The 121896-nt window shown below is 42.5% G+C and overlaps 1 protein-coding gene across 1 annotated transcript; it reads left to right on the top strand.

Moving 5' to 3' along the window:
* Positions 1-19409: 19409 nt before the first annotated feature.
* gal3st2 (galactose-3-O-sulfotransferase 2) lies at positions 19410-64645 on the top strand. The gene is made up of 4 exons (XM_060942208.1): positions 19410-19565; positions 52678-52797; positions 53533-54121; positions 63163-64645. Exons 1-4 carry the CDS (start codon positions 19492-19494, stop codon positions 64150-64152), a joined length of 1773 nt encoding a protein of 590 aa, XP_060798191.1. The 5' UTR covers positions 19410-19491; the 3' UTR covers positions 64153-64645.
* The last annotated feature ends 57251 nt before the right edge of the window (positions 64646-121896 follow it).

Here is a 121896-nt window from a genome sequence, read left to right as displayed (position 1 = left end):
TATCAGGTGGTTAAGAGTAGACTATGCTTAGTATGTGAGTTGATCAGAAAATTAGTTGAAACTTTTTCAAGAAGTACTACTACTTAGAATCTCGTTTTATTTTTTATGCTTGCATTTGAGTTAGTGCCTTCATGAAAAGGTTTGATTTTCTTACAGGTGAACCAGCTTCCTTATTTGACATGTTTGAAACCAATCTGGGTTTTCCAACTCAGTAAAATACCCAACAAGGAGCGACATGTGCAATATATCTTGAAAGAACAGAAATGATTAAGAGCAGAGAGCGCTTAAGCTTTGTTTCTGTTATTAAAAGAACCCAGTCCTGTGCAAAATGTCACCATGGAGTCAGAGTGTAGTAATGAACCTGCAGTTTGAGACAGTTCTACACAAACACACTGAACTTTACAACAGCTGCATGCATGTGATATGGAAATAAATCAACTAAGGCAGGAAAAATATTTTGGATAAAATTGTTACTCAGTTACACACTGATCAAACAGTTGTGCCTTTTGAATAGAGAATAAATGAAGAGGGAACTGAACATTAACCATTTATTGAAATTATTATTACAAGGGAGATTATAGCTACAACTGGAATGGGCTGATTCTGTTAGCATTTGTAATTATTGTACCATCTACTAATAGATAAAATTAAAATAAAATCTTACAATATTGTTTGAAAGTCTAGAGCAAGATATTTTATTTTATAGAAAATAACACCTCAGATTGTCAAGTGCGTGAGAGAGGCAGATGTATGTGCAGAAATGTTTCTTTTATACAGTGCGATATATACATGAAGTGCACAAAACATACACAAAAGCAAACAGTCCAAATCGGCAGGCAAGGTCATAAACGAGAAAACAGGCAAAGGGTCAGTTGAGGCGCAAACAGTATGTCAGAGGCAAAATGAGGACGAGAACTAGAATCGAGGAACCAGGGAAACCATAAACACGGGAAGCAAGGCTTGGTAATGCGCACTGAACGTATCATATTACTTCGCGATGCTACTGCATCAGTGCAGTCCTTAAATAGCCCAACACCTAGTTCTCTAAGTTCAGGTGTGCCTTGTTCACGGCACGTGTGCTGGAGCTCACTCGGCGCACGTGCAGCCCGAGGCGTGCCTTCAGGTGCACGTGCCACAGCGCGCAGGACTGATACAGATATTGCTTTAACAATAATAAGCATCACTGTATAAATGATAGAGTGAAAATAGCTGTGTAACTAGATGTCCTTGGGGTCGCTGAGACATGGAGGGGCAGGAATACCATCAAGCCCACAGTTCAGGTCGGAGTCCTTTGAGAGTAAATACTTTGGCTTTCGCAAGATTCTGTTCCCAAAAGCTGATGTCAGGAAAAAGTCTTTACACAAAAGATTTCTTGCTTTTGTAGTGTGTTGTGTTTTAAACTGTTCTTCTGTGTCGGGACTCTTCGGGGGGGAAAAGAAGGTATATTCCAACATGTAGCTAACGCTAAGCCATAAATCTGCACCGTCACTCCAGTCGTTCGGAGGAATTTTGTACAGATCATAACTGCTAATAAACTCTAATTTGTGCGTATATCTGTCCTTCACTTCCTTCTGACTAAGATTATCCAAGTAATCCAGTAGTAGAGCTTTTTTTTTTTTTAGCTGTAGTTTTCTTCGGGGAACAGACACCGGACATCTTCGCTTGGCTTCAGTATGTGAACAGTATGTAAACAAAGTTTGCTTCTCCCCCAGGGATAGGGTAGTGACAGTTGCTAAGGCAAATGTGATGTCAGTGCAAGGGTGCTCACCCGCGCACTGAAGCGCCATGGTACCAGTGCAGCAGCAAAGTGATTGAGGGCATTTGTTGTGACTGGGGATTTCTCAGGGGCATTTCTGGTCTGCCTGAGTGCATCATGGCAGCAAACTCATCCAAAACACTGATTTCCTTCAAAATATGCCCCAAACATCACAAGGTAGAAATCTGGCATGATTTTTCAGCAAGTGTCAGAACAAAAAATGACATGTCAGCATAAAATTAAAGCGTGTCGGCCCTGACATGAAAAAGCGCTCTGGGGAGAACACTGATATATATGCATGTCTAATAATCTAATATATCTAACACTGATATATCTGAGCTAATCAGTAATATGAATGAGTCAACTTTTAGTAGTGAGCTGAGTCAAATGAGCTACCTCACTGAAAAGATCTTTATTGGGTCTTATGAGCCAATAAAAAAAAAGCAAAGAAGACAGGACTGGTGTGTGTGTGTGTGTGTGTGTGTGGTGTGGTGGTTTTTTTTTGGGGGGGGGAGGGTCAGGGAAAAAAACACGATAAAATGAATAATTATTACATCACACTCGACTTTTATCTCACCATTTTCTTAACATTCTTACGTTCTACAAATATGCTAGCACATTTCATGTTAGCATTATGTGTGTATTTCACAACACTTTTTCTTGGTCTTCATTTTTAATATACATCATAACTAAGTTCACTATTTCTGTCTCTTTAGTGTAATAAGCTCTGCTACAAGCTATTACACGTTCAACACGTTTATTAGTATTTGGGGAATGAATACAGCTGTAGTTGAAGTGTGTGTGCATGGAATATATGTTCATCACATGACATACTTAAGCAGATGTGCGGTCATAATACTGGACTTATTACTGAGTAACACACTACCATCTGATGTTTTTGTGTGAAATGATGTCACTCGGATTCGTTTATTCAGCTATCGGAGTTTACTTGCACACCTGAGATAATCTGTGTGGAAAAACAAATTATGTAAAATACACATTAGTTAGAAAATGTATTCAGAGAACAAAGCAAGCGTGAGAACAATATACAGATTTATCAGAGCAAATATAAGGTCCAAGTTTGCCCTTGGTCATCTGGCTGGCGTATGAGTTGACCATGAACATGCACATACATGCAGTTTCTGTGTGTTTTTCCACACATTAAAAGCCCAATACTAACTACTTTTTACCAATCTTCACTCTTGTTTATTGTGATTTGGAACATTTTGGCAATTTTTGGGTATATCAACCACCTATCCGTGCTCTAGGAACTACAGGTATCTGGAATACTATGGCAACCATCTCAGTCGCCTGGGATAACATAGCAACACCCTACCAACCACCTGATATCGCCTAGCAACTGCTTAGCAACCACCTAGCACATTCTAGGAACACCATAGGAACCACCATGCACCACTCAAACAACCACATAGCAACTTCTCAATGATTTTAACTTTATAGTATTTTAGCCGCCTTGATCAAGCTAACCTCATCGTCCAAGACCTGTTCAAGACTTAACCTTGTAGTTAAAAAAAATAGTGAATAATTGAATAGATTGTGCTTTCTTAATCGTCTTTTCTACTGAATTAATCCAGAGTATGCTTCAAACTCGACTTGAAGAGCAGCTTAGCGTTTCAGAAATACTTTTGTGCTGAAATGGATAACTGTTGAAATATCAAAAAAGGAGCACCAGCACTTTCCCCTTCACTTCAATACAAAAATAGAAGTAAATATACATTCGCCGGCCACTTTATTAAGAACACCCCTCCGTCCACCTGCTGTTTGACGCGGTTCCCTAATCAGCCGATCCCTTGACAGCAGCACAATGCATCAAATCAGACAGATACAAATCAAGAGCTTCAGGTCATGTTCACTTCAAACACCTGAATGGGAAAAATTGTGATCTCAAAGCGTGACTTTCACTGTGGCATGGGTGTTGGTTTGAGCCAGATGGACTGGTTTGAGTATTTCAGAAACTGCTGATCTTCTTCTGGGGTTTTCACACGCAACAGTCTCTAGAGTTTACACAGAATGGTGTGAAAAACAAAAAAAAAACATTGAGTGAGCGACAGTTCTGTGGGTGGAAACAAACGCCTTGCTGATAAGAGAGGTCAGAGGGAAATGGCTAGATTGGTTTGAGCTGCCAGGAAGGATATAGCAACTCATAGTCACTCTTTACAACCATGGTGAGCAGAAAAGCATCTCAGCATGCAACAGCAGAAGAACACATTGGGTTCCACTCCTGCAGCCAAGAACAGGGATCTTAGAATCAACAAGTTCCTATTAAAGTGGTCGATGAGTGTATGCTAAAGGCTAATACAGCTGACAACTACTCTTAGCTAGAAAAGCCTGGCAGCTAAGTAAGCAGCTAGGATGGCTAACACAGGAACCCTGGGAGTTTTTCCTTCATTTAAACTAATTTAGTATTTTAATATGGCCTCTATTTGGAAGTGTACGCACAGTATTAGAACGTGAGGAATAGAAGGTGATTTTTGTTGAAGGGTTCAGTCAACCTGGGATTTAAACACAGAGCTCTGGGAATATGGATAGTTTCCTTACAAATTTCAGTGAGGAAACACAAACCTGGGAGTAATAATTCTTGTGGTGATGGATAAAGAAAAAATCTAGCAGAGCCAACCAGTCAGTATGAGCGTGTGTGTGTGTGTGTGTGTGAGTGAGTGAGTATTTCCATTCCTTGGTTTTTACTTGACTTTTTAAAGTAAGCATAAACTTGAAATAAACAGCGCTACTTGAATGAAAAGACAAAACCACCTTTTATATGTACACATATAGAGGAGACTTTTATTCTCTGTACGTTTTTTGTAAACACTACTGCAGTTCTCATAACATTTTTAAAAAGACAAATTATTTCCATACAGCAACATGTACAGAGTTTGGAAGTTTGAGGGATTTCTGAACATATCCACCATTTTGACCAATTTGTCACACTGTTCACACTCTGTAAAACATAGTTATAATTCATGAAAATATCTGAAATATAGTCAAATTTGTTTTCCTCCCTCATTTTGAGATTATTCTAAAAGTTTATTAAACCCATTTCTAGATGTATTCATTAATATCAAGCTTGAAATATACTTATAAATCTGCTTCTTTCTCAAGGTTTAGAAGTAATGGGCTCAATTTGAGTAGAGGATTAGGGTCCTTGGACTGCACTTGAGTATTGACTTGAGGATCTTGGACTTGATTTGAGTAGTAGCTTAGGGAGCTTGGACTGGACTTGAGTAGTAGCTTAGGGATCTTGGACTGGACTTGAGTAGTGGCTTACAGACCTTGGAATCAACCTGAGTAGTGGCTTAGGGACATTTGGACTCATCTTGAGTAGTAACATGGGGACCTTGGACTCGAGTAGTAGCTTAGTGACCTTAGGCTAAACTTGAGTAGTAGCTTGGAGACCTTAAACTTGACTTGGGTAGGAAATTAGGGATGTTTGGCTCAACTCGAGTAGTAGCTTAGGGATCTTGGACTGGACTTGAGTAATGGCTTAAGGACACTGGACTCTTCTTGAGTAGTGGCTTACGGACCCTGGACTTGACTTGAGTAGTTGCTTAGGGACCTTGGACTGGACTTGAGTAGTGGCTTAAGGACACTGGACTCCTCTTGAGTAGTGGCTTACAGACCTTGGACTCATCTTGAGTAGTAATGTAGGGACTTTGGACTTGAGTAGTAGCTTAGTGACCTTAGGCTAAACTTGAGTAGTAGCTTTGGGACATTGGACTCGGCTTTAATAGTAGCTTAGAGACCTTAGACTTGACTTGAGTAGGGGATTAAAGATGTTTGGCTCAACTTGAGTAGTGGCTTAAGGACCCTGGACTCGACTTGAGTAGTTGCTTAGGGACTTTGGACTCAACTTGTGTTGCAGCTTAGGGATGTTGAGCTGCATTTGAGTAGCGGCTAATGGGCTTTGGACTTAGTGTTTAAAGGCTTTAAACTTGAATTTAAGGTGGCATGGTGGCGTAGTGGTTAGCAAGAAGGTTCTGGGTTTGAGCCCAGTGGCTGATGGGGGCCTTTCTGTGTGGAGTTTGCATGTTCTCTCTATGTCTGTGCGGGTTTCCTCTGGGTGCTCCAGTTTCCCCCACAATTCAAAGACATGTGGTTCGGCTAACATGGGGGCAGCCTTAGGCTGTGGTGCCCTTGAGCAAGGCACCTGACCCCCAGCTGTTCCCCAGGCGCTGTTAGCATGGCTGCCCACTGCTCTGGGTATGTGTGTGCTCATTGCTCACATGTGTGTGCATGTGTGTGTTCACTGCTTCAGCTGGGTTAAATGCAAAGGGGAATTTCACAAGTGTATGTGTGATGAATAAAATTGCTGTTGTAAGCAGTTGAATAGAGACTTGGAGACTTTGTGGCTGGATTCAGTGTACAGAGACTTTGGACATGAATAGTGCTTAAAGGCTTTAGACTCAACATGAGTTGCACTCAGTGACTTTCGGCTTTCTAACTTATGCATTTTGAACTTGACTTCAGTAGCTTTTAGGGACTTTGGACTTTGCTTCACATGAGCCCCTTTCAAATACAAAACTGCACGAGGTAAAAACAATGCAAGATAGATAACTAATTTTCACTCCCACTCAGTCTTCTATCACAGAAAAATGATGGATATTGTGTATTCCCACCTGACTGTTTTTAACAGAATGGTACGCAGCGTGAACATGTAAAATATGCAAGACCAGATATAATGTATAATTCACGGGGTGGTAAGTTCATTGTTGTGAAAAGCCCAAGCTGAGACATTAACTCATTAGCAACATGGCACCAGTTGAGCTGCATCACATCTTTGTTGAGAGTTCTTACTATTTTGTTCCAGCAAAGGCTATTTATAACATTTTTGCTTATATCTTGCCTCAGGTTGCTTTACACAGAGGAAGTATGAGTAGTTCCTTTAAAGTATTCCAACATAATTTTCACAATTGCCTGTCACAACACACAATTCCAATGGTTCCTGATTCCCACTGAAGCCATGGCAAAACATTACTGTAAATGTTACTAGGTTACCATGAAGTAGATTGACATTTTGACTTTACTGTTTTGCTCACATTCCATAACAGCAGAAAATATATGGTTTATAGTGCGAGGGTGAATGGAGTTACTCTGGTTAACACCAGACCATATCACAAGTGAATATGGTCTGGAATCCGCCTATTGAATTTCTCGTAGGGGAGGTGTGGTTTACGATTGTCAACGGCCGTTTATTGGACGTTGCGAATGTCTATCATTTGGCGTATACGTAGCCCATGGCCAATCATGGCAGTTGTACCCGGTGACGTAGTTAGAGCGAAGAAGAAGAGAAGGAAAGAGAAAGAGAAGGCAAAACAAAAATAGGAAAACAATGGCACCGAATGATTACTGCCGTTTGTGCAAGACAAAGCTTGATCGAAAGTTTGGTTCGTATCGCTCGCCGCCATGTTAAATGTGATCCGTAAACAGTCCCAAATAAACTACAAGTTTCCGTTTGTCGAGTAGTACGCGTCACCATCTTTCCACCCCTCCCCACTCTCTGATTGGCTCCCTAACTCAGGCGAGCCTTTAGACCATAGTTTCCATGCTGTCTTTTCAGATCGGAATGATTGTGCAAAGCAGCATGGGATTTCCCAGGCTAGAATGGAGTATTTGTGGCTTAAGGCCTCTGCATGCTCTTGCGACAAGGCTTTCGCAGATAGCTTTTCGCAGACAGCTAGACAGAGTAATTTATTGTTGAGCGGGGAGTTATAGGCGTGCGCGATGATATTCACCGGCACAACGCAAGGGGGCGCGAAGTCGCTAGGAGTAGTTGGTGGGTGTGGTTAGTGGAGTGTTTATCCTCCGGTTACTTATAATGACTAGAACTGGAGTCGTATAGATGTACGTACTTCCTCACTTCCTCAATCAACCGCTCTTCATGCTGCTCCATCTTCGCTTGTGTTTTTAAAAATGCTGGTCGTGAAAACAAAACAAACCGGGAAAGTAGTGAAGCGGAAGTGTGTGTACAGCGGATGTAGAGTGGACCAATCAGAGCCCTCTTGTCTGCGACGCTGTCTGCAACGCTGTCTGCGAGGCTTCTGCGGTGGTCACAATTTTTGGGAGGTGCACGCAGAGCGTCTGCGAAGGTGGGGGGGCTACGCAGACACTATCTGCGACACCGTCTGCGAGGACTGGGTTGTCAGCATAAATTGGCCTTTAGGAACTCCGTACTTATGCTGACTGCTAGCATCGAGAGCCACTGACTTGAGACTTGACCAAGCCTTGAAACATGACTGCCCTGACGACAACACTGCTGTTTGCATCTATGACAACTATTTCTGTGTTATAACCTCTCAAAACCTAACCAATAATGACAGACAGTAATACAAACCTGTGTGGGTTGTGAGCAGGGGTGTGTTGTGTATGGGGAAGGTGGGTGCAGATGTTTGATGGTCTCTGACTACTTATTACAGGTCTCTGAATAGTTCTTTTTTCCAGTACAGTTTCACTCTTCTTATTTTCTCTAATGCAACACAAAGTTGTCTTTATTCTCCAGGCAAACTCAAGCAACCAGAGTCTCAGCATTCAGTTCCACTGAAACACACACACACACACACACACACACGAAACAAAGTCATTCAGGAGAATGTGATGGAAAAGTTTATCTTGGTGTTAAGCCACATAACTTTTATCTGTTTATTAACAGACTGGAGGTTACGCACTTACTGTTTGTTTTTTGGAGCTTTTTATGCTTCAGAAATGCTCACTAAATGACTGTGAATCACACACACGACTCAGCGTTACACATTACCCATGGATGATTCTATTAATTAAATTAATAGTGTCATGTTGATGTATTCCATATTGGCCTCAAATAGAATGCTGTATTTTTCTATGTGTATTTACACCCAAAACCTAAATTTCAGTCTGGCGTAATGTGGTTACATCAAACTGTCAAATAATAGCGCTGAACTTAATCCTGCTCCTGGCTTGAGCCAATATCACACAAGAAATATGCTCTTAAATCCAAGCCATCTAACTTCTGAATAGTGCTTTAGTCCATAATTACATCTGAGGTCTGAATATCAATGTGCACAATTTCAGTATTAAATCCTCACTGCGCTTGCCTTTTACATTTGAGTTCAGAGATTAAATTCAGGTCCATATTCTTGCATCCAATTCACCCTGTTGTCAGGAGATCGCAAGCTCAAATCTTGATAGTTCCACAGCCATCTGTGACCTGCCCGGTTTCTCAGTACAGAGAACATCAAGTTCTTGGGAGTTCGAACTTGGCAAGTTCAGCTTGGGGAGTCCAGGGTGCTGAGGATGAGGGGATGCAGTACACTCATACTCATACAATCATAACATATAATACACCAAATGAAGGGCTCTGTGGCACAATGGTGAAGTCATCAGTGACACAATTCAAAGCTTGTGGGTTCATGTCCCACCAGAGTCATTTGGTGGTGGCATGGTGATGCAGTGGTTCTCACTGTTGCCTCGCAGCAAGAAGGTTCTGGGTTTGAGCCCTGCAATCTATCCTTGACTTGCAAGTGACATCAAAGCAAAATAGAAACCTGGATGTTGACCATGTTGGTGGATATGCAAATTTGGGGTTAAGAGAAATTCCATACAAAACATAGTCACAAGTGCAATTCTCTTTGTTTTTCCACTGCTTTAAGCATTCTTTTAGCTCTGCCATATCTTTGTGCTGTACAGTGCCTTGAAAAAGTATTCATACCCTTTGAACTTTTTCACATTTTTCCACCTTACAACCACGAACTTAAGTTTTTTATTGAGATTTTATGTGATAGACCAACACAGAGTAGCACATAATTGTGAAGTGAAACGAAAATGATAAATGGTCTTCAAAATTTTAAACAAATAAAAATCTGAAAAATGTGGTGTGCATTAGTATTCAGCCCCCTGTACTCTGATACCTCTAAATACAATCCAGTGCAATCAATTGCCTTCAGAAGTCATCTAATTAGTTAATAGAGTCCTACTGTGTGTAATTTACTCTCAGCATAAATACACTTGTTCTGTGAAGGCCTCAGTGGTTTGTTAGAGAACACTGAAGAACAAACAGCATCATGAAGACCAAAGAACTCACCAGACAGGTCAGGGATAAAGTTCTGGAGAAGTTTAAAGCAGGGTTAGGTTATAAAAAAATATCCCAAGCTCTGAAAATCTCAAGAAGCACTGTTCAATTCATCATTCAAAAATGGAAAAAGTATGGCACAACTGCAAACCTACCAAGACATGGCCGTCCACCTAAACTGACAGAGCGAGCAAGGAGAGCACTGGTCAGAGAAGCAGCCAAGAGGCCCATGATCACTCTGGAGGAGCTGCAGAAATCCACAGCTCAGGTGGGAGAATCTGTGCACAGGACAACTATAAGTTGTACACTCCACAAATCTGGCCTTTTTGGAAGAGTGGCAAGAAGAAAGCCATTGTTGAAAGACAGGCATAAGAAGTCCTGTTTGCAGTTTGCCAGAAGCCATGTAGGGGACACAGCAAACATGTGGAAGAAGGTGCTTTGGTCAGATGAGACCAAAGTTGAACTTTTCAGCCTAAATGCAAAGCGCTATGTGTGGCGGAAAACTAACACTGCTCATCACCCTGCACACACCATCCCCACTGTGAAACATGGTGGTGGCAGCATCGTGCTATGGGGATGCTTTTCTTCAGCAGGGACAGGGAAGCTGGTCAGAGTTGATGGGAAGATGGATGGAGCTAAATACAGGGCAATCCTGGAAGAAAACCTGTTGGAGGCTGCAAAAGACTTGAGACTGGGAAAGAGATTCACCTTCCAGCAAGACAATGACCCTAAACATACAGCCAGAGCTACAATGGAATGGTTTAGATCAAAGAATATTAATGTGTTAGAATGGCCCAGTCAAAGTCCAGACCTAAATCCCATTGAGCATCTGTGGCAAGACTTGAAAATTGCTGTTCACAGACGCTCTCCATCCAATCTGGCTGAGCTTGAGCTATTTTGCAAAGAAGAATGGGCAAAAAAATTTCAGTGTCTAGATGTGCAAAGCTGGGAGACATACCACAAAAGACTTGCAGCTGTAATTGCAGCAAAAGTTGGCTCTACAAAGTACTGACGCAGGGGGGCTGAATACTAATGCACATCACATTTTTCAGATTTTTATTTGTTTAAAATTTTGAAGACCATTTATCATTTTCGTTTCACTTCACAATTATGTGCTACTCTGTGTTGGTCTATCACATAAAATCTCAATAAAAAACTTAAGTTCATGGTTGTAAGGTGGAAAAAAGTGAAAAAGTTCAAGGGGTATGAATACTTTTTCAAGGCACTGTATATGGTTGTGGTCACAACAGTACTCATGACCGTGGCACATTCTGATTTTTTTAGAATTCCATCCGTGATTCGGAAAGAGGGCGAGGAAATTCTGAGGTTTAGTACGGAGAGGAGACGAACACGGTTGAACAAAATTGGCAGGGCTGAGCTAACAGAGGCTAAAACCAAAATAGCTCATGTTTGCAGTAATCATTTTATCTCAGGTGAGAGTTTAAAGCTTTCTCAATAATATCAGGGAAGAATTTTATTTTGTGTTGCTAGACTTTTGCTATAAAATGAGCATTCTCTTGTTGTGGTTCACTCGGTCGTTGTTATAATTTTAACGTGTATTGCCATTTCGCTTCTAGGAGTGCCAGCAAAATTATACTATAGAAACCATTCAGACTGGGCACCCACTCAGAAAATGGGTTAATTTTCGTCCAAGGTCGGACTTGATTCTTCGCCAGCCAAACCAGATAGAACACGATTGTCAGGTACACGGTAAGAGAAGAAGAAGTGCAGAAGTGACGTTTATTTACAATTGTGAAAACACACAGGCAAACAATCCAAGACGGCAGGCAATCTCAAATGGGAAACAAGCAAAATATAAGGCAAGCCATGAACAGACTATCACAGGCAGTGAGAAACAAGAATTAGATTAGATTAGATAAAACTTTATTGATCCCTTTGGGAGAGGAACAGAAACAAAAATCTGAAAACCAGGAAATCAAACACAGAAACTAAGGCTCAGTAATGTGCACTGACATGGCATAATACTTTGCATCGAGTGTGCATTTTCTGAGTCTCTATACAGGTGCGCTGATGTGCCTTAATCCCATGCAGGTGAGCATCATTAACAGTGTGCATGCAAGAGTCCGCTCGGAGTGCACCCAAGAGCCCTTTAGGTGCGTGTGCCAAAGCGTGTAGGACTGACAGTGATATCTGGGTACTCGATGGTCGGTAGAAGCGTCTTATCTTCAGAAAAGTCTGACTTTTTTAAATAATATGGGTCAAAACCACACATCTATCTTCTCTTTGTATCGAATCTTTGCTTGACTGTTCAAATCGTGGTAATACTGAGAAAATTCAGTATTGTTTACAGACACGCTTTCAGCGGCTGCCATCCTAGTTGCTTTGCATATCTACCATCATGGTGGGCGCTCATGATGTAGCACATTTTGATCACATGGTTGCAAGCCATCTATTGGGGTCTTTCTTTGTGGAATTTGCATGCTCTCCTTGTGCCTGTCTGGGTTTCTTCCAGCTGCTCGCAGTCTAAAGACATGCAGATTAGTGTAATTGGGTACTCTAAATTGCTCATGTGAGTGGCTGGCTGTCTCTGTGTTAGCCTGCGATGGATTGGTGGCCCGTCCAAGGTGTACCCTACCTCCTGCCCAATGTCAGCTGGGATTGGCTCTGGCTTTCAGCAATGTATAAGTGGTATAGAGAATGAATGTGTTTTTGTTTTTCATTTTAAATAACATCTCATCTCATTATCTCTAGCCACTTTATCCTGTTCTACAGGGTCGCAGGCAAGCTGGAGCCTATCCCAGCTGACTACGGGCAAAAGGTGAGGTACACCCTGGACAAGTCGCCAGGTCATCACAGGGCTGACACATAGACACAGACAACCATTCACACTCACATGCACACCTACGGTCAATTTAGAGTCACCAGTTAACCTAACCTGCATGTCTTTGGACTGTGGGGGAAACCGGAGCACCCGGAGGAAACCCACGCGGACACGGGGAGAACATGCAAACTCCACACAGAAAGGCCCTCGCCGGCCACGGGGCTCGAACCCAGACCTGCTTGCTGTGAGGCGACAGCGCTAACCACTACACCACCGTGCCGCCCTTTAAATAACATTTATGAGAAATATATATTCACATGTGCCTAGAAATGGGCAAATTGTTGGAAATTATTGATTGTGGGAGTTTGTAGTTGCAGTGGAAGTAGATTGTTGTTGCTAAGTGAGGAATTGAGCAAAATGAAATCTGAAGAAAACACATAGAAAGAAAACATGAAGAATCATGGATCAGCCAGTCGTCGATGTTGTCTCTGGTATACTTTGTGTGAAATGCATTCTGGGATATTTGACTACCCATGTCCACACAAGTCACCTCTTGATGTATCCTTGATAAAACCCACAATTTGAGAGCATTTCCAGGTATTTGGTATCTGTACTTGGCTAAATCTGAACTTTTGAATTGGAACAGTACTTGGGCTGTTACTGATGACATTTCATGATGTTTCACAAATTCACGAGAACGCAAGTACAGAGTAGAATGCATATTGAGAAACGAGTCAAGATTGTAAAATATGCTATGCTCTTGGGGTAGGATGGGTGTACTCCGTCTTCCCAATCAGTCACAGTGGCACTTAGGGGCATCTGTGAGATCATGTATGCGGAAGGGTGCAGATAGCTCTTTCGTCTCTGAGGTAACATGAGCAGAAGTTCAAAAAGGTGAAGATGGTTGGCTTCACATGTCTAGGAGGAAGCATGTGTTAGCCTTCACACTTATTGACTGGTAGCTGTTGGAACAAAATATGCAAATATGAAATTACAAATTTGAGCCTGAATTTGTTAAATTGGGTTTTTAGTTAGATATCCGCTTTAAAGTGAGACGGCCTTTTGATTTCATAAAATTGGTGAAATTTAGTTCTCTCTGAAATGTGGTCATTGTGATGTGATGTATGTTTATTTCTGTAATATCTCACAAAATATCAGGCCATTCTGTGGCTGGGAAGTTATTTAATTTGAGGGGATTCCCGAGCAAATAATGTGCATGAAATCGCTCGCGTCGCGCAGTCAAGCAGACAGAGGAAGTCTGTGTGCACATGCGCAGGTTTACCTTTGACCGTGCACTGACAGTTCCATCTTTCTGTCGCTAAACGAAGAGCTGATCACACAGAGGTGCTCGCTGAGTGCCGATATTTATTAGTTTGGTCCTGCATTTCCTTTCCTTCACAACATAATGTCTTTTCTTCTCACTTTCCGTTACTGTAGTTGGTCTTTCACATTTCATTCACACACTCACGTCTTCCATTTTCTCTCCTGTTTCAAATTTGTATCCCACAATAACTTGTGTGAACGCAGAAAGCCCACCACTTGGGGGGGGAGTTAGGACAATTCTAAGCACAACAGCATTGACAGAGGGCCCTCAGAGGACAATATTAATATCACCATGTGTAAGTTCATCTCATCTCATTATCTTTAGCTGCTTTATCCTGTTCTACAGGGTCGCAGGCAAGCTGGAGCCTATCCCAGCTGACTACGGGCGAAAGGCGGGGTACACCCTGGACAAGTCGCCAGGTCATCACAGGGCTGACACATAGACACAGACAACCATTCACACTCACATTCACACCTACGGTCAATTTAGAGTCACCAGTTAACCTAACCTGCATGTCTTTGGACTGTGGGGGAAACCGGAGCACCCGGAGGAAACCCACGCGGACACGGGGAGAACATGCAAACTCCGCACAGAAAGGCCCTCGCCGGCCACGGGGCTCGAACCCGGACCTTCTTGCTGTGAGGTGACAGCGCTAACCACTACACCACCGTGCCACCCCATGTGTAAGTTAATTTAATAATAAAAATAAATAAATAATTATTTTAAAATGAGCAAATTCAACAACCTTCTGGCTTGGTTTTCCATTTTCTGCAAAATATTAGAATAGATAGTCTTTATGTTTCACCCCGCTCCCTATTGGTATCCCTAAGACATGGTACAGTCTTGTGTAGGCAGAGCCAGAGCGTGACACCATGTTAGGTTTGTTGCTTTTCCATCCAGCATTAACATTAGCTACACACAGTAGAAGCAGAACTGATGATGAAACATCAGTAGATTGACACCATCATGAAGAAGTCAGGTTACCAGAAATGTAAAGGGGGGGTGTAATATTATATTATATTCTTTCATGGGGTCCTCTAGCGGTACCCCTGCCACCATGTGATGTATGAGGTAGTCTCTTGAATTGGTCATGGTGAAGCAGGTAAAAATGGCGGGGAATTTAGGGCCATGAGGCCCTAAATCCATTAATTGTTCAATTAAAAAAAAAAACTAATAAAATTGGAAGTCTGTGCTTTGAATTCAGTAGCTTTTGATCCACTAAACAAAAATAATCGGGTGTCGGGAAAATTATTTTTATGACCTACACTTGAAAAGTCTGAAAGGCTTTAAGACAGAGGTTGACAAAGTACCCAACTTCATGACTTAAGTTAAAGTACAGATCCCACTGGTCAAATGTTACTCCAATACAAGTGAAAGTTGTCCAGTCAAATGTTTACTTAAGTTAAAGTATTGAAGTATTTGCTTTTAAAAATACTTAAGTATTAAAAGTACATTTTCTGTCAACACACTGTTGTATTATTGCCACAGTTCTTACAAAACCTAATGTCGTTACCAAAGACAGAAATGTGAATTCACAAAATGAACGCATGCTGTGCCATCATGGTGGTTTAACATTTAGCTAGCTAGTCAGTGAAACGCCACCTGATGCTAGCAAACTCTTTTCAAACTCAAAATCATATTGGGTAGCTAACGCTAATAGAAGAGAGAGATTTCTACATTCTGTTTATTTGGCAAGATTATGCTAAAACATATTTCTGAAAGGACTTCAGATAAGTTAGCGTTATTCATGTTATTGTACCTCCATTTTTACATGCTAACTAACAGTGTCCAATTTAACTAGCTATGTGTAAACGTTAGCCATGGACAAGGCTACGGCAACTTGGTGGGCAAATCCATAGAAAGTTGTTTGACTAACCAGATTGCATAGCTATTGCAATGTTATCGCTAGCTCTAAAAGCACATAAAACTTCGTTGCAAGCTTTCTCTTGGAATAAAACGTTTATATCCCTGAATATGCTTCTGCAGGTCGGACGGCGAGTTTTTGTAGGCTGTGATGTGGTTCATTTTAGGCAAACAAAGCAAACATTTAAAACTAAATGAATCTTTAATCCTTTCAGAAAACTGAAACATGGGTTCATGGGTCATGGGTGTGTGTGCATTCCTCAGAAGAACCGCCTCCTTCCATTCTGCAATCAACTGATCGTGTTCAATTAATGCTGCTGAGAAATCACTGAACTTGATTTTATACAGTCTATGGACGTGACCCTAGTGATTACTGATCGACTGTCTCAGTGTCACCTGACAAAAAACCAATCACGTTTTAGAAAAGAAAAGAAAAAAAATCCACTTTCAAAGCTGCTTCATAGTAAAACTGTAACGAGGACCTTGACAGAAATGTAGTGGGGTAAAAAGTATGATATTTGTCTTTCAAATGTAGTGAAGTAATCCATCCATTATCGGTAGCCACTTATCCCGTTCTACAGGGTTGCAGGAGCCCATCCCAGCTGACTATGGGCGAGAGGTAGGGCACACCCTGGACAAGTCACCAGGTTTTCACAGGGCCTGGAGGAAACCCATGTAGACTCTACACAGAAAGGCCCTCGTTGGCTGCTGGACTCGAACCCAGGACCTTCTTGCTGTGAGGCGACAGTGCTAACCACTACACCACCGTGCTACCCAAGTTAAAGTCATAAGTTTCCACAAAAAAAAAAAAAAATTCAAAAGTAAAGTACAGATTCTGGGGCGTCACGGTAGTGTAGTGGTTAGCACTGTCGCCTCACAGCAAGAAGGTCTGGGTTCGAGCCCTGTGACTGGCGAGGGCCTTTCTGTGCGGAGTTTGCATGTTATCCTGTTCTACAGGGTCGCAAGCAAGCTGGAGCCTATCCCAGCTGACTACGGGCGAAAGGCGGGGTACACCCTGGACAAGTCGCCAGGTCATCACAGGGCTGACACATAGACACAGACAACCATTCACACTCACATTCACACCTACGGTCAATGTAGAGTCACCAGTTAACCTAACCTGCATGTCTTTGGACTGTGGGGGAAACCGGAGCACCCGGAGGGAACCCACGCGGACACGGGGAGAACATGCAAACTCCACACAGAAAAGCCCTCGCCGGCCACGGGGCTCAAACCCGGACCTTCTTGCTGTGAGGCAACAGCGCTAACCACTACACCACCGTGCCACCGGGAGAAAAAATGCGTCTTTAAATTGGATTTAAAACAATCAATGGCGGGAGAGGATCTGACATATATAGGAAGACTGTTCCAGAGCTTAGGGGCAGCAACAGAGAAGGCTCTGTCACCTTTGGTTTTTAGGTGTGTGCGGGGCACTGAAAAAAGAAGTTGTGATGAAGACCTGAGGGATATGGGAGCAGAACAAGGCATGAGGAGATCAGAAATGTATTGAGGGGCCAAACCATTTAGGACTTTAAAAACAAACAACAATACTTTAAAATCAATTCTGTACCTCACAGGTAACTAGTGTAGCTGTGCTAGGATGGGAGTAATGTATTGCCTTTTCTTTGTACCAGTAAGGAGCCTAGCTGCAGCATTTTGGACCATCTGTAAGTGTGTGAGGGTGGAATGAGGCAAGCCCAGATAAAGTGCATTGCAGTAGTCTAACCTAGAAGTAATAAAAGCATGAATAACTGTTTCTAGGTCTTTTGGAGCTAATATTGGTTTTAGGGACATTCCATTGAATGGGTGCCATTTGCTTGTTGTACCACTCCCAAATTAAACTTAATTTGTTATATCTTTTCAACACTGATTATAATAACACACATATTTAACTATTCAAAATGTGTATTGGTCAACCTCAGGCTACGTTATTTATTTTTTTACAAGGTTTGGAAGTCAAAGATGGCTGCATTTTTTTCAGTCCTGTTACCAAAACTCTGAAAGTAACAGAACTGAGTTTTTAGCCTAGGATTAGCTAATACATGGAATTAAGCCACATGGCGTCATCGCTAATAGCATGACCACACTTAGCACATTCTAGTGATTTACCAAAAATCTGTTTTTTAAAATAAACAAATATCATCTAATAAATAATTTAAGTAACAGGACAGTATGTTGACATTGACCTTATCAGTCAAAGTTAAAAAACAATCATCAAATATACAGAAAAGTAAATGAGAGAACTAACTTTTGGTCTTCCCATGGCCTTCAGAAGACACAACTGATGTAACTTCCTGTTGAGCATGTGATTTATGGAATATTCCAAATTTGTCAGATGGGGTAATATGTTTGGGTAACAGGACTGAGTGAAAACCCAGGGACACGACTAAAATGTGTATTTTAACTAAGATATTGTGGATTTCTTATGAAAAAAATATATTTAAACCATGGATAGGATATGGAGCCACACAACAGTGCAAAAGAAATACTGTTTCTGAAGGATTTTAATCATAATATTTCATAGTTAAGTATAAAGTTAGAGTGCGGGGACAGGTAACACGCTATTTTTCAGTGTTTTAGGTAGTTTTTATTAATCCTTACAATTATATATCTTAAATTTGAAATCAGGGGCGGCACGGTGGTGTAGTGGTTAGCGCTGTCGCCTCACAGCAAGAAGGTCCTGGGTTCGAGCCCCGTGGCCGGCGAGGGCCTTTCTGTGCGGAGTTTGCATGTTCTCCCCGTGTCCGCATGGGTTTCCTCTGGGTGCTCCGGTTTCCCCCACAGTCCAAAGACATGCAGGTTAGGTTAACTGGCGACTCTAAATTGACCGTAGGTGTGAATGGTTGTCTGTGTCTATGTGTCAGCCCTGTGATGACCTGGTGACTTGTCCAGGGTGTACCCCGCCTTTCGCCCGTAGTCAGCTGGGATAGGCTCCAGCTTGCCTGCGACCCTGTAGAAGGATAAAGCGGCTACAGATAATGAGATGAGATGAGATGAAATTTGAAATCAGGGGTGGCACGGTGGTGTAGTGGTTAGCGCTGTCGCCTCACAGCAAGAAGGTCCGGGTTCGAGCCCCGTGGCCGGCGAGGGCCTTTCTGTGCAGAGTTTGCATGTTGTCCGCATGGGGTTCCTCCGGGTGCTCCGGTTTCCCCCACAGTCCAAAGACATGCAGGTTAGGTTAACTGGCGACTCTAAATTGACCGTAGGTGTGAATGTGAGTGTGAATGGTTGTCTGTGTCTATGTGTCAGCCCTGTGATGACCTGGCGACTTGTCCAGGGTGTACCCTGCCTTTCGCCCGTAGTCAGCTGGGATAGGCTCCAGCTTGCCTGTGACCCTGTAGAACAGGATAAAGGGGCTAGAGATAATGAGATGAGATGAAGGGACCAAGGGTGGGGGTGATACTGGCGGCTGAATTGGAGGGGCCAAAGATGACCACCTCAGTCTCAGTTTCCTGCCATCCAACGTTTAAGATGATATAGAATTTACATAGAAATCAATAAGATTAAAAATTGAAATTCTGATGGTAGAAATATTTCATCTCTGTCTGTCTGTCTCTCTTGTCCAATCAGGTGCCAGTGGGCGGAGTCTTGCGGCTCAACGTTCTCAGGACTCAGAGCAGAGGCGCGCGCGCGGTACCGGGGACTCGACGCGTGCCGTTCTGCGTTTTGTCGCTGGGCATGCGGTCCGAGTCGGACACGGCGACGTCATGTTCCCGCAGGTGAGGCGCGCGCTACGGGAAAGAAGTGCGTCTTTCCGGGGATCCGTCCTGCGGAGGAGCGCGTGAGTCACCGAGTCCAGTTCATTCATGCGGGATGTTTTATTTTCACTGTCTGTTTTACAGTTAATCCGGTAGCAGGAGATGAGCTCACCCTGACAGTCCTAGGATGTGTTTTAATATTTAAAAGAGGATGCAATTAAATTTTATTCCCACTTTCCATGTAAACAACAACAACTTGTATTCTGTTGTCAGCTGAACCTAGAGTAAAAACTTTTAGTCATCACTTCCAGAGTGTGTTGAAATATATATATATATATATATATATATATATATATATATATATAATTTTTTTTTTTTTTAATCCCCAAAATGGTTGAATGTTCATTTATTCAAACCATTTGAGCTTTTTAATTCCTGAACCTAAAGCCCACTCATAGAACCAATGCACATCAGGAAGAACACTTCCTTCTTTTAGTAAAACTGTAGTTAGACTGACCTTAACTGTCTTCTATTTGTTTTTTAAGCTTTAGATTAGACAACTGCGATGGCGAAAGTAACCAGAACACCCTTCACACTGATCTCCAACACCATCATGTAACTTAAACTTAACAAACGAATGTGTGTGTGGGAACACAGACTCTATTCAGGAGCTCTTTGGATAGAGCCGACATCTCGGACCAGGACCCCACTTTTGAAAACCTTAGTCTTCTTCCCCTTGAGACTTACTTTAATAAAGTAGCGTGAAACTTTTCTAATAAATACCAACACTTCTTCCTTAAAGTGTGTTATTGTTCAGTTTGTTCAGAGATTAGATTGTGATTGAAAGTTAGATTGTGTTTATCTGAATGAACAACTTTCTACAGAGAACGCAACGACAGGTGTCATGTTCAATAAATACGCAAACTACAATTTAAAATGACTACAGCAGGAGCAGATCGTAATCTTTACTGTCATAACATTCAAAAGATAATACGGTTTAAATAAAATTTCCCAGGGCTAAATGGTTTTTATGTTATTGGTTATTTTATTGATTTTTACAACAATACACAGTACTGTGCAAAAGTCTGAGTTAGGCACCGTATATATATATTTTTTATACAAACTTTGTTATAGGTTTCTGTTTTATGACTTCTCCATTCATCTCATCTCATTATCTGTAGCCGCTTTATCCTGTTCTACAGGGTCGCAGGCAAGCTGGAGTCTATCCCAGCTGACTACGGGTGAAAGGCGGGGTACACCCTGGACAAGTCGCCAGGTCATCACAGGGCTGACACATAGACACAGACAACCATTCACACTCACATTCACACCTACGCTCAATTTAGAGTCACCAGTTAACCTAACCTGCATGTCTTTGGACTGTGGGGGAAACCGGAGCACCCGGAGGAAACCCACGCGGACACGGGGAGAACATGCAAACTCCGCACAGAAAGGCCCTCGCCGGCCACGGGGCTCGAACCCAGACCTTCTTGCTGTGAGGCGACAGCGCTAACCACTACACCACCGTGCCACCCTCTGAGCAGCATATTACACATATTAAGAGAGCACGTTTCAGATTAAAAAAGAAAACGTTATGAAGGCTGCTGGGTTTTGGTGCAAAATGAAGAAGTGAGTGTGACAGTCAAAGTGTCCAGAAGAACTGGGGCTGGTTCTGAAAGATGCTCAGTAAAACCTACAGCTCATTTCTGCATAAAACTGGACTCATTGTACCTCAGACTACTATTTTTTTTTTTTAAAGCAAAGGGTCGTCTCACACCAAATATTGACTTTGTTTCATTTATTATGGCTGACTGCTTTTTTTTTAATTATTTTTTATTTTTTTGAAACATTTCATTTTATTTTTAAGCCATTTTTGATCTACAGCACTTTTTTTTAAAAACATGTGCCTAAAACTTTTTTTATTGCAATACTCCGTTTATTAGGTCAAATAAAATGCATGAAAATGAATTAGACTGGCCTGCAGGTAGTACCAAAACTAATCGAGGCAGGCCAGTCTGTACATGAATAAATTACAAACACAATAACAATAATTTCGAACAATGACAAAAGAAGCAAAGTATTTGAGAGGGGAGAAAAAGAGGCTTAGAAACAGAGTAGAAATTTGATGACATAATTACCATATAAGTTAATAAATATAAACGAGGAAGTTACTGTTTCATTTGTTTGATTAAAGAGTCTAATTAAAGATAACTATCTTCGTTTTCAAGAATCTTGAAAATTTTTCATTTTAAAGCTTTTCTAAAAGAGTTTTGCAGAGTACTGTATATTATAGGTGAAAATATTGACCTTTTGAACAATTTTGATCAAATTGTGTTAAAATATAATTTCCATACATAGAAATAGAGGGATATTGGGATATTGTATTCGACTCGAATTGATACTTATGTTATCAGTATATATTTGTTATAATTTAGTATTGAATAGAGAAGGTGATGTCGTCATGTGAGCAAATATGGCTCTCATGAGGATATTTACTCCAACAGAGTTTCATTCCAACAATATTTACACACGTTCCATCTTCTGTAATACCACCTACATGATAGATGTGGATCAGTTCGGGTCACACATACCGTATGACTGAATAATTTCTGCACATGAGCACGAGTTACTACAAGGATGAGTTGAAAAGTAGTAAGCAGCCACATGGAATCTGGGCTAAAACCATCCCATTTTATTTAACATGGTTGTGGAGATCTGGTCTCATTAGGGTGGAGCCGTGGCCCTGTGGACGGCAGCCAGCTTGGGTTGAGTTCATTGCAGTCATTCCTCTGTGGTTTGTGGGTTAGATGAAAGCACGGCTCAATGCTCATTTCTTCTCGGAGAGAAGTACTTTCACTGGGCCTTTAAAGTTCTTGCGGTATTTAGAAATGTAACTCGTATACTTTTTATGTTTCTTGTCCTGTTAGCAGATTCCGAGGGTTGTGACCTTGTAATCTTGTTGGAGGAAAATAATCTTTTTGAGTACATAATTTTTTGCAAGGAGTATTAAATTGTACTGGATTTGTCAGCCTTTTTTTTTTTTTTTCCTTCCCAGCTCTGCTGAATGATTGATTGGTCAGAAAGAGGTGTTGATTAGTTTTCCGTATGCACAGCTCTGACAGCAAGTTTTCTCAATGCACTCCTTCTAATACGTTATTGTTTCCATAAAGTGCTTCGTATAGTCTAACTCCGTGATAAATAAGCTGTTAAAAACATACAGTGGTTTATATGATGTGTCTGTAACGTGTATGGAAGAAGTCTCCAGTGTCAGTGCTTTGTACCAGTCAGAGGTAAAGCTGTAACCAAATTTACACCACGTTGTCATTGATTGCATGTTTGACTGGTTGTGTGATTAACTGATGCTAAAATTTGCTATTATTATTATTATTATTATTATTATTATTATTATTATTATTATTATACCCCTGCTATGAAGGAGGGGGGTATACTGGTTTACCACTGTCTGTCCGTATCTCCATCCGTCCATCCGAAACACCCTTTTTCTCAACAACCACAAATCATAGGCACTTGGTACCAAACTTCAGCTTGGGGTTCTATACCGTGTATACCGTTTTCAGGTCTGTCCCACATCGACTTCCTGTTTACTGAATGGATGTATTTATGAAACATATAGCGTGGATTTACAAAATTTTCGTAACACTTTTCTCGGCAACTACAAATCACAACTGCTTGATATGTGGTACCGAGCTTCAGCTTGGGGTTCTATACCGTGTATACCATTTTCAGGTCTGTCCCACATCAACTTCCTGTTTACCGAATGAATGTATTTACGAAACATTATAGCGTGGATTTACAAAATTTTTGTAACACTTTTCTCAGCAACCACAAATCATAGCTGCTTGGTACCAAGCTTCAGCTTGGGGTTCTATACCATGTATACCGTTTTCAGGTCTGTCCCACATCGACTTCCTGTTTACTGAATGGATGTATTTATGAAACATATAGCTTGGATTTACAAAATCTTCGTAACACTTTTCTCAGCAACTACAAATCACAACTGCTTGATATTTGGTACCGAGCTTCAGCTTGGGGTTCTATACCATGTATACCGTTTTAAGGTCTGTCGCACATTGACTTCCTGTTTACCGACTGAATGTATTTACGAAACATATAGGGTGGATTTTGACACTATTTCAAGAAGCAAAATGCTATTTCAAAATGACAGTTTACCAGGATGCTATTTGACATCCCTGGGGAGAACACTGCTCTTTACTTACTTGTTTCAGGGTTTATTATTTGTTGAAGTCAACATTCATAATAAGTGTGCTATTCCTTCAATTGCTTGCGTTCTGATATAAGTGAGAGCGGGAGGATACGGAAGTGAGCAGTAGCTGACAGTTCATCTTGTTGTTGAACTAACATACGGTAAACAGATGTTGTTTTGGATAAAAGTAAATTTGGGAAAACCCATGGAAATAATAATACTTGCTTCTGGAATTGGAGACTTAAAAAAAATCTTCTGGAAAGGATGATAAAGAAAATAATCCACGTCATTTGCACCTGTGCCTGATGGTGTGTTGAACAAATCTAGGGGGCATGTCACTGTGTAATCACCTGACATGACCATATCCAAGTCTGGCCTAGAAAGAAATCAGCCCCAGCGTCATTTCTTGCTCCTTCATACCATTCTTAAGGTATTAAATCTAAAATGATCCACCTTGAGCCATTTATTAACAGGAAATAATCTGATGAAATCTTATACCTATGTTTTTTTTTTTTTTTGAAAGAACCTGAGCCTTCGAGGTGTTAGAAATGATGGCGCTAATGGCAGCTGTAAAAGCTTCGCTTCTGTAGTAGCCTTCCATTACACGTTGGGTCAGTGCCATTTTATCATCTCCATCCGTACTATATAGATCATTTCATGAGTGTACAATTACTGGAGCTCGGCACAATGTATTGGCACCCCTCTACCTCATCCATCAATGGAAGGGGAGCAGAACAGGGCAGATGTTATGTGGGTAGATTGTTATTCTCAGTACAGCACTGATGGTAGTCAGTATGCATGAAACGGTGTACTGTTGTCATGAATATCGTGATACAAAATACTTATGAGACGAGCTTTGCTTTTCCAAGGTGCTATTTAATATTCATTATTATATTGCATATGGGCCACTTTTTCCGTGGAATAAAAGCATGAATTCTATTCCCTTCTAGCAGGTTTATTGACAGCATGCAATATTATTATATCACTTATCCTCCATGTATTACGCCAGTCTCCCCAATAGAGAATGAGTGTGCAATATTGTTATAATATTGCACGTTGTCAAGACAATACGACATGACATATATCGGCGCTCATGCGAAGATCCAGTGACAACTTTTCTGCTGTGCATGCCGGCCAGGAAACTTTGTCGGCCAGGAAAGGGAGAAGATCCAGTGCTAGGTTTAAGCACTAAATAAATAAACTGAAACTAAAGATGCGCTGAATACCTGAAAGGCTACCAAAACTTCATTAGATATTCTTCACGCATATTTACAAGAGAAAAACATACCAAAGGACCTCGAAAAACTGGAAAAGAGACACGTCTGAGACGTAAAACTTCCACACTAGCGAGTGACTAACAGTTTGTAAACAAACATGGCCGTGAGGTTTGCTTTGTTAAAAGAGGAAGATTTAAAGAGAGATGCGCTGAACACCTGAAAGGCTACCAAATCTTCACTGGATATTCTTCATGCATATTTACAAGAGAAAAACAAACCAATGGACATCGAAAAACTGGAAAAGAGAGCAATAGCGGAAATATTGTCAAGTTCTATTTGGAGGTGAGGAAAAGTGACGGAGACTTTTACAAGAGGACTTCGCTCATGGACTTCACTCAGCAAAGCCCTTTTGTTTTGAACAACCATACATGTCAACCTATATGGAATGTCCGTATTTTATACGGATTTGATTTAATAAACGTAGTATACGGGTGTATAAATAAAGTTATATGGATTCTTTAAAAAAACTTCAATATTTATTTAGAGCTATAATCAATTCCCACGATGATAAAAGAGCGCATAACATTTACAAACGTACTGTACACCACAGCCAGCCAGTAAAGAGTCTTATGAAATCGCGCGTTATCTTGTGGTAGCGAGACTTCGTTCCACTTTTGATCATGCGCACACCGCATTGCGAGAATCCCGCCAACCATGAAGTCATAGACATATAAACATAGACGCCGCCTTCTGCGTGGAATCATACGTCATCCTCGCCGCCATATTGGATGTGGCAAAGTGGAGATTCTTCAACCGTCTCTGGTATAGTGTCTAGACAGTAGCCAAGAATAAAGATGCCTCATTCATGTGCTGCGTTTAACTGTACCAACAGGTTTACTGTCCAAACGAGATCACATGGGATTACCTTTCACAGGTGAGACTGGAAAAATACTTTTCATTGTATTTGGTCATTATAACGTAATTTTACGAACAGATTTTCCTGACTTTGTGGCTAATATGAAGTCTCGTGCATAATAGCCGCTTGGTGAAATCTGTCTCCAAACAACGAAGTATTTCCTTCGTAACTATGCTGATAACACTTTGTGTTTTTGTCAAACATTGGAGCTTTGTATTCATTCTGAAGGTTTATTGTTATTAATATTGAATAAAAAGTAACTGGGATATATCATTGTTAATTATCATTCAAATTTTAGGTAAATTATTTTAAAATTATTTTAAAATTATTTTATTTCAGTGTAGTTTTCTCACATTTGCTCCATGGTCTTAAAACTCTAGAATGTTCTTACAAAAGCTCATTGGCGTGATATGAGGCAAAATGTACAGTCAGAGAGGGAGCGTGCCAAAGGGCTTGGGACAGTGGCGTTCTACAGAGCAGTTGATTGGACACAAGTCGGACAAGTAGCCTACAGGATGAAAAATTTCACCTGGTGTAAAATCCTGGTGTAGGTTGGCTTGAGAGCGAGGGCAGGTTTTGCTGATAAATATTGCAAAATCTGAATGTGAAATGAATAAATACTGCCCTTGGATGTTCTTGATTAAAGATGGGGGGGAACTGCATGCGAGAATATCTATAAGTCTCTATATATTTTTTAAAGACACTAATTTATTTAGAAACATTTGTCTACAATGAAAAATATTTATTTTATATATTTGATATGGCAGCAAAAAAACCCCAAACAAACCCACATACACAAGTGTCTACATTACATTTAATATCCTTCTTTGAAAAAGTAAATTGGTTACACCTCGCTTCCCCATGCGTCTTGCCTGGTTTGGTAACCTGGTTTTGCATGGCTGTGTTTGCATAATAAAACCTGGTAGGTGTGGTCATGGACTCAGTCCTGGATATGAACCATCAGTAAGGTTTAAAGCCCCATGTTTAAAAAAAAAAAAACAAAACCTGCCATTAATTTCTTACACTTTAACAGAATGATATTTGTGCTGTAAAATAAAACATTAAGTAGTATAGAATTTTTATTATATATTTCTTCAATGGAAATTAAAATAAAAATCTTGAATGATACTCAATGCTGAACTGTCAGTCCTGCGCACCTTGGCGCGTGCACCTGAAGGTGCGCCCCAGGCTGCATGCGCGCCAAACGAGCTACAGCACGTGCGCTGTGAACAAGGCACACCCGTTTTCAATCCGAGAACTAAGGGTTGGGCTATTTAAGGACTGCGCCAATGGTAATACGACGCTAAGTATTACGTCACGTCCTGTGTGCATTACCAAGCCTTGTTTCCCATATTTCAGATTTTCCTGGTTCCTCGAATCTTGTTCCCGATTCTAGTTCTCGTTTTGCTTCCGATATTCTGTTTGTGCCTCGACCAACCATTCGCCTGTTTTCCTGTTTATGACCTTGCCTGCCAATTTGGACTGTTTGCTTTTGTGTATGCTTTCCTGCACTTCCTGTACAGATCGCACTGTATTATAATAAACGCTTCTGTGTTTACATCCGCCTCTGTCATGCACCTGACAGAATACTTTGCTGAAAATGGATGTAGCGGAAGTTTTCCAATATGCGATCCCACGCCGCTTCCAGGTTTCCCTGTCCCAGCCACTTCCCGCATATTTTCGTTTGAAGACTGATTGGAGTATTCCGACAGTCTACTACAGGATATATCACCTGATGGGATTCCAGCTACAGTGTGATCTCTTCTACGAGAACCTCCAAGAGCCCAAGCCACCCGAATCCATCTGGGTAAGCTTCGTATTGACATTCATTTCTGGATGAGTACGCAGATGGGTTGACTATCTAATTCGGGTGGAACACCCATGCCTTTGTAACTCTCAGACTTTCTTTACCATGCTTGAATTTATTTTTGTATCATTAGTAAAGGAGGAACCCCTTGAAAATTTTTGGGGAGGGGCAATCATGCCTGAGGCTGACCCAGCTGAGGAGGCTGGCACTCCAGAGTTCCCTCCTGTGGTCGACGCAGTCAAGGAGACTGATGCTCTAGAGCGCCTCCTAAAGGCAACCATTCCAATGGCTGACTCAGATGAGGAGGCCGTCGTTCCAGAGCTCCCCCCAGGGGCTGAAGTAGAAACAGCAGAGGAGGCTGTCTCTTTTGAGCTGGTTCCTCAGCCAGATCCAGCACCTGTTCCTGTGCCTGCAGCTGTTCCTGTTCCAGTGCCTGCTCCCAAGCCAGAGTCAGCGCCGGCGCCTGGTCCCGAGCCGGAGGCGTAGCCGGAGTCGGTGCCTGGTCCCGGGCCGGAGGCGTGACCGGAGTCGGCGCCTGGTCCCGGGCCGGAGGCGTGGCCGGAGTCAGCGCCTGGTCCCGGGCCGGAGGCGTGGCCGGAGGTGGCGCCTGCTCCCGAGCCGGAGGCGGCGCCAACATCTGCTCCCTTGCCATAGCCCTCTCCAGATCCTGCGCCACAGCCAGCATCAGAGCCCAGTCCAGAGCCCTCTACGATGCCTGAGCCCAGTCCAGAGCCCTCTATGAGCCAGAGCCCGATTCAGAGCTCGAGCCATCTCCAGAGCCCGAGTTGTCTTAAGAACCAGAGCCTGAGTTCCCGTCGTCTTCAGAGCTCGAACCCAAATCCAGTCCTGTGTCCCTGTCATCTTCAGAGCTCGAGCCCAGTCCGGAGTTCACGTCAAGTCCTGAAGTCAAGCCAACTCATAGCCAAGAACCTAAGTCATGTCCAGAGCCTGAGCCCGAACCTCCACTGGGGCCAAGTATTATGGATTTTTGCTTCTGGAGGGAGCTCTTTGGGAGGGAGTTCTGTCAGAACTGTGGCTAATGACAAGTGTTGTCGTCAAGTCACTAAACCTCGAGTCCGAGTCCAGTCTTGAGTCCCCAGTGTTCAAGTCCAATTCATTAAAGAAAATTTCGAGTCAAGTCCACTACTGATCTGAGTCGAGTCTGAGAACAAGACCCCATCCACACCATTTGAAGGTGGCTGTTGCTGCCTTTATGTGAAAGTGTCTCTGCTGCTGTGTTAGACTAACATTACTGCTCGACTGCCCCATTTTAGTTAACAGGCTACAGATAAAAAGCTTGTTCATCGCTCAGCAAGCCCTGCCCACTATCAACAGGGCAAATAACATGAGAGGGTTAACACTAGCTAGTTCATCACTCAGCAAACAAGCCCCACCCACTATCAACAAAGCAATGAACATAGCGTGTCACTTCCTTCTCTGGGTGGAGTCTTACCAAATGACGATTGAAGTTCGAGGTTGTCCCCGTCGTCTCCTTGATAGTTCTACATATGGAACACATAGCAGTGCATTTTTTTCCCACTGCACAAGAAGTCTGTATAAGCAAAGTGGACAATCCTAGGGGCGTCTCTCCAGGCATTTTAGCGCCATTAATGTTAGGTTGTTCCTGAACATGATGTATGAACAGGTGAATCTACATTCTCTTGCACAAAATTGGTACAAAAATTAATGTAGTTATAAATATCTTACACCAAATTATTATGGCATGTTCCAAAAAATAAAGAAAAAAATCTGACTCCGAATGCAGTTAATGCACAAGTCCAAATCATCAGTGCTCAAGTCCAAATCAAGTCATGAGTCCTTAAAATTAGGGCACGAGTTGGACTCGAGTCCAAGTCCTGGACTTGAGTACTACAAGCCTGCTAATGACCTCATTACACAGTGAAAGAAGCTAACATGAAGGTAAAGAGATGTTGGCGGACACGTCATTTTTTTTTTTTTTTTAATTTAAAAATCTGTCCTTTTAAATCTGTTTAAGGTGTAGTAGTTGATTTATTTTATTCCTTACTTTCACAAATAACAGAAACAAGCCATGATCTTGGCAAAAGTGTATTAATTTGCTCAGAAAACCCATTTGGGAAAACTGACTAGTTCCTGCAGGTGGAGCTTTGTGGCAGGAACTTGGGTGGGAATCGTTCAAATCTTGAACCCATTTAACCTTTTGAGACCTAATCTTGTGTGTGGGGAAACCAATCATACCTAATGCACCTTTAAGTAAGGAATGAAACACCCAGAACTCCTTCCATATATGTCAAACATCTTACAGAAAGCTTCACTAGATCAACAAATGCACGTAATCCTTTTATGCAAATTGTGCGTGAAATCTGTACTATAGAAATGATAATGTATTAGAATGAGAACCCTACAGAACCTGGGATTACTTTCAGAGCTACTGGTATAGAACCTGAATTAACCCCTTCTGACCAATCCAAATTGAGAACACGTGAGTAGTAGGGGTCAATGCTGCTGTGTTTTCATTCCTTTCATTTTCACCGCAGTCTGAAATTCCACACCTGGAAGTGAGACGAGTTATTTTGGACCGAGGCGCTGGCAAAGTCACAGCTCGTTCACTTGACGGTGTTATTTGAACACAGCCGGATATTGAATGTTGAATGAATTTTCCATAGGAGTCGAATTACTGTAGAACAGGATAAAGCGGCTAGAGATAATTCAACTCATTCTCAGTATCTGGTTACTGTGTGTCTGTCTTCATCTGTGTCTTTGTGTTCCTTATTGTGCGTGTGTGTGTGCTTGTACTTGCTACATATTGAGGACCGGAATGTGTGTTTTAACCAACAAGGTTAGGACATTTTTGGGAGGTGAGGACACTTGGGCTGGTCCTCACTTCTTCAAAGGGCTGTTTGAGGGTTCAGGTTAAAATAAGGTTAGAGTTAGGATAAGGGGTGGAGTTAGGCATTTAGTTGGGATGGTTAAGGTTGGGGCGGCACGGTGGTGTAGTGGTTAGCGCTGTCGCCTCACAGCAAGAAGGCCCTGGGTTCGAGCCCCGGGGCCGGCGAGGGCCTTTCTGTGCGGAGTTTGTATGTTCTCCCCGTGTCCGCGTGGGTTTCCTCCGGGTGCTCCGGTTTCCCCCACAGTCCAAAGACATGCAGGTTAGGTTAACTGGTGACTCTAAATTGACCATAGGTGTGAGTGTGAATGGTTGTCTGTGTCTATGTGTCAGCCCTGTGATGACCTGGCGACTTGTCCAGGGTGTACCCCGCCTTTCGCCCGTAGTCAGCTGGGATAGGCTCCAGCTTGCCTGCGACCCTATAGAAGGATAAAGCAGCTAGAGATAATGAGAGAGAGAATGAGAATGGTTAAGGTTGGGGCAAGGGGCGAGAGAGGGACATTATATCAATTCACTGAGTCCCCACAATGACACAAGTACAGGAATGTGTGTTTGTGTGTGTTGGGGGTTGGGCACACATTTGTCTCTCCAGATGTTTCTGTGGCCATAGGGTACCTTCGTTAACGAGCTTTTATTCCTTCCTGATGTTCAAATACATGTGCAAGTGTGTTTATCCATCTCCATAGCAGTGATATTTATACGTGCGTGTTTTTCATCCAGCACAGATTTCATCTGTCAAACACTTCATTCTGCTCACTGCAGGATTCTGAAACCAAACTTTGTGTTGCATTCTCAGAAGTCAGTCACTGCACAAGAACAAAAACACGCTTAAGCTTTTTTCCGGTACTCTAACCACAAACAATTCATTGGAAATGTCCACTTCATTGTGGTTTATATTTAAAAAAAAAAAAACAAGCACTGGGACTAAATCCCACATCCATCTATATTTAACTGCTCTGATTGAATTTTAAAGCCGCAGGGAAGCTGAATCTGTGAATCCATGAATGTCCTTTAATGAGGTTGGCGCTGGTCTTGTGCAGATGTTCAGCAGCACAAAGTCTGAATAAGCGCTGACTTTATAGCGTCTACATGAAACTCACCACAGTGTCTCCTCCTTATATGGAAAGTGGGCGTGGCTAGTCTCCTAGGCTCACTTCACCCTGACTAATCATCTCATCTCATCTCATTATCTGTAGCCGCTTTATCCTGTTCTACAGGGTCGCAGGCGAGCTGGAGCCTATCCCAGCTGACTACGGGCGAGAGGCGGGGTACACCCTGGACAAGTCGCCAGGTCATCACAGGGCTGACACATAGACACAGACAACCATTCACACATCTTCACATTCACACCTACAGTCAATTTAGAGTCCTGACTAATCAAGGTTGATTTATTTATTTTTTGGGTCAGGTTTTTTTCCCCCCCTTTAAAACTGTCCTTGCCTACATTGCCATTTCAAATCTGATTTGGGGTTGGGGGGGGGTTATCTCTCTAGCTGCTTTATTCTGTTCTACAGGGTCGCAGGCAAGCTGGAGCCTATCCCAGCTGACTACAGGCGAAAGGCGGGGTACACCCTGGACAAGTCTCCAGGTCATCACAGGGCTGACACATAGACACAGACAACCATTCACACTCACATTCACACCTACGGTCAATTTAGAGTCACCGGTTAACCTAACCTGCATGTCTTTGGACTGTGGGGGAAACCGGAGCACCCGGAGGAAACCCACGCGGACACGGGGAGAACATGCAAACTCCACACAGAAAGGCCCTCGCTGGCCACGGGGCTCGAACCCGGACCTTCTTGCTGTGAGGCGACAGCGCCCCGGGGGGGAGTTATTTAAAAAAAAAACAACAAACAAAAAAAACCCTAGCAATGAAAGAAAATGAAATTGACAACAAAATTAAAGTAACCAAGCAAATAAAATGACCCTCGTGAATTTAAAACAAACAAACAAAAAGAATCAGGTGACATAAATTCTTTTTAATCTTGGATGTATCCTTTTTTAACATTTATTTCTCACATTTTATTGATTGAGTTTATTAATTGAGTTGTTATGGAATTTAGTTTTTCCTCTTTAATTATGATTTGAGATCATTCTGTTATTTATTCATTTTTCTCTGTTATTTCTAGCTTCCTGTATTTTTCATTTTCCTTACCATATTGCTTCATGCATATGATAATGAGGAGGTGTGGCTTTCACACCAAGGCAAGTGCAATCCAGGGCAGATCGTGCGATTTATTCCTGCGTCTGAATGCGTTTCCTTTCTAACAGTTGTTTTCTCTGATAACTTCCTGCGTATTTTAGGAAAACACATTTGGGTCAGGAGTTTAGGGCAGAATTACTCTCAGCACTTTTTTTTTTAAATAAAGTTTTACAAGCTCAACATTTCATTCATGTCATGTGCTGGAAGGCAGGAGGTTCCTGGCAGGAGCTCAGCCTATTTCCGTCTGCTTAATGTTAAATACAGCCTGAGTCATGTGTTATTTATATGACCGAATATTTTACCGACTGAGTAAGTGTGAGAGGAGTCATGTGGTTCAACTGAGTGAAATTCATGAGTAGACAGACCTGTAGCCCTGCACCCGAGACACCAAAATCTCATGTTTGGGATGTTTTTATTATCTCATCTCATTATCTCGAGCTGCTTTATCCTGTTCTACAGGGTCGCAGGCAAGCTGGAGCCTATCCCAGCTGACTACGGGCGAAAGGCGGGGTACACCCTGGACAAGTCGCCAGGTCATCACAGGGCTGACACATAGACACAGACAACCATTCACACTCACATTCACACCTACGGTCAATTTAGAGTCACCAGTTAACCTAACCTGCATGTCTTTGGACTGTGGGGGAAACCGGAGCACCCGGAGGAAACCCACGCGGACACGGGGAGAACATGCAAACTCCGCACAGAAAGGCCCTCGCCGGCCCCGGGGCTCGAACCCGGACCTTCTTGCTGTGAGGCGACAGCACTAACCACTACACCACCGTGCCGCCCGTTTTTTTTTAAATTATTATTATTTATAGTTGTCTGATGGATAAGTAGGCTTGATAAGCTACCAGGGCGGCACGGTGGTGTAGTGGTTAGCGCTGTCGCCTCACAGCAAGAAGGTCCTGGGTTCGAGCCCCGGGGCCGGCGAGGGCCTTTCTGTGTGGAGTTTGCATGTTCTCCCCATGTCCGCGTGGGTTTCCTCCGGGTGCTCCGGTTTCCCCCACAGTCCAAAGACATGCAGGTTAGGTTAACTGGTGACTCTAAATTGAGCGTAGGTGTGAATGTGAGTGTGAATGGTTGTCTGTGTCTATGTGTCAGCCCTGTGATGACCTGGCGACTTGTCCAGGGTGTACCCCGCCTTTCCCCCGTAGTCAGCTGGGATAGGCTCCAGCTTGCCTGCGATCCTGTAGAAGGATAAAAGCGGCTAGAGATAATGAGATGAGATAAGCTACCATTCACTGAAGTCATTTTATTTCATTTCTCTCATACAACAAAAACCTACTTTGTATTGTATTTCCATCACTTTAAGCTGAAAAGAATCTCAATAGTAAATACTCCTCATTTTAATACATTCTAAGAATATTTTAATTAGTTAAAAAAAATGATGATTTGCATTATCTGAATTTAATCAGTGTACGGTTTTGGAGATGGTCACTTCAGACGTCGTGTCGCGTTCAGTAGACTGGAGCAAACAGTCATCCAAAAGCAAAACGTTTTTTTTCGTTCAGGTCAAAGTCCCATCCCGAGTCCTACAATTTCTAATCACGCCATGGAATCTGATAACCATTGATCAATGGGATTAAAGCAGCACTGTGATGTTTCATGGATACCTCATTAGCATAAAAATACAAAAATGAAAACATAAATGAAAGGAAAGGAATACACTATTATGGGAGGGGGGAAAATGCAGTGTTCATTAATGGTAACTAAAAACAGTATGAGAGGACCTTCACTTTTTTAATTAATTGAATGAAATTAAAATGAATTAAAATGAATCAAAGTTTGAATAAAATATTTCAGAATGGGTTGTTACAGGAAATAAATAAATAAATAAATAGGAGTGTATAAAAGACCCCCCCCCCCCCAAAAAAAAAAAAAAAAGACTCAGTAAATAAATTAAATTAGTGCCGTCAGTCAATTAAAAATGTAATCAGATTAACCACACAAGTTTGTTTTTAATTACACAAGTTTGTTTGATTAATTAATTGCATTTATTTTTTTGTAAGACTGAAGCTTGTAAAAATGTCAGGTCAAGTTTATTTGTATAGCGCTTTTAACAATAAACATTGTCACAAAGCAGCTTTACAGAATTTGAACGACTTAAAACGTGAGCTAATTTTATCCCTAACCTATCCCCAATGAGCAAGCCTGTGGCGACGGTGGCAAGGAAAAACTCCCTCAGACGACATGAGGAAGAAATCTCGAGAGGAACCAGACTCAAAAGGGAACCCATCCTCATTTGGGCAACAACAGACAGCCTGACTATAACATTAACAGTTTTAACATGAAGTCAGTTTTGTTGATTGTTACAAATTCTTCATTAATGGAAACTTGAGTGCAAAACTGTTCATGACAACTGCAGTCCTAAAGTTAGCAAGTCAACTGCAGTCCTCAGCCATAAAAGCATTACTGTAAGAGTCCAGAGCGCCTTCCAAGTGTGACTTTCAACTGTTCACATGGGGCCATCCTCTACAGGAGTGATGTGATGAGACTCCAACCAGACACAGGGCACCAGGATGGATCAAGCTGGTCCGAGGAGCAGAAGAGGCCAGCATCTCGATCCCAGGAACAGATGAGAGGGGGAGAAAACACAGGTTGTTAGGTATGCCCAATGTCACCTGAATAAGTAGGAACAGTATACATATTGCACTGAGTACAAGCAGGGACTCCGGCAACTAACTATGGCAGCATAACTAAAAGGGGAGAGCCAGAAGGTAACACAGGCATGAGGGAGCCCCGGGACATAAAGCAGCCAGCCACGACACCATCAACAAACTCGAGTGAGCAAGCGAGTGAGGACTGACAGCATCCATACATCCCAGTTTACCAAAACACTCTGTCTGAGGATCCTCCAGATCTACTCCTTTACCTCATAAACACAATTAACAAAAGGCTTGACTAAACAGATATGTTTTCAGCCTAGACTTAAACGCTGAGACTGTGTCTGATTCCCGAACACTACTTGGAAGGCTGTTCCATAACCGTGGGGCTTTGTAAGAAAAGGCTCCGCCCCCTGATGTAGCCTTCACTATATGAGGTACCAGCAGATAGCCTGCACCTTTTGATCCAAGTAGGCGTGGCGGGTCATAGAGGACCAGAAGTTCACTCAGGTACTGTGGTGCGAGACCATTCAGTGCTTTAAAGGTCAATAGTAGTATTTTATAATCAATACGAAATTTGATTGGGAGCCAATGCAGTGTGGATAAGACAGGGGTGATGTGGTCATATTTTCTAGTTCTAGTAAGGACTCTTGCTGCTGCATTTTGAACTAACTGGAGCTTGTTTATGCACTTATTGGAACATCCAGACAGTAAGGCATTACAATATTCCAACCTGGAGGTAACGAAAGCATGAACTAGTTTTTCCGCGTCACGTAGTGACATTAAATTTCTTATCTTAGCAATATTTCTGAGATGAAAGAAAGCTATCCGGGTAATGTTTTCAATGTGAGTTTCGAATGAAAGACTGGGATATTTACATGTAAAATCATAAAATGGATATTTACATGTAAAATCACAGCATAAACATTGAATCAACACAAAGGTTATACATTCACCGGCCACTTTAATAGGAATTTGTTGTTGATTCTAAGAGCCCTGTTCTTGGCTGCAGGACTGGAACCCAATGTGTTGTTCTGCTGTTGCATGCTGAGATGCTTTTCTGCTCACCACGGTTGTAAAGAGTGATTATATGAGTTACTATGAGTTCCTTCCTGGCAGCTCAAACTGTTCAATCTGTCCATTTTCCTCTGACCTTTATCAACAAGGCGCTTGTTTCCACCCACAGAACTGTCCCTCACTCCTCTCACTCAGTGTTTTTTGTTTTTCGCACCATTCTGTGCAAACTCTAGAGACTGCTGTGTGTGAAAACCCCAGGAGATCAGCAGTTTCTGAAATACTCAAACCAGTCCATCTGGCTCAAACCAACACCCATGCCACAGTGAAAGAAAGTCACACTTTGAAATCACAATTTTTCCCATTCTGATGTTTGAACATTAACTGAAGCTCTTGATTTGTATCTGTATGATTTTATGCATTGTGCTGCTATCAAGGGATCGGCTGATTTAGAGAACTGCATCAAACAGCAGGTGGATGGATGGGTGTTCCTAATAAAAAGTGCATATTTAAATTAGCAGTGTCAATTGATTTGGGGGGGTAAAAAATCATTACTTGTTATCTCCGTAAAGAGTCTGCCTTGGAATTACGGGAGGAAGTTGGGGCCAAACTTGGTAATATGATTAATTTGTATAAATAAAAAATAACGTTTCAAATAAATTGCGAGCGTTAATGTGTTAACTTTAACAGCGCTAAAATAAATATAAATGTATAACATAAAAATACATTAATAATTGAAAATATAAATAAAATCAAAACCATATAACCAGAATATTTTTGAATTTCTCCTTAAATTTTTAGTAATTTGTTTCGCTCTTTTTTTTTGTTGTTGTTGTCAGATCAGGTTCTCCATAATTTTAGATTTCGATTCAATTTAGAGTAAGGCGAAACACAAATTCTTGTTCTCGTTTTACTTATGATGTCGTGATGACCTGACTTTTTTTTTTTTCCAACACGTGTTTGTGTTTATTTGTAACAGACTCCTTATTATGCATGCAAGTTGTTTTAAGTTCTACCACAGCGCTACTGAATTCTGGCTTCTGATTGGCCAGAAGGTGATGTTTCGTTTTTTTTCGGACAGTAGTTGAATCGCAGCTTAGTACTAATGTGCTTGTTTGTTGAATATGTGATTGTTTCTACAGCAACGGCTCATTCACAGGAATTTGTATGGCGGGCGCTCCATATTGAACTTATTAAAATATTGTTGACGTTTTTCGAGGACAGTTTGATTTTTGTGGTCTCTCAGTAACATGAGACATTTTTTTTGTCTTATCGTGCTGACAGAACAGCCGATTATAGCTGCTGTAATGTAAATGATACCAGAAAGTAAGCCACATGTTGTATTCTTTGCATAGTTTTAAATTTGATTGTTTCTAACCTCTGAAACAAACGTAGAAACTCTGACAGCCTCATCTGGACCCATCTGGGTCTGGATGGCGTTCTGGATCAAGGCTCCTAAGGGACATTGAGAAACTATTTGGCTGTCCTTTGCATCCAGATGCCGGTGTTAGAGAGGATTTCCCTTTCAGCTTTTACAACATGCCAGAAGTGTTCTGCTGTAGCGGCTTAAATAAAGTTAAATAAAGCTTTTCCATTACACAGTGGGTCACGGCACTGTGTAAAGACATCCCAGTTTAACGTCGGAGGTGCAACTTTGTTGATCCACCAAATACCCATGTCCATTAATGGATAAGGGGGAATCACTGAGTGGATATTATGTGGGAATTATAAAGTCAGTACTTTTCGCCATAAACCGCGAGCTGGCCTAGTGGTTAGCGTGTCTGCCTCTCAAGCGGCAAGTTCTACTCACAGTCAGGTCATACCAAAGACCATCATAAAAATTGTACCTACTGCCATCTGGCAAGGCACACTGCAATACAGATGCGAGTAAGGAGTCAAACTCTCACGGTTACCAGAGGACTAGCTCCCCCACTGTAACCCTAGCTGTATAATAGGCGAGAGGCTGAGGGCTGTAGAAACGGAGATCAGCGCTGCACCCATGTGCCTCAAAGTGCTGGTTAGTACTGGGACAGGAGACTGCTGGGAAGACCAGATTCTGTTGTGGGAGGGACTTTGGCTTTTCCCCATAGGGTAAGATTGAGGCAGTGAGCCGCTTCCTACATACTGAAGGACAAATTGTCAAGTTTCTACACTAACGAGCCAGACAAGGACAATTTTAGCTGGTTAGGTACAAGTCTGGGGTCAAAAGAGTCAATCCACCAATGGGAATAAGGACGTGCCGTGGTATACACTAAAACAAGGCACCATTTGGATTGAAATAAGCAAGACAGGTAACAAGGAAGCTTCATCTCATCTCATTATCTCTAGCTGCTTTATCCTTCTACAGGGTCGCAGGCAAGCTGGAGCCTATCCCAGCTGACTACGGGCGAAAGGCGGGGTACACCCTGGACAAGTCGCCAGGTCATCACAGGGCTGACACATAGACACAGACAACCATTCACACTCACATTCACACCTACGGTCAATTTAGAGTCACCAGTTAACCTAACCTGCATGTCTTTGGACTGTGGGGGAAACCGGAGCACCCGGAGGAAACCCACGCGGACACGGGGAGAACATGCAAACTCCACACAGAAAGGCCCTCGCCAGCCCCGGGGCTCGAACCCAGGACCTTCTTGCTGTGAGGCGACAGCGCTAACCACTACACCACCGTGCCACCCACAAGGAAGCTTGTTATTGTTATTCATTATTTAAGGAGAAGGGGTGGGAGTTTATAAGTTATACTTCTCACTCCTTTTTGAATATGTATTTCTATGTATTATGTTTAAATGTTTATTTTATTTTTCTTTTTATTATTTTGCTTTTCGTATTCGAAATAATCACTTCAATCAATCAATAAGCACGTACTTAAGAGCCTTTGGATAATTACTGCATTGATTAATGTTTCATCTGCAACGATTCTTTTAACCCAAACTGATGCAGTGAGTAGATTCTCATTTCTTAAACAACCGTGTCAGAAGACGTATCCTGAAAAATATGTGGGAAAAGATGTTGCTGTGTTTCAGAAGGTCAAATGATTGGCCTGGATCAAGCAAAGAAAACAACGAAGGAGATTGCTGAAATGACTGGAATTGGGTTAAGATCTGTCCAGTGCATTATTAAAACCTGGAAGGATGGTGGTGAAACATCAACTTTGTGGAAGAAATGTGGCTGTTAAAAAAAAAAAACCAACAACAAAACTCTTGACTGAGCGTGATCAGAGATCACTTAAACTCATGGTGAAGTTGAACTGTAAAGAATTGACAGTAGAATTCACTGGTAAGAGCATTTCTACATGCACAATGTGATGAGAACTCACAAGATTGGGAGAAAACAGCTGTGTGTCCATAAGAAAACCACTTGTTAATGAGCCTAATCAGGAGGAAAAGCTTCAGTTTTCTAGGGAGCATAAAGATTTGACTCTGGAGCAACGGAAAAAGGTCATGTGGTTTGATCAGTCCAGATTGACCCTATTCCTGAGTGATGGGTGTGTCAGGGTAAGAAGGGAAGCACATGAAGCGATGCACCCATCATGCATGGTGCCCACTGTACAAGCCTTTGGAGGCAGTGTTGTGATCTGGGGTTGAGTCTGTTGGTCAGGTTGAGGCCCAGTAATGTTGTGGCAAAAAAAAAGTGAAGTCAGCTGATGACCTGAATGTACTGAATGACCAAGTTATCACATCGATGGATTTTTTTTTTCTTCTTCTTAATGACACGGGCATACAATTATGGCTCAGATGGTGAGAGTGGTTCAGGAAGCATGAGGAATCAGTTTCACACACCAGAGTCCTGACCTTAATCCCACTGAAGGTCTTCTGGATGCTGGAGACGACTTTATGGATGGAAAGAAATGGTGTGAGGGTTGTTGAAACAATGCCACGGTGAATGTGCACCATTATCGAAGCCAAAGCCTTGAGATATTAGTGAATAAAATATTAATGAAATATTAGTGTGCGACAACTTTTTTTTTTTTTGGCTGGACGGGACATTTGACTGACGCTGATGTTTATACAACAGTGAAATCTGATTGTTCAAGTCTTCCAGGAGTGCTTATAATTTCCTCTAACTGCACTGAGACATTTCACCGTTTGTGCATCGCTCTGCACGTCTGTGGTCACCACGTAAAATTCCACTTCCTGGTTTGAAACTGTTGCTACAATAGAGTTATCAACATCATCAACGGATATGGCAAATGAATATAAAATATTCATGAATATAACTTTTTTTTTAATGGGCTGTTTAAAAAGTTTAATTTATAAAGTAGCTCATTTAAGATATGATTCTTTGTCATTGACCAGAAAAAAACATACGAACTTCAGGTGCACTCAAGTACTGGACTCAAATATAAAAAAATGGATAATAGGTATAAGTAAATGTTTCCATTTCATTCGTTCAATTTGTACCATACACTCACACACACATTGCCAACATCTCATCTCATTATCTGTAGCCGCTTTATCCTTCTACAGGGTCGCAGGCAAGCTGGAGCCTATCCCAGCTGACTACGGGCGAAAGGCGGGGTACACCCTGGACAAGTCGCCAGGTCATCACAGGGCTGACACATAGACACAGACAACCATTCACACTCACATTCACACCTACGCTCAATTTAGAGTCACCAGTTAACCTAACCTGCATGTCTTTGGACTGTGGGGGAAACCGGAGCACCCGGAGGAAACCCACACGGACACGGGGAGAACATGCAAACTCCACACAGAAAGGCCCTCGCCGGCCCCGGGGCTCGAACCCAGGACCTTCTTGCTGTGAGGCGACAGCGCTAACCACTACACTACCGTGCCGCCCCCCATTGCCAACATATGCAGTTAAAACATGCTCAGTTATTATTGCACATAATAAGCTTATTGCACAGCCCTGTGATGACCCTGCGACTTGTCCAGGGTGTACCCCGCCTTTCGCCCGTAGTCAGCTGGGATAGGCTCCAGCTTGCCTGCGACCCTGTAGAACAGGATAAAGCGGCTACAGATAATGAGATGAGATGAAGCTTATTGCACATTAAAATTGTGATGTGTTCGAGGGTTTACTTTCAGTTCTGAGTTCATTTTGACAATGGATTTTGGGTAGAAGCTGTTCATGAGTCATGTCGTGCGTGTTTTGATGGACCGGCAGTGTTTTCTGGAGGGCAGTAGTTGAAACAGATGATGGGCAGGATGGAATTAATCTTTTAGTATGTTGTGTGTGTTCTGCAGGCAGCGGGAGGTGAAGATGTCGTCTAGAGCAGGTAGCTGTTGGTTTGTGATGTTCTGTGCAGACTTTAGGATTCTCTGCAGGGACTTTTTGTCTGCTGCAGAGCTGCCACCATACTGCGCCACACCAGGATGCCGTGTGTGAGGACCCTCTCAATGGAGCAGCGGGAGAATGTTGTGACAGGTTTACCTTCCTGAGTGTTCTCAGGATGTACAGCCAGTTTTGTGCCTTCTTAACCAGCGCCTTGGTGTTTGTCGTCCATGAGAGGTCCTATGTAACGTGTTTGCCCAGGAATTTAAAGCTGGACACCCAAATAGACACAGACATTTTATTTGTTTGTACTTTGTTTATTTTTGCCTGGTTTTGGAATCAAGTCGGTCGTAGCTTTTGTGTATTACTGTCACGTGTACAGCAGCGAGTCTCAAGCATACAGGATGTAAAAGGAGCAAATCATTATCAGTTCCATTTGGATTTGATTTCTGCTGCTTATTAAAAAAGTTTGTTTGCAGTAGGTTTGAAGCATTTGAAGTATTCGCTAGCAAGACAGGAAGTGTCTAAAACCAGCTGTCTGAGCAGCTGTGTGTGTGATGTCATGTCATTGTGCTCAGTTAAAACTTACAACAAAACTTGGACACACAAACTGCAGATTTAAAAGAAGAGAGTAAGAACACGTTTCCTTTTTTCTATTCTTTCTCTTTTGTTCATCTCTCCTCCTTTCTTTGCTTCTTACTTTCATACCCTTTTCTTTTTTCATCATTTTATTGTCTCCTTCTTTGTCTTGCTCGTTCTTGTTCTTCCATCCTTCTCTGCTTTCTCTCTCTCTCTGCCTGTTTCTTCATGTCATGACCCTTTCTTTCCTTTCTTTTATTTATTTACAGGTATTTGCCTGCTTATATATGGTACAGAATACAGAGCAGGGCATCTGAGCCCATTCCTCTTTACACAGTCTCCCCAGATCATCCAGGGTCCTCAACCCTGTCTTGTGCTTTCTCTTTTTCAGCTCGGCCCACAGGTTTTCACTGGGGTTCAGCTCAGTGGACTGAGAGAGCCAGGGCAGAAGCTTGATTCTGTGCTCAGTAACCATTTGTGTTGATTTGGACATTTGCTTCAGATCATTGTCCTGCTGGAAGATCCAGTGGCGACCCAGTTTTAGATTGTGATTTAAAATGTCCTGGTGTTTCACGGAGTCCATGATGTCATGGACCCTTACAAGGTTTCCAGGCCTTTGGAGGAAAAACAGCCCCAAAATATCATAGAACTTCCATATTTTACAGTTGGTATCGGGTTCTTTTCATTATAGACCCTTTTCAGTCACGTGACCTTCGTAAACGCGACCACCATTTTGGACATGTAGCGGACTTCGGCTCGAATTGGTTTGAATGTGAGGAAGGCGACAAACGGAGAACATACAAGAAAAAGGAGCGAGATGCAGAAAACACCTTCGCTATCCAGCGACGTAGGGCATTTACAGGGCGAGCAGAGGAAGAAATAACAACAGTATCGACACATTAGCAACGCCGTACAGAAATAACGGTTTATGGCACAGACCCTTTCGGTTCTTGCTCATCTAGCTGCTACAATGACTGCTTAGACTGCAACAATAATACCTAACACACATTTAAGTATCCGTCGTAAAGACGTGAAACTCGTCTGTTATGTCCCCAGTTCAATCTAGGGGTACCAAAATGAGGACACAACAAAGAGAGGAACAAATAGTCGACAGACTTCGGCAAAAACATTTACTAGAAATTTTATTTACAAACAAGAATACATAAAAAGTAAGAAAAGAAAATAAAGAAATAACAAAAACACCGAACACGAAGGCAAACAAAATGAGTAGCTCTCTCCCCCCCGTGGGTGACGTCACAGCGTTGGCTTTTTAAAAGGACAGGACACCAAATACCAACCAATCCTGCGCTGCTCTCACCAGACTCCAATTGGTGGTAATTTGGGCCCATCCGCCACCCACGGGATCTACAAGAGGAGGGAACACAAAACAAAAGCAAAATCAGAAACAAGAAAACTATGGGGTCGTAACACCCCCACCACCAAAAATCAACATCTATGTTGATAACAGGGGTAGACGTAGACCTTATTCTGAATATACCCGTGAAAGAGTATCGGCCAAAATGTTGTCACTACCCCTCTTGTACTTAATCTCCAGGTTGAATCCTTGCAAATACAATGACCAGCGCATAATGCGCTGGTTGGCGTTCTTCATCCTGGAGAGAAAGACAAGAGGGTTGTGGTCAGTAAATACAACCACCGGTGCTACAGTAGAACCTATATACACCTCGAAGTGCTGCAGAGCCAGCAACAGGGCGAGGGCCTCCTTCTCAATGGTACTGTAGTTCAACTGATGTTTTAAGAACTTTTTAGAGAAATAGCAGATGGGGTGATCAAGTCCATCCGCCCCCTCCTGAAGGAGCACCGCACCAGCACCTGTTGCGCTCGCATCCACTTCGAGCTTAAAAGGTAGATCGAAATTAGGAGCACTGAGCACCGGTGAACTGCACAACAAAGCCTTAGCATTCTGGAAGGCAAATACACATTCATCTGACCACACAAAATCAACTTTATCGCGGAGGAGGTTGGTTAATGGTAAAACGACATCGGAGAAATTACGACAGAAGTTGCGGTAATAGCCAGCCATTCCCAAAAACCTACGAACAGCTCGTTTGGCTTTGGGAGTGGGAAACTCAGCAATTGCCTGGATCTTGGCCTGAATGGGTCTAACCTGACCTTGACCTACCTGTTTACCTAGGTAGGTAACAGTAGCCTTGCCAAATTCACATTTGGCAAGGTTCAAGGTCAGAGAGGCTTTTCGCAACCGATCGAATACAGCGCGAATTAAGTCAAGATGTCCAGACCAATTTGACGAATATACCACGATGTCATCAAGATATACCTCGCAATTTGGAATACCTGCTAAAACTTGACACATTAAACGTTGGAATGTCGCAGGAGCATTCCTCAGCCCAAATGGCATAACGCAATATTGCATAAAGGCATCTGGCGTAACGAAAGCAGATATCTCTGCAGCACGTGACGTAAGTGGAACCTGCCAATAACCTTTGAGCAGGTCCAGCTTAGTGACAAACTTAGCAGAGCCGACTCGATCCACACAATCCTCCATACGGGGGAGTGGAAAAGAGTCGGGCTTTGTGATGGCGTTGACTTTCCTGAAATCAGTACAAAAACGAAAGGTTCCATCAGATTTTGGAACCAAAATACATGGGGAGCTCCACGGACTGGCACTTGGCTCAGCTAACCCATGATCCACCAAGTACTCGACTTCGGAAATCATCGCCGCTCTCTTAACAGGGTTAACACGATAAGCATGTTGTTTAATTGGGGAATGGTAGTTAACATCAATATCATGAGTAAGGATGTTGGTCTGCGATGGAATGTCTGAAAACAAATCAGAATAACATTCAATAATGTTCTGAACATCCTTAGCTCCTTCATCTGGCAGGTCTAAAAGAAAAGTGGAGAGGTTAATCAACAACTCCGAATTTTTGAGACGTGGAGAGAACACTGGGACATCTCGAAAACTCAAGCCGTCCTCCTCTGGAGAATAAGAGGAGAGCACAGGAGCAGCACAAACAGCAACAGACACGGGTACCTCACTCCCCACCACCTCAGCATCACGAGAAACATATGATTTCAACATATTTACATGACAGATACGAGATTTCCGTCTCCTTTCAGGTGTATGGATTGCATAGTCTGTCTCACTGAGTTTAGACAGCACTTCATACGGCCCAGAGAATTTGGCTTGTAATGCTGCCCCCACCACTGGCAGCAACACAAGAACCTTATCCCCCACCTGAAAGGAACGAGAAACAGATTTGCGATCAAAATGAGCCTTCATTTTCGTTTGTGCTGAGGACAACGCTTTCTGAGCACATGCACAGGCATTGTGCAAGCGCTCACGAAAGGAACTGACATACTCCAAAATGTTCCGCTGCTTAGGAGCAGTGGTCTCACCCCCCAACTGCTCTCTAAGCAGCTTCAACGGACCTCGAACAGTATGGCCAAACACAAGGTCAGCAGGACTGAAACCTAGTGACTCTTGGGTAGTTTCTCGTACAGCAAACAAAAGCAGTGGGAGACCTTCATCCCACTCCTTTGCAGAATCATGACAATAGGTACGAAACATGGATTTAAGAGTCTGATGGAACCTTTCCAGAGCTCCCTGTGACTCTGGATGATAGGCACTTGATGTAACGTGTATGACTGACAATTGCTGTAACACCTGTGTAAATAAACGTGACAAAAAGTTTGACCCCTGGTCTGTTTGTACCACTTTGGGCAACCCAAATGTTGAGAAGAAACGAGTAAGAGCTCTAATAACAGACTTCGCTTTAAGCGAACGCAAAGGAAAAGCCTCAGGATACCGTGTGGTTGCGCACATAATTGTCAGGATAAACCTATTGCCAGATTTAGTTTTAGGCAAAGGACCAACACAATCCAAAATGATGCGCTCAAATGGTTCACCAATTACTGGGATTGGGTGAAGAGGGGCAGGCGGGACAATTTGATTGGGCTTTCCTGTTACCTGACAGCGATGGCAAGAGCGACAATATCTCACAATATCAGATTTTAACCCTGGCCAGAAAAAGTAGCGAAGAACACGATGGTAAGTCTTCTTAATGCCTAAATGGCCAGCAAAATCATGATCATGGCCCAAGGTCAAAACATGAAGCCGAAATTTAACAGGAACAACCACTTGATAAACAGTCTTCCACTGCAAATCATGATTTAATGGTGTCCACTTCCTCATCAACACCCCACCTTCCCAATAATAAGACACAGTCTTACTCGCCGTTTTCCCCTTCCCATCAGCTATAGCGCGACATCTAGCCAATGACGGGTCTTTTGTTTGCTCAATTTTAAGCAATTCGCAGTCAACAGGTACAGACAGAGTATGAACATTCTCAACAGACGTAGTCACCGACTTCGGAACTTCAACACCATCGGGCATAGACAGCAACCGATGTGGTGAATTCCCTGAAGAGTCGGGGCTCACCACAATTGGATTCTCTAACGACATAAATGTATTGCACAAATCTTCACTGTTAGACTGGCGAGCTTGAGCTCTCGTCACCACACTCACCGGAAAAACATCAGAGAGGCCTGGTCCGACCTCAATGGTCTCTAACGGAGTCGAACACACTTCAGGAAGAGAAAATACTTTTTTCTCACATAGATCATTCCCCACAAGAAACTGAATACCACTCATCGGTAACTGCGAACAAACAGCTACTTTTACATCCCCAGAGATCAAATTACTTTGAATATGAATGGTGTGCAAAGGTACAGTTAAATGTCCCATTTCAATGCCTTGTACCAATACATCCGTTCCACAATAGCTGTCGTCAGAAAATGGCAAAACTGAAGACAGAACAAAACTCTGGGCAGAGCCTGTATCTCGTAACATTCGAACCGATACGCTGTCTTTACCCCCTGGGAATGATAACTTCCCTTCAAACACAAACGGATTATAAGTTAAATCCACTTGTTCACCACAATTATTGTTTTGAACCAAACCAGAACTTTTGGTAAACTTACGTTTTAAAGAGTCTGACTTGGGGGAACCTGGCTTCAAATCTTGTTTGGAAGAATTTGGTTGGGGAAACCTCCCATACTTACGTTTATACACAGGACACACAGCAATAAAATGGCCAGCCTGGTGACAATAGAAACAATCTTGTGAATTATTTGACAGGAAAGACTTTTGATTACGCCCCTTTGAATACGAGTTGAAAGACTGACTGGAATCATAACGAGAGGAGGATGACTGAAAAGAGCGCTTATGCGTGAGCACATAACGGTCAGCGCACACAGCAGCCTATGCAAGAATGGTAACTTTTTGATCATTTAAATACATAGCTACGTCAATAGACACGCAGTTTTTAAATTCTTCGAGCAAAATCAACTCTCTCAATTGGGCTAGATTGTTAACATGCTCTGACATGCACCACCTATCAAACGCACTCTCTTTCTCTCTCGCAAATTCAACAAACGTGATTCCATCACTTTTACGGAGGCTACGGAATTTCTGCCTGTATGCCTCCGGGACCAATTCATAGGCAGTTAAGATGGCATTTTTCACCGTCTGGTAGTCAGTACCCTGCTCTATAGTCAATGCAGAATATACAGATTGCGCCTTGCCGCACAGTACAGTCTGTAGAAGCAAGGTCCAAATTTCCACAGGCCATTTCAATGTTAACGCTACCCTCTCAAAATGGGCAAAATATTTATCCACTTCGTCCTCATTGAAAGGGGGCACCATATGAACTAAACGACTTATTTCAACCGGTGGGTCAATCAGTGGCGGTGCCACCGGAGCAGTAGAGCGGTTGGGAATAGGCAAGGGAGTCATTGCCGGAATATACAAACCAGCAGAGTCTGTACTGATCAGAGGAACAGTGCGTACAGGCGCACTAGGCGCATCCATAAAAGGAGCAGATTCAGAATGTTGAACAGAAGTAGGATGGGCGTCACCGAAATTAACAGCAGAAAGCCGAACTGGAGAAACAGGTTGTGAACTAAAACCAGGAAGTACAGCAGGCACCGATTGAGATATATGGAGTTTCTTTACTTCTAACTCAATCGCAAACCTTTTAAGTTCAAAGTCATGTTGCGCTTGTTCGCGCTGATATTCACGGTCTTTTTCACGAGATTGAAACTCACGCTGTTCTCGCTCACATTGATATTCTAATTTTCGCATCTCCAGTTCATGCTGCAATTCCAATTTCTTAATTTCATACGCGCCATCTGACGCATTCGTTTTCAAAGTGCGACTTTGACTCACCGCTGTTACAGACATTTCCTCATCTTTAAACTCTGAATCACTACTTTCACCAAACGTTGGTGATACTACTAAGCCTTCGCTTAGAGAAATAATCTCTTTATCAAGCAAACCTTCCCGCACCAGTTTAAACAACGAAGATTTAAGTCGTTTATCATCATTTGAAACTGCAATAGAATAATAAGTTGCAATCTCAACCAATTGGTCTTTTGTACAGCGAGCTAAACTAATTTCGGACGGGCTCTTTATAAATTCTTCCACGACAAACATGACTAGGCCATTAACGGGAACTCCAAAAAATATACAGAAAAAAAAAAAAAGTCACTCGACACTACTCATTTCTTTCCCACCCAAATATAAAAAGACGGGGGAAACAGATCCCAACAAACACAGCTGCACAAAGAATAATGCGCAACAAGAGAGGGGAAAAACTAAACCAAATTAAAATAAGAAAAAAACACTCCGAAGTCTGCCAACTCAGAACAAGAAAACCAACCTATAATGTGCCAATTCCACAACGCGGACGCAACACTGCGACCTCGCGACTCTGGTACCTACTTAAACAAAAAAAAGTAACTAAACCTACATATCTTCGAAGCGTACCGATTGAAGGCCACTTTAAACGCTCAACGCGAAGAAGTTGAAGAAGTCAAAACTTCTCGCAGCGTACCTCCCCCCGGATTTGCTCCAAAAAAACCCACTTCCCAAATCATAAACAAATCAAAACACTAACTCACCAGAGCCGCTGTCCACAGCCGCGCCCCAACAAAAATGTGGATCTAAAAAAAAAAAAAAACATAACGTAAGGCACAATGAAGCAAAAAGGCTATAAAAAAATTTCAGAACAACAAAAAAAATGCCGAGAACAAAAAAAAACGGACGAGCCCCCAATTTGTTATGTCCCCAGTTCAATCTAGGGGTACCAAAATGAGGACACAACAAAGAGAGGAACAAATAGTCGACAGACTTCGGCAAAAACATTTACTAGAAATTTTATTTACAAACAAGAATACATAAAAAGTAAGAAAAGAAAATAAAGAAATAACAAAAACACCGAACACGAAGGCAAACAAAATGAGTAGCTCTCTCCCCCCCGTGGGTGACGTCACAGCGTTGGCTTTTTAAAAGGACAGGACACCAAATACCAACCAATCCTGCGCTGCTCTCACCAGACTCCAATTGGTGGTAATTTGGGCCCATCCGCCACCCACGGGATCTACAAGAGGAGGGAACACAAAACAAAAGCAAAATCAGAAACAAGAAAACTATGGGGTCGTAACATCGTCGAGTGACGAGTGTGTTCATTGATAAGCTAACACAATCTAAAAGTAGACATACCATCACACTGCCCTGGCACTGTGTACAGTTTACCTTCTATGGTTTGTGCACTCACTATTTGCCATTACTTTCTCCAACCGTTGTTACAGATTACAGGGAACGGCCTGGATTTAAGAGACAAATACATGTTCCTCTTGTTTTGAACACTTATTTGTAGGTAGTGCTTAATTTGTAAAGTGGGAGGTCCCGGAGCGCAGAGGATGAGCGGCTCCGGTGCAGGGAAAAAAAGAGGGGGAGAGGGGGGCACGGCACTGCACTTCTGGGCATGTTTTGTAATAACACTGCAAATTAAGTTCATCTGCAGATATTTTGTGGATGTCGTTTCATGAGAGAAATCACCAACAAGACAGATATCAAAATCAGACATTAACACTAAATAAACTTGCATTTTTTAATTTAATTATTTGTTTTTTTTGTTTGTTTTTTTTTGTTACATAGTCAAAAGAGGTGTCGGATCACTGGATCCAGTGTAAATAGCTGCCGGAGCCAACGCCCGAGGTTCCGGAGCACGCTCCGGCTTGCTCCCCCTCAAATTAAGCGCTGTTTGTAGGACACTGCCTCTGATCTGTCCTACAGTCTACCAACAGCAAAGGAACACAACGCTAGCTAATGTCGTTAGCTAATAGCTACTACAGAAGAACAAAGAGGTTACAATGGGTTATTTTAGCCTATTTGGTTACACAGTCGCCGCCACAGAATGTTAACAGCAATGTAATGCCTTTTCTGGCTAATTTTATTCGTCTTACCTCCAACAAAGTGGTCACTGCACAAGCGCTGGTATGCCGAGGGCTGCCAATCTTTCCTGTTTATGGCCGCTATCCATCTTCTCCGTCGGGATCCGATAAAATGATAACCCTTGCCTTGTTTGTTGATGGTTACTACATCCAGGTGCACAACAATATAGTGGCATGATGGAAGTCTTGCTGAAAATAAACACTTTCTTTGCTGCCGTTCCTCAATGCTGGCTTTGGTAAACTACTGGTAGTACATGTCCAAAATGGCGGCCGCGTTTGTCGTGACGTCACGTGAAAAGGGTCCATAGCCATCCTTCTTTTTACACCAAACCCACCATGAGTGTTTATTGCCAAAAAGCTCCATTTGTGTTCCATCAGACCAGAGAACACGGTTCCAGTTAAAGTTGTAGTGGAGTTTCGCAAACTTCAGGTGCTTACGTTTGTGGTTAACTGACAGAGAATACTTTTTTCTGGAACCTTCCAAATAATCTGTTGGTGTGGAGGTGGAGTCTGATGGTGGTTTTGGAGACTCGGAAACCCCAAGATTTTACTTGTAATTCACCATCAGTGATCCTTGGGACTTTATTTTTTTTGCCTCTCTTACCATCCTCTTCACTGTACGTGTGGGCAAAATAAACTTGGCTTCTCTTCCCGGCAAGTGTGTAACAGTTCCAGTTGGTGTCCACTTTTTTTTAATTATTGCCCTAACAGTAGAAATGGACATTTTCAGGCGAGTAGTTATTTTTTTTTATAACTATTCCCTGACTTATGAAGATCAACACACTTCTCCCTCATTTGGTTTGTGTGTTCTCTTATCTTTCCCATGTTGATGGATGACTAACCCTGTGTCCGAAATCACTCCCTACTCACTATATAGTGGACTATATAGTGAGTTCGTCATTTTTTTTAGTGCTGTCCGAATGTGTAGTGAGCATTATTACACCCTATATAGTGCACACAAAGTATCCCACAATGTATCATGAAAAGTAATGTACAACCGATGGTCAATAACCAAGCAATATATCCCATCATGCATTGCGGTCGCGCTGAAAGAAATCAAATCAAGAGCCTCAAATTTGATTTAATAAAAGGCAGCGGCAAAGAAGAAAGTATTCAGTCTTGATTTAAAAGAACTGAAAGATGCAGCAGACACAAAGTACTTTGTACTGATTAATGTGGGAAATACGCTCAGTATAATATGGATTTATCACAAAAATACATGTTATTTACCAGCTGGGAGGTCCATATCATGAAATACCGTGACCGAGGTCTTGAAAGTACTGACCGAGGCCCTCTGGGTCAGTACTTTTATTTCTTCTTCCTCAGGGTAGTAAAACTCGCTTTCGCTGTGAACACTGTCGTTATCGCTATCCATGCTGTAAAATGAATGCTATTCTACTGAGAAATTCTGGCAAAAAATTATAAGATTTTTGATAATCTTTTAAATAAATCTTATTAAAAAAAAAAAGATAAATGTTGACAAAAAATGCTACTATGTTTGTTGTTGTGAATGAGCGAGTCGCCAGAGGTCTGTAACCGGGGTCCGTACCATAGGATACGGACCCACTCGCCAGCCAATCAGAGCGCAGGATTTGGACCACGAAAAAAATAAATGCACGGATTTATTATTTTGAAAACCCAACAGCCAACTGATCTGGCACGTTTTAATTGTGCGACAGTAATGACGTAAGTAATGGCGCAACGGAGTAGTGTCCGAACGGTCCCCCCCCCCCCATTTTATCAGTGAACTCACTGTGTAGTCCTCTATATAGTAATTCCCTATATAGGGTGTAGGGAAGGGAATTTGGCCTCTGTGTCACCTCATATTTGTTCCCCACTTAATCAGGAAGTCATGGATTAGAGTTTGAAAGTTCCTACACACTTGAATCAACTCAAACATGTACAGTTTAAATGAGAAACATGCTTCAGTTACATTGTGTTCATTATTATTTCAAGGAGTGGCAATAATTTTGCATGTGGTTTTGTTGAAAAATAATTATTTCTTAATGGAGAGGATTTGTTTTTCTCTGAACAAATTTTTCAAATAAAGGTTGGATTTTTCTCATCTTTTCAGTGTGAGATGAAGCGACTTCACCAAAGAGGTGGATTTTTTTTCACCCTTTATACTCATGTTTACAAGGGATGCCAATAATTGTACTGTATGTACATATGTATATACATATATAATATGTACGTTAATGTTCTTATTAATTACCAAACTCTGTGTGTGTGCGCGTGCTATAGGTGTGTAAGGGCAGTGTTTTGCAGTTGCAGTTTGCCCCTGCGGTACATATGGCATGTTTTAATGCTTATGACCATCCTGTATGTGGCGCTGCAGTTACTGAGTACAGTTCTTCAGTCCTGGTGAGTTTGAATAATATGACTAAAATCAATATCATTTAATAACATCTATAAAAAAATTCACTACTATAAGAATGTTAAGACTTTTTATTTATTTTTTATTTTTTAACCCATTTATCATCTTGGAGTCACTTTTGGTTGTCGTATTTAATGCTTGTGAAATATGATGGAAGGCACTTGGGAATGAGCTGGTGCTTCCTCCAGACACGAATACATGACTTGTCTATTCACTGTATTTAAGTCTGTGAACTATAACGTACTAATTTTTATACAGTGTCTTGCATAAGTATTCACACCCCTCCCTTGAACCCTTTTAGTCAAAAACTGATGATTTTTAGTGGATGGCCTCCTCTTGGGATATTTAGTACTATTCCAGACTTGTTCTTTTCAGTGCCATGTTCATGACGTTTGTTTTAGAAGTGTGCACATCTCAATATATGATATGATGCAATACGAAAATGATAGTCAAGCAAGTAATGATTCGATACACTTCAGTTCATTAACTATCTGATGTGATTTGTTTCGGCGTCAATTCATTTAACATGCACTTATTTGTCCTAGGTTGATTCAACAATTTCACCTATTGTGGAAAAGATCAAGGGGAGGTCAATACTTATTCAAGCCACTGTATATATTGGGTTCTTAGTTAGTTGGACATGCGACTTGGTAGATTTGATCAAATTTGGTATTTCACTTCTTTTCTCCTTTCTTCTAAAAGAATCTTTCTTTCTTTCTCAGGAACACCAAGACCAGAGCATCTGATGACCAGTTCACCAGTCCGCTTCTCACGGAACAGCAAGATGCTCAGTATATCATATTGAACTTAAATTCCAACCCAGAGACCTTCTACCGTTTCCAGTGGGGTGATGGAAAAGACGAGGGATCAAATCAGGTTTCTGAATCTGCAAGCAGAAATCAGGACACAACTCCAGCTCAAAGTCTCGCTAGCACATCTAGGAGGATCTCAAAACCAAATTGGCTAGCAAGCAAAGTGGATACACCACATGGATTTCGCGAGCATCAATCATCAGGTCAAAATAACACCAAACAAACATCTAGCTTTTCAACTAGGAACATAAATGGTAGATGTCAACCCAAGAACCATGTTGTCTTCCTGAAAACGCACAAGACTGCCAGCAGCACCATACTCAACATCCTGTATCGCTATGGTGACACGCACAACTTGACTTTTGCACTGCCGTTGTACATGCACAGCCAGCTCTACTATCCGCATTTCTTCATGTCGCACTTCGTCGAGGGCATGAAGTCTCGCCGAGTGACTGAGTTCCACATCATGTGCAACCACATGCGCTTCCGGAAGACTGAGGTCAGAAAGTGTGAATACTCGAACATAAAAATGGGATAATGTGATTTTTAAAAACAGAATGAGGGTAAAGCTAGAGACATTTTGAGTAGATATAGCGCACTGCTTAACCCTCATCCTACCATGCTATTTTACACCTTAATCTTACCATGTGGGGTCCGTTTGGACCCCAATACTTTTCTTTAAAATTAAAGCTTATAAAGACAAAATCACCAGATAAGTTTTGTTCAGAACATCTTGTATTAATAACAGCAATACACTAAAGGGCCCAAGGCATAAAGAACACACTTAACCTTCATCCTACCAGCCAATTTTACATACACAAACTACCAGGCGGGGTCCGTATGGACCCCAGGAGGGAATACCTTGAAATCAATGCAGTAAGAACCAATTCAATGCAGCAAACAGACATAACTTTATTGAAGAACAAAATCCACTATGGCTGAATATCAATGATGTATTATAAATGCAATAACATTGCAATAATATTGCAGTAACTAGCATACATGTAGCAAATTATCTCATCTCATTATCTCTAGCCGCTTTATCCTGTTCTACAGGGTCGCAGGCAAGCTGGAGCCTATCCCAGCTGACTACGGGCGAAAGGCGGGGTACACCCTGGACAAGTCGCCAGGTCATCACAGGGCTGACACATAGACACAGACAACCATTCACACTCACATTCACACCTACGGTCAATTTAGAGTCACCAGTTAACCTAACCTGCATGTCTTTGGACTGTGGGGGAAACCGGAGTACCCGGAGGAAACCCACGCGGACACGGGGAGAACATGCAAACTCCGCACAGAAAGGCCCTCGCCGGCCACGGGGCTCGAACCCGGACCTTCTTGCTGTGAGGCGACAGCGCTAACCACTACGCCACCGTGCCGCCCGTAGCAAATTATAGCGCCACAAAAAAAAATTGGCATTATATACATTATTTTTGCAGCTCATGCAGCTGTAAAACATTCTGGATTACAACTTAGGTCTTTTCTTACAGAATTTAAAACAAAAAAGTAATTGTAAAATAATTTAGGGCTTTTGTTTTGCAGTTTGTGCTTATTGCAGCAGTGGGGTCCACACGGACCCCAAGAAGGAATGCCTTGGTAGTTTCATTATGGAACATAAAAGAAATAAAAGAAGTTAACTTTCAGTGTGCTATTCAATTATAAAATGAAAGACAGATAAACTTTACTCTGGGGTCCGGTTGGACCCCAGTAACAAATTAATTATACCTTCACAATGCAAAAAGCTGATCTTCCGGTGCTTTAGTGTTTTAATTAAGACATAAATTCCGACAAATTCATAAAACGGTGAGGCAGTATGTCACATATTTTTAAAATGGCAAACAAACATATAGGTGCGGGGTCCAGATGGACCCCACTTGGTAGGATGAAGGTTAAATATAAATGGCAGCAGTTCATAACACTCAACATGGCAGCTGTATTATGTAAGTCCCTCCCCTCAGTAAAAAGAGCCAATCACCAGACCTGTCAGATTCTGGTCTAGTTCTTGTCTATTCTTGGTCTGTCGTTATTTGAGTGGAAAGGAGGCTGGCTGGAAATTACTGACCAAGATGGCCACCAAGCAGAAGGGCTTTGTGTTAGCTAGTTAGCATTACAGCCAATATAGCAGTAGATAATGTATTGGGATCTTTTCAGCTAGCTAGCTAACACATGTATCATATATCTCTTGAAAAATACAGGAAGTAAATTCCCAACAGTTTTCCTTGGTTTATCTATGCTACAGGTTTTTTTTTTTTCAAAATACAACACAATATTCTTTATTAGGTTCCCAAAATGGGGTCTTCATACGTAATTTACAAGTGCTGTAAAAACAAATAATTATAATGACAAATGATGAAAAATATTCCAAGGAAATGTATAGAAAGGAGTTATCAAAACCTAATGAGTACAATTTACAAATGTTATCATCAGACCTTACAGAACTAGGCGTACAACCACCTCTCAAAATAATGCAACTTTAAGTTTTGTTTAAAAAGGGATACTGATAGAGATTTGGAAATTACCTCAGGGAGTGAGTTCCAGACAGAGACCCCTCAAGAAAGAAAAGAGTTCTGTGCTTTGGCAGTACGACATTTATTGATTGTTACTATTCCTGGTATTATGTTGATGTACCGTATACTGGAGCATTTGCTGACAAGCTAGTAAGATAATTAAGGGCAGGATTGTTCATGTATTTATACATAAGTATGGCATCTCCTATGGTTAACAAATCAGACACAGGTAAAAGCTTCAGTTCCTTAAGAGAAGGTGTTGTGATCATATTTGCGCTGCCCTGATAGAATTTAGGCAGCAAAATTCTGGACTAACTGTAATTTATGAATATATTAATTGCTGGTACCTGACCAAACAGTAGAAAAGCTTAGTAAAAATTAGTTAATGATTGTCTGGCAATCAAAAAGGTGACGTCCTACTTATCATTACTAGTTTGCTTATTAGATCTGCAGCTAGAGTCCTGATATGTTCATCGAGCAACAAGTTTTTATCAACTATAACACCGAGGTCTCTGAGTGAACGACAGGTAGCTCCTTCCCCAGGAATGTAATAGGTGTCTGACTGAGCGTCTTGCTTGATCCAAACACACAGAACGTGGTCTTGTCAGGATTAATCAGCAAACTGTTCTCACAACACCAAGCAGCCACCTGCAGTAGATTTTCCTTGAGGTCATTAAGCCCTCTGTTGATCTCTTTGTTGGAGAATGAGACATAAAGCTTGATATCATCGACATATGACTCCACGTTACATGTCTTGCAAACTGATGGTAGATCATTAATACTGTATACAGGTTGAAGAGCAAGGGACCGAGAATGGACCCTTGCAGAACACCCTGCTTTAGACCCAAGGGACTTGAGAGGGAACTATTTATGCATACTTGTCTCCTACCCATCAAATAATTTTGAAACCATGCTAGGACCATCTCAGAAACATTGAGGTCTTGTAACTTCGTAAGTAATTTCTGATGGTCGATATTACCAAACGCCTTGCTAAGGTCTAGCAGGAGAACAGCAGTCACCTTTTTCTCATCAATGGCCTTATACAAACAACTAGTGAAGAGAACCCCCAAAGTTTCCGTTGAGTGACCTCTCTTATTTCCACTATGATGAACTGAGAATAGATTATTAGATGTTAAATAGCTGACAAACTAGTCATGCGGAATATGCTCCAAGACCTTGGACAATACAGGTAATAAAGATATAGGATGATTACCAGCAACCTTGTGGTCTTCTTCCTTCAGATGGGCCACCACCTCAGCTAGCTTCCAGTCTCCTGGGAAGCAACTGCTTGAGAAGATGTTAAACATGTCAGTGATTGCAAGCAGGATGGACAGGAGGCAAGCTTTGATTACTTTCATGCCCAGTTTGTCCTACCTTGGTCGGGGCTTTCCCAAGAAAAAAAAAAAATCAGGGTGGTGCTACTGATGCGGAGCCCAGCTTGCAAGTGCTGGCTGCTATAGGGGGTCCAGGGGCATGCTTCCTTGGAAAATTTGAAAATAGAGAATTCAAATGGTGCATTCTGGCGGCATCTAGGGCTGATTTAGGCAAAATTCAGCACTACTAAATTTGCTGTTTTTTACCTTGTCAAATATGGAAGGGGAAAAATTTAAAGGGCAAAATTTAGATTTGAAATGAAAACACTGGAAACAGTCAATTCAGAGAAATATTTAACTTTTATGCATTTTTGTTGTGCAATAACAATATAGGAAATTGAGGTCAAATCACACAACGGTGCCATCTAGCGACCAGCGCCTGGAATGTGGTTTTATGTATGGTTGCGAATGGCAGTCAGTGCACACAGCGCAACCCTTTATTTTAACTTCTGGGTTGATTATCAGGATAGTCTAGACCTATATATTGCAATATCTTCCTATTTCTATAGTTGTTACTAATTTTCAGAGGGGAATAGGAGATATTTAGTTGTGGAAAGTACTCTGCAATGTTCAATTTATGGTATTGATTTTTTTTTTGAGTGTGCAAGTGACAGCGCTGCACGGACGTCGCACAGCGCGGCACGGACGTTGCACGGTGTGGACGTCGCACAGCACCGAGTATCCATGCTTTGGGGAAAGGCCTGTTGGTGCTTTGTTAGTTGACATGTTCATGATGGTATCCTTGACTAGCTCTTGGGAAACCTCAGCAAATACAAAGTTCTTATCGCTTTCTCTGATGACCATTATTGGGGGGTTCTGATTGGCGGTAAAGGTTATAATCTCACACTAGCTGCTGTGCTTTCATGGCAGCATTTTCACCAACAGATATGAAAAACTGATTGAATTCATTAGCGACCTCAATGCAGTCTCGTGAATACAGCCGTGTAGAGCGTCTACCAGGATTCAGGCAGTAACGAACTGTCTTCCAAATGGAAGTCTTGTTTTCTTTGTTCTTGTTGATTTTCATTCCTGATCAGCAGTATTTCTGATGGTCTGATCTCTGAGTTGACCTTGTGGCGCAGGACCATGTAAGATTCCCAGTTGTTAGGATTGCAGGTCTGATGTACGTGTTAATGGACATCATCACAGTGCTGCATCAATTCTCTAATCTCTGGGATGATAACTTTAGGGTTTTTTTTTTTATGTTGAGCTCTGAATGATCTTAAAGGAGCATACTGATCTAATATGCCAAGAAAGAGATCATTAAAACATGAGACTCAGTCATCAATGTGTTCAAAAAAGTAACAGTATCCCAAGGGGCTTTTGAAATATCCTCACAGAATTCATTAGCGTGGACGTTCTTATAGCTACGAGCCGTGTTCGTAACAGGCTTGGCCTTGGGAAGCTTCAAGTTCAGTGTGCAGTGAACAAGGAAATAATCACTGATTGTGATTCTCAGCACATCACTACATTTTACAAGGTTTGCATTTGATGTAAGTATGAGATCAATTAGTGTTGCAGATTTCTCACTTATCCTTGTGGGAGAAGATATCAGCTGAGTTAGGTTCAGCATTGAGATAATGTCCCTCCGCTTATGTGACTCAGATTTGGTGAGAAGATTGCAGTTTAAATCTCTGCTTCCTAAAATATCCTTACCCAGCATAATGGCATGAGTGTAAGCGGAAATCAGATCATCCTTGAGGCAAGAGACCGAGTGATCTGTGCGCTACACATCACAAGCGACTTCAGCTTCCTGTGCTGGAGCTTCGACCAGAGCTGCTGAAAACCGGACTCAGAGGTTTTTGTGATGTCTCAAAGTATCTACACCTTTTAAGGAATTTCAAATATAGGCGCACACTCTGCCCCCAGTCTTCACGTGTTTGTCGAGTCTCAAGTTTATAACGTTCAATATTATATTTCTTATTTTCCCCCGATGCATCAAACCATGTCTCAGATACAGTAAAAGCATCTATCACTCTTGGAGACAAGGTCATTTACTTGGTGGAATTTTACCCATTCCTCGAGCAAGTGTATATTGAGGTGAGATACCTTGATGCAGTGCGACTGGCCACAACTGCTGTTTTGATTTCCACAACTGACCGACTCAATTTGATGGTGTTTATGAAAATGTCATGCTCCGCCATGGACATCCACTCCGGAGATTACGATTCTCTCACATCGGCGCCGATTCAGATCCGGGATGGGAATTCCATCCTGCCTGCTTCCCTGTTCAGCGAGCGCTCACCTGAACTCACTTCCTGGTTTTCACTGCTGCATATTTAAAGGCCGTTCTCAGACTCTGTCTTTGCCAGAACGTCTCGTTTTGCTACTCTAGCCATTTCTGTGGCTCCATTGCGGTTCATGGTTTTTTCTCTTCAGTGTTTTTTCTGGTTCATGGTTTTTTGCACTAGCGTTTTTTGTCCTTGCCCACCTCGTTTTTTTTTTTTTTTTGTCAAGTTTTTTGTCTCTTTTTTTTTTCCTGGACTATTTTTGCTATTTGTTTTTTACTATACTGTTTACCTTTTTTGCCACGCCCTTTCCCTGGATTAAATCACATTATTTATTGGATTACTGTCTGTGTGTTCTGCTTCTGGATCCTAATCTCACCACACCTCCACCACCCCTAACAGAAAATGAGGTTGCTGTAAAATTTTGTCTTTGTCTTGACCTTTGGGTACCTTCTTCTGTAAAAGGAATCAATCACTGGAATCACTCTAAGAGCAAAACTCAAATCAGAATCCTCAATGTTGTTCATCCCTCATCATCAAGGATGACATAGACTCCTGGATTCACTGACTGAGCCGATGGGTCCGCAGATGGCTAGCAAGTCCAATGCGGGCCCAGAAAGCTCTCCCACATGTTGTACACAAGTGGGTGGCTGTGGTGCTCTGGGAAGTGTTATCTCTCATTTTCCGGGCTGTACGCTTGTTCTCTGCAGCAGTGGTTCTTTTGTTTTCAGCATTGTGGGCACCGGTGTAGATTTGGCTGCGCCAATTTGATTGACTTTAAGCAAGTAGTTCCCGGGTGTTGACATCAATGTTAAGGTCCTTTAATAATAATTTGAGACAGTCTTTGAACCTCTTCTTTTGTCCTCCAACTGAGTGCTTGCCCCTGCTAAGCTTGCCATAGAGCAGTTGCTTTGGGATGCAGTGGTTAGGCATGTGGCTGACATGCCCAGCCCATCTCACCTTCGCCATTTGCAAGAGGGTGAAGAGGCTTGGGATGTTGGCCCACTGGAGCACTTCAGTATCCAGGATCTTTTTTTGCCATTGGATGTGCATAATGCTACGGAGGCATCTCATGTGAAAGTGATTGAGTTGTCTTCCGTGCCTCCAGTAGATAGTTCAGGACTCACAGGCATATAATAGGGTTGTGAGAACAATCTTCAGCTTGGTGGTAAGACTAATACCCCTGTACTTCCATACATTCTTCCGTAGTCTGCCAAAGGCAGTGTTGGCTTTAGAGATGACCTCTTCATCATGTTAACTGTTCTTGAGAGTGTACTGCCAAGGTAGGTGAATTTGTTGACAGTCTGCCTCAATAATAAACCTGGGATTGAGACGGACATCACCAGCAAGCAGGACTAGACTTGTAGCGGTCAAACCAATCTTCATAACAATCAGACCAGCTTCCACTTGTAATAATGGCAGCCAGTTAATATGACACAATCTTCTAGCATGACCTGAATTATGGCCTTGAACCACTCAAGCATCCAACCGGAGGGCTAAAAATACACTTCTGTTGTTTATAGGGCTCTTACACTCATCTCCAGCAGCAGTTAGGCTCGTCAACAGGAAAACCAGGGTTAATAAACGAGCTGCGAAATAGCAGCTTGTACGACATGGCTGGTTGTTTTGAATTGGTGTCGAGATGGTCTTGTCTTCTGATGGAGACAAGATCCAGTTCCAGCTTAAATAAACAGAGTGATGGAGCAGATGGCTGTGAGGCATCAGTGCATTCTGTACAGTACACCGTAGAATTCAGTCACAACCATTGAGCTCAAAATGTTCACGGAACAACATTCTGCAGAAAGTGACAAGTTTGGTCATATCAAATATATTTCATCTCACATAGCTGGAATCACTTCATGGGAGACAATTTTGGGCCTTCTGGGGGTCAACTGGCATGCATTCTGGGCCCTTCTGTCAGAATATGTGAGAGCCAAGGAGCTACCTTGACAACTGGGAGGGCATGGCTTCCAACCCTGGAGAGTTTGGTCGTATCAAATTGTCATGGGCCAAGTGCCAGATGAATTCATCCATTGCAACCGTGAAGGCATCCTTGAGGCATATGGGAGGCTTACATGGGCTACTGGGGGTTACTGTAGCATTCCATCACAACCCTTGAGCTCAAAATGTTCACAGAACAACATTCTGCAGAAAGTGAAAAGTTTGTAATAGGGGGCATGGCTTATTTCATCTTCATAAAAATGGTACCTACTGCCATCTGGCAAGGCACGCTGCAATACAGATGCGAGTGGGGAGTTAAACTCTCGTGGTTACCAGAGGACTAGCCCCCCACTGTAACCCTAGCTATGTAATAGGCGAGAGGCCGAGGGCTGTGGAAACGGAGATCGGCGCCGCCCGATGCGCCACACGGTGCGGGAAGGACTTTAACTTAACTTATTTCGTCTTGGCATGGCTATGCCATACTGCAGCCATGAAAACCGTACACACTGACATCATTGTCATAAGGACATGTGTTGCTATATGTCACTCCTGCCATTGGTTTACCGGCATCTTCCGTTGCTACCGTGGTTTCATTTGCATGTTTACTCTGCCCAAATTTATGCAATGGATGACCTCCAAAATCTGCCAGAATGGCCACGGTAGCCCCAGCCATGGTTCTCACGGATCAACCAGCTATGTGTGACCTTGGCTTTAACAAAATGTAATATGTATCTCATTATGTAAGTTTGGTGATTATATGCAGGCGACATTACAGGAGGGAAAACATCAAATAATGTAGGTCAGGGTTAATCCAGGAATGTTTAGCATGGAGTTGATTATAAATGTGGTATTACCCATAAGTTAATATTTCAGTTTGAGTGAATGCCTGGGCCATGCTATAAAATTTATACAACCCTGACCCCTTATAATTACAAATTTCAGGGATGGGTTTTTTTGTTTTGTTTTTTTGGCCCTCCATCCACCTTGTCATCAAACCTCTTCATGGTTCTTCTCATCTAAGGTTTGTCAAGAATTTAAAACAAAAAAAAAGACACACGAACACATTCAGATAATGTGCAGATAACAAGTCCCAAACAATAATCCTGACTCTCATCTTCAACTTCTCATCACCAAAACAGACTTCTTCAGATTTAAACAACAAAGAAAATGGTAGTGATAGTTCAGCTAAACTGTTATTGGTTATCAGTGTTTTCATGAATAACATCAAGACTTGATGAAAAAATGGACTGTGAGTAGATCAGATGGGTTAAGGATTTTTCTCAGCACAAAGATAAATTGTAAGACCAGCCTGTTACCAGGATATCATTTCTGATCATTCTCTCAGACAACTCTGCACCAAAATCCACCTCATTATGCTCTAGTGGGGCCCAGGCATAACCACCATCTTTATATTTCATCAGAAATCAATCATATTCTTGAACTAACATTTATGTGATGAATAACATGTATAAATATGTTTCACAGGTGAGAAAGGTCATGCCCTTGGACACATTTTATTTCTCCATCCTGCGCAATCCAGTGTCCATGATGGAGTCCATCTTCACGTACTACAAATCAATCCCAGCATTCTGCAATTTCAAGACCCTCAAGGATTTCCTGCTCGATAATGGCCGTTCTTACAATGCTACTTTGCATAATAATCATTACGCTTGGAACATCCTGGCCTTCGACTTTGGCTTCAACAACTCGGGACTGTCGGACGAAGCAGAGCTGGATGAACGAGCTAGGGCTATCATTTCAGCTGTGGAGAGAGAATTTGATCTCATCCTGATCTCTGAGTACTTTGATGAGTCTATGGTGTTGCTCAGACACACCCTCTGCTGGACACTAGAGGATGTCGTGTCGTTCCGTTTGAACAGCCGAAGTGAGAAATCGCGCAAATCCCTGAGTGCGGAAATGGCTGAGCGGGTGAAGAAGTGGAGCTCATTGGATTGGCGACTGTACCAGCACTTTAACACGAGCTTCTGGAGGCAGGTAGATTCATTGCTAGGGCGTACTAAGCTCCAAGAAGAAGTGGAGCTTCTCCGAGCTAGAAGGGCAGTCCTGGAGAAAACCTGCCTTTTAGGGGGCAAGGCTGTGGATCCAGGTCAAATACGTGATTTGTCATTGAAGCCATTCCAGTATGGTCAAGCAGTTATCCAGGGATATAACATCCGCCCAGGATTGGACAATGACACACACCGTCTTTGTGAGAGGCTCATCATGCCCGAACTGCAGTACACCAAGGCTTTGTACATTAAACAGTTCCCTGATCTTGCTGCTAAAATCTTAGCGGGAAAAAAGCACACAGTCCCTGCCAAAAATGTCATAAACACGACGAGGAAAAGCACTAGAGCGACTATTGCCAAGAAGCGCAGCTTGACCATACAAAGGAGGACAGGTTCTGTTAGAAACGACAGCAACTCTCAAATGGGCACAGATGACAAGGAGCAAAAAGCTAATATCTTACGCTAGCTAAAGTTGAAGGTAATGCTTAAAGAAAAAAGATGCAACACAAATGAGCCCCAACCTGACACAGTGGCTTATACTAAATGTGCCTTAGCCTATGCTGCTGCACACGTTAGTGGCCTCTTAAGGTTGTGGAGATGATGTACATTTGTTAAAGGTCTTAAATACCGTGGTCAGAATGTCAAATGCTATGTACACAAAAGTGATCAGCTGTTGGTTCTTTTACTTTGATTACCTGTGCTAGATCCTCTTGGGTCTTAAAATCATGGCTAATTTCTTAGCTGGGGGAATATTTGTCAATTTTTCACGGTTTTTCAGAAAACTAAGCATTCCAAGTTAATCTAACAATATTAGTATGTGGCCCTAATTCTGTATGCTAACAGTATATTAGTATACAAATATAAGAAATAGTCATTTTTACTGTGCGGTTGTAAATACAGGTGGATGTCCAACGAAAGATTTCTCAGACTGAATATCACAATTATAAATGTTGATTTTTCAGCCAAGATTTGATTTTCTCTCAAGGAAGGAACAACCATGTACAAAGAGATCATTGGTGAGTTTTCATGTAAAATCTCCATTTGGAAAACAGTTGAAATGCTTCAGTGTCATTTTTTTTTTTAGATTGGTATAAATAAGTTTTATAAATGTAGCTGATTATGAAATTCATATTTACAAAACAGACCAAAAAAAGATCATGTAGCCTTTAGTGGGTGTGTTTGGGTGGGTGGTCAAAATGATTGCAAGATGGTATGAGTGCCACTTATTTATGTATTAATATTTAATCATTTGTACTGAACACTACAATGCTTTTAAATTTCTTGCCATTCACACTCAAGGTCCTGTTTCATTGTTCTCTTTAACATTTAGTTTAATGTTATGTTCATGGTAATTATGAGCAATAGAGGATGGTTGTGCAAAGATGTGAAGTTTATCTTCGAGGGGTGAACATATTCACAAGTGAGCGAAGCGAACAAGTGAAATATTTTCAACACAAAGATAAACTTCATATCTTCGCGCCACCATGTAATGTTCTTTATATTATATAGACACATCCACAAAAAAAAAAAATTACACAAGTTAATTACAACCCCGATTCCAAAAAAGTTGGGACAAAGTTCAAATTGTAAATAAAAACGGAATGCAATGATGTGGAAGTTTCAAAATTCAATATTTTATTCAGAATAGAACATAGATGACATATCAAATGTTTAAACTGAGAAAATGTATCATTTAAAGAGAAAAATTAGGTGATTTTAAATTTCATGACAACAACACATCTCAAAAAAGTTGGGACAAGGCCATGTTTACCACTGTGAGACATCCCCTTTTCTCTTTACAACAGTCTGTAAACGTCTGGGGACTGAGGAGACAAGTTGCTCAAGTTTAGGGATAGGAATGTTAACCCATTCTTGTCTAATGTAGGATTCTAGTTGTTCAACTGTCTTAGGTCTTTTTTGTCGTATCTTCCGTTTTATGATGCGCCAAATGTTTTCTATGGGTGAAAGATCTGGACTGCAGGCTGGCCAGTTCAGTACCCGGACCCTTCTTCTACGCAGCCATGATGCTGTAATTGATGCAGTATGTGGTTTGGCATTGTCATGTTGGAAAATGCGAGGTCTTCCCTGAAAGAGACGTCGTCTGGATGGGAGCATATGTTGCTCTAGAACCTGGATATACCTTTCAGCATTGATGGTGTCTTTCCAGATGTGTAAGCTGCCCATGCCACACGCACTAATGCAACCCCATACCATCAGAGATGCAGGCTTCTGAACTGAGAGCTGATAACAACTTGGGTCGTCCTTCTCCTCTTTAGTCCGAATGACACAGCGTCCCTGATTTCCATAAAGAACTTCAAATTTTGATTCGTCTGACCACAGAACAGTTTTCCACTTTGCCACAGTCCATTTTAAATGAGCCTTGGCCCAGAGAAGACGTCTGCGCTTCTGGATCATGTTTAGATACGGCTTCTTCTTTGAACTATAGAGTTTTAGCTGGCAACAGCGGATGGCACGGTGAATTGTGTTCACAGATAATGTTCTCTGGAAATATTCCTGAGCCCATTTTGTGATTTCCAATACAGAAGCATGCCTGTATGTGATGCAGTGCCGTCTAAGGGCCCGAAGATCACGGGCACCCAGTATGGTTTTCTGGCCTTGACCCTTACGTACAGAAATTCTTCCAGATTCTCTGAATGTTTTGATGATATTATGCACTATAGATGATGATATGTTCAAACTCTTCGCAATTTTACACTGTCGAACTCCTTTCTGATATTGCTCCACTATTTGTCGGCGCAGAATTAGGGGGATTGGTGATCCTCTTTCCATCTTTACTTCTGAGAGCCGCTGCCACTCCAAGATGCTCTTTTTATACCCAGTCATGTTAATGACCTATTGCCAATTGACCTAATGAGTTGCAATTTGGTCCTCCAGCTGTTCCTTTTTTGTATCTTTAACTTTTCCAGCCTCTTATTGCCCCTGTCCCAACTTTTTTGAGATGTGTTGCTGTCATGAAATTTCAAATGAGCCAATATTTGGCATAAAGTTTCAAAATGTCTCACTTTCGGCATTTGATATGTTGTCTATGTTCTATTGTGAATACAATATCAGTTTTTTAGATTTGTAAATTATTGCATTCTGTTTTTATTTACAATTTGTACTTTGTCCCAACTTTTTTGGAATTGGGGTTGTAAAATAATTTTAATTTTAAACTGGTTCACCATTTTGACAATGCACGTCTAGTCAGCGGGAAAACACTGGAAGTGACATCATCGGAGTGAAATATCGTGAATTATTATACATACAGGCCACTTTTTCCATGGAATAAAAACATGTATTCTATTCCCTTCTAATGGGTTTATTGATAGCATGCAATATCATATCGTTTATCCTCCATGTATTACGCCACTCTCCCCAATGGAGAATGAGCGTGCAATATTGTTCTTATATTGCACGTTGTTCTAATATTGCTTGACATCGCACATCAGAGCTCATACGAAGCTCCAAAGACAACTTTTCTGCTGCACATGTGCACAATCATTTCTTTGTCGGCCAGGAGAGAGAGAACACGAGGATAATCCAGTGCTACTGCTAGGATTAGCTATGCAGTAATTAAGCACTAAATAAATAAACTGAAACTGAAGATGTGCTGAACACCTGAAAGGCTACCAAAACTTCATTATATATTCTTCACGCATATTTACAAGAGAAAAACATACCAATGGGCATTGAAAACTGGAAAAGAGACACATCGGAGACGTAAAACTTCTGCGCTAGCGAGTGACCGTGACAGTTTGTAAACAAACATGGCCATGAAGTTTGGTTCATTAAAAGCGGAAGATTTTGAGAGAATTTTGGCTGCGAGGTCACTCCGTTGTGTGTAGCTTTTGATGTTGATTTTAAAAGTAACTAAGTAAATTACACAGGGAAAATATCTTATCATATTCGGCTTGCCTGTGCTAGCATTGGCCCGTGCTAACTACACCAGCTAGAAGGTAACTGGACTGCCGTGCTAACAGCATCGAGTCACGGGTAAGCTAGCATTGGCCTTCTAGAATGCTGATATGAAGTGTGTATGTATAGTAATATCATTGGCTGGCTTTTTTTCATGGTCTATCAGATATATTCCATTCAGCTACTCGTCTTCGACTCGTTCAGTATCATGCTAGCTGAATGGAATATATCTGATGGACCACTCAATGTCAGCCAATATTATTTAAATATATCACTCAGATCCACGATGTATTTTGTCTGAAAAATGCGAGTCTTTCAACACGAGAAGATAAACTTCATGTCTTCAAGCCAATGTGTGATTTTATTTTATTATATACACATTCACAAGCAAAGTACCCAAATTTTATCAAAACAATTCATTGATTTTCCTCACGCATGAGGAGATTGAAAAATGTGTCATGGTTGTAGTTTCCTATGTCCCAGATGTAGCTTGTATGAAAAATGAGTGGCATATTTCCCAATAAAACACTTGTGTGTATGTAATATAGATTCACATTGGGCCTCATTTATCAATCTTTTATTAAAGTGGTGTGTACCTCATTTACGTTTAGCCATACCCGCAAAGCTCATGGAGTTTGACAAAATGGCAACTAAACGTTGAAAGGTCCACAGTAACACTTCCTTCTTTTATAGGGTGCCATTACTTTTGTTGCCATAATTTATGGATTTGCTTTGGATCCCTTTCTTCAAAGTTGTTAATATGAAATGAATAAGTTTCACAAAAACCTATATCAAATCGGTGTGTATTTCAAATAAAGAAGTGATTTTCGAATCGATAGCATTTCATTCCATATATAAAATCGCACGAAGTCGCTGACAACTGTACACTTTGAAGCCAATCGTTTGAGGTTCATATCAGTAATATGTAAGCTGACCCAAACTCAGGAGCTCTTGTAGGATACAAACGCTTTTCCCAAACGAATGGGATTCTCATGAAGAGCATATTTCTCTCGTAAACACTCCTACAAAATTTGAAATCTGTTCGGATTGATAAATGAGAGCCAATGTCAAAGACTGGATGAATTAAAAGAGCCTCATGCTTTTGTAACTCCGTTTTGCACTGCTGGGAACGGAAATGAAAAATGAAGGTGATGGAATGCCATTAGAATCTTTTCACACGGTTCATTTTCAGATTAGATTCTGTTCAGGTGATTGACTCCTACATCACCAAGATCCCGTCTCCATTAGAATAAATATACATCTGTAAAATAGCTGTTCCTGTTTAGCCATTAAAATAGTGTTGGAGACATGGAGGCATATATTTTTGTATTGTTCCACTTGAAGTAAAGGTTTAAACTGGGTCATTCTGAAACCAATGGCACAGAAGAGCTAATTGGGTTTCCAAATTTGGCAAACCCTTCGGCTAACTCCGGAATGCTGAATAATGGATAGCATTTGAGTTGGAAGTATTCATAATTATAATTGAAAAGGAATCAAAAACGACTTTCGAATCAAGACTTTCTACATTAGCTTAGCGTCAATTAGCTTGTGGCTAATTTGTTACCTTGGGAAAATGTTTATAAATCTTCCAAATGAAGATACACAGTGTATACTTTTTTTTGGTACATTCACATGTAAGGAAGTATTTTGTTCATCAGTGAACATCTTTTCTTTGTTGACATCTGTTTCACAAGAGCTGTGGTAGTTAGCAGTACACAGAGTAATGTTGCTCTGATTGAAATGAAGGAAATTGCTTTAATTATATGGCAAATAAACTGCAATCACAGCAAATGGGAATGTGATTTGAGACAGTTTCATTTCCCCTGGAGCATCTAACTCTGACTACCACCTCACTTTTGACTATATTTAACACTAAGCAAACCAAAATGCTCATGTTCTCACTGCAAATACAGCTAGCCCACGTTAGCAAAGGATGCTATGAGCGATGAAGGTTTTGCTAACTCTTTCACTTCATAAACTGAAATGTGGTACATATAAAACCATCAATGCTAGCATCAGGTAATGTTACCTTACCCGATTAACAGTGAAAGAGTTTTTCAGTAGTATATTTTATAGCCTTTATTCAGCATTGAATTATCGAACAATCCTGGATAACTCTGAAGTTTAGTCTCGTTCGCATTAACAAAAATGACATGATGAATCTTTCCATTAGCAGCAAATGTGGCGTTAGCGCCAGTATTTCTGTGATACTTCTAAATCAGGCTACATCCACACAACAACGGCAACGAGATTTTTTTTTAAAATATTGCGTCCACATGGGCAACGGATCAGTTACATTTCAGGTCCATATGGCAACGCAACGCTTGCTGAAAACGATGCAATACACATGCCACACCTCTAGGTGCGCTGTAAGACGGTCCCATCGGAGACACCAGAACAATAGAAGTAGACGCATGCGCATAACTGTGCATGCGCACAGTGACTATCCCTGTCACTCGCACACACTTTCTCACTCCCTATCCTATGGATATAGTCCCTTTAAATCACGTGGTCGTTTTTTGAATGGAGACGCAGAAAGAGGAATGAATTTTTGAGGAATGTATTGTCGGACTTAAACCAACATGTGAAGAGGTGAGATCGCTCCTTTTTTTCCCTATTTTTGCTGGTGGGATTGACTCTGCCCTAAGGGCTATTCTCTCTCTCTCTGCACCATTACACAATAAATATTCACAGTGAAAATATTTTGTAAGCGCGTTTCATGAACCAAGTTATAGGATTTGTTGACAACTCGCATCGAGTTCGTTACACTTCTACCCGGCGTGAAGCACATGTGGTTGTGATGTCATCGTAAACAAATCCGTTCTACTCATCCAGACGACTTCGCAACAGCTCCGTTGCCAGATTTTTCCACTCTGGAACCCGTTCTCAAAAGATTTCATTTTGGGGCACCCAAAACGCCGGTGCTGTGTGGACGCCAGGCCGAAACGATAAACAATTTTATCAGATTCACCTGAATCCATTGCCGTGTGGACAGGGCCTCAGTTGCTACCTCTAGCTAATTAGCATATGCACAGACAATAAGTGTAGGTTGGGTTAAATTTCTTACATGTAATGGAAGACTGCAGCTGCCCAAGTGAAAGGTGAAAGGTAACATGCTACAGGTGAAGATGAAGAGCATTTCTGATAAGCGAAACAAAATGACCGAAAAATCTGTTAGCAAGGATTGCTTTAATATAGGGTTCCTTCACTTTACTATTGATGCAAATCTGACCAGATGATAAACACCGCCACATAATATCTCAAGCACATGAAGTCCTCATATAACCTCGGTTCTCTTCAAAAAAAAAAACCCAAACCAAAAAAAAAAATGTACAAATTCGTCTGAATTTTTCAACTGTAGGCTTTTTTTTTTAATACTCTGATTAGAATCATACTTTGTGTAAATTGTGTAACTTTTCAGTGCTTTATTTATTTTACTGTGACCATTTATTTATTTATTTTTTTGTTTGTAGCTTGTTTGTGTGTTGCATAAATGTCACCTTCAAAACAAAAATGCTTAAATTTAGTAAAACTGTCCCTGTGTTTTCTTTTCAGTGTTTTCTTGAAGGTTGGCCTCAAGTTCTGGACACATTCTGACCAAATGCTTCTTTAGTTTTATTTTTTAGCACTATCAGGCTTGTGATGGCGGTTTGTTTGTTTGTTTGTTTATTTAGTAAACCAATGTATATACATAATATAATAAATACAATATGGAAAATATACACTAGTTGTACATGGATAACGCAAGAAAGTTTAAAACTTATTTCCATTGCGGTCCATATGAGTGATGACATGATGGCGGGTAAATACTAATTATACATTAATCACATATAATTATCACATATACATATTAAGTTAATTAATACTAAGTATGTATGAAAGTTTATTTAAAAAAAAAAAGTAATAATAATTATAATAAAATGAGAATCTTAATACATAGTAATTATTTTACAGGTTAAACACCATAAAGTCGCAATCGTAGATATGAAAAAAAAAAACTATATGCCAAAATGTATGTGGTTTCTAAATTTTGTTTTATTTATGTATTTAAAAAGTTTAAATATCTATTTATTTTCAAGTGTAAAGATTTCAGCATGCAGTTAACAAAAGGCTAAATCATACTGTAAGTTGCAGGCCATGTTAATCTCCTAGTTTTAGTGCTAAACCTAAATAAATGACATTTGGGAATTAAATATGCCTTATTGAATGAATATATCTGAGGTAAGTGGAAAATTTGGTCATAACAACATCCCCCCCCCCCCCCCCCCCCAATTTACTCATCTAAAAAAAGCTTTTAAAGATGTAAAATTCTTCTTGAAAATTCTGCTTAATTTTCATGGACGTGATACATTTTGTATTTTATCACTAGAGTTGAACGTTATCAAGCTAACAAAGTTTATCAGAAAATTTTCAAAAAGTTCTTTTGTTGACAAAATTCTGAAGCTTAATTTTCTTCAAAAATGAACTGTTAGACAAATTCAGTGTTGTGAAACATTTTGCTAACTTTGGACTTCAGTGATCAAATGCAATATCTCATCTCATCTCATTATCTCTAGCCGCTTTATCCTGTTCTACAGGGTCGCAGGCAAGCTGGAGCCTATCCCAGCTGACTACGGGCGAAAGGCGGGGTACACCCTGGACAAGTCGCCAGGTCATCACAGGGCTGACACATAGACACAGACAACCATTCACACTCACATTCACACCTACGCTCAATTTAGAGTCACCAGTTAACCTAACCTGCATGTCTTTGGACTGTGGGGGAAACCGGAGCACCCGGAGGAAACCCACGCGGACACGGGGAGAACATGCAAACTCCGCACAGAAAGGCCCTCGCCGGCCCCGGGGCTCGAACCCGGACCTTCTTGCTGTGAGGCGACAGCGCTAACCACTACACCACCGTGCCACCCCAAATGCAATATTTATCACAAAATTTAACTTGTCCACCAGCCTCATTCTTTGTCTAAGAAAATTTAAGCAGCATTTTTATTTTCTCACTGAAATACAAAGTTAACAAGTTAGCAAAATTTGACAAAAGTTGGCAAAATTTCAACCTAAAATGTTTGGGGTGCAAAACCTTTAAATGTTGAATGTAAAATATTACAAAAAATATATAAATATACATAAATTATGGTAACTCTCAGAGCAAACTGGTTCTGTATTCTGTATTTAAATTGTAAAATGTAGTATTTGTTAATGTCAACGTTTTGCTTTCTTCTTTACTGTATTATCTCATCTCATTATCTGTAGCCGCTTTATCCTTCTACAGGGTCGCAGGCAAGCTGGAGCCTATCCCAGCTGACTACGGGTGAAAGGCGGGGTACACCCTGGACAAGTCGCCAGGTCATCACAGGGCTGACACATAGACACAGACAACCATTCACATTCACACCTACGGTCAATTTAGAGTCACCAGTTAACCTAACCTGCATGTCTTTGGACTGTGGGGGAAACCGGAGCACCCGGAGGAAACCCACGCGGACACGGGGAGAACATGCAAACTCCGCACAGAAAGGCCCTCGCCGGCCACGGGGCTCGAACCCAGGACCTTCTTGCTGTGAGGCGACAGCGCTAACCACTACACCACCGTGCCGCCTCTTTACTGTATTATTTTAAGTAAATTGTCTTCCAGGTTTTAGTTTTCAAATCATTGAGTTTCACTTTGTCATTCTACTTTTATACAAGGGTGTACAGTGTCATAATTATGATGATTAAATTACCTTAGACGTAAGTTAGATTACCTTAGACGTAAGTTGATAAATTTTTTTTTTCACAAAGTGTATCTTTATAGTGTGTTTATCGTGTATACAGTCTGCATATGACCTTGACTTTATCGGAGTTAAAAAGAACTTGGCACCAGTGAAGTCTAAACATCATCTGGTGCTTGCGAGAAAAGTCTTCTGTCAGAGTTCATAGCAACTCAGATCCACTCTGATACGAAAATGTATAAATCTGTCATGGAACAAACCATTCATGAACAGATTGGGGGGGTGGATCTACTGCACCCCTTACACTATTTATGTAATAACAATGGGCCTCATTTATCAAACTGGATACAAACAAATGTAGCTGTAAATCATTTGTAAGAACATGTATACAAGAAATGTGGTCTTCATAATGATCTAGTTTGTTCGGGGGGGGAAATCATATCCTGCATTTTTGCTCCAGAGTTTGTCTTAAACATATAAGTAGACTCGCTAATGTGTACAGTACCTTGATTGCCTTCAAATTCTATAATTGGTGATGAGAGTAAAAGTAATGGCACCTTATAAAAGGAGAATGAGTGTATGATGGCCGAGCATTATTACTGGAAGAGTTGGTGCATGCCACACTTGTATCGTTTAGCTGCCATTTTCAGCTCTTTGTGAGCGTTGCCTTTTATGGAAGTTGTGTTGTGAATGTGGTCCTTGATCGCTGATTGCTATGTATTAAAAAAAAAAGTGTTGGTACGAAGAGAATCAGCAAAATTTGTAAATCTGGTGGCAATTTTTAGTTCAGTTTGGCCTATGAAAACATGTCCACACAACTTCTACAAGCTATTAACAGATTAACTAAAATGAAAATGATGTCATCAAGTAAGTGCCAGACAAACCCACAGCTGGTGTCATTCAAATTACATTACATTAGATATTTAGCAGATGCTCTAATCCAGAGCAATGTGCAACGAGCATACACACATACCCAGCACCTGGGGAGCAATTGGGTGTTAGGAGCCTTGTTCAAGGGCACTTCAGCCATGGATTTTCCAGGGAATCAAACCAGTGATCCTTTGGTCCCAAGACTGTTTCTCTAAACTTCAGGCCAAGGCTGCCCATCAAATAACTGAAGGTCACTTGAGGGAACAAAACTCGCAGCAGCCATTTTTAGAGTTGTTTCAATCAGAAGTCCATCCCTCCATTATATGTAGCTGCTCATCCTGTACAGGGTCGCGGGCAAGCTGGAGCCTATCCCAGCTGACTATGGGCGAGAGGCGGGGTACACCCTGGACAAGTCACCAAATCATCGTAGGGCTGCCACATAGAGACAAACATCAGAAGTGAATTATATTAATTGATGTATATCGCAACATATTATTCATGGGTTGTAATATTTTAATCTTGTTAAGGCTGTAATTCCTAAACATCCCAAATATTCTAAACAGAAAATTCAAACTTTCATTCAAACTAAAAACAAACCCATTAAACTTATAGTTCAGTCATTGTCCTTTTGTATAATTACAATTTTGATTGGAATTTTGATTCATATGGTTCGTCTGTCTACTTTTACTTTGTCATCCAGACATTTTGCGGGGAAATGCATAATGGGGTAAATAATCCACATTGTTGGTATTAATTAGTGTTTCTTTGATACAGTGTTGAAAATGAAATTGAATTGATTGATTTGCAAATGTTGATTTGTGCTTTGGCGGCACGGTGGTGTAGTGGTTAGCACTGTTGCCTCACAGCAAGAAGGTTCTGGGTTTGAGTCCAGTGGCCAACTTGGGCCTTTCTGTGTGGAGTTTGCATGTTCTCCCTGTGTCTATGTGGGTTTCCTCCGGGTGCTCCGGTTTCCAGTTCAAAGACATGCAGGTTAGGTTCATTGGTGGCTCTAAATTGACCGTAGGTGTGACCTGTGAGTGTGAATGGTTGTTTGTCTCTGTGTCATTCCTGTGATGATCTGGCGACTTGTCCAGGGTATACCCCACCTCTCACCCATAGTCAGCTGGGATAGGCTCCAGCTTGCCCATGACTCTGCACAGGATAAGCAGTTATGGATAATGGATGGACTGAAGCACAGATTGCTGTGCACAATAAATGACACATTTCCTTTAAGAACGCAGTAACACTACCCCCTTGTGGACACTTGCAGTAGTGTTTTTGAGTAGCTCAATCAGAGAGTATGTGGATAACAGTTGATAACAATTGCTGCCTCATCATTTGATTCTGCATCAGTCAGCTTGAATATCAGTTAAAGTCCACCATTTTAAGGGATGGCTCAAAATGAACTAGTTGGCTTGTAGAAGGATACGTCTTATGTGGAACAAACCTATGCCTCTTCAGTACCTTTTACGTGACATTACATTACAGGCAGATGCTCTTATCCAGAGTGATGTACAATAAGCACATACATACCCAGTGCCTGGGTAACATTTTTTTTTTTTTTTTTGGGGGGGGGGGGGGTGTTAGGTGCCTTGCTCAAGTGCACTTCAGCCATGGATTTTTCCTGCCAGTCCTGGGAATCGAACTAGTGACCCATTGGGCAAAGGCTGCTTCTGTAACCTTTAGACCATGGCTGCCCCCAAGAAGAAGCCAGTAATGACTTGTTCTTGTGTTCTTATCAAACATTTTGAAGACCCATGCCAAAGTTTTACTCTCTGATGAGGTTCTTGATGGCTTGTTGACTCTTTCAAATGTTTTAAAATCACCATCTCTTTAGGACCCTTCCTACCATTCTGATTTGAGCTTTACTCAAAATCTAGGACTCCTTCTAAGGTTCTGGATTGATCTCTAGATATTTCGAACCTGTACTATGGTCTTTATTAGGACACAATAAAAGGCACATGCCCTTTGACCCTTTAGGTCTTTTCTGGGATTCTGGTTTGATGTTTTAGACCCTTGAGATCTGTTACTAGGTCCAGATCTGACCATTGTTTTGTGGGCCTGAGCCTTAGAGCTGTGAACTGCTCTTCAATCCTTTAAAGACCCCTCCTGAGGTTTTCTACTGAAACTTGTTTTGATTTAGGAGATTCTCAACAAAGTGTTGAGCTTTTTTGGGATTTGGATCTGATATTTCCCCCTTTCCCAACCCTTCAGAAACAATTTTAATTCATTTAGGATGTGCACCAAGGTTCTTATCAGACCTTCACTTTTTTAGGCATGTTCCTGTGGTTTTGACATGGACTTTGATCTTTTAAGACTCTTTCAAGGTTTTGGATGGTTTGTTACCCTTTTCTGGACTGAACACTTGACCGAACCTGAAGTTCTGCATTTGATCTTTTGGACTATTTCTGGAGGTCCTGGACTGACCCCTGACATTGTAGGATCCTTCCTGAGGTTCTGGACTGACTTCACACCATCTTGAACTTTTGATAAACTTCTAAACTGATGTTTCAGCCTTTAGGATCCTTTCTGGGGTTCTTATTTGATGCTCTATATTTAGGACTTGATTCTGGCGGACTCTTCCTGAGACTTCTGACCTGAGGTATTTTTGACCCTTCGCAGGTACTTGAACCAAGTCTTGGCCCTTTCAGATGCTGTACAGTACAGCATTTTCCAGACTCTTTACTGATTTATTATTATTATTATTATTATTATTATTATTATTATTATTATTATCTATCTCTGGCTCTGGAATGTCCTATGTCTGATTTTCAGCACTGATTGATTTTGGCCTCTAGTAATCAGTGAGTTAATCTCTGATACAGCAATTAGTGCAGAATAATTAGTTAATCAATTAAAGACATGGTGTAACTCACTCATATATGTATGTGCGCATGCACAGTATTCATACAGAGGTATTAGTGGGACCTATACTGCTTTTTTAATCCCTTAACCCTTTTTATCCCCCAGCTTTTTGCCCCTACCGAGCACTCCTGCCACCACAACCTTCCCTTACCCTGCCCCTGCTTGTGCATCATGTATCATTTGGCACCTATACATCACCCAAGTCTCAACTGTCCCTCTTCGCATCTGAAAAAGGAAGAAGGCACTACTTTAGTTTTCTCCAATTTATTCCATAATCAGTTGTTTACGATGTATGACCACATGATGGCACTAAGACTAAAGAAGAAAGTGAGAGTTCTTTAAAAAAAAAAAAAGGCTAAAAAATGTGGACATTGCATGTAGTCCTAAATGCACACACGCACGCAGAAACCTTGTGGGCAGTGGCAGTCCTGACCCTACAATGTAACACACAATTTGGGAATCAAGGTTTGATTTAAATCTTTTTGGTGTGAGACAGAAAAAAGGGGGTTGGAGTCTGATTGCCGATAACTACTACTATGTTTTTGACAACCTTTTGATGTCATGCATTCGTACACTGGGTTTGCTCTTAGGGGACACGCTGGGGGGTGGGATGGGGCTGAAGAGGGGACAATCAATGGCAACCAGTGAGCAGCATGGTTTAATGAGGCAGGACGGCGGGAGAACAGACGCCTGGCAGGATTTGAGGGTCGCGTCGTCCTGTGCCACCCTCAGGCCATTGGCTGTGTTGCATACGTCAGGATGTGCTATGCTTGTAGTATTCTGGAGATAAACACACTGGATTAGAGTCTTTCCAGCACCTTTTATACACACACACACACACACACACACACACACACACACACACACACACACACACACACACACTGCCATCTGTACTGCTCAGCCTTCACACACACTTGCATACATTTCCACACATAAAGCTCACGAGCTGGCAATAAAACAAGTGCACACATGCTGCAACACATAAAGTAGTACAAGAATGCATTGTCATGCAGCATGTTGCTGAACGAACACACACACGTCTTCCTTATGAGGACCTTCCTTTGATATAATTAATTAATGCTATACTATACCTAAATCTCATCCTAATCTTAACCTTTTAGTTTATTTATTTATTTATTTATTCAATGAGGACCAAATGAGGACCAGCCAGATGTCCCCACAAGGTCCAAGCAGTCAGCTACTCCTGTCCATGTAAGGATATGTGGTCCCCACAGAGATATAAAAACATGCGCGTGCACACTTACTTGGACAAGTTCCCAGATCAGAGGACAAACAGCATATTAGCTGCAGGTTTCAATAATGAACCAAAACACATGCTGAGAACGTTTACTGTTTCTGAAATGTCCATCTTTTATGAAATAATTATACACATTTTGTGTGTGTGTGTGTGTGTGTGTGTGTGTGTGTGTGTCTGTCAGTCTCTCTCAATTTGGGTTGGGGGGTGGGGTCATATTTTCATGCATTTAGTGGGGACCAAATGTAACAATCTGCAGTAGTCGTGACATTATGGGGACCTGCAAAATCAAAATGTTCCCACAAGGAATGTTTTTTCTACAAGTGCCAAAATATTTCCTTTTTGTTTTTGAGATCAAGGTTAGGGTTGGATGTTGCATAGTGTTAATTCGCTGCATTAATAATGATGTGAATGGAAGGTCCTCATAAGTGTAAGATGTGGTGTGAGTGTTTGTGTGTGTGTGAGAGAGAGTCCTTGTAGATCGACTCAAATGGTGCCTGGCAAATCTCTCTCTCTGTAATGGCACTGAAGCTATTAAAAAGAGAACAGCCTCCATTCTCAGACTATATGAAACATGAAACACTTCACTCTCACTCCCTATTGCTCTTTCTTCTTCTCTCACACACCCGCCCCTATCCGTGTGCACACAGTTTTTTTTTCTCGCTCTCTTTTGTGCTTCATGCTGTTATTTCTGGATTTCTCCTTTGCCGTTGCCTCCGAGGGGAGTCAGCCAGAAGATCAAAGTTCCTGGTCCTCTGTGCATTATAGATGAGCAGTGTGTGTGTTTGGGGGGGTGAGAGAAAGAGATAGAGAAAAGGGATATGGGTAATAAAAAATTTAAAAAAAAAAATGGCCAACAGCTCATTATCGGAAAATAAAGTAGCGTTTCTAGCCTGAATGTAATGGCAACTTGGGGGTTGGGGGGATTCATAAAGCAAAGATGATCTGAATTGTATAACTTTCCATTCTTTAAAAAAACACACACACACACAATGTTCACATTGCATCATATTAAATTAGACTACATTCCTTTATATTAGTTGACATAAAAGTAGCTAGCTCGCAAATCATACGCCTTCGATTAGTGACCGAAAATGAGTTCTTGATACACACAAATTGTAGCAACACATGCCTGAGAGGGCTAAATGTTACCTTTGTATTCGCATTAGATTGTCTTTAATGGGCAAAAATGCAATCATGGGAAATTAAATTATCTTTAGCCAGACTTCTAATCTTAGATTTATTATTACGAGATTACACAAAAACTGTCGTGCAGGCGATGTTGATTAGTAATCGCAGGTTTACGCTGTATTAATAATCACGTACAAATGTTATCATTTCTATAGTAATGGCTCATACGGATGCGCTACGTAATCTAAACCTAATCAAAAGTTAACTAATCTTAAAAAAAGTGTTATTTTTATATAGAGAAAAATTGTTGCTATGGTGAAGAACAACTCTAAAGAGTTGATGTTTATGGAAGAAAAGAAGTCTCCAGTGTCCGTGCTTTGGAATGGTCAGTAAGGTTTTGCAACATATGAGAGGCTTCAGGACAGAGGAGTTTACGATTTGTAGTTTCTCAACTGTTCATACAGTAGCTGTGATAATGTATGTAAGAACTAGAGGTAACTGGTTTTATGACCATTAAACAATACTAAATGTAACAACATTTTTTAAAATAAGTCTCGTCTCGTCTTCTTCCGCTTTATCCGGGACCGGGTCACGGAGGCAGCAGTCTAAGCATGGAAGCCCAAACTTCCCTTTCCCCAGACACCTCGGCCAGCTCCTCGGGAAGAACACCGAGGCGTTCCCAGGCCAGCCGAGAGACATAGTCCCTCCAGCGTGTCCTGGGTCTTCCCCAGGGCCTCCTCCCGGGGGGACATGCCTGGAACACCTCCCCAGGGAGGCGTCCAGGAGGCATCCAAAAAAGATGTGAAGGAGCAGCGGCTCTACTCTGAGCTCCTCCCGAGTGACTGTGCTTCTCACCCTATCTCTAAGGGAGCGCCCAGCCACCCTGCGAAGAAAACTCATTTCGGCCGCTTGTATCCGCAATCTTATTCTTTCGGTCATTACCCAAAGCTCATGACCATAGGTGAGAGTTGGAACGTAGATCGACCGGTAAATTGAGAGTTTCGCCTTTTGGCTCAGCTCCTTCTTCACCACGACGGACCGGTAAAGCGACCGCATCACTGCGGAGGCTGCACCGATCCGCCTGTCGATCTCACACTCCATCCTTCCCTCACTCATGAACAAGATCCCGAGATACTTAAACTCTTCCACACTGAGGCAGGACTTCTCCACCAACCTGGAGAGGGCAAGCCACCCTTTTCCGGTCAAGAACCATGGCCTCGGACTTGGAGGTGCTGATTCTCATCCCAGCCGGTTCACACTCGACTGCAAACCGCCCCAGTGCATGCTGAAGGTCCTGGTTTGAAGAAGCCAACAGGACAACATCATCCGCAAAAAACAGAGATGAAATCCTGTGATTCCCAAACAGGATTCCTTCTGGCCCCTGGCTGCGCCTAGAAATTCTGTCCATAAAAATTATGAACAGAACCGGTGACAAAGGGCAGCCCTGCCGGAGTCCAACATGCACTGGGAACAGGTCTGACTTACTGCCGGCAATGCGAACCAGACTTCTGCTCCGTTCGTACAGGGACCGGACAGCCCTTAGCAAAGAGCCCCGAACCCCATACTCCCAAAGCACCCCCCACAGAATACCATGGGGGACATGGTCGAATGCCTTCTCCAGATCCATAAAGCACATGTGGACTGGTTGGGCAAACTCCCATGAACCCTCGAGCACCCTATGAAGGGTATAGAGCTGGTCCAGTGTTCTGCGACCAGGACAAAAACTGCATTGTTCCTCCTGGAGAATTCGACTATTGGTCGAATTCTCCTCTCCAGTACCCTGGAGTAAACCTTCCCTGGGAGGCTGAGAAGTGTGATTCCCCTATAATTGGAGCACACTCTCCGGTCCCCTTTCTTAAAGAGAGGGACCACCACCCCAGTCTGCCACTCCAGAGGCACTGTCCCCGACCGCCACGCAATGTTGCAGAGGCGTGTCAACCAAGACAGCCCCACAACATCCAGAGACTTGAGATACTCAGGGCGGATCTCATCCACCTCCGGTGCCTTGCCACCGAGGAGCTTGCAAACCACCTCAGTGACTTCGGCTTGGGTAATGGACGAGTCCACCTCTGAGTCATCAGCCTCAGTCTCCTCAATGGAAGACATGATGGTGGGATTGAGGAGATCCTCAAAGTATTCCTTCCACCGCCTGACAATGTCCCCAGTCGAGGTCAACAGCTCCCCACCCGCACTGTAAACAGTATTGGCAGAGTACTGCTTCCCCCTCCTGAGGCGGTGGATGGTTTGCCAGAATTTCTTCGAGGCCGACCGATAGTCCTTCTCCATGGCCTCCCCGAACTCCTCCCAGTTCCGAGTTTTTGCCTCCGCAACTGCCCAAGCTGCAGCATGCCTGGCCTGCCGATACCCATCAGCTGCCTCAGGAGTCCCGGAGGTCAACATGGCCCGATAGGACTCCTTCAGCTTGACGGCATCCCTTACTTCTGGTGTCCACCACTGGGTTCGGGGATTGCCACCACGACAGGCACCAGATACCTTGCGGCCACAGCTCCAAACAGCTGCGTCCACAATGGAGGTAGAGAACATGGTCCACTCAGACTCAATGTCCCCCGCCTCCCTCGGAAGCTGGGAAAAGCTCTCCCGGAGGTGGGAGTTAAAGACCTCCCCCACAGAGTGCTCGGCCAGACGTTCCCAGCAGACCCTCACCATACGTTTGGGACTGCCAGGTCTGTCCAGCTTCCTCCTCTGCCAGCGGATCCAACTCACCACCAGGTGGTGATCAGTTGATAGCTCAGCCCCTCTCTTCACCCGAGTGTCCAAGACATAGGGCCGGAGATCAGATGAAATGACAACAAAGTCTATCATTGACCACCGACCTAAGGTGTCCTGGTGCCACGTGCACTTAGGGACACCCCTATGCTCGAACATGGTGTTTGTTATGGACAAACCGTGACTAGCACAGAAGTCCAATAACAAAACACCACTCGGGTTCAGATCGGGGAGGCCGTTCCTCCCAACCACGCCCCTCCAGGTGTCACTGTCGTCGCCCACGTGAGCATTGAAGTCCCCCAGTAGCACAATGGAGTCCCCAGTCTGAGCACCCCTCAGTACCTCCCCCAGGAACTCCAAGAAGGCCGGATACTCTATACTGCTATTCGGCCCGTAGGCACAAACAACAGTAAGAGGCCTCTCCCCAATCCAAAGGTGCAGAGAGGCGACCCTCTCGTTCACTGGGGTAAACTCCAACACATGGTGGCTGAGCTGGGGAGCTATAAGCAAGCCCACACCAGCCCACCGCCGCTCACCATGGGCAACTCCAGAGAAGTGGAGAGTCCAGCCCCTCTTGAGGAGCTGGGTTCCAGAGCCCAAGCTGTGTGTGGAGGTGAACCCAACTATCTCTAGCCGGTACCTCTCAACCTCCCACACAAGCTCAGGCTCTTTCCCCCCCAGCGAAGTGACATTCCATGTCCCAACAGCTAGCCGCTGTGTCCGGGGATCAGGTCGTCGAGGCCCCTGCCTTCGACTGCCACCCAATCCACACTGCACCAGTCCCCTACTGCTACCTCTGTGGGTGGTGAACCCACAGGAGGTCGGGCCCACGTCACCTCTTCGGGCTAAGCCCGGCCGGGCCCCATGAGCAAAGGCCTGGCCACCAAGCGCTCGCATACGAGCCCCAACCCCAGGCCTGGCTCCAGGGTGGGGCCCCGGCTGCGCCATACCGGGCAACGTCACGGTCCTTGATGGTTTCTCCATAAGGGTTTTGGTGAACTGCTCTTGGTCTGGCCTGTCACCTAGGACCTGTCTGCCTTGGGAAACCCTGACAGGGGCATAATGCCCCCGACAACATAGCTCCTAGGATCATTCAAGCACACAAACCCCTCCACCACAATAAGGTGGCAGTTCTAGGAGGGGTTTTTTTTTTTTGGGCGTCCTGTTACATTTCTGTCATGGGAATGTGGCCATACTGGTGGATGTGGAGAAGATGTATTATCAGGTGAAGATACCGCCAGAGCATGTTGACTTTTTGCGCTTCTTGTGGTGGGAAGATGGCAACACATCTCAGCCTCTCATGGAATACAGGATTTTTTAAAATAAGTAAAATTTGTAATTGTTAGTGGTCACAGTAACTCTGAAACAAAAATGTGGCGGCACGGTGGTTAGCACGGTCGCCTCACAGCAAGAAGGTTCTGGGTTTGAACCCAGTGGCCGGCGATAAAGGGCCTTTCTGTGTGGAGTTTGCATGTTCTCCCCATGTCTGTGCAGGTTTCCTCTGGGTGCTCCGGTTTCCCCCACAATCCAAAGACATGCAGCTAGATTGACGTGGGGCAGCCTTGGGCTGAGGTGCCCTTGAGCAAGGTACCGAACCCCTGACTGCTCCCCGGGCGCTCTGGTGTGGCTGCCCACTGCTCTGGCTATGTGTGTTCACTGCTTCAGATGGGTTGAATGCAGAGGATGAATTTCACTGTGCTTGAAGTGTGCATGTGATGAATAAAGGTTTCTTCTTCTTCTTAAAATGATCTCCATTCAGAGTGTTTTAGTGCTGTATTAGAAATAATCTCCTTCCATACCAACATGCCTAGAAATGTATATTGCACAATTTTATTTTTGTCTGGAAACAGGTCATGTAATGAATCGGGGAAGGATATGTCGTGATTGATGAGGCCCAATCAGAAAGCAAAGACTGGTGTCCCAGTCTTTGTTTCCAAACCCTTTCATTTTCACAGGTCTACACTAAAACACTACCCTGGAGTTTTCAAACTAAAACAGACAACACCAGGGTGTTTCCAAAAGTGTCAATTTTCCGGGCTTGAAAACTCCACGGTAGTGCAGATGTAGCTTCTGTCTGTGGATCTGGAAATTAAGAGCTGTAAATAAGTCACAGCTGTTTCAGTTGGGTAGGGTAATAACCTGAATATTCTTAGCGCATCATTAGCACTGATCTATTTTGGACTAAAATCTCTTCACAAACAAAAGCATCATGTGCCCCAGATGGTTGTCCAAACTTGGGAAAGCTGAAACATCAGTTTCCCTAATTTCCCGACCAGTTCATAGCAGTGATTTTTGTCAGACATGTCAAAGCTTGTTAAAGAGAGTCCCGACAGTGCTGAATTTAGCTCCGAATAAAGCTGCCAGGTCGGCTAATTTTACCAGCTGTACTGGATCATCAAGGAAACTTGCCTTGGGAGAGTGCTGGTCATGCAAAAACATCTGTAAATCGGAGCGCAGCCTGAAAAAAAAAAGAAAGAAAAGCACAAAATCTCACGAGCCCTTTGGTTCTTGACAAACTACACTACCTCTTCAGTGTGTGGCAAAAGTTGCTAATGTATAAATCACCCTGAGCTAATCACACCTTGACAACTTTGACAGCGCAGATTTTGGTTTTGCACATTTCCTTGACCACTTCATATCTGGACATGCTGCAAAACTGCTGTCTCAGCCACTCGTTCATCTGACACCATGGGTACAAGCTCGGAGAGGGTTTTGAAAAAAATTACAATATCTGCTTTTCAAACTTTTTTTTTTGTTAAAAATGAAACCAACTCGAAGCAACTGTGTTCCTGAGGTGCTGTAAATCCAAGCTGTCAGGGTTTTGGACATGTACGTCATTTAGAAAGAAGTTTAGCCTCAAGGGCAGCAAGCTAGCCAACTAACATTTGCAAAAATCCAGCATGGAGAATATACTGTAGATCATTTCGTTGGGCAACAAAAATGTCAGGTAATAAAACTACACACACCTCAAGTGATCAGGCGTGTAATCTTAGTTCCCTTCACTTTTTGTTTATTTTTCTGGATAGAGTTACCCAGCTAGTACTGTATGTTTCCATAGATTTCAGAACTGAGACTTGGAGCAGAAAAACTAGCTTTTAGCTTTAAAGCAATTGTGTTTAAAATTTACTTGAGATGTCTTGAGGTGCTACAAATCATGCTAAAATAGTAATTACCTGGGAGAGATCCAGCCGACTAGCATTAACTGTTTTAGCTAAACTCCAGAAACATCCATCCATTATCTGTAGCAACTTATCTTGTACAGGGTCGCAGGAGCCGGTTGCAGGCAAGCTGGAGCCTATCCCAGCTGACTACGGGCGAAAGGCGGGGTACACCCTGGACAAGGTGCCAAGTCATCACAGGGCTGACACATATGGCCCTTTTCCACTACCCTTTTTCAGCTCACTTCAGCTCGCTTCAGCTCACTTCAGCCCGACACGGCTCGCGTTTCGACTACCAAAAAACAGCACGACTCAGCTCGCTTCAGCCCTGCTTAGCCCCTAAAACTCGCACCGTTTTGGAGTGGGGCTGAAGCGAGCCAAAGCAAGCCGAGTGAGGCTGGGGGCGTGAGCAGACACGCCCCAAATCCCTGTGCACTGATTGGTGAGGAGGAGTGTCCTCACATGCCCACACACGCCCCGCGAGCACGCTGGGATCTGTAAACACCGTAAACCCGGAAGGAGAAGAATTACGAATTACGAGAATTTCTGAAGCCTTATGCGCCTCGCCTCATCTATACGCTCTTGCCAGTATCTGTTGGCGTTGTCGGTGACAACAAGCCACAGCACCAAGACCAGCAACACTAACGACTCCATGTCCTCCATGTTTATTGTTTACTCTCCGGGTTGTGAGACTACCGCTTAAAAGCTCACTGATGTCACTGTTTGCGCTGCTTAACGACATCACCTGACGTCCACCCACTTTCGCTAACTCCACCCAATGTGTCCACCCACTTCCAGCCAGCACGGTTCAGCGCGGTTGTAGTCGAAATGCAACTCCAACAGCCCCGCTCAGCTCGACTCAGCACGGCACGGCTCAGCCCAACTCAGCCGCGTTGGTAGTGGAAAAGCGGCAATAGAGACAAACAACCATTCACATTCACACCTACAGTCAATTTAGAGTCACCAGTTAACCTAACCTGCATGTCTTTGGACTGTGGGGGAAACCGGAGCACCCGGAGGAAACCCAAGCAGACATGGGGAGAACATGCAAACTCCACACAGAACGGTCCCTGTCAGCCACTGGGCTCGAACCCAGAACCTTCTTGCTGTGAGGTGACAGTGCTAACCACTACACCACCGGCATGGTGTGTGGTAGCAAATTAGATCAGATAACAATGTATACAGATCTGACAACAAAAATACACACCACAAGCGAACAGGTGCTAGCATTAGTTCTCAACACTTGCATTTAGTTAGCTAGCTAAAGTTAGCTGATGATTACAGCAGTGAATACAGCCAGAATTGTGAATTGCAGCACAACCCATATTACAAAGTTATTTTCCACAAGTGTCCTTTAGTCACATTTGTTACAGCTCTGTGTGTGTGTGTGTGTGTGTGTGTGTGTGTGTGTGTGTGTGTGTGTGTGTGTGTTGCGAATGGCTCAGTGAAGCTACATGCTGCATTGTGATCGGCTCAGGGATCTTTACATCGAGAAATATTGAGAAAATAGTTCAGTAATAATAGGTATGAGTTCCGTAATTGGACTGAATGATGATGATTTTCACAACTTGTGATGCAAATGAAATGATAAGTCTGCTAATTAGCATCTGGCAAGCACATTTGCTTTGCTATACACTAACACATGCTAAATGTGTCAATTTCAAAAGTTACTCATTATGACACAAGTACGTGTGTAAGTATTTGGAATGAAATGTAATCAATAGTAACCATTTCATTTAGCAAGAATTAGAACAAACCATGTGTGTATGAGAGAGAGAGTATAACATTAGTGTATATCAGTGTGTCTGGCTGTTTAGTGAATAACATTTGTCTTGGTGTTAGTTGAGCATAGCTTAAAAAGCCTGCCTCCACATCTGCTGTGTACGTACACACCACACACACACACACAGCCAAATTCATCTATCAAAATTAAAGTAGAGCATATGGTGGCCATCCCAGGATATGAATTAGTTTAATCATGCTTCAACTGCATTCAGTGTTTAAGCCGACACACACACGCGCGTGAATTAATGTCAGTTTCTTTTTGTTGCCCTTCACCTGGACAAATGTCAGTGTGTGTGTGTGTGTTGCTTCATTTTGTTAGCTTTTAATGATGAGGACATACACTGACGACACTGTGTGCTGAATCTCTGTTGTTTTCACACACACACACACACACACACACACACTTCACTACATCATTGATGGATTCTGATTGGTCAAAAAGTCTTGGTTAATTTTCTATAGGGCGGCACGGTGGTGTAGTGGTTAGCGCTGTCGCCTCACAGCAAGAAGGTCCTGGGTTCGAGCCCCGGGGCCGGCGAGGGCCTTTCTGTGTGGAGTTTGCATGTTCTCCCCGTGTCCGCGTGGGTTTCCTCCGGGTGCTCCGGTTTCCCCCACAGTCCAAAGACATGCAGGTTAGGTTAACTGGTGACTCTAAATTGAGCGTAGGTGTGAATGTGAGTGTGAATGGTTGTCTGTGTCTATGTGTCAGCCCTGTGATGACCTGGCGACTTGTCCAGGGTGTACCCCGCCTTTCGCCCGTAGTCAGCTGGGATAGGCTCCAGCTTGCCTGCAACCCTGTAGAAGGATAAAGCGGCTAGAGATAATGAGATGAGATGAATTTTCTATAATGGCAGATTTGACAGTAGTGCAGGTTTGTCAATGCGCTCATTCTGATACGTTATTGTTTCTATAGTAACCTCTCATTCACAGGACCTCGTAAGGTGGAAACGCCATGTAAAGAAATTTTAATCATTTTATTGTTAATTGTGGTGATGTTTTTATTAATGTTTATTAAACATTTATGGAAGGAGTCTCCAGTGCCAGGACTTTGTAACACTTCAAGGTAAAGCCGTAATGTTAGGTTTTCCAACAAGCTGTGAAAAAAAGTGACTTTTGAAGGAACAACTCCTTGTAGCTGCTGTACTATAAATGCGACAAGAACTAACTTGCTTCAGACATTCCACAACATGCAGTGTAACTATAATGGGATAAAATGTACATGTCTGTCTTTTTATTTCTTAAAAAAATGTAATCTTTGGCAAATTGCTGTGGTATAAGAGGAATGAATCATGTTGGAACATGCATTTGTAGGAAACTAATCAACTTCACATTGGTAATGGTTGCTCCGCTGCGCTGCTGCGTCTCCCCATCCCGTTGTTGATTATTTTCCTATAATGGCACAATCCTGAGTGTTTTTATTCTTCATAAAACTTATCAGAACTGGATAAGGAGAATGATCAGGATGGAGTTCTCTAACTAGATTCGAGGAGGAGAGGTGATATGTACATGTAACATGAGAAATTCCAGACAATTGCTAGCTCATCGTAAAAGGTTTTACTTTGCTTCTCTTTCAAGACGGGCTCTGTATCGGGAGATGCCAAGTAAACTTGCTGAACGTTTGGCTGAGTACTCTCATAACCACAATAATGAACGATTTCTCATCTCCAGTGGTAAGACACTGCAAGGGCACAGGATATCACGTTAATGACATCTCTGTTAGCATTGCTAGTCGTTGCTATGGCAGCAGTGAAGTGAGGGAGAACTCCTCTGCACTCTCAGTAACTTAAAATCCCATGGAGTGAATTTCCAGCTTCAAACATTTACATTAATGTTGAATATCATTGGAGTGGTGTCCCATTCCATCTATGAGTGTGTGTTTTGTTGGTTTGTGTTCATCTTTTCATAAGGACCTGCTCCCACAACAGCATCGTGGGGACCTCCTTTAAACAAGATATTCCTTAAAAAAATCATTGAAAGTACCCTTTAAATAGACACTTGGTGCTTTTATGAGCATCTTTAGCTTCTAAGGTCCTCATGATGCGTCCTCATAATGTCGTATTTACGTGTGTGTATGTGTGAGTGACACCACATACTGGACAAATGTGCTGTGTGGGAGTGAATATGACAGAACATCCCAATTAATTATCACACACACACACACACACACACACACACACACACACACACACACACACACACACACACACACACAGCCTGTGGGCAAACTGCTAGTGTGTGTTAGACCTCACCATGTCCACTCTTGCACACAATCACAGAAAGACCTCACCACATCTCTCTCATCTCTCTTTGTTGTTTGAACTGTTATTTGTAATCCTTGCATGTACGAAGCATCAGTCCATAGTTTACTGAACAATGAACACACACACACATTTGTTTTTATATATATATGGCGGCACGGTGGTGTAGTGGTTAGCGCTGTCGCCTCACAGCAAGAAGGTCCGGGTTCGAGCCCCGTGGCCGGCGAGGGCCTTTCTGTGTGGAGTTTGCATGTTCTCCCTGTGTCCGTGTGAGTTTCCTCCGGGTGCTCCGGTTTCCCCCACAGTCCAAAGACATGCAGGTTAGGTTAACTGGTGACTCTAAATTGACCGTGGGTGTGAATGTGAGTGTGAATGGTTGTCTGTGTCTATGTGTCAGCCCTGTGATGACCTGGCGACTTGTCCAGGGTGTACCCCGCCTTTCGCCCGTAGTCAGCTGGGATAGGCTCCAGCTTGCCTGCGACCCTGTAGAAGGATAAAACGGCTAGAGATAATGAGATGAGATTATATATATATATATATATATATATATATATATACGCACACAAACAACCCCGATTCCAAAAAAGTTGGGACAAAGTACAAATTGTAAATAAAAACGGAATGCAATGATGTGGAAATTTCAAAATTCCATATTTTATTCAGAATAGAACATAGATGACAAATGTTTAAACTGAGAAAATGTATCATTTAAAGAGAAAAATTAGGTGATTTTTAAATTTCATGACAACAACACAGCTCAAAAAAGTTGGGACAAGGCCATGTTTCCCACTGTGAGACATCCCCTTTTCTCTTTACAACAGTCTGTAAACGTCTGGGGACTGAGGAGACAAGTTGCTCAAGTTTAGGGATAGGAATGTTAACCCATTCTTGTCTAATGTAGGATTCTAGTTGCTTAACTGTCTTAGGTCTTTTTTGTCGTATCTTCCCTTTTATGATGTGCCAAATGTTTTCTATGGGTGAAAGATCTGGACTGCAGGCTGGCCAGTTCAGTACCCGGACCCTTCTTCTACGCAGCCATGATGCTGTAATTGATGCAGTATGTGGTTTGGCATTGTCATGTTGGAAAATGCAAGGTCTTCCCTGAAAGAGACATCGTCTGGATGGGAGCATATGGTGCTCTAGAACCTGGATATACCTTTCAGCATTGATGGTGTCTTTCCAGATGTGTAAGCTGCCCATGCCACACGTACTAATGCAACCCCATACCATCAGAGATGCAGGCTTCTGAACTGAGCGCTGATAACAACTTGGGTCGTCCTTCTCCTCTTTAGTCCGAATGATACAGCATCCCTGATTTCCATAAGGAACTTCAAATTTTGATTCGTCTGACCACAGAACAGTTTTCCACTTTGGAACAGTCCATTTTAAATGAGCCTTGGCCCAGAGAAGACGTCTGCGCTTCTGGATCATGTTTAGATACGGCTTCTTTGAACCATAGAGTTTTAGCTGGCAACGGCGGATGGCACGGTGAATTGTGTTCACAGATAATGTTCTCTGGAAATATTCCTGAGCCCATTTTGTGATTTCCAATACAGAAGCATACCTGTATGTGATGCAGTGCTGTCTAAGGGCCCGAAGATCACGGGCACCCAGTATGGTTTTCCGGCCTTGACCCTTACGCACAGAGATTCTTCCAGATTCTCTGAATCTTTTGATGATATTATGCACTGTAGATGATGATATGTTCAAACTCTTTGCAATTTTACACTGTCGAACTCCTTTCTGATATTGCTCCACTATTTGTCGGCGCAGAATTAGGGGGATTGGTGATCCTCTTCCCATCTTTACTTCTGAGAGCCGCTGCCACTCCAAGATGCTCTTTTTATACCCAGTCATGTTAATGACCTATTACCAATTGACCTAATGAGTTGCAATTTGGTCCTCCAGCTGTTCCTTTTTTGTACCTTTAACTTTGCCAGCCTCTTATTGCCCCTGTCCCAACTTTTTTATGATGTGTTGCTGTCATGAAATTTCAAATGAGCCAATATTTGGCATGAAATTTCAAAATGTCTCACTTTCGACATTTGATATGTTGTCCATGTTCTTTTGTGAGTACAATATCACTTTCTGAGATTTGTAAATTATTGCATTCCGTTTTTATTTACAATTTGTACTTTGTCCCAACTTTTTTGGAATCGGGTTGTGTGTGTGTGTGTGTGTGTGTGTGTGTGTGTGTGTGTGTGTGTGTGTGTATAAAATTGTTTATTAGCCTTGTTACATTATATCAGAGTAAACACAACCACATCTCACCTATGACAGATAGATAGAAAGAAAGAAGGAACAAAAGAAATATGATAGTTTTGAACTTGCAGGGACATTTGGCTGGTCCCCACAAGGAAACTTAATGTTTTTTAATCAAACATACAAACAGAAAATAAACTAAGAGACAAATGGTTTCCTCAAGGGTGTATCTAAAATTAAAACGATAATTTAACATACATAATTGGACCTTGAGGACCACAAAATTTTTAAGCATACATTTAAAGCTACCTCACATCCACCTTCCCAGGTGGATGTTGATAAAAGACGTATCCTTGATGGTACCACAGCAGTTCGGTTTGGCACCTTTGTGAGTGAGCGAGGTGAGTGAGTTAACTAACTAATTAACTGGCCCCAAATGTCCCCACAAGGATAGTAAAATTTGACAATTTTGACCTTGTGGGTACATTTGGATTGCACCCCCCAAGGAAATGGAATTAATTCTAATTGTCAGTGGAAGGGCCTCAGAAGGATAGTAAGTGTGTGTGTGTGTGAGAGAGAGAGAGAGAGAGAGAGAGAGACTGTGTAAAGTGAAGAGAAAATCTCCATGGAGCGAAAGAGAGGAGAGATTGATCTGTTCTGAGTGACAGAGCTAGAAAGCGAAACCTCTTCTATCTGAATGGAGGAAAAAAGAGTGAGAGATTTATGATGTGTGTGTGAGAGAGAGAGAGAGAGAGAGAGAGAGAGAAAATATCGATACGGATGCTGGCTTTGATTGGCAGCTCCTTTCATTTGTGACTTTTTCTCTCCAGTCATGTTTTTGTCCTTCCTTCTCCTCTCTGAAAGTGAGCAGACGACCATAAATGTCACATACGTTGCACTCATGGTGATAACACACAAAAGGAAAAAGCTGAATCCTGAATGACACTTGAGAGGTTTACGGTAAAACTGCTGATAGTTCGAAAAAAGTCAGAAGTTTTACTGTTAAAGTCAGAATAATTTTAGAAGCTGTACTACAAAGTCCAGCAGTTATTGTATGATTTATGCGAACAAAAAGTGTATGATTCATCTCCTAGCACAGCAATGTAGCCAACAATTAGAGTTTTATTTAATAAAAGTTTGGGGGTTTTATCCATTTATTGTTAAAGCTGCGGAACATCCATGAAGCAGGTTGCGTTATAGTGCAAGATTACATTATTCTGTCTTCTGAAGTTACTGAGACTTTAAAAAAATGCAGCTTGTCCTGTTATTGAGGATCCGTAAAGCATAAACTCGTCAGTCTGACAGATATCTACTGCACAATTATATACAAAATCCGAGGAATAAACCGATGCTAACAGATCCGCTAACAGAGCCGCTCGCCTTAATGGTAGCACTGCGCTAGTTTTAGCTGCTGTTTTGTTGACTGATTATCCCACTGAGTGTAGGAAGAGTAATGGACTAGTGCATGGTTTAGCTTCACTGCTTAAACAACACATTACTATCACCCATGGGTCTCTGTGTGTGCGCATGCCATTTTATAAGTCACGTCTGCTGCGTGCACAGATTTTGAGTTATAATCATACTCAGTTTTTTTTATTATTATTATTTTTCACAATATGGAAAAACATAACCCCACACCTCACCTGTGAGTGTGCGTTCATCTCGTCACAGGAAGCATGTCCTTTTCTTCACATGTGACTGTGTTAATGTGATCAAGTGTGAAAAAAAGTCCAAGTTCATTTCACCATGTTCTGCCCCATGTGACATCATGTAGCATACAGTAGCATTGGGGAAAATAGAGCATGTGATTTTATATGCAAAAAAATTGTGTTAAAAAAGAATAACATGCATACATGTGAAAAAAATAATGCAAAATTTAAAATAATTAAAGCTTGAATGTACGAATGAAAAAATTGAGTTGGGACAGGGGCATGTTTACCACTGTGTTGCATCATCTCTACTTTTAACAACACTCTATAAATGTTTGGGAACTGAGGAGACCAACTGCTGTAGTTTTGAAAGAGAAACCTGATGTACAATTTCAGTTGCTCAACAGTTCGGGGTTTCCTTTGTCATGTTTTGCACTTCATAATGCACCAAATGGGAGACAGGGCTGGACTGCAGACAGGCCAGTTTAGCACCTGAGCTCTTTTACTATGGCGCCATGCAGTTTTAATACGTACAGAATCCAGTTTGGCATTGTCTTGCTGAAATAAATAAAGACATCATCTGGTTTGGCAGCATATTGCTCTGAAACATGTGTTTATATCATTCAGCATTAACAATGCCTTCCCAGATGTACAAGCTACCCTTGTCATGTGCACTAATGCACCCTCATACCATCACAGATGCTGGCTTTTGAACTGTGCACTGATAACAAGCCGGATGGTCCCTCTCCTCTTTAGCCTGGAGGACGTGGTGTCCATGATTTCTAAAAAGAATTTCTACTTTTGATTCATCAGACCTCGGGACAATTTTCCACTTCACCTCAGTCCATCATAAAAGAGCTCGGACCCAGAGAAGGTGGCGATGTTTCTGGATATTGTTTATATTTGGTTTTAACTTGCATTTGTTGATGCAGTAATGAACGGTTTTCACAGACGATGGTTTTCTGAAGATCACAGGCATCCAATGTCAGTTTTCAGCCTTGTCTCTTGCATACAGAGATTTCTCCAGATTCTCTGAATCTTTTAATTATATTATGTTCTGTAAATGATGTGATCCACAAATTCTTTGCAATTTTACATTGAGAAAATTATTCTGAAATTGTTGCACTGTTTGCCCATGCAGTCTTTCACAGAGTGGTGAACCCATCCCCATCTTTACTTATGAGAGACTCCACCTCTCTGGGATGCTCTTTTTATCCCCACTCATGTTACTGACCTGTTGCTAATTAACCAAATTAGTTTTTTTGTTTTAAACATTACACAACTTTTGTCCCAGCTTTTCTGAAACATGTTGCTGGCCCTAAATTCAAAAAGAGCATATATTTAAAAAAAAAAAAAAGCAACAACAAAAAAATTTCTCAGTTTCAACACTTGATATGTTGTCTCGACTATTTTTAATGAAATATAGGGTTTCCCAACTTTTTTGGAATTGGGGATATTAATAATAAAGAAAAATTTGCAATACATGTGAAAAATAAAGCATATAAAATGAACACGCATTTAAAATACAAATACTAAAAATACATTGAAAAGTATTTCACATTTGGTACATAAACATTTACATCTTAAAAATAAAACACACATACAGTGGGGCAAAAAAGTATTTAGTTAGTCACCAATTGTGCAAGTTCTCCCTCTTAAAAAGATGAGAGAGGCCTGTAATTTTCATCATAGGTATACCTCAACTATGAGAGACAAAATGAGAAAAAAAATTCCAGAAAATCACATTGTCTGATTTTTAAAGAATTTATTTGCAAATTATGGTGGAAAATAAGTATTTGGTCAATAACAAAAGTTCATCTCAATACTTTGTTATATACCCTTTGGTGGCAATGACAGAGGTCAAACGTTTTCTGTAAGTCTTCACAAGGTTTTCACACACTGTTGCTGGTATTTTGGCCCATTCCTCCATGCAGATCTCCTCTAGAGCAGTGATGTTTTGGGGCTGTCGCTGGGCAACACGGACTTTCAACTCCCTCCAAAGATTTTCTATGGGGTTGAGATCTGGAGACTGGCTAGGCCACTCCAGGACCTTGAAATGCTTCTTACGAAGCCACTCCTTCGTTGCCCGGGCGGTGTGTTTGGGATCATTGTCATGCTGAAAGACCCAGCCACATTTCATCTTCAATGCCCTTGCTGATGGAAGGAGGTTTTCACTCAAAATCTCACGATACATGGCCCCATTCATTCTTTCCTTTACACGGATCAGTCGTCCTGGTCCCTTTGCAGAAAAACAGCCCCAAAGCATGATGTTTCCACCCCCATGCTTCACAGTAGGTATGGTGTTCTTTGGATGCAACTCAGCATTCTTTCTCCTCCAAACACGACAAGTTGCGTTTTTACCAAAAAGTTCTATTTTGGTTTCATCTGACCATATGACATTCTCCCAATCCTCTTCTGGATCATCCAAATGCTCTCTAGCAAACTTCAGATGGGCCTGGACATGTACTGGCTTAAGCAGGGGGACACGTCTGGCACTGCAGGATTTGAGTCCCTGGCGGCGTAGTGTGTTACTGATGGTAGCCTTTGTTACTTTGGTCCCAGCTCTCTGCAGGTCATTCACTAGGTCCCCCCGTGTGGTTCTGGGATTTTTGCTCACCGTTCTTGTGATCATTTTGACCCCACGGGGTGAGATCTTGCGTGGAGCCCCAGATCAAGGGAGATTATCAGTGGTCTTGTATGTCTTCCATTTTCTAATAATTGCTCCCACAGTTGATTTCTTCACACCAAGTTGCTTACCTATTGCAGATTCAGTCTTCCCAGCCTGGTGCAGGTCTACAATTTTGTTTCTGGTGTCCTTTGACAGCTCTTTGGTCTTGACCATAGTGGAGTTTGGAGTGTGACTGTTTGAGGTTGTGGACAGGTGTCTTTTATACTGATAACGAGTTCAAACAGGTGCCATTAATACAGGTAACGAGTGGAGGACAGAGGAGCCTCTTAAAGAAGTTGTTACAGGTCTGTGAGAGCCAGAAATCTTGCTTGTTTGTAGGTGGCCAAATACTTATTTTACCGAGGAATTTACCAATTAATTCATTAAGAATCCTACAATGTGATTTCCTGGATTCTTTCCCCCCATTCTGTCTCTCATAGTTGGAGTGTACCTATGATGAAAATTACAGGCCTCTCTCATCTTTTTAAGTGGGAGAACTTGCACACTTGGTGGCTGACTAAATACTTTTTTGCCCCACTGTACAGTATATAAAAAAAATCACATAGAAAAATTCATGTACTACATGTTAAACATAACACGTACATTGTCTAAAACCTGCATTCATGACTTTTTGGTAAGGGACTCCAACCCTGTAGGGAGTAAAATCCATCACGTGATCAAAACTCAAACTGAGCATGTTGACTTGAGCTCATGATCGGAGTTTCAGGAATGAAACGGCTCAGTTGTCCTGCAGGGCAGTTTGGGATTGATGGGAGCCTTGACGGGATTGATAGGAGCATGTTATTTCTATAAACAAGTAGCAAGGGATTGCATGATGGATGGAGAGAAAAACTGCTGGTGACACGACAGAGCTGCTTCGAACTCGTTTCAGAGAGAGCTGTCAATCATCGGCACAAATTTACCCACAAATCTTAGCATGGTTAACTCTGAGCCTAAATTTAGTGAATGGTGAGGTGAGTAGGTTTTTGGTCATCACTAACATGAACATTTTTAGGTGACGCATGTTTTACATTACTTGGAGTGCCTTCTAATCCCCCCCGAAGTTTTCCACACATGGTGGTAGTAGCATCACACTGAGCATTCATTAGAGGGTGTTTTATTAAAAAAAAAATATATATAGTATCAGTCATCAGAGAGCTTCTTGATAAAACTACAAGAGACTGCAACCAGTGTGGCTGACTCATGTTTGGAATTTTTACTGAAGTTTCAGTTCATACAGTAAATTTTACATAAAGTGCTACATAAAGTGCACTTAGCATGGTGGCAGAGTCAGCACCTTTAATTACAGTGCAACTTGTGTACAATTTAACAAAACTGCTTTCAATTAGAGATTAATCTGTTAAATGATTCACTATGATATGGTCATTGATCCATTTGTCCAAATCTGCAGTCTGAACTGTTTTAAATCTCCAGCTGACTGAATAAACCAAAGAGCTCAAGTGATTGTGGGGAGAGAGAGGAGCAAATCTCAGTGATTCCAACACTGACCCTCTAAAAGAGAAAGGAATGAATCTCAATATACTTGAAAGATTCACTGATTCATACACTGATTCTCTGAATGAGAGAGGAGTGAATCTCATCCATGGCCAAACGATTCACTGATTCATACACTGATTCTCTGAATGAGAGAGGAGTGAATCCCAACCATGACCAAACGATTTACTGAGTCAGGCACTGATTCAATGGGGATCAATTCACAAATATTTAAAAAAAAATTATGAACTTACGTAAAATGTCTATGTAAAAAGTGTCGTTGATGTGTATGGAAATGTAGTGCTTCAATTTTTATAGTTTGCTAAGCAATGGAACAGTGACTCAGTAACAGGTGAGTGACTCAGTAACAGGTGAGTGACTCATTCACCTTAATGACTGTGGGATTTTTTTTGTGTGTGTTTTTTTTTTTTGACCAATCATTCTCAAATGAAACCAATCGCTTTGTGATGTACTTCTTATGAATCACCTCTGAATCCTTGGTGAGTATGTGAGGCTGACTGTTTATCAGACTCCTGAAAGTAAAGGTGATGTTTTGGCAGATTAGGATCGTTATGTCCATTATGAGAGAGGGTGCAATTTGTAAGAATTTTAATTGGTTGGTTCAGGTCTTTAATTAGATGATAAATGATGAATAGCAAAGCTGTGAGAGTGCATGTGGAGCCGGCCGCGCACAGACTGCAGAGAACTAACATCATCTCCTCTTGGCAACAGCACAGAATCATGTACCTGCAAAATTTGATTGTAGATGAATGATGAGGCAGACTGTGTTTCTCCCTGTCAGACACACACTTTATCACTTGTCCTACATTGCAGTCTCTTTCATTTAAGCAGGTTACTTAAGGTGATGGAACATCTGGTGATGGAAAGTCTCATTCTCATCTCATTATCTGTAGCCGCTTTATCCTGTTCTACAGGGTCGCAGGCAAGCTGGAGCCTATCCCAGCTGACTACGGGCGAAAGGCGGGGTACACCCTGGACAAGTCGCCAGGTCATCACAGGGCTGACACATAGACACAGACAACCATTCACACTCACATTCACACCTACGCTCAATTTAGAGTCACCAGTTAACCTAACCTGCATGTCTTTGGACTGTGGGGGAAACCGGAGCACCCGGAGGAAACCCACGCGGACACGGGGAGAACATGAAACTCCGCACAGAAAGGCCCTCGCCAGCCACGGGGCTCGAACCCGGACCTTCTTGCTGTGAGGCGACAGCACTAACCACTACACCACCGTGCCGCCCGTGATGGGAAGTATGAAAATGTAATTTTTTTCATTTATTTATTTATTTATTTTTAAGGGCGTGACCCTTTGTATTTACAGTCTACTGATAAATGGTGAATTTTGCACATCTTTTTTTGTTCACCTGCTATATAATTTAAAGCACTTTATACCACTATATGAAGCCGTGATTTTCAGTGTTTAAAAATGTTGTTATATTGATGGAAATTATGAACTACCATGATCACCGCTAATTGTTAAAACAGATCGTTCGGCTCTAAAATCTGATTGACTGTACTGCATCTGAAGCTGTCGTTATCCTTATGGGTGCATCACAATAATTGAATCATGTATTAATGCGGTAGGTTTTAAACCAATAAAACTGTTACAAAACTTTTCTGTTTACAGATTGGCCCAATCTTTGTATATTGTGCAAGCAACAAAGCTTACTGTTAAAAGACGACATTATGTGGTGGAAGAATTGTTTGTAGCAAATGTTTATAATAGTTATCATCAGGGCTGCTGACAGCTTTGGCTGGGCCCGGGACAAAATGCTCTGAATGGGCCCCCCCCGGGCCAACCCACACACACACCCACCCACCTCTCTTATCCCCAGTGTTGGGCACGTTACTTTCAAAAAGTAATTAATTATAGTTACTAGTTACTTTTCCCAAAAAGTAACTGAGTTAGTCACGGAGTTACTTTGTCATAAAAGTAACTAATTACCAGGGAAAGTAATTATTCTGTTACATTTTGTTCCCCCTCAAAAAAAATCAAATTCAGTTAGTGTAATCATAATAAAAGTGAATGTTAAATGTGTTTAATGACTGAAATGGACACTTAACAGAACCAATTAGTAACGTTATCTACACTATATTAATATTTTTGTGCGACAATGTGAGAAGACGTCTATCAAATTTAATATATTTTTGTAGTTATTAAAATTGTTACTAATTACTGGCCACTGACGAGGACAAACGCTTTGTTCCTCGACATAATGTGCATTGCACGTAGACATTTTTGCCTTTTATTTCAAGTAATGAAAAGTCCTGGCTGTATTTCCAATGTGAAAGCACAGTGCTGGGCTGACCGCTCGCCATCGCTGTGTCTTCTGATTGAAAGAGCGTGCAGTAGGCGTGGCCTACCTACGTATGTTGTCCAAATCGACTCTGATTGGCTTACTGTGCTGTTGTCTCGCGTCTCCCCGCCCCACACTAAAGCAGAGTAAAGAAAGGCTGAACGAGCAGCGTGCCAAATGAAAACAGCTTTAATAAAGTAACGCATAGTATTTTATTGTAAGTAACGGGAACGGCGTTATAACGATGTAAAAAGTAATTAGATTACTCGTTACTAAAAAAAAGTAACGCCGTTAGTAACGCCGTTTATTTCTAACGCCGTTATTCCCATCACTGTTTATCCCAGTATCTACTCACTCCAACCCTTAAATGACAGGTATTCAAAAACCATTCAACCGGTCAACAACCATTTCATTTTAGCATTTCAACATTTTTACAGTTTTAACATTTTAACATTTCCTTAGTCTGCAACTATTCAGGTGCGAAATGCAATGCGCCGGACTTTTGTTGTGCGGGCGTGCGTACTGTCCAGTGTGAAAAGCCGAGAAGAACACACCGCTCGAGAAACGGCGGGATATGATTGCGGGCTAATGTGAATATTCTTAGCTTCAATCAGATATATGAAACACGATGTTATTAAGCCATTGTGGTTATGAAATGATTCAATGCCCTGTGCGTTTGATATGGTGTTCAGTGTGACTTGCTCTCCCCTCGTTTGTAACATGAATTGCGTGCCGCGCGTGCCTTGGTTGGGGTTACTTTACGGGGCTGGAAAAAGTTGGCTGTGTCTGACCTGGCTCAGCTGCCCCACTGCCTTTGCTAGTACCTGCTGCATCATCTGAATCTTTTTTAAAATATTTATGCAGTGAGCCCCTGAGTCTCTTGGTTTCTTCCTCTCTTTTCTTTTCTTTTCTGTGCTCCTGACTTGTGCATGTTGGCAAATGGCACGCACGCTGATTGTCGAAGCGCTATGATCGAACGATGTCGTTTTTTTCCCTTTAATCAAAGAGTCAGACAAAACCATTTTTGCATTAGGGGTGGTAGGGGGCTCTTGACACCTTTTTCAAAGACAATAAAGGCAAAGGATCTAGAAATCATTTATTGAATGCAAATATAGCACATTTCTCCCCCAAATCAACACATTTTGAAATGAAATAAAATAATCGCAACTTCATGAGAGCCCAGTTCTGGGCCCCCCCATTCCTGGGCCCGGGACAACATACCCGTTTGTCCCCCCCCCGTCGGCGGGCCTGGTTATCATTATGCTATAGTCAAGCCTGTTTAGATATAAATATTTCCAGTTTCTTTTCCCAAATCCATATCTTTGACAATATGATATCAGATATGTTTTCTCCAATATCTCATCCATCATGTATTGTTGGTGTTGATACTTGGTACTGATATTGGACATCAGATCACAGCTAAATCTAATTATTCTATATTACATGGACACGGGTGTTTTACTGGGAAATATACCACTCGTATTTTTCATACGAGCACCATCTGGGACATAGAGAACCAAAATTGTGACATAAATCTCTATATGTCACTTGTGAGGAAATCAATGAATTGTTTTGATAAGTTTGGGTACTTTTTGTTTGTGAATGTGTTGATATAATAAAAAGAAAATCAAATGTTGGCTTGAAGATATGAAGTTTTCTCATATTGAAAAACTTGCATTTTTCATACAAAATACATTGTGGAGCTGAGTGACATTTAAATAATATTGGCTAGTGTTGAGTGGTATATCAGATATATTCCATTCAGCTAGCATGATACTGAACAAGTTGAAGGCAAGTTCAATATCATGCTGTCAGGGTGCAGGTGCTTATGGATACAAGCGCATGGGAGACTGGGGGCTTTGCAAACAGCACGCTGAGCCAATCCGAAGAGCAGTGTAGGTGGAATTGGGATTAATTAAATTATAAATTATGTAATAATTGATAATTGAATTAATCAATTTACAATTAAAGATCAGTCTCATAAAATCTTAAATTATTAATCTTAATATTCACCGTGAATGGTTACATTCAAGATTAATGGTAGCTCTGCATTAGATGGGAAACCCAGTTGTATACAAAAGCTAAATTTGAAGGAAAAAGGAGTTCTAAATAGTTGACCTTGTGAATAAACAGCAGGAACAAGTAAAATGTAATTCAATTTGATTAGCTTTTATTTGTCTACTACTCACTAATAAGAATCTCACAAAATACATTCAATGTCGGGCAAAGGTAATAACAAGACAAAACAATGGAACCATTACACCTGGACCATAGATTTGGGGCAGGAGAGAGGGAGAGAGAGAGAAAGAGATAGGAAAATAGAATCCCTTGTGTATGCGCGTGTGTGTCTAGGGAAAGCCGATGCGTGCGTGTGTGTAGGTGTGTGTGAGACTGTGGGCAGATGCTAACGACTAGCCACTCTAGCAATGCTTAAGCAAAATGGCGGTCAATGCCTAGGTGTCGTAAACTAGGTGATGTATCACAGGTAACTCAATGAAGGAGGTACCAAAATGGTGTCGGGGAATATGGCGCCTGCAGGCCTAGTCGAGAACACAAGCCTACCAGCTAGCGTATCACCCTGAGGTAGCTAGCAATGAGTTGCTAATGAGAATCTGGCCACTTTACAGCTGGATCCAAACACTGTACTTAACAACAATTTCCAACAGACTATCTAGGCAAAGAACTCGACACGAGGGAGAGAGAGAGAGAGAGAGAGAGAGAGAGAGAGTGTGTAATAGGTGTTGGATGGAGAGGACTAGGCCTTGTAGCGGTCCAGCCTCAGAGCTTAAAATAACAAACTTGTCGCTGCGCTGCTAATCAGATAGGGAAGCTAGCAATGGAGTTAAGGAAAGATATCATGCAAGATACCCTGTCTAACAAGTTCAAAGAAAAAAACAGAACCAAAACAAACAATAAAAAAAACAGAAACACCTTCCGTGTCTGAGCGGGTATGCTAAACAGCTCAAAGTTTAACCATGACCCTAACAACCATCTGAATAAGCTACAAATTATTAAAATTTGCCCAAGTGCCTACTTAATGCGATGGAAGTTCATTCTCCGATGTCCGCGCTGAGGGTTGCGGTCCGAGGAGAGGAGGTTAGCGGCGAGTTGCGTCCAACCGCGGCTAACGAAGCAGGGAGATGGAGGCCTAGCTGGCCCACGGTGCTTCGGGAGAGACCTCCGGTGATGCGTCGACGAGAAAAAGGCTGAGAGGAGCGAAGCTGTCCGCAAATGCCTCTTAGCGTGGAAAACTACTTAACTGTAGTTAAACTTTGCAAAGGTTTAGAATCAAAACCACTATATCACTGAAACCTAGCGGGTCGTTCAAAAGTTCGGCCGAAAACTAATTTGAACAGGCTGTTCTCAGACAACAGCGGTTAGTCTCACACTGTAGCTTGCGTGCCTACAGTCCATCCGACCACCCCAGTGGTCAGAAACATGAGAGCGCAAATCGAGGCGCTCTCGATACAGTTAAAGCAGTTCCACTTTACGTCACATCCGGGTGGAGCGTGCATGGAATTGTGGGATCGTTATGGGGCGCTGGCAACTTACCAACAGCAGGAATCATAGTCTGGAAATGAGCAAGGGTCAGTCAATCAGTAAACAACGCAATTCAGAGAAAACAATGAGACAAGGTTGAGACTAAATGTAAACACGGGTCATGCACTGGAAGTCAGGCAGAAAACAAACAGCTTGGTAAAGGTAGACACAGGGTACTAGACGATGCTTCACGAAGTGGGGAAGTGAGAGCTAAGCTTATATAGGCAAGCTGGTAATTGCTGGATGAGAGATGGGTGGAGTGATTAATAGCTGCCAGAGAGCGCTGTGACTCTTGGAACTTGTGGTCCGGAGCAGCCATGTTGGGAGGTTGCTTCAAACTCATGTTTTCATTGTTGTTACTGACAGAACCACCCCCACGAGAAGCTCCCTCTGGGAGCAACTATCTTTCTTGGCCGTCTTCTCCTTCTCGGTGCATGTCTGTTAGGGTGTTGGCTGTGGAAGTATTGTGTCGGGGGGATCCAGTATATCCCTGGAGTTCACCCAGCTTCATTCCTCAGGGCCCTAACCCTCCCAATCAACCAGGTATTTTAGCTGACCCTGTCTGTGGCGAGAGTTTAAGATCTTATTTACGTGGTAGATGGGTTTGCCCTTGATGTCCGGGAGGTGGGGACTCCTGGGTGGGTGCATCCATGGCTAGGGGACCTTGTATGGCTGGTTTTAGGCAGGAGATGTGGAGGGTAGGTGCCATTCCACTGTGAGGTGGTAGTTCTAGCCTATGGAATACCACGTTGATCTTGCGCGGTACCTTGTATGGGCCAATGTAATGTGCTTGCAGTTTCTTACACCTGTTTGGTTCCCATAGGTCCATTGTGGCGACCCATACCCAATCTCCTGGAGTGTATTCTGGGTTCTCACTTCTGGGTTTATCTGCATATTGGCATGGCATTTACTAATTCCAGCCTCTGGTGAACCTCCTTCCACACCTGCTGGCTTCTATTGAACCAGGCATTGATGGCTGGTAACTGGGTGGGTGTCTTCTCCCATGGGAATGGGGGGTTGATAGCTGAGTATGCACTGGAATGGTGTTAACGGAGTTGCAAAGTGTTGAGTGAGTTCTATGCATACTGTGCCCAGTCCTTCTGGTTTCGCATGCAGAATATTCTCAGAAAACACCCCACCTCCTGGTTAGCATGTTCCACCTGGCTGTTGGATTGTGGGTGGTAGGTGGACATGAGGCTTACTGATACGCCTAATCTCTCCATAAAACTGGACCAAAACCTAGAGATGAATCGAGGACTCTGGTCACTTACAATGTCCTTGGGGATACCAAAATAGTGGAAGATATGATTAAACATCAGTTTGGTTGGCTGAAAAGCAGTAGGTAGGCCAGGTAGTGGGATGAGTCATTGAGCTTTGGAGAATCTGTCAATGATTATCATGATGACTGTGTTACCCTGTGATAGTGGTAAGTCTGTGATGAAGTCCATGGCTATGTGTGACCAGGGTCTCTGAGGCACTGGGCAAGGGCATAGTTTCCTGGCAGGTGGGGCATGTGGCACCTTGGCTTGGGCACACAACGAACAAGAGGAGACAAACTTGTTAATGTTCGGAATCATTTTCTTCCACCAATACCTGCTCCTGATGAGTTGATATGTGCAATGAGTGCTGGAATGACCCGTGGCGGGAGAAGAGTGGGCCCAGGTGATGAACTTCCCTCTGAGGTGAGGTGGAACATGTAGGAGTCTGGGGGGGGGACACAGTTCTTGAGAAGGTTAGAGGTCTGCAACTGCTGGATCTCCTTATCTATGTCCCAAGTAATGGCTTGTACAAAGCATTCTGATGATAGTATGGGAGTGGGTTCTGAGGCATAGGGTGAGGGATTATGGATTCTAGAAAGAGCATCCGCTTTAGTATTTCTGGAACCTGGGTGGTAGGATATTGTGAATCGGAACAGAGTTAAAAACAGGGCCCACCTGGCTTGCCTTGGGTTGAGATGTTTTGTGGTCTTCAGATATTCTAAGTTCTTATGGTCAGTTAGAATTGCGAATGGGTGTGTGGTACCCTCCAGCCAGTGTCTCCACTCCTCTTCCAAAGCTAGTTTAATGGCTAGGAGCTCACAATTACCAATGTTGTTTGTTTCTGTAGGTGTGAGTTTCTTGGAAAAGAAGGCAACCAGGTGCAATTTAAGCTTCTTCCCAAAGTGCTGCGAGAGCACCCCTCCTACTCCTGTTTCTGACGCATCTATCTCTACAATGAATGGTTTGATAGGGTCTGGATGTTGTAAAACAGGAACGGAGGTGAATGCTGCCTTGAGCCGGTTGAAAGCTTCCTCAGTTGTTGGGTTCCATTGGAGGCAACATGGACAGTTCTTTAACAGAGAGGTTAGGGGAATGGTGATAGTACTGAAGCCCCAAATGAAGCATTGGTAAAAATTTGCAAAGCCCAAGAAGCATTGTAGATCTTTCATTGATATGGATGTGGGCCATGATGTGACCACTGAGACCTTCGCCTGGTCCATGCTTGCTTCTTCAGAACTGATTATATACCTGAGGAAAGAGATCTGGTTGACATGAAATTTGCATTTCTCTGCCTTGACAAAGAAGTGGTTCTTGAGCAGGTGGGATAGTACAGACCTGACATGTTCTAAATGACTGTCCTTGTCTGGGGAGTATATCAAGAATTAGTCAATGTAAGCAATTACAAATTTCCCCAACACGTCCCTTAAGATGTCATTAATCAGACACTGGAAGACACTTGGTGCTGAAGAAAGGCCATAAGGCATCACCAAGTACTCAAAATGGCTGGCAGTAGTGCTAAAGGCAGTCTTCCATTCATCCCCTTCTCGAATTCATACCAGGTTGTATGCACTGTGAAGGTCCAGTTTAGAAAAGATATTTGCTGATCTTAATTGTTCCAAGGCAGAAGGCACCAGAGGGAGAGGATATGGATATTTCACACTGATTTGGTTTAATCCATGGTAATCAATACAGGGCTCCTCTGTTCTTTTCCATGAAGAAGAAGCTTGCAGATGCTGGAGAGGTAGATGGTCTGATATAACCCAGTTTCAGCGCCTCTTGTACATAATCCTCCATGGCAGCTTGATAGATTTGGTTGCAAAGAGGATTCGTGTCAGGGAGGAGGTCGATGGCACAATCATAAGGACGATGAGGGGGGTAAGCCACATGCTTTTCCTTTGCTGAAAACCTCCTTCAGGTTAAGATAACAGGCCAGAACATTATCAAGAGAATTGTGTAGAGGGCTCTCCACAGAGGTAGATGAGATGGCCAGTTGAGAGCAGTGTAAGCAATTCCTAAAACAAGCTGATGACCACTGTAAGATGTCCTTGCTGCTGCCAGGAAATTAAGGGGTCATGGAGTTGGAGCCAGGGGTACCCTAAAATGATGTCATGGTTAGCTGTTTGGGTGATGAACAGTGAGATGTAATCAGAATGAAGGGCCCCCATCTGAATTTGGAGAGGAGCAGTACGCATGGTGATCAGTCCTTCTCCAATGGGCCCCCAGTCAATAGTTTTTATCTTAATGGATCTTTGTAGGGTGTCAGTGGACAGGTTGAGTCTTTGGACTACCAAGCAGTTGATGAGATTTCCTTATGCCCCTGTATCTATAAGTGCAGAGAGGACATGGGTCAAGTCTGGCAGATTCAGTAACACAGATAATCTAAAGGATTGTGTTTTAGGACTGATTACAGAACTCACCAGGCTGGGTTGATCACTAGCTTGATGGGCTGTGGCTCCCTGGCCCACTGTAGAGCTTTACCCGTGAGCAAGGTGAGAAATTTTGCAATCTACTGCTCATCAGAAACCCCAGAGAGTGAGGAGATGTACAGCAAACATTGGAGAAGAAATCCCTTACACTGTGATACTTCACCCAAAAACTTTTCTGTTCAGATGCAGGGCATATTAGGAGGGCCTGCAACATTACAGCAGTAAGTTGTGCCATTCTGGTGTTGAGGTCACTGAGCATCTGCTGATGTTCACCTAACATGTGCCCCTGCTTAGACTCCTCTGCTGCATCCATTGTTTGGTGAAGTATCCTGTCGGGGTGCAGGCACTTATGGATGCAGGCACAGGGGAGACCGGGGGCTTCACAAACAGCATGCTCAGCCAAATCAAAGAGCAGTAATTGTAGTCCGGAAATGAGCGAGGGTCGGTCGATCAGTAAACAACCCAATGCAGGTCAAGGTCAAGACTAAATGTAAACACAGGTCATACACTGGAAGTCAGGTGGAAAACAAACAGCTCAGTAAAGTTAGACACAGGGTACTAGACAATGCTTCACGAAGTGGGGAAGTGAGAGCTGAGCTTATATATGCAAGCTGGTAACTGCTGGATGAGAGACAGGTGGAGTGATTAATAGTCAGGTGACAGAGGGCACTGTGACTCTTGGGACTTGTAGTCCAGAGCGGCCATGTTGGGAGGCTGCTCCGAACTCATGTTTTCATCGTTGTTACTGACGCATGCTAGCTGAATAAAATATACTGTATATGAAATACCATGAAAAAAGCCAGCCAATATTATTATTATTATTATTATTATTATTATTATTATTATTATTATTATATACACATTCCTTTCAGGTGTTCAACGCAACTTTCTCTTTCAAAAGTCTTTCAAAATCTTTCATATTTAACAAAGCAAACCTGGCAGCCATGTTTGTTTAAAAATTGTCACAGTCGCTCGCTAGTGCAGAAGTTTTATGTCTCCCATGTGTGACCTCATGTTGTCTTGACAACCATGCTGTCAGGGTGAAGGCACTTACAGATGCAAACGCAGGGGAGAGCAGGTGCATCACAAACTGTAAACAAAGCCAAATCCAGAAACTGGATATGTAGTTAGGGATGGGCAAGGGCCAGTCGATCGGTGAACAGAAGATCAGAGATCAGGCGAGAGAACGAAGTCAGAAATAAAGGCAGATAGTCAAACGGCTCAGTAAAGTCAGGGATGGGGACACAGAATAATAATTTGCAAAGTCAGAGTGTGAGAGCTGAGCTTATCTAGGGAAGGTGATTTACCGGTAAATTAGAGACAGGTGTTGAGGTTAGAATTCTGGTGATGAGGGATGCTGTGGCACTTGGGAAGTGTATTCCAGAGCAGCCATGTTTGGAGGCTGCTCTGAACTCATGTTTTCAGCACCGTTACTGACACACACAACATTGTAAACCATATTCAACACTCATTCTCCATTGGGTAGAGTGATGTAATACACGTAGGATAAGCAATATATATGTTATTTACCAGCTGGGAGGTCTGTATCGTGAAATACCATGACCGAGGTCTTGAAAGTACTGACCAAGGCCCTCTGGGCTGAGGTCAGTATTCAAGGCCGAGGTCATGGTATTTCACCATATGGCCTGGCCTTAAGCTAGTAAATAATATATTTTTTTTTTTTCTTTACCAAATTCTAACAGAAAACGAGAGTGCCCAAAAGGGAAAACCGAGTCGAGCCGCCATTTTGAATCCTCATTCACGGCTGTAATGCAAATTGCTTCCTCCTCGGTATACAAGTGCACTTCCATGGCAGGAAAAAAACTACATTTTGCCACCTATGCAGTCCCCTATTTATACAAAATTGAGTCATTCAGGATTCAGCCATGTTTTTGCTCAGCATTAGCAAGTTACAGGCTTTTAGCTTTCTCCTGAAATGTTTTCTTTTATTTCTTCTTCCTCAGGGTAGTAAAACTCGCTTTCACTGTGAAGACTGTCGTTATCACTATCCATGCTGTAAAATTAATGCTATTCTCCTGAGAAATGCTAGCAAATATTTATAAGATTTTTGATAATCTTATAAATAAATCTGATTAAAAAAAGATAAATGTTGACAAAAAATGCTACTATCTTTGTTGTTGTGAATGAGCGAGTCGCCAGAGGTCCATAACCGGGGTCCGTAACTGGGGTCCATATCGTAGGATGCGGACCCGCTCGCCAGCCAATCAGAGCGCAAGATTTGATGGAAACCGGACTGCGAAAAAAATAAGCTAACCATATTGCATGCTATCAAACCAAATGAATGAAACCCACTAGAAGGGAAAACAATACATGTATTGTATCCATGTAGTGTCCTGTATGTATAATAATTAAATAATATTGGCTAGGTTTGAGTGGTATATCAGATGTATTCCATTCAGCTCGCATGATATTGAATGAGATGAAGACAAGTAGCTAAATGGAATACATCTGATATACCATGAAAAAAGCCAGCCAGTATTATTATTATACATACACATTTGATCTAACAATTATAGATTTTACAAAAAGTTAAGAACAGGGGGGTAACTTACCAATATTGAATGCTGATTCTGATTGAACGTAATTCAGTGTTCTGTTAATCCAATGTACATGTACAAAGTCAAAGTTCTAACAATAAAAATGTTACAAGTCCAAAAAGCCTGAACAACAACCCAACTTATATACAAGCTATATCCAGGTTGACCGTTCAAGTTCAAAGTTACTTTTGGTAGTAGTTAATTGTTACATTGCAGTTGTTCAAAACAAAAGGGCTTTGCTGACTGAAGTCCATGGATGAAGTCATCTTGTAAAAGTCTCCGTCACTTTTCCTCACCTCCAAGTAGAACTTTATATTTCTGCTATTGCTTTCTTTCCCATTTTTTTATGTCCATAGGTATGTTTTTCTCTTGCAAATGTGTGTGAAGAATATCCAGTGAAGTTTTGGTAGCCTTTTGAGTCTTTTTCTTTAAATCTTCTGTTTTTAATGAAGCAAACCTCACAGCCACGTTTGTATACAAACTGTCAGTCACTCACTAGCATGGAAGTTTTATGCCTCCAATGTGTCTCTTTTCCAGTTTTTCGATGTCTGTTGGTATGTTTTTCTCTTGTAAATATGCATGATGAATATATAATGAAGTTCTGGTAGCCTTTTGGGTGTTCAACACGTTTTTAGTTTCAGTTTTCAGTGTATTTATTTAGTGCTTAAACCTAGCACTGGATCTTCTCTCTTTCCCAGCTGATAAAGAAATGACTGTGCACATGCACAGCAGAAAAGTTTTGTCATTGGATCTTCGCATGAGCTCCAATGTGTGATGTCGTGTTGTCTTGACAACATGCAATATTATAACAATATTGCATGCTCATTCTCCACTGGGGAGAGTGGCATAATACGTGGAGGATAAGCGATGTGATAACAATATTGCATGCCATCAATAAACCCACTAGAAGGGAATAGAATACTGTAACAGATCCTGATGTGGGTGGAGCACAGAAGCATGGCAGGCGAGAGTTGTTCACACAGACACTTTATTTTGCATATTTTCTTTAGCTTTTCAGCTTTTCTCACTTACACGTGCAATACACAAGTGCTCTGGTCAGGAGAGACTCTTCTCTGCTCTCCCTCTCCTTTTATGCTCCATCCCTGCAACAAACACCACACACACACACACACACATATTAATTGACACCAGGTGTAATGACTTGGCCACTTATCTTCCCCGACCCCGCCCTCCATTCACAAATTGCTGCTTGGGCATGCCCCCGTTGCCACATACCCCCACTGTCCAACTCAGGCCGCCATCACCATCTGCGCCTCTGGCCTGTGGACCACCTCGAACTTAAACGGCTGGAGGGTGAGATACCAACGGGTGATCCGCGCATTGGCATCCTTCATGCAGTGGAACCACTGGAGGGGCGCATGGTCCAAACATAGGGTGAAAGGGCACCCCAGCAGGTAGTATCGGAGGGCAAGGACTACCCACTTGATGGCAAGGCACTCTTTTTCAAAGGTGCTGTGCTTGCTTTCATGCATCGAGAGTTTATGGCTGATGTACAGCATGGGGCGCTCCTCGCCCTCCACCTTCTGGGACAAAACGGCCCCCAGCCCTCTGTCCAATTTGTCAGTCTGCAAAATAAAAGGGAGAGAGAAGTCAGGGGAGTGCAAAAGTGGCCCCCACACAGTGCAGCTTTTACACTGCTCTGTCCACTGGACCGGATCTGGATCCCCCTTTTTAGTGAGATCGGTTAATGGGCTGGTGACATCCGAATAATTAGGTATAAACCTACAATAATAGCTAGCCCCAAGAACTGTCTCACCCTCTTTTTGGTCTTGGACCTTGGGCAGGCCACAATCACTGCAGTCTTGTTAATTTGGGGACACACCTGCCCATGACCCAGGTGGAACCCCAGATACCGTACTTCCACCTGCCCAATTGCACACTTTTTTGGGTTAGCTGTGAGGCCCGCTCGCCTCAGCGACTTTACAATGGCCCTCAGGTGTTCCAAGTGCCGTGGCCAATCATGGCTGTAGATTATTATATTGTCCAGATAGGCAGCCATGTAGGCAGCGTGAGGGCGGAGGACCCTGTCCATAAGCTGCTGGAATGTAGTGGGCACCCCAAATAACTCAAAGGGAGCGTGACAAATTGGTGTAAACCAAACGGTGTGGAAAAGGCTGTTTTCTCTTGGGATAGAGGAGTCAAGGGGATCTGCCAATATCCCTTTGTTAGATCCAGTGTCGAATAAAAGCGAGCAGCACCTAACCGATCAAGCAACTCATCAATGCTAGGCATTGGGTATGCGTCAAATTTAGACACCATGTTGACCTTTCTATAATCCACACAGAACCAGACCGACCTGTCGGTCTTGGGAACCAGGACCACTGGGCTGCTCCAGTCACTGTGGGACTCCTCGATTATGCCCATTTCAAGCATACCCTTGAGTTAATCCCGAACCACCTTTTTCTTGTGTTTGGGCAAGCGGTATGGGCGGCTACGCACTACCACCCCCAGGGGCGTTTCGATGTGGTGTTCTATGAGGTGGGTACGACCAGGAAGGGGCGAGAACACATCGGAAAATTCCTTTTGCAACTTGGCCACCTCCGTAAGTTGGAGAGGTGGTCTCCACAAGGGACCAGAGTAGTCCGAGATGTTATCTTTTTCACCTCCGGCCCCAGCTCCACCTTCTCCGGGACTACTGACACCAACACCATGGGGACCCCCTTATTCCAGCATTTTAAAAGGTTGAGATGGTAGATTTGCAATGCCCCGCCCCATCTGTTCACCTCACCTCATAGTTGACGTCCCCGACTCGCCGTGTAACCTCGAAGGGTCCTTGCCACTTGTCTACTAATTTGGAGCCCGACGTGGGCAATAATATGTGCACTTTTTGTCTCCCAGCATGAACTCTCTACGAAGTGCCTTTGTCTGTCAGGATTTCTTTCAGAATCCCGACCCGGGAGATAAAGCAGAAGAGCGCTTCCGCAATACTGCATGCTGAGATATTGCGGAGAGGCACTGCTTCTGGAGATTGCATTGCATAGTCCACCAGAACTAAAATAAAGCGATATCCTAGTGTTGACCGATCAAATGGCCTGATGAGATCCATCCCAATTCGCTCAAACAGGGTCTCGATTAGAGGAAGAGGGCGCAACAGCTCTTTTGGAGTGGCCGTGGGATTTGCTAATTGGCATTCATGACACGCCGCACACCACCGATGGACATCCGATGCGAATCCCTGGCCAATAGAACCGGGCCATTATTCGGGCTAGTGTTTTATCTTGCCCTAAGTGTCCAGCCATGGGATTAAAGTGAGCCGCATGGAATATGAGTTCCCTACGGCTCTTTGGGATTAACAATTGGATTATTCGTTCACTAGTTTGAGTGTCCTACATCACTTGGTACAGTCTATCTTTAATAATAGCAAAATAAGGGAAGGTCGGTGTCGCACTTGGCTGAAGAGTTTGACCATCTATTACTCTCACTTGGTTAAACACATGCCGCAGAGTCTCGTCTCACGACTGCTCTAACGGGAAATCCCCAAGGGAATCCCCAAGAGAGGGAGGAGGAGCAGGCTGCTCCTCACTCTGATGTGGTGTTGACGTGGACGGCTCTGTGACAGCTTCTCCAGTCAATGCCACACTGGCATCTTCCTGTGACCTACTAATGCAGGACCCACTACATGTTAAATATTCCATTAGCTTTTTAAACCCTGGCCAATCAGTACCCAAAATCAACAAGTGGGTGAGACTAGGCCTAACCGCTGCCTTTACTCTATGGATTTGGCCCTTGAATAGAATACGGACAGATACTAAGGGATAATTGTGAACATCCCTATGCACACACAACACTTTCACCTCTTGCGCTCTCCCCAATGCCTCACCTTGCACCAGGCATTGGTGAATTGAGGTCTGATTACAACCGGAATCCACCAACGCGTGATATGTATTCCCTTGAACACTTACTGGTATGCGATATGTTCCGGCCTGATCAGGGCCAGTCTCTGGCATGTCGGGGATCTGGATCACAGCTCCCACCTCCCTTGTGGAGCTCTGACTCTGGAGATGCTCTGACTCCCCGCTGCGCCAGCACACCGGCCCAGGCTTTCCATCTGCACTGGCGTTATGGGAGTCACTCACCTGAGGAGGAGACAACACAGACATGGAAGCTGGAGATGGGAGGACACCATGGGTGCGACGGGCCAGCTGGGGAGGAGCCGGCCGCCGCGGTGTGGGGAGGGGAAAGAGAGACTGAGGGGGGAAAAGAAGAGAGAGAGGAGAAGCGAGGAGAGACGCCTCATCTGTCTGCCATCAGATCCACCTCCAGATGGTCCTCCGCCAACTCGATGGCTCGTTCTAGCGACACCAGGCAATGACACTGGATCCATTCTGCCGTTCCTTCTGGAAGTTGAGAGATGAACTGTTCCAATGCCACCAGATCGATGATCTCATCAGCGTTGCGGTCTTCCACCCTCAGCCACTACCGGCAGGCGTCCCGGAGTTGCTGGCTGAATGCAAACGGCCGGCCGACCTTCTCCAACACCAGCACCCGGAAGCGCTGGTGATGTTGTTCTGGGGAGCGGCCAACCCGTTGCAGGATGGTTTTCTTCAAGTCAGCATACACCAGTCAGCTGTCAGCAGGGAGCTGTTGCACTGTGAGCTGTGCTTCGCCAGTCAGGAGTGGGAGGAGGCGCACCGCATGCTGCTCAAGCGGCCACCCCCATGTCTTGGTTGCTTGTTCGAAGAGGGTGAGGAACTCTTCCGGATCGTCCTGCGGGCCCATCTTTGTGAGGGTGCTGGCTGCGGTGATGGTCGACACCCTTGCTGATGCGAGCAGATGCCGGAACACCTGGCGAGCTTCCTTCTGGGCCAGCATCAAGGCTTCAAAGCATTGCTCTTGTTCCTTTCAGAGGGCGATCAGTGCTTGATGCTGGTTCTGCGAGGGCAAAGATGAGCTCTTGGAATGGGGAGGACTCCATGGGGTGGTTCCCTTCTGTGCTCCCAGGTTTTGGCACCATTGTAACAGATCCTGATGTGGGTGGAGCACAGAAGCATGGTAGGCGAGAGTTTTTGTTCACACAGACACTTTTTTTTTGCTTATTTTCTTTAGCTTTTCAGCTTTTCTCACTCACACAGTCACACATGCAACACACATATGTGTTCTGGTCAGGAGAGACTTATCTCATCTCATCTCATTATCTGTAGCCACTTTATCCTGTTCTACAGGGTCGCAGGCAAGCTGGAGCCTATCCCAGCTGACTACGGGCGAAAGGCGGGGTACACCCTGGACAAGTCGCCAGGTCATCACAGGGCTGACACATAGACACAGACAACCATTCACACTCGCATTCACACCTACGGTCAATTTAGAGTCACCAATTAACCTAACCTGCATGTCTTTGGACTGTGGGGGAAACCGGAGCACCCGGAGGAAACCCACGCGGACACAGGGAGAACATGCAAACTCCGCACAGAAAGGCCCTCGCCGGCCACGGGGCTCGAACCCAGAACCTTCTTGCTGTGAGGCGACAGTGCTAACCACTACACCACCGTGCCGCCATCAGGAGGGACTCTTCTCTGCTTTCTCCCTCCTTTTATGCTCCATCCCTGCAACAAACACACACACACATTAATTGACACCAGGTTTAAAGACTTAGCCTCTTACCTTCCCCAACCCCGCCCTCCATTCACAAACTGCCGCTTGGCCATGCCCCCGTTGCCACAAATACATTATTTTTATTCTATGGAAAAAGTGGCCTGTATGTATAATAATTACCGATATTTCACTCCAATGATGGCACTCAATATAAATGGCAAACCATTTCAAAATTAAAATTCTTTTGATTAACTTGTATTTTTTTTGTGGATGGACAATATAATGTAAAGAACATTACACAGTGGTGCGAAGATGTGAAGTTTATCTATATAAACTTCATATCTTCGTGCCAGTGTGTAATATTCTTTATATATCGAACACTGGATTTTAATTATATTGTTTTATAAAATAAATAATCCATGATTACTGCATTACCTTCACAGGTAATACTTTTACTCTGGTATCAGCTGATGCATTTGATTGGTTCATTTAAATCTCGAATGCGAAACAAGTGGCCTATAAATAATGTAATGTTGAAAGTTATGTCATGTCATGTCATTATCTCTAGCCGCTTTATCCTTCTACAGGGTCGCAGGCAAGCTGGAGCCTATCCCAGCTGACTACGGGCGAAAGGCGGGGTACACCCTGGACAAGTCGCCAGGTCATCACAGGGCTAACACATAGACACAGACAACCATTCACACTCACATTCACACCTACGGTCAATTTAGAGTCACCAGTTAACCTAATCTGCATGTCTTTGGACTGTGGGGGAAACCGGAGCACCCGGAGGAAACCCACGCGGACACGGGGAGAACATGCAAACTCCACGCAGAAAGGCCCTCGCCGGCCCCGGGGCTCGAACCCAGGACCTTCTTGCTGTGAGGCGACAGCGCTAACCACTACACCACCGTGCCGCCCCTGAAAGTTATGTGTGAAGGGAAAATTCAGAAAAAAAATTCCTTTGGGTCCAATAAATAGCCAAAATATTATTATATGTATTTAATATTCTGTACTAAAGAGGTCCCTGTCTGCAAAATGTTTGCCAAACTTTGATGTCGCTTGACAGTGTAATTAATGTGAACATTCTTGTTAGTATTATATCTATTTTGATGGCTAAGCACACAAAATGAAAACTTACTCAATCTAAATCAATGATCGTCAACAATCCAGTCCAGTGGATATATCATCCAATCTACCTACAATTTCCTATTATAAGGTTATAGTAAATGAAATATAACATTATTAATCCTGTTTGAGTGGTTTGTACTTATTTCAAGCTTGACATACTGTTGTTCTATGGTCAGATAATTTTGCTCCATTTTAGCATTTATTTCTCGAAAGAAGCTCAATGATTTGGCAAAAGAATAAGATATAATTTAAATTTTGAACTTACTAAAGTTGTCTAGACTTTTGAATAAGGTTTATGTTGTGTATGTAGTAGTATTAAAGTAGTCACAGACAGGAGTTCTGAACAACAGTTCTTTACTTCTTCAGGTATCATCTCCTTCTACACTTACACATACAGAATGTATGGAACACCTGTTACATCGCGCCACCACATGAAAGGGATGAACACTTCATTATACCACATATTCCCTTCTTGTAAGAAATAGAAATCTTTGTACTGTACCATAACAATATCACCACTTCATAACCAAACAATCTATGTAAACTGAAAAGGCAGTTTTAGCAACCTGGGTACATATCATGCCTAGACATAAACTCGCATCACAGAGGCAGTACAGTAGAAAAAATTTTCAATGAACAGAAACTCTTACAGAACAGGTGCACATCACATTCTCTCTCTCTTTTTTTTTTTTTTTTTTTTGTCAAGTCACATAATATTTAGACCACACTGGGACCTGTTGCAATCTTTGCACTCGTGGAGAAGAGGAGGGAGGTTGCACAGTTTCAGGTGTTTCAGATGTGCTAAGCTGAATACAAGCATCATCTGACAGTGTTGTGGGGGATCAGACATGATGGGGGATGTTGAGGCAAGGTGGATGGCATTCCACACTTTTCCATCTGACAAGAGGTAAGTGGCAGGGCCTTTCTGGGCCAGCACTTGAAAAGGTTGGGTGAATTTAGTATGTCCTTTTGTAATGATGCCAGGCTTTCGGATGTGGACAAAAGATCTAATTTGGAATGTGAGAGGTTCTGCACCACGGTGTTGGTCTGGGTATTGTTTTGTTTTCTCTTTTTTCTGTTGGATGTTCTGTTTCAGGTTTGTTTTCTGTGTAGGAGGCACTGTGGATTGGAGACCTCTGATATGCAGCTTTGTGTTAAGTGGTCTGCCATGTAGTAGCTTGGCAGGAGACACTGAGGTCACAGCAGTGTTGTTTTCGTTAACGATGACGATGACGAAATGATTTCGTTAACGCACCTTTTTTTCATGACTAAAACGAGACAGTGACGAGCTAAACATAATTCTTTGATCACGAAAATATCACAAGACGTATCTGTTGTTTTCGTTGACGGGACGAGACGAAAATGTTAGTGGGTTGGCTATAGGACTATCAAAATGCAGGCGTTTCCTCCAACGGCGCGTGCAATGGCACATGTGCGAGCAAGAGCGTGCACGCGAAACATGAATGTCTGCATCGCGCATATGACGTAGTGCGCGAGGGAGACTGTGTGTGTGCCTGTTCATGTAGCGCATGCTAGACAAATAGCATCCTGATTGAAATGAGTTTGGATGTCTGTAAACCAGTCAGGATGCTCTTTGTCTAGCATGTGCTACAGGAACAGGCACACACGCAGTCTCTCTCATGCTTCCTCCATCATATGCGCACATTCTAAGATGTGTGATGCTGACATTAATGTTTCGCATGCACGCTCTTGCTCTAGATTCCAGGAGATATTTTCCAATTTGCGGGCATCAGGGAGCCACTATCAATATGCGGGAGACTCCCGGAACTTCTGGGAGGCTTGGGATGTCTGCACTAGACAGTGTTTATGTAGAGAGCATGTGCACTGGACAATGTTTATGTAGAGAGCATACACACTTAAATCAATCAATCAATCTTTTATTTCAATTACATATAAACATATAATAGACTACACGAGTCTGCAAATAGCACACTGCTAATCAAAGCAGACTCATCTCATCTCATTATCTCTAGCCGCTTTATCCTGTTCTACAGGGTTGCAGGCAAGCTGGAGCCTATCCCAGCTGACTACGGGCGAAAGGCGGGGTACACCCTGGACAAGTCGCCAGGTCATCACAGGGCTGACACATAGACACAGACAACCATTCACACTCACATTCACACCTACGGTCAATTTAGAGTCACCAGTTAACCTAACCTGCATGTCTTTGGACTGTGGGGGAAACCGGAGCACCCGGAGGAAACCCACGTGGACACGGGGAGAACATGCAAACTCCGCACAGAAAGCCCCTCGCCGGCCACGGGGCTCGAACCTGGACCTTCTTGCTGTGAGGCGACAGCGCTAACCACTACACCACCGTGCCGCCCCCAAAGCAGACTCATGTTTACAAAGAAAAAAAATATTTTATATGAATTAATATAATACTTAAATATGTATGAAAAAGATAATAAAACATACTTGACAAATTAACAACTATTTGGTAACAAAAAGAAAAAGAGGAGACAATACTTGTTATTCAATATAAAGGTACAGTAATATATCATTCAGTAACATTGGAAAAAATTTTATATATATATATATATATATATATATATATATATATATATGAGAGAGAGAGGTATGCTTGTCATACTGATAATAATAATTCATGCATGGTATTAAATAATATTTAAAGTTAAAACTAAGATAAATAAATAAATATATATCTTAAAAGCGTCGTGCGGTAATTTCAGCAATCAGGCTATATCATGTGTCAAAATGTCGGGTTTGGTGGGTTATTCAAGCCCCTCGGTTTCCCGCGATCTCAGTGTCACGATGCGCCCGCTACAAGCATTTAAAGTTGACGCGCACAGCCAAATTTAGGCAGCCAGCCGTTAACTAGGTCAACTTATGTGTGACGTCATACCAGTAACCTCCCTTGGGTGATGCTGGCCTGTCGCCATGTTTTCTCTATAGCGTGCGTTTACCAGAGTTGTTTACATTGCGGATTTTGTGGATTTATTCAGTTTGTGGATAGTTTTGAACACTCAAAACACTATGAAATGATGTATTAATATTCTGTGATACAAAATGCCTAATCGGTGTGTTGTGTTTGGCTGTAACAACGAACACTGAACACTATTTGTGACTGTTGTTATCAATGGATCTGATTTCAAGGTCATGGCTAGGTATTGATAGAAAATTTTTTTTTAAAAACACATTGTGGCAGCGGGGGCGTGGTCAAGCACCAGTCTGTGACAGGAGGGCGGAGCCAGGGAAGGTGAGTGGCAGAATCACTACACCTGACGGTAATTAACCTGTGTTTTGTGTGTTTTCCCAGTAACCGCGCCCTATTTAAGGAGGCAGAGGGAGAGCTCATCCCGGGACAAGAACACAGTGTGTGTGTTTCGCTATCAGATTAAAACTGGCGGTTATACTGAAAATTCTGGCAATAAAAAGCCTATTTGCATCTGAAGCGTTGTCCTGCCATCCTCTGTGCTCCACCCACACTTCAGAGAGCTCTACAGTGGTGCCAAAACCTGGGACAAGGTGGAGCACCAACCTCGCAGCCCCATGGAATCCTCCCCGTTCGCGGACCTGGTCCATGCCCTCGCCACGGCTCAGCAAAGCCAGCACCAGGCGCTCGTCACGCTCCGAAAGGAGCAAGAGCGACGCTTCGAAGCCCTGGTACTGGCCCAGCAGGAAGATCGCGAGGCGTTCCGGCATCTCCCCGCGTCGGCGGGGTCCACCAGCGCCCCGGCCGCGGGGCCGTCTCCCCTCACCGTGACCAAGATGGGCCCGCAGGACGACCCCGAGGCGTTTCTCACATTGTTCGAGCAGGTCGCCGAAGCCTCGGGGTGGCCGATGGAGCAGCGCGCGGCGCGCCTCCTCCCCCTCCTGACGGGAGAGGTGCAGCTGGCTGCGCTATAACTCCCCGCCGACCGCCGGCTGGCCTACGCGGACCTTCGCCGGGCCGTCCTCCAGCGTGTGGGGCGCACGCCAGAACAACAGCGCCAGCGCTTCCGCGCGCTGGAGGACGCGCGGGGTCATATCTTTCTTTGTCACATGACTTTGTCACAGTGTTGTCTTGATAACATATGTGGCACATAATTTTAGCAAATGGATGACAGAAGATTAATTGAAAGATTTATGCCACAGAGCTGCCTTTAACTAATAATTATCACTTATTACTGACAATTGTACGTTTACTAAACAATACAATACAAAGCTCAATACTCCCAGCCTATAACATACTGAATATCAAGTTAAAATCAACCGCAATAAAAGGAAAATGATGAAAACTGGAATATCAAGGGGTCTACTGTATCAGAAGGCCCACTGCATTTCGCGAGATCGCAAGCTGTCAAGTTGCTAGAATTCAATCTTTCTAGCTATACTTTCACCCCCTACAGCTATCAGTATTACACATAATCATAGATTAATCACACAGCATTCTAATTCAAGTGAAAATGGTCTTTAAAAATACACACAAGTAGTGATTTAGTCAGAGAAACCAACCAAAACAAGTCTTCAAGTCGCCGGTCTTCATTCTCGTCTTCGTTTCTGTCATCGTCAGAACTGTCCTCATTTTCTTCTGAAGATGAGCGCTCAGGTTCAAATCTGTAAGGCTGGATACCACCAGGACATTCAGCTGTCAAAATCTCTACTTGTGGGCCATTTTCTTCTTCTGTATCGGTAAAATCAAAGATAATTTCCTCAGCATCGCTCCTATTTTCTGGTGTGTCCGTCATTGCAACTGCACCGAGTGGTTACTGGTATGACGTCACGCAGCTGTTCCATTGACCGAGAGGGGGCGCTGCGAACGCGGAAAATTTCAAGTGATGGGCATGATCAAATAAGGACCGATTGCAACCGCGGGAAGCTTTTGAAAAATCGACGGTCAATTTATTTCGAATCTCGAAAGCATTCTGGTGCAGAATAATGCGACTTTTATCGCCACTGCGTGACGCCTTTAATTATATATAGAAATAAAGTTATGTAGAAAGAAAGAGTTTGGAGATGTCAACATCATATCCATATCTACTTAAATCAGAAAAAAGGTGGTGTGACTTTTTTCTTGAACGACAATTTAGATGAAGATCTTATAGAAGTTGGAGTCTGGTTCCATACCCTAACACCAACATGGGAAAATGAGTTCTTTTGTAGATTTGTGCAAGAATACTGAGTATATAAGTTCTTGGAGTAAGATGACTTAGTGTTATAAGAACGGATACTAGAAATAGAAGAAAATAATTTACAAATGTTTGAGGGTACACTTTGATTAACAACGTAATACATTAATTTAGAAATACATTCATAGAAAAGAAGATTTACTGGTAAAATATTGGTTTTGGAAAACAATGGAAGGGCACTTTCTCTATTATCAACAAAATGGATTAATCTTAAAGCTCGTTTTTGTAGGATTAATACTTTTATTTATATGAGTTTTACAAGCCTGTCCCCAAGAACTAAGACCATATGTTAAAGGGGAACAGAGGGCAATATATAGAGTAAATATAACAATAAAACACACATTGATGAACCTTATTCAAGACTTACAAAAGTTTTTTGTTCTAAGGTTGGAAAGTTATAGTGTTTTGAAAGTAGCTTGAGCAAACTATTTCCGCAGTTTGAACAGCCCGCCATGATATTAATTTTATCCAATCAGAATGCACGTTCATTTTCTCTGCGTAACACTCATGACGTATGTATGTGCCCAGTTGTGTTGGCTCATTGAGGTTGGGAATAGCACGTGTGAAATACCCGTTTCT

This window comes from Neoarius graeffei, chromosome 16 (assembly GCF_027579695.1).
Source record: "Neoarius graeffei isolate fNeoGra1 chromosome 16, fNeoGra1.pri, whole genome shotgun sequence".
Taxonomy (NCBI): domain Eukaryota; kingdom Metazoa; phylum Chordata; class Actinopteri; order Siluriformes; family Ariidae; genus Neoarius; species Neoarius graeffei.
This window is presented reverse-complemented; position numbering and strand designations above follow the sequence as displayed.

Bases quoted from the DNA above. Each gene is read 5' to 3' on its own strand.
- gal3st2 (XM_060942208.1), top strand. From the start codon at position 19,492: ATGTTCCCGCAGGTGAGGCGCGCGCTACGGGAAAGAAGTGCGTCTTTC. The intron at 19,566-52,677 runs GTGAGTCACCGA...CGCGTGCTATAG, and splicing joins TCCGTCCTGCGGAGGAGCGC to GTGTGTAAGGGCAGTGTTTT. The intron at 52,798-53,532 runs GTGAGTTTGAAT...TTTCTTTCTCAG, and splicing joins AGTACAGTTCTTCAGTCCTG to GAACACCAAGACCAGAGCAT.